This window comes from Emydura macquarii, unplaced genomic scaffold (assembly GCF_026122565.2).
Source record: "Emydura macquarii macquarii isolate MOO-44397 ecotype Brisbane River unplaced genomic scaffold, CSIRO-AGI_Emac_v2 contig_1152, whole genome shotgun sequence".
In the NCBI taxonomy this organism is placed as follows: domain Eukaryota; kingdom Metazoa; phylum Chordata; order Testudines; family Chelidae; genus Emydura; species Emydura macquarii.
The window spans coordinates 53375-175618 of NW_027131289.1; the positions used below are offsets into that span (position 1 = coordinate 53375).

Below are 122244 nucleotides of genomic sequence, written 5' to 3' on the forward strand. Positions count from 1 at the left end.
ACTGCAGTTCTCGTTTTTGTTGAGAGCGGAACTAATCTTGCTTCACGTTTTTGATTTTGGGGAAAAAATGCTCCATTTCAACAACACTTTTTTTTTTTTTACTAAAAATGTTGATGGAAATATTCTAGCTGCAATGAATCACTGTCTCTTCCTTTCAAATTGCAATTTTCATTTTGTTTCTGTTTTTAAAACTCCAAAGAACTTTGAATTTTGACTTTCAGGTTCGGGGTGTTTTGAGGCCACTAGAAAAGATGTAAAATAAAAAAAAGACAGTGGAGAACAAATCGTTTTGGTTCCCCCACCACTTTCTCTTGCTTTTCTACCAGCCTCAATTGCTTTCTTTTTCCTTCGGCACTACTAGAGCTGCCGTGCTTAGACCTCCTCTGACCTGTGGAGCATCTGTTAGTGACACAGCTTCACTGATGTCTTCATCCATCTTCATGATCCATTTCTGTCTAGTCTCTCTATTATTATGACTTCAAATTTGTTCCTTCTTTGTTTGATCAGTCCCAGAACTGCACAGCCTGCCTTCATCCCCAGGCGACGGCCAACAAAGAACCGCCTGTCTTCACGGTGTAGCACCTTTGGAGTTGATGCCGCTAGCTCTCATGGTGCTCTGCCCGCTGGGCTTCCTCTTCGGTGTGACAGGGAATTGATTGATCTTCTTCATCACCAGCTACTGGAAGAAGAAAACAGTCAAAGCCACGTGGCACATGAACATGGACACTGCTGGACTTCTCTTTGCCATCTTCCTACTCCTCCTGATGGCCCAGATGGCCATGGGCTTCCACTGGTATTTGAGAAGTGTCCTTTGCAAGATAATCAACATTGTAGCCTCCCTCAGCATCTTCTCCAGCAGCTTCCACCTCATGGCCATGAGCGCTGACAGCTACATCTCCACTGTTTCTCCCGCATGGGTCCAGATCCACTGCACCATCCCTCTGGCATCCCTGCTTACACTGGGCATCTGGATTCTGGCTGTCACGGGCTGGTATTCCTATGGACTCTGTTCAGACCAGAGTCTCTTGCTGAGAGAGAGTGGAGAAGCCATCAGCGTCACTACCCAATTCCTGTTTGGGTTTCTGGTCCCATTAGCCTAGATCAGAATCTGCTTGGTCACCCAGGCTGCCAAACTAGGTAGGAACCAGGAGGCTTGGTCCAAGAAGCCCCTCCGGACACTTGTCGTGTTGTGAATCATTTTCTTCTCCTCCTGATTAACGTATCATGTCATCACCTTCCTGCCGACCAACCCCAAATTCATGTCCAAAGACCACAAAGTTCTTAAATATCTTTGCTCATGACTTCCTCTGTTTCAACCGCTACTTCTATCCCTTGTTCTACCTTATCAAGCAACAGCATTTTGTCGGCTGCCAGAGACAGAGGCAGAACCGTCAAACCCCAGTCAATATGGGATCAGAGCTGGTTGAGTTGGGGGGAAATAGATAGGGGGCCATTTTCAGAGAGGTGAATGATTTCAAAAGAGAAAACGTTGATTTTGATTCCTTGGTATCACGTCATCGGTTACATGTGACAATTACTTCTGGTACAGGCCCCATTTTTTTCTGTCAAAACTCCCTATTTTCAGAAATTGATTTTTTGTGTGGAAATTAATTTGTTTGTTTTTGTAGCCTTTTTGGAAAATGTTCAAAGGATATTATTGCTAAAAATTGCATCTCTCGTGTCAGCATTTTCGGCATTTGTTCTTTCACAGTGGGTCTTCCTCTCCTTTCACTCATGGGCACCATTGTCATTTTCAGCCAGCGCTCAATTCTTCCCATCTTCTGTGTCATATTGAAATTGTGTGAAACTGACCAGCGTTCACTTGAAATCCTGAGGAGGTTCCTGGTTCTGTGAGTAAGCTCTGCAGGGAAGCATCCATGATCACAGTCAGTCTGCAGAAAGCCAGCCACGGTGGGGTGACTGGAGTCTCTCTGCCTATGGGAGCAGCCTGCTTCAGCTCTCTGTGTTTTGGCAGTCTTGGGTGCATTCTGGATTCTCAGAAATAAAGTCATGTGACATTGCAATCTTCCAGCAGCCGTCTTTGATATTTTTATCTAACATGTCTTCAATGCAACATTTACACATTGGTCAAAACCAGAAGGTAAAATCTAGCCCCATTGACGCCCACAGCAAAAGGCCCACTGATTTCAATGAGTCAGGATTTGCTCCCAAGATCTTTTTCATGTTCACATATTCGTAGCTTCTCGGTCTGGGAGAGGCTGTTGTGAACATGCACTCTGACCTCCTGTATCGCACAGGCCAGAGAACATTTCTGAATTAATTCCTCAGTGAACTACACAGATCTTTGAGGGGAAAGTATCCCATGTTAACCTAAAAACTGGCAATGATGGAAAATCTATCAAGATCCTTGGGAAGTTGTTCCAATGATCAATTCCCCAGACTGTTAATAATTTACGACTTATTCACAGAAGAGCCGTGAGTATGATTAAAGTACTAGAAATTATGCCTTATAGTGAGATGCAATCTATTTATTTTAACAAAGAGAACGAAGAGAAGTTTAAGGGGTGACTTATCAGAGTCAATAAGTATCTAAATGTGGAGCAAACGTTTAACAACGGTCTCTTCAATCTAGCAGAGGAAGGTCTAACACAATTCAATGGCTGGAAGTTAAAGCTAGACAAATTAAGACTAAAAAGAATGTATCCATTTTTAGCAGTGAGAGTAATTACCATCGGAACAATTTACTAACAGGCATGGTGGATTCTCCATCACTGGCTATTTTAAAGCAAACTTGGATGCCTTTCTAAAAGCTCTGCTCTAGGGATTCATTTAGGGAAACTCTAGTGACCATATTGTCAAGGAGGGCAGATGAGATGATCACAATGTCGCCTTCTGGCCTTGCAAGCTGTGAATCTGTGACTTTGTCTAGCTAGTGGACTTTGTTCCAGCCAGTGGATCTTGTTAGACCTTTCCCTTCAAGACCAAAGAGCCCAGTATCAAATATTTGTTCCCCCTGTAGGTATTTACAGATTGTCATCACCACACCCCTTCACCTTCTCTGTGATCAGCTGAACAGACTGAGCTCCTGGAGTCTCTCTGTCAAGCCTGGTGTCCAGTCTGTTAACCATTCCCGTGGCTCTTCTCTGAACCCTCTCCAACTCATCAACATCCTTCTGAAATGGCTGGCACCAGAGACTGACACAGGATCCCAGCAACGGTCGTGCCAGGGCCAAATCCAGAGGTAAAATCACCTCTCTGCTCCGACTGGAGATTCCCCTGCTGATGCATCCCAGGATGGCCTTGGGAGTCTCTGGTCTCTCTCCGCAACCAGGGGGGTGAAGTCCCAGCTGGCGTCTCTGCTCCTGGGACCTGCTTTTCGTAGCTTCCCGAACCGGAAGGGACCATTGTGATCATGCAGTCGGACTTTGTATATCACTCAGGCCAGAGAACTTTTCTCAATTATTTCCTCCTTGAACTACACAGATCTTTGAGAAAAAGAATCCCACCTTAATTTAAAAACTGGGAACTCATCAACTTCCTTGTTAAATGATAAGGCACCAGAGCTGGACACAGGATTCCAGCAGTGGTTGTGGCAGGACCAAATCCAGAGGGAAAATCATATCTCTGCTCCAACTGGACATTCCCCTGCTGATGCATCCCAGGATGGCCTTGGCCCTTTTGGTCCTGGGAACTCACGTTGAGCTGAAAAGTGCCTGAAGGCACTAACTTAAGGCCTCCAGGCAAATGATGAGTGGCAAAGGTAGGTAGAAGGTTGGGCTGTGGTTTCTGTGGTCTCTAGCGCAAAGCTAGCATTTCCTTAGCGTTGGCTGGCCTGTGACGTGGGTGGGTCCCCTGCTGCAAAGGCACGGCTGAGAATCTCATGTGTCCAACTCCTTGTGGACCTCTCCCCAAGCAGAGGGGTGAAGTCTCAGCTAGAGTCTCTGTTCCTGGGACTTCACCTGCTGGAGTTGTCTGGACGTGGTTGCGTCTCAGCTTCTCCTGTCTGCAAGGGGCTCCACTTGCCTGTCTGTCCTGGATTCAGGTGGCCGAATGCAGAGTCCTTGCTAGGGCCTACAAAGGGGGAGCTTGTGGTTCGCTTTGCAGACGTAATCGGACTCAACCCACATCCTGTGATCCTCCCCCTCCACTGTTTCTCACCCCTCCAGATCAACCCCCTTGAGAACAGCTTCCTGTTCCAGGCTGACCCAGTGTGGGCAAGCTGCAGGAGTCGTATCGGGGACCTGGGATGTTGCATCCCCCCAAGACATAGGTAAGGAAATGAGGCAAACTCTCCCGCTGCCCCATGGATCTCATTCCCCACCCCCCAATGTTTCCTGGATGTCCCCCATTTCTGCTGTCCCATTCATTCCCCATATCTGCTCTGGATAGAGCTGGTTGGAATTATTTCTATTCTTTTTCTCTTGTATTGTCAAACGTTTCTGTGTGTTTGCGTTAATTCAGTTATGGGTCACCATGCCTGTCTGCTTTTTATTATTACAACTAGACACCCCCCGACCAGGGTTAGGGTCTCTTTCACACCGGGGGATGCACAGACCTAAAGGGGCCCAGTCACAACAAACTCTAAACACATGAATGTTTGGAGGGGAAACAGAGGCCTGGGGAAGTTAAGTGACTTATCCAAGTTCCCCAGCAGTTCCTGGATAAAACCCAGGAGTCGTCATTCTCTGTCTAGCCACTAAAATTGACTCATGCAATGTCCTTCTTTAAAAAAACGTTTTCACTTGTTACTGTTCTCCTTGTCGTCTGGGGATTTGTTGGGTTGCTTTTTTGTTGTCGTCATTGTTCCAGTCTTACTGTTCTTCTCTTTGGGATCTGATCCCTGTCACTGGAGGTTTTATAGGGGGTGTTTTTGGTGGGGATTTTAACTAGTCCATTAACTCACCCCCTCAAATTGCCCAAAACGCACAAAAACTCCACTTCAAAATGAAAGGGCAGGAGAAAAAATCACTTAAAAAATGTCATTATTAAAACATAAGGGAGAAAAACCATCATTAATTAACTAACTTTTTTTTTAACATAGATGGGAGCAATCAGCTCCTATGGGAAGCTACCAGTAAGAAGATGATTTGGGAATTTTGATGAGGCTCTGGGGGTTTCTTTCATATTTCTGTCTCTGCATTTTAGACCCCCTCCAATGTCCACCTCCCCTTGTGTAGAAATAAAAAATTTCAGCAAGAAGAAAATCATTGGCTAAATGATCCTTCATGTCCCTTCTAACTCTGTGGTTCTGATTCGTTGACTCTAAGTTGTTCGAAACATCGGTGCCATTTGCCTACAGGAATCTGATCCTATCTGAGTTCAGCTCAGGATCTGGGGAGTTTATAAAGTGTGCAGACCCTGATTGCATCATCTCTCTCTCTCTCTCTGTGTCCTTGTCCTCTCCAGGAGATCTTTTCATCATTCTTCCTTCCTTTGCTCAGTACATCTGCGCTGCTGACACACAGATGGAGATCTGAGGAGCAGGACCTGCATCTCCTCCGAGAATGGTGTTCTCAATCCTTTTCCTGGTGCTATGTGCTTTGGCCTTCCTCACCGGGGTGTCATTGAACGGCTACGTGCTCTTCATCACCAGCTGCCGTGTGGAGAGGACAGTCAGTGCTGTGTGGTTTCTGAACCGGGCCATGTCCGATTTTATCTTCATCATCTTCCTGCCCTTCAGATTCACCGCGATCTCCCTCCTGGACTCAGAGTGGGCTGAGAGGCTGAGCAGCACCATCACCTCCCTCCACCTGTTCTCCAGCTCCTTCTTCCTCACGGCCCTCAGCGTCCATCGCTGCATCCTTGTGGCATGCCCCGTGTGGGCCCAAAACTACTGCACACCCCGCCTGGCTGTCTGGGTAGTTCAGGTCACGTGGACCCTGTCTCTTGGGTTCGGCTTACGGTACAGTGATCTGTGGCAATCCCTGCTGCTGCCTACCAGGATCAGGACTCATTTCCAGGTGGATGAAGAGAGGCTGAAGACTGCTGTTGTGATCCAGTTCCTGGTCGGGTTTCTGATCCCATTAGCCTTCATCTTGATCCCGACCTTCTATATCCTTCTAGCTGCCAAGTTGAGAAGGAACAGGCTGAGCCAGTCCAACCAGCCGCTCAAGATCCTCCTTGGCTTGGTCCTGAACTTTCTCATCTGCTGGTTACCGTATCACGTCTTCTGCTTCCTGCTGATCTCACCTACATACCCTCCTCCTCCTTGGATCATAGGAAGCGTTTTTGCTTCTGTCCTGACTTATTTCAACAGCTGCCTCAACCCCATCTTCTACTTCACCATGGAACATGAGTTTCTGAGGTACCGCCAACGTGCACGCAACCCCCAAACCACCGACAACTCAGGGCCAGAGCTGGCTGAGTAGGGAAGCGGATGGAATTGTCCATATTTGCATGGTGGAAGATGAAGAATTATGTTTGCTGGAATCTGTAGCTTCCTCTTGACCCCAAAATGGTCTTTCTGCATAAGTGAATTTTTTTGGTCTTATTCAGAGAAGCGCCACAAGAATGATGAAAGAATTAGAAATCCTGATTTAGAGTGATAGACACAAGGAGCTCAGTCTATTTAGCTTAACAAAGAGAGGGTTAAAGGGTGACTTGATCCTAGTCTATAACTAAGTACTTACATGGGGAACAAATGTTTCATAATGCGCTGTTCAGTCGAGCAGAGGAAGGTCTAAGGCAGCGATTCCCATCCTTTTTAACCAGCATCCCCCCGCCCCCTGCCACTGCAGCTAGAAGGAAGCAGTTCAGAGAGGAGGATGCTTCACCTGGGTTCCTAGGTTGTGGTTCCCTTTTGCACCCAGGGGGATGGGAGATCAGTGCTCCCCTCCCTCTGGCTCCAGCAGGGGCCCCAGTGCCCAGAGACCTATGTGGAGCAGTTTGAGGCGCTCCCTGCTACAGTCACAGGGAGAGGAGCGCTGATCTCCCTGCCCCTTTGCTGCAGCTAGGAGCCTGCACCAGCAATGCGATCTGCCTGGGTACTTACATAACAGCTCTCTTCTGCAGCCAATGGGAGGGGAGCCATGGACCACTCTGAATGACCCTGTGGGCCACCTTTGGCCCATGGGCCACAGGTTGGAAACCACTGGTCTAATATGATCCAGTGACTGTGTAGGGGTATATTTATAAAATCAAAAGAATTTATTAATTGTTCTTTAATGTATTTTTCCCCATTCGATTAATAACATACACTCGTGAATAAAACCGTGCTCATTCATGAAACCTCACCCATTGATAAAACCGCCGCCGGGTGCTCATGTGGAAAGCCGCTTGATAGAGCCACTCTCATTCACTCGTTAAGAAAGCCGCCCTTTGGAAAAAATATAGTTATCACTGGTAAAACTGTCTTTAAGACCCTTGTCTTTAAGGCATTTGCTGCTTGTGCTTTTGGTGTTGAAGTCACTGGTTCTCTTTCTGTCACTGATAGAAATACTTATAAAAATTGTCTTTATAGAAATTGTCTCTTAAGGAACTCATTTTCTCATTGTCACCAAAAGAAGTACTATTCCTTTAAAGTATCGTTTTTTAAAATTGTAACTAAAGTAACTCTTTTTCATTGATTGTTCTATAAAGTTGTAATCAAAGTCTGACATGACTCCATATTGTAACTGAAACTCCATTTTGAATATGTATACTCCATTTTGTATTAACTAGTCCAAGTCGTGCTGAAACTTCATTTAGGCGTGAATAGTTTCATTACACCTGATGATCGGGCGGAGTACAAAATGAGTACCATCTTGATGGCTGAAAAAAGCAGAGAACATCCTGAAACAGCAAGAAGAATCCACCCTAGAAAAGAAACAAAGAATCATTCCAAGATGAAAGTCACGTCTGTAATTGACTGGTGATCAATTGTCACACAGAACCCAGAGCCAGTGTGACACAGCAGGATCCATAGACTTACGTTAAAACTAAAACCTATAAAAAGATGGGTGAGAATGGAAAGCTTTGGGCAACCTTGTGCTTAGCAACATCAAAGAGCATCCGTGTGCACCCGACAGAGACCCTGTTCTTCCTCATTCCTGGCTTCCCTGGTCAGTTAGCCACCACGAGGTGCAAACACCAGCTACGAACTCAAGCTGCGATCACAAGCTGCAATGAGAAGCTACGATCAGGACTGGTAACTATACATGATCAGCTGCAGAACATTTGGGGTGTCTGTGTGTCTTAGGTGTCAGTTATTCGTTATTAATGCAATTGTGCTTTCTCATAACAAACATGGCATATTGCCTTGTCCCGTGAAAAAGATCCCATGTATTTCTGTCAGCATAACAGCCATGAGTTGAACCTAGACAAATTCAGACTGAACATGAGGTGTAAATTTTAAATGGCAAGAGAAATTGACCATTGGAATAATTTCCCAAGGTTTGTGGTGGATTCTCCATCACTGGCAATTTTCAAATCAAGCTTGGATATTTTTCTAAAAGCTCTGGTCTAGGGATTGTTTTGAGGCAGTTCTCTAGCCTGTTTAATGCAGGAGGTCAGACGAGATGTTCACTATGATCCCTTCCATATGTGGAATCTAGGAATCTAGCATGTTAAGGAAATAGATTAGATTCTTGCGTTTGTTCATTTTTAGATCATTTGGGGGCGTTTCCTTCTTTATGGTCTGTCCTTTTCTGCGTCTTTGTGTCATTATTCTTGTCATCCCACAATCTTCACGCACAGTGGAGCTCCAGCTATTCTTCTTTCCTGCGTTTCTTGAAGATCAACAGGTCTATGAAACAAAGGGTAGCATTTGCAAAAGGGTCCAAGTCCTATTTTTAAAAGTGTTTAGGCTTGTAGGAACCTCCCTGACAGTCAGTGAGACGTAGGCTTCTACGGGGGAGATTTGCAAAAGCACCTCTGTGAGTTAGATGCTTAATTCCCATTGAACTTCATGGGAATTTGGCACCTAACTCCCTTAGGCACTGTTAAAAATCTAGTCCTTTATCTTCATTGCGAAGTCCGAGCCTCCAAACCTCATGGGCCACCTCCCAAAACATCACAAGATTGGTTTGAAAAGAAAGACATTTGAGTTCTCCTTTTTTGCATTTTGAATTTTTTGAACCATTCTGAAACTTTTCTCTGCAACCACGAACACTAGAAATTTACCAAGAAAGAAAGAAAGAAATCTGAAATTCCCACCTAGGCATCTGATTCTAGGATCTGTAGATGGGAGGAATATTATAGGCATGGTGAAAGTGCAACCAAATTGTAAGTGTCGATGACAGTACAAAATGCAGCCAGAAATTTCGGAAACCAGAAATACCCAGATCTCTTTGAAAGCCAACGGAGTGAGGAGTAGTTTGAAATACTGGGGATTTTTAAAAAAATGTGGGTGGCTTTTTAAACCAACATCTTAATGAATCTTGATATTCCTGGGCAAAATTCACACAGCTTTCGCCCTTCCCTATGTTGCTGGTTGTTCTCCTGCATCCAAACAATCCAGCAGCCAGACATGGTGCAGACAGAAGATCGTGTGGCTCACATCCAATGAAGTGGGAGATTCACGATCCACCTGGGCAAGGTCTCTCCAGATGAGTGAGGGGAGAGCAGGGTCAAAGAGCAGTGGGACCCACCCACTAATCACTACCAAACCAGCGTCGCTCTAGGGACCCAAGTGGCTTCTGGCGCGTCTCCAGGTGTGAACACACTGAACTTTTGCAGTCATGCTGCTGCGGCTTAGCTCCTGCTCTTGACCTGTGGCTGCCCCGAATGTGGGCAACTGTCTCTGCAGATGGTGTCTCAGAGCCTTCATAACAAGATCATCCAGAACTGAGCCTTGCTGTTTGAGGCTTGCATGGAGCTGGCCACCTTGAAGGCTTTGCAGATTCAGCTTTGTCTGCATCTCCCACCCCGTTGAGCTGCCCTCCATGTCTCCCAGCTAGGACAGCTTCTGCCACCAGAAAGAGTCCATGGGGGGCTATTGGTGGCATGTGGTAGGGATCAATTCTGAGAGCAGAGCTGTCCTAGGGTAGGGTGAATAGGGGCGACTGCCCCAGCCCTGAGTTTTGGTGGACCACGTGCTGGTCCCCCGTTCCCACAAGCCCATGCATTTTGCGAGGCAGCTGTCCGTGTCCCACACGGTCCCTGCTCCCAGCTTGAAGTCAGGCAGCAGCTTCCTACCCCTGGGGTCCTAGCCCGGCAGCAGCCTCCTCTGCCCTGGGCTCCGCACCCTCCTAGGAACAGCCATGTCTGAGACGCTGTGTTCCCCTGGGACACGGGTCAGAAAGTGAGATTAAACCCTCCAGCTTCAATGCTAAGGTGAAACCCATAACAACCTCCCAAAATCTGTCTTTGCCCCCACCCCCTCTCCAAGATCCCTCCCTGCCCCCACTCTTCTCCCCACAGCAGCCAGCTCTGATCTCTCCCTGTTCCCCACAGCAGCACTCCTAGATTTTTCCATGCTCCACACACAACAGCCCCCCCACAAATTCCTTCCTGCCCCTGTATAAACAGCCCCCACACCCCACCCCAGTGGCCACCGCATCTCAGTGGGAAAAGCCCCTATAAACTGATATCCAAAGGCTCTGGGCTGACAATGGCAGTAAAACCATGTGGCCAGTAGATGGAAGCATAGCGCAATTCAGGTGCTTGACCTACAGGTGGTATCACAGCTGAGGGGGCGGGTTCCCAAGGGCAGGGCACAGTGACCCTGACATTCACAAAGGCCTATGCAGGCAGGGCTGGGCTAGCAGGGGGCAGCGGGCTGGGGGGATGGGAGGGGACTATTTTACTAGGGTTTTTACTAACTGTGTTTTGTGGCAGCTTTTGCAGCATTTTGGACTAATTTTTTTTATGATGTTTAATTATTAAGTAGACGGTGTTAAATTGTTTTGAATGTGTGTAGGCAGGGCTGTTATATAGGAGTGTCAGTAGACATAGTCAATTAGTGCTGAATGTTAATATTATGAGTTGTGTTTGTTATATAATATTAATATTAAAAATGGTGGCCAAATTGAGAGGAACCGGCCGGCCTTCTCCAGTAGACCCTCCAAGATTATGGTGGCCGTGGTGATGGCCTTCTTCCTCCGCTGGTTTCCTGCCACCTCGCCACCCTGCTAGCCATGGCGGCAAAGAGGGTGACTCCAGTGACACAGGCGCTCCATGACGTCAGGGTCTCCTTGGCCGACCTCAACCATTGCCTCAACCCCACCCGGCCGGCCTTCATGGGCTGGGCTGCAAGGACACGCTGAGGCTCTCCATGGTCTCAGCCTTCCAGAGGGCGTTCAGCGAGGACACGGCCCAGACCGCCCTCCCCAGCAAGAAGTAGGACAACATTGGATCGGAGGCAGAATTGCCCCCATTATGAGCAGGCTACTGCCACCTTTCCCTTCCCAGAGCTGGGGATAGAACCCAGCAATCCTGGCACCCAGCCCCACCCTCCCATCTCCACTTCCCTCCCAGAGTTACCACCTAGGTTGGATGGAATCCTGTGTGATGCTATAGTCTGTGGCTGGCAGGGGGCTGTGGGGAGGGGATTCTTAATGTCCAGGCCTCACCGGCAGGGGAAGCAGGAGGGAAGATATCCTCCCTTCTCCTGGTTGTCCTGGGGTTGGAGTCTCCCTTCCCCCAGGGAAGGCCCTTCTTGAGGGCGGTGGTGCTGAACTCGGCCTGTCTCCCTCTGCTGGAGCTGTGGGCTGCAGGCCAGTTTCCTTCCAGCTCTACTGCCAAAATGAGCCGGTTTTAAGTCCTCCACCAGATGGAGCATTTGCTGCAGGTGTGTTGGGGTCATGCTGGCTGGGCCCAGAGTGAGCCCTTACCCCCTGGTTTCTTCAAGGGGTGGGGGGTTTGTACACCCTGTCACAGATGCAAACAATAAAGGTCCCAGTTTTAAAGTTGATTCAGGCTCTGGATTTTCTAAAAGAGGAGCCAGCAAAGAAATAGAAGCAGAACCTGCTAACTTACGTTTGTTCCCACAATCGAGGAGACTCAGCCTGGTGGGGTCAGACGTTCAGGACTTCAGATTAGGAGCTTCGGATGCTTTAGAAAAATCCTGCGTTTGCCAGTTTCGATGGTAAAATCTTCAGGACTGACTCTCAGTGCTCTGCCTCTAACCCACTAACCCCCCTCCCTGCCAGATCCAGGAAAGAAGTCAGGAGTCCTGAGGCCCAGCCCCAACAATGTAACCCACTAGACTCCATTAAGGGTTTAGTGAATCAGGATTTCCTCCAAATATCTCTTTCATGGTAACTTATTCATAGCTTCCCGAACCAGAAGGGACCACCGTGATCATGCAGTCGGACTTTGTGTATCACACAGCCCAGAGAACTTTTCTCAATTATTTCCTCATTGAACTATACAGATCTTTGAGGAAAAGAATCCCACCTTAATTTAAAAACTGGGAACTCATCAACATCCTTCTTAAATGATGGGAAGCAGAGCTGGACACAGCTTTCCAGCAGTGGTTGTACAAGGGCCAAATCCAGAGGGAAAATCACCTCTCTGCTCCATCAGGACATTCCCCTGTTGATGCATCCCAGAATGGCCCTGGCCCTTTTGGCCCTGGGAACTCATGTTGAGGTGAGGAGTGTCTGAAGGCACTAACTTGAGGCCTCCAGGCAAATGATGAGTGGCAAAGGCAGGTAAGAGGCTGGGCTGTGGTTTCTGTGGTCTCTAGCGCAGAGCAAGGGTTTCCTTAGCGTTGGCTGGCCTGTGACATGGGCGGGTCCCCTGCTGCAAAGGCACTGCTGAGAATCTCATGTGTCCAACTCCTTGTGGACCTCTGGTTTCTCTCCCCAAGCAGAGGGGTGAAGTCTCAGCTGGAGTCTCTGTTCCTGGGACTTCACCTGATGGAGTTGGCTGGACGTGGTTACATGTCAGCTTCTCCCGTCTGCAAGGGGCTCCGCTTGCCTGTCTGTCCTAGATTCAGGCGGCCGAATGCATACACCTCGCTAGGGGCCACCAGGGGGGAGCTTGTGATTCACTTTGTAGAATTTGCTCACGTGATCACACTCAACCACGTCCTGTGATCCTCCCCCCCACTGTTCCTCAGCCTCCAGATACATCCCCAAGAGAACAGCATCCTGTTCCAGGCTGAGCCAGTGTGGGCAAGCTGGAGGCGTCGTGTCAGGGACCTGGGATGTTGCATCCCCCAAAGACATAGGTAAGGAAATGAGGCAAATACTCCAGCTGCCCCAAGGATCTCATTCTTTCCCCCCACCCAGTATTCTCTGGATGTCCCTCATTTCTGCTGCCCCATCCGTTCCCCTCATCTGCTCTGGATAGAGCTGGCTGAAATTATTTCTCTTCTTTTTGCATTGAATTGTCAAACTTAATTCAGTTATGGGTCACCATGCCTGTCTGCTTTTTATTATTACAAGTAGACACCCCTAACCAGGGTTAGGGTCTCTTTCACACCGGGGGATGCACAGACCTAAAGGGGGCCCAGCCACAACAAACTCTAAACACATGAATGTTTGGAGGGGAAACAGAGGCCTGGAGAAGTGAAGTCACTTGTCCAAGTTCCCCAGCACTTCAGTGGTAGAGTCTGGGATAAAACCCAGGAGTCGTCATTCTCTGTCTAGCCACTAAAATTGATTTGAGCAATGTCCTTCTTTAAAAAAATGTTTTTGCTTGTTACTGTTCTCCTCATCGTCTGGTGCTTTGTCGGGTTGCTTTTTTGTCGTTGTTGTTCCAGTCTTACTCTTTTTCTCCTTGGGAGCCGATCCCTGTCATTGGAGGTTTTATAGGGGGTGTTTTTGGTGGGGATTTTAACTAGTCCACTAACTCGCCCCTAAAATTGCCCAAAATGCACAAAAATTCCACTTCAAAATGAGGGGGAAGGAGAAAAATCATTTTAAAAAATTTCATTATTAAAACATACAGGAGGAAAACCATCATTAATTAACTAACTTTTTTTTAACAGACGGGAGCAATCAGCTCCTATGGGAAGCTACCAGTAAGAAGATTATTTGGGAATTTTGGTAAGGCTCTGGGGGTTTCTTTCGTATTTCTGTCTTTGCATTTTAGACCCCCTCCAATGTCCACCTCCCCTTGTGTAGAAATAAAAAATTTCAGCAAGAAGAAAATCATTGGCTAAATGATCCTTCATGTCCCTTCTAAAACTGCGGTTCTGATTCTTTGACTCTAAGGTGTTTGAATTATCGGTGCCATTCACCTACAGGAATCTGATCCTATCGGAGTTCACCTTAGGATCTGGGAAGTTTATAAACTGTGCAGATCCTGATTGCATCATCTCTCTCTCTCTGTGTAACTGCTTGTCCTCTTCAGGAGATCTTCTTTGCTTTGCTCAGTACGTCTGCGCTGCCGACAGACAGACAGAGACCTGAGGAGCAGGACGGACGCTGTAAACTGCCTCTCCTCTGAGAATGGTGTTTCCATTCCTTTTCCTGGTGCTGTGTGCCTTGGCCTTCGTCGCCGGGGTGTCAATGAATGGCTACATGCTCTTCATCACCAGCTGCCGTGTAGAGAGGACAATCAGTGCCGTTTGGTTCCAGAACTGGGCCGTGGCCGATTTTATCTTCATTGTGTTCCTGCCCCTCAGACTCACCTCCATCTTCCTTCTGGACTCAGAGTGGGCTGAGAGGCTGACAAGCACCATCATCTCCCTTCACCTGTTCTCCAGCACCTTCCTCCTTACGGCCCTCAGCGACCATCGCTACATCCTCGTGGCACACCCCGCATGAGCCCAGAACCACTGCACACTCCACCTGGCTGTCTGGGTGGTTCTGGGCATATGGGCCATGTCTCTCGGGTTCGACTTGCGGTACAGTGATCTCTGGGAATCCCTGCTCCTGTCTGACAGAATCAGGGATCATTTCCGGCTGGATGAAGAGAGGCTGAAGGCTGCTGTTGCAATGCAGTTCCTGGTCGGGTTTCTGATCCCATTAGCCTTCATCTTGATCCCAACCTTCTATATCCTTCTAGCTGCCAAGTTGAGAAGGAACAGGCTGAGCCAGTCCACCAAGCTGCTCAAGATCCTCCTTGGCTTGATCCCGACCTTTCTCATCTGCTGGTTACCGTATCACGTCTTCTGCTTCCTGCTGCTCTCACCTACATACTCTTCACCTCTATGGAACACAGAACACATTTTTATTTCTGTTCTGACATATTTCAACAGCTGCCTCAACCCTATCTTCTACCTCACCATGGAGGATGAGTTTCCAAAATACCGGCAACATGCACGCAAGCCCCAAACCGCCGACAACTCGGGGCCAGAGCCGGCTGAGTAGGGGAGTGGATGGAATTGTCCATATTTTCATGGTGGAAGATGAAGAATTCTGTTCCCTGGAACCTTTAGGTTCCTCTTGAACCCAAAATAGTCTTTTTGCGTAAGTGAATTTTTTTGGCCTTATTCAGAGAAGAGCCACAAGAATGATGAAAGACTTAGAAAACCTGCTTTATAGTGATAGACGCAAGGAGCTCAGTCTATGTAGCTTAACAAAGAGATGGTTAAAGGGTGACTGGATTCTACTGTATAACTAAGTACCTACATGGGGAATAATGTTTCATAAAGCACTGTTCAGTCGAGCAGAGGAAGGTCTAAGGCAGCAGTTCCCAACTGTTTTAGCCTGAGGGCCACAAATATAATTTTTGCAACCCTGAAGGGCCACCAGCCTCCGACAGCAACCCCCCAACCATCTCCCACTGCAGCCAGAGGGAAGCATTTCACCCAGGAGGATCTCTCATCTCCCTGGCTGCAGCAAGGAAACAGTGCCCTCCACCTGGGTCCTGAGGCAGTGACTCCTTTCCATAGCCAGGGGGATGGCAGATCATTGCTCCCCTCCCTCTGGCTCCAGCAGGGACCTCAGTCCCCAGGGATGGACACGTAGCACTTTGCTGTGCTCCCTGCTAAAGCCAGGGGAAAGGAGTGCTGATCTCCCATCCCCTTGCCTGCAGCAAGGAGCCTGCACCGGCAACGCGCTCCACCTGGGTACATAGGCACTGGATCCCTTCTGCAGCCAGTGGGAGAGAAGCTGGGGACCACAGGTTGTGAACCACTTACCTAACAAGATCCAGTGGCCATGTAGGGGGACATTTATAAAATCAAAATAATTTATGAATTGTTTTTAAAATGAATTTTTTAACTTAAATTAATGACATACACTCATGTGAATGAAGCCGAGCTCATTCAAACACCACCACAGGGTGCATGTTAAGAGAGCCGTTTGACAGAGTTGCTCTCGTTCACTCGCTAAGAAAGCCACCCTGCAGTATAAATACAATTATCACTGGTAAAACTGTCTTTACGCCACTTATTTCTTGTCCTTTTGTTGTTTAAATCACTCCTCCTCTTACTGTCACTGACAGAAATTGTTATAAAAATTGTCTTCATAGAAATCGTCCTTAAGTAACTCATTTTCTATTGCCACCAATAGAAGGACCATTTCTTTAAAGTATTCGTTCTTTAACATTGTAACTAAAGTAACTCTTTTAAATTGCTCAATATTGTAACTGAAACTCCATTTTGAATAAGTATACTCCATTTTGTATTAAATAGTCTAAGTCTTGCTGAGACTTCACTTAGGCACGTATAATTTAATTTGGGTGTGTGAATGAGGTATGAGTAATGGAATCAGTCTTCAGCGCCAGCCTGTCCTGACGATTGGGTGGAGTACAAACACCAGTACCACCTTGATGGCTGAATAAAGCAGAGAACACCCTGAAAAAGCAAGAAGAATCCACCCTAGAAAAGAAAAAAAACCTTTCCAAGATGAAAGTCACGTCTGTAATTGACTGGTGATCAATTGTCACACAGAAACCAGAGCCAGCGTGACACAGCAGGATCCATAGACTTACGTTAAAACTAAAACCTATAAAAAGATAGGTGAGAATTGAATGCTTTGGGTAACGTTGTGCTTAGCAACATCAAAGAGCATTGGTGCGCGCCTGACAGAGACCCTGCTCTTCCTCATGTCCAACTTCCCTGGCTTGTTAACCGTCATGAGCTGAGAATACCAGCTACAAACTCAAGCTGCGATGACAAGCTATAATCAGGACTGGTAAGTATACTTGACCAAAAACAACGAGAGATCTGTAGCACTTTAAAGACTAACAAATACTTGACCAGCTGCAGAACATTTGGTGTGTGTGCATGAGTGTGTTAGTATCAGTTTTTAGTTATTAATGAAATTGTCCTTTCTCATAATAAATGTGGCATATTACCTTGTCCCCTGAAAAAGATTCTGTGTGTTTCTGTCAGCATAACTGCGGAAACATGAACCTAGACAAATTCACACTGGAAAGGAGATGTAAATTTTAAACAGCAAGGGATCATTGGAACCATTTCCCAAGGTTTGTGGTGGGTTCTTTGTCACGGGAAATTTTTAAATGAAGCTTGGATGTTTTTATAAAAGCTCTGCTCTAGGGATTATTTTGGGGCCATTCTCTGGCCTGTGTGATGCAGGAGGTCAGACGAGATGATCACTATGGTCTCTTCCGGACGTGGAATCTAGGAATCCAACACTTTAAGGAAATACTTGAGATTCTTGTGTTTGTTCATGTTTAGATCATTGGGGGGCGTTTGGTTCTTTATGGTTTGTCTTTTTCTGCATCTTTGTGTCATTATTCTTGTTATTCCATCATCTTCGCTCATGGTGGAGCTCCAGCTCCTCTTCTTTCCGGCGTTTCTCAAAGATCAACAGGTCTATGAAACAAAGGGTAGCATTGGCAAAAGGTTCCAAGTCCTATTTTTAAAAGTGTTTAGGCAGGTAGGAACCTCCCTGACAGTCAATGAGACTTAGGCTTCTACGGGAGACATTTGCAAAACCACCTCTGTGAGTTAGGTGCTTAACTCCCATTGACCTTGAATGGGAATTTGGCAACTAACTCCCTTAGATGCTGTTAAAAATCTAGACCCTTATCTTCATTGTCAAGTCAACCAAACCTCATGAGCCACCTCCTAAAACATCACAAGATTGGTTTGAAAAGAAAGACATATGGGTTCTTTTTTTTTTGCCTTTTGAATTTTTTGGCCGTTGGGAATCACCTTTTCATGTTTTTCTCTGAAACCACAGAGGCTAGAAATTTACCAAGAAAGAAAGAACTGAAATTCCCAACTAAGCATCTGATTCTAGGATCTGGAGCTTTGAGGAAAATGATAGGTTTGGTGAGAGCACAACCAAAGTGTAAGAATCAGCGACAATACAAACACCACCGAAAATTTCAGAAAACCAGAAATACCCAGATCTGTTTAGAAGCCAATGGAGTGAGGAGATGTTTCAAATATTGAGGATGTTAAATAAAATGTGGGTGGCCCTTTAAATCAACATCTCTATGAATCTTGATATTCCCAGCCAAAATTCATGCAGCTTTCGCTCTTCCCTACGTTTCTGGTCGTTCTGCAGGGTCCAAACAATCCAACAGCCAGATATGGCACACACACAAGATCATGTGGCTCACATTCAATGAAGTGAGAGATTCACGATCCACCTGGGCAAGGTCTTTCTGGATGTCCAAGGAGCGAGCAGGGTCAAAGAGCAGCGGGACCCACCACGAATCACTTCCAAGGCAGTGTTGCTTCAGGGGCTCCGGCTAGTTCTGGCGCGTCTCCAGGTGTGAACGGACTGAATTTTTGCAATGATGCAGCCGTGGCTCAGCTCCTGCTTTTGACCTGTGGCTGACCTGGATGTGGGCGACCGTCTATGCAGATGGTGTCTCGAAGCCTTAGTCACGAGAGGCCCCAGAGCTGAGCTGAGTAGTTTGAGGCTTTCACAAAGTTGGCCACCTCAAAGGCTTTGCAGACCCAGCTTTGTCTGCATCTTCCATCCAGCTGTAACCCCCCCACACACCATTTCTCCCCCTTAATGCAGCTTCCTGCCAACAGACAGAGTCCCTGGGGGAGCTGCAGGTGGTATGGAGGGGGCCATCGCTTCTGAGACGCTGTTTTTCCCTGGGACACAGTTCAAAAAGTGAGAATAAAACTTCCAGCTTCAAAGCTAGGGTGAAATCCACAGCAGCACCCCTTACCCCCCCAGACATGTCTCTGCCCCCCACCCTTCTGCCCACAGCAGCCCCTCATATCCCTCCCTGCCCCTTACCCCAATGGTGGTCAAACTGATTAGGGACCGGCTGGCCTTCTCCAGCAGACCCTACAAGATCATGGTGGCCATCGTGATGGCCTTCTTCCTCTGCTGGTTCCCCTGCCACCGCGCCACCCTGCTAGCCATGGCGGCAAAGAGGGTGACTCCAGTGACACCCGATTCCTGGATGATCTGCCTTTGATCACTACCAGCTGGCCTCTTCTAGCCTTCCATCTAAGGCAGACCAGGCTTACCCACACCAGCAAACTTGTCAAGACCCTCTTTGTGAATTTTTCCTCTGCTGGTTTCCATAGTGCGTCATTTCATCCTTGCAGATCTTTGTCAAAGTCTCACCTGCAGAGATAAACATAGTTCTTAGGCATCAGGACACTTTTTTTTTTTGCTGATGGCTTGTTCTATTTGAAAAGCTGTCTCAATCCTTTCATTCTCCCTCTGTTTGGACCAAGAATTCAGAGTACAACAGAGACTCTGAAACCAAACAGCCATTGAAATGGAACTGGAGCTGGTCAAACAGGGGAGCTAATGGAGTCACTAGAAAAATGGATAATTTGACTCGTACACTAATACCTTTCAGGGGAAAAATCACATTTTTATTAAACTAATTATTCCCCCCATTTCCTATATGATCCATTTACAGTGTTGCTACTTGTCATACTTTTATTACAATACTCACCATATTTCATGTTTCACTTAAGCTCCAGCTGCTGGAGACCTGTGATTACAGGAGAATTGCAGCTTTCATTGAAAAAAAAAAGTCTCTAGCCATTGTGGATGCAGGGAAGAGAGTGGAGTGAGGTCTATCAGTGCAAGCTCTGACCATTTCCCTGCCTATGTTCTCACCTCCTCATGGAGGTAGGAACAGAACCCAGGAGTCCTTACTCCCAGCCTCCATGTTATAACCCACTGGACCCCACGTCCCTTCCAGAACCAAGTCTAGAACCCAGGAGTCCTGACTGGCAGCCCTGTCTCCTTCACAGTCTGCTCTCAACAACATTGAGACAGTTCATCAGCCTCAGTGGAGTTTGCCAAGGGGCCACAGCGTAAAACTTAATCAACACTATATCCATCCCTGCTTCCCCTGGTGCAAAGGGGCTGGGGCCATGCCGGGGTGTGTTCGTGTCCCAGCAGGCCCCTGCAGGCTTCCCCGGATGGCAGCTTCTGTCTCTTAGTACTGTGATGCTGATTCTACCCAGCGAGAAGCGCTCGGCATCCGGAGCTGAGCTTGGGGGGCGATCACGTGACAATCAGATCATAGCAGCAGGCCCCTGATGACTTTGAGGCTTTGTATAAGCTGCTGGACCAGCCCTCATCTGCACCTTCCTTTCCCCTCAACACCCCCACCCCCAGTCCAGCAAAACCCACATCAGAACAGCTTCCTCTGCCCAGACAGAGGCCATCTGTGTGAGCTTCAGTCACCAAATTGAGCACCCGGCACTGACTCTGCAATGCCGCGGCCGCCTGAGGCATGGGTGAGTAAATGATTCTTCTTGCTATCTCTGTCTCCTTCCCTGCGCATTTTGAAGCAGAACCCACCTTCCTCATAGTTTGAACCAGCTCCCCCACCCACTTGCCTCTCTGCCCCTCTTCAATCTTTGGCTGTCTTTGGGAACCTCTCAGCCCTTGCAAGAGAGGTTGATTAATTTCTTCCCCTCACTCCTGGCTTGGTCTTCCCCTCACTCCTGGCTTTGCATTTCCCCCTCTTTCTCTCTCACTCCCTGTCTCGGAGACTCTAATAACCATCCCCTGACTAAACCGACGCCAATTTTGACCTGTTAGGTTAGCTTAATTTCTTCACAGAGCATGCAGAGTTGGTGAGATCTGACAAGCCTTCCTATTCCACTGTCTTGCTGTCAAGATTATGGTATCTTCCTCTCTCGTCCCTTTCTTTTGATGTTTTGTCAATGACCCTTTGCTGACCAGGAGTTAATTTTGAGTCAAGACAGGTTAGCTGATTTCTTCCCAGGAGCAGGGAAGTTGTAAATGCTGCAGACGCTACCTGCTCCGTCTCCCTATGCATGCAGGAATGGGTTAGCAACTGATGGTGTGCAGTGGGATGGGTAGATAGAGACAGGTGTGTTCAACTTGGCACAGGAGACATTATCTATATCCCTTTGCTAACCAGGAGCAGATTTGGAGCTGAGCCAGGAAGGTTTCCTGTGAGGAGTCGGTACTGGCTACACAAAATTTGGGTCATTCCTTAGTGCCATTTGTTGACTTACAGAATGGACACATGTTTCTTGAATGCACAAACACAATGCTTTCCTGGAGAGGGATCAGCTAAAGTTATCACCTCCTCATACCCAAAGAGAAGTGCTGTCAGGTCTAGATATCTCTCTCCATCACTGATGAAATCTCACAGCTAAAAGACACTGTTCTTTGTTTCCAACTCATCACCCAGGCTCTTCATCTAGGAAAACCACCTTGCCCCAAATTCCTCTCTTAAGACCTGATGTGAAAAGGCAGCCGGGCTTTTCATTAATGGAGCTTATCAGGAAATGGGGATTTTCTCCAGGGAAAATTACAATTAAAAGGTAAAGGGGAGAATTGTTTTCATCAACCTTTTCTACAGAAAAAAAGATTGATTATAAAACTAAAAAGAGAGTGTGTGTATGGATAGCAACTGAAAGCTGCACTCTGTGTGTGTGTGTGTGTATGGGAATGGTGCAGGGTGGACAGGACGTTTCAGCAACTGAAAGCTGAACATTACTGGTCAAAATATTTAGGCCAAAAACTGCAGAAAACAGACTAAACAAAAAAGTTGAATGAAAACTGCAGAAAGCAAAAAAATTATTTATTTTTGGATGAAATTTGTTGATTTTCAATTTTCCCATTAAAAAAAAAAATCATTCTTTTTTCAAACTTTCTGACACTTCCCAGGAAAATTTTCCTTGTCCTTGAAATCCAGTTTCCCTCTGAAAAAGATATTGTGGCCAGCGCTAGTAATTACACCTCCTGTCCAGCAACTGCTCTACAGCAAGAAAGCAGCTTACAAAACTTGCCTGCCCACTGAGACAAAAGTGTCCTTCGACATTCAAAGTCTCATAATTGATTTATAGATTCTAGGCATGAAAGGAACCACTGAGATCAATAAGTCCAGTGGTTCTCAATCAGGGGTATGTATCCCTGGAGCTATGCCAAGATTTTCAAGGGGGTACATTAATTCATCTAAATATTTGCCTAGTTTTACAATAGGCTACACGAAAAACACTAGTGAAGTCAGTGCAAACTATAATTTCATGCAGACAAAGTAAGAAAGTCAGCCATTGTTCAGTAACGACGCACTGTTGCATCTTTGTATTTTTAGGTCCGATATTGTAAGCAAGTAATTTTTAAGTGAGGTGAAACTTGGGGTACGCAAGATAAATGAGACTCCTGAAAGGGGCACAGTCGTCTGGAAAGACTGGGAACCCCTGATCTAATCTGGTCTCGTGTTGATCACAGGTCAGAGAACTTCCCCCAAATAATTCCTGTTTGAATTAGAGGAGATCTTTTTAGAAAAATCATCCCACCCTGATTTAAAAATTGATGTAGAATCCGTCACAACCCTCGGTACATTGCCCCATTGGTTAATTCCGTTCACATTTTAAAAATTGCACCTTATTTCTAGTTTGAATTCCTTTAGCTTTCAATTTCCAGCCATTAGATCTTGTTTTTCTTGGGTAGGTAGTAATTTACAGATTGGAATAATCTCACCCTTTAACCATCTCTTTGAAAGTATAATGTTATCTTTTGCCATAACCTTGTATTTGAACTCTCTTTTCCTGAGTTTTTTTGTTTGTTTTTCGTTCAGTACAGAGTGGCCTTAGTTCAAGAACTGATCAACAGTTTTTGCCTGAAAATGTTTTCCACTGGAAAATACAATCTTGTCAAAGTGTTTCCCAAAAATCATTTATTCCAACAGCAATTTTCAAGGATGAAATTCGAAGGGAACCTAATGTTTTTCATTTGGTCTCAAACTGCAGTGTTCAGAACTAATCTTGCTTCCCAGTTTTGATTTTGGGGATTTCATAAAAAAAACTTTCTATTTCAACGTCATTTTTTGTTCTTTTACTAAAAATGTTGATATAAAAATTCTAGCTGATTTGAAACATTTTCTTTTATTTTCAAACTGCAATTTTAATTTTGTTTCTGTTCATAAAACACCAAAGAACTTTGGGGTTCGATTTTCAGCTTCAGGATTCTTTGTGGCCAAGAGAAAAGATGAAAAATAGGAAAAAGACAGTGGAAAACAAATTGTTTTCATCCTGCCACCACTTTCTCTTCCTTTTCTACCAGCCTCATTTGCTTTCTTTTTAACTTAGCAAAACCAGAGCTGCCGTGCTTAGATCTCCTCTGACCTGTGGAGCATCTATTAGTGCCATAGCTCCACTGATATCTGCATCCATCTTCATGTTCCACTTCTGTCCTGTCTCTCTCTCTGTTATTAAGAATTCACATTTGTTCCTTCTTTGTTTGGTCAGACTCAGAACTGCTCGACCTACACTTATCCCCAGGCAATGGCCTATGAAGAAGCTACCCGTCTTCACGACAAAGCATCTTTGGAGATGATGCCTCTAGCTCTCATGGTGCTCTGTGCCCTGGGCTTCCTCCTCGGTGTGACGGGGAATGGATTCATCATCTTAATCACTGGCTGCCGGAAGAAGACGACAGTCAACGCCACATGGCACCTGAACATGGCCATTGCTGGTTTTATCTTTGCCATCTTTCTGCCCTTCACGGTGGCCCAGCTTGTCATGGGCTTCCACTGGAATTTGAGAAGCATCCTGTGTAAGACAACCAACATTGTCACCTCCCTTAGCATGTTCTCCAGCAGCTTCCACCTCATGGCCATGAGCGCTGACCACTGCATGTCCACGGTTTTCCCCATGTGGGCCCAGAACTACCGCACAGTCCATCTGGCCTCCCTGGTCACACTGGGTATCTGGATTCTGGCTGTCATGGCCAGCTGGCGTTACCATGGCCTCTGCTCCGACCAGAGCCTCTTGTTGAGAGAGAGCGGAGAAGCCACCAATGTTGGTACCCGGTTCCTGGTTGGGTTTCTAGTTCCATTAGCCTTGATTAGCCTCTGCTTGGTCACTCTGGCTGCCAAACTGGGCCGGAACCGGGAAGCTTGGTCGAAGAGGCCCCGCCAGACCCTCCTTGTCTTGCACATCATTTTCTTCCTCTGCTGGTTCCCATATCACGTTGTCACCTTCTTGCAGACCTTACCCAAAGCATCATCTCCAGAGACCACAGAGTCCCTGGAGAGTGGGACCATCTTTGCTCATGCCCTGCTCTGTTTCAGCTGTTGCTTCTACCCCTTCTTCTACCTCATTAAGCAACAGCATTTTGTCGGCTGCCGGAGACAGAGGCAGAACTGTCAAACCCCAGTCAATGTGGGATCAGAGCTGATTGAGTTGGGGGAAAATAGATAGGGGGCCGTTTTTATGGAGGTGAATGATTTCAAAAGGGAGAAAGTTGATTTTGATTGCTTGGGGTCGTATCACCATTTACATGTGACAATCACTTCTGGTATAAATCAAATGCCCCATTTTCAGAAATTGATTTTTTGTGTGAAATTAATTTGTTTCTTTTGGTAGCCTTTTTTGAAAATGTTCAAATGAAATATTTGTTAAAAATTGTGTCTGTTGTGTCTGCATTTACAGCGTTTGTTCTTTCATGGTGGGTCTTCCTCCTCTTTCAGTCGCATCATCATTGTCATTTTCAGCCAGTGCTCAACTCTGCCCATCTTCTTTGTCGTACTGAAAACTGTGTCAAACTCACCAACGATCACATGAAATCATGAGGGGTTTTCTGGTTCTGGGAGGAAGCTCCGCAGGGAAGCATCCACGATCACAGTCAGTCTGCAGAAAGCCAACCACGGTGGGATGACTGGAGTCTCTCTGACAATGGGAGGAGCCCGCTTCGGCTCTCTGTGTTTTGGCAGTCTTGTGTGCGTTCTGGATTCTCAGAAATAAAGTCATGTGATATTGCAGCGTTACAGCAGCCATCTTTGATATTTTTATCTAACGTACCTTGAATATAACGTTTAGACATTGGTCCAAACCAGAAGGTGAAATCCAGCCCCATTGACGCCCATAGCAAAAGGCCCACTGTTTTTGTGAGTCAGGATTTCCTCCCAAGATCTTTTTCATGTTCACATATTCATAGCTTCTCGGTCTGGAAGGGGCTATTGTGATCATGCACTTTGACCTCCTGTATCACACAGGCCAGAGAACATTTCTGAATTAATTCCTCATTGAACTATTGCAGATCTTTGTATCCTTCTTTAACAAAAAAGATTTTGGCTTGTTACTGTTCTCTTTGTTGTCTGGTGTTTTGTCAGGTGACTTTTTTTTGTCATCGTTGTTTTGATCTTATTTTTTTTCGCCTTGGGAGCTGCTCTCTGTCACAGGAGGTTTTCATACGGGGTGTTTTCGGTGCAGATTTTGATTTATTCACTAACTCACCCCCCAAAATTGCCCAAACCACACAAAAGCTCCATTTCAAAATGATGGAGTGGAAGAAGAATCCCTTTGTATTGCTTTGTATTGTATGCAATGATCAGTGGGTCAGGGAAGTGCCCAGTGCAGAGTTAGTATCCCGGAGTGGGGACACCCTAGCCCCTGCCCTAAGGGACCACGGCAAGATTGGGGGTTGAGCCCCAGGAATCCTGGGTCCAGCCTTGTCGGGGTTACAGGCACCCCACCACACAGGAGAGTGGGAGGGGAGCCCTTGAGGTCAGGTGGGGCCTCTGGGTAAAGAGAGTGGGAGCAGGGACTCAGATCCTTTTGCTAGCCAACTCTACCTGGGTAGTATACAAGCAAGGAAAGTTCCCCACAATAGCGGGCCTATTCCCCGGCTTACATAATGTTGAATAAAGGGGGCAACTGAAGGTCATTCAGCGGCAAAGTGTCTAGGGCGGTTTCTGGTCATGTGGATTTGAAGCCAGCCGAGAGATGCTAAGCCAACGACATTTACCTGTTCGGAACCTGTAATCCAACACCTGCTCGCACAGCCAGAGCTGGCCCCTACAACTGCAAAAGGGTCTAAGTCCTATTTTTAAAAGTGTTTAGGCAGGTAGGAGCCTCCCTGACAGTCAATGAGACATAGGCTTCTACGGGGGAGATTTGCAAAAGCACCTCTGTGAGTTAGGTGCTTAACTCCTATTGACCTTCAATGGGAATTTGGCACCTAACTCCCTTAGACACTGTTAAAAATCTACTGCTTTATCTTCATTGACAAGCCCGAGCCTTCATATGTCATAGGCCACCTCCTAAAACATCACAAGATTAGTTTGAAAGAAAGACATATGGGTTCTTTATTACCTTTTGAATTTTTTGGACCATTGGGATTCAGCTTTTCAAGCTTTTCTCTGAAACCACAAAGGTTAGAAATTTACCAAGAAAGACAGAGCTGAAATTTCCACCTAAGCATCTGATTCTAGGATCGGGAGCTTGGAGGAAATGACAGGCATGGTGAGAATACAACCAAATTGTAAGTGTCGGCAACACTACAAATCACTGCCGAAAATTTAAGAAAACCAGAAATACCCAGATCTGTTTGGAAGCCAATGGAGTGAGGAGGTTTTTAAAATATCAAGGATTTTAAATAAAATGTGGGTGGCCTTTTAAACCAACATCTTAGTGAATCTTGATATTCCCGGACACAGTTCATGCATCTTTCGCCCTTTCCTACGTTGCTGATCGTTCTGCAGTGTCCAAACAATCCAGCAGCCAGACATGGCGCTCACACAAGATCGTGTTGCTCACATCCAACAAACTGAGAGATTCACGATCCACCTGGGCAAAGTCTCTCCGGATGTTCGAGGGGCAAGCAGGGTCAAAGAGTGGCGGGACCCACCCACGAATCACTCCCAAGGCAGCATCACTCCAGGGGTGCAAGTGGCTTCTGGCGGGTCTCCTGGCATGAACAGGCTGAATTTTTGTAATGATGCAGATGTGGCTCAGCTCCTGCTCTTGGCCTGTGGCTGCCCCGTATGTGGGTGACCATCTCTGCAGATGGTGTCTCAGAGCCTTTGTCACGAGAGGCCCCAGAGTTTGTGGCTTGCACGGAACTGGCTGCCTTGAAGGCTTTGCAGACCCAGCTTTGTCTGCAACTCCCACACATATCTGGGGGAGCTGCAGGTGGTGTGAGAGGGCTATTGCTTCTGAGACGTTGTTTTCCCCTAGTACACATGTCAAAAAGAGAGAATAAAACCTCCAGCTTCAATACTAGGGTGAAATCCACAATAGCCCCCCAAGACATGTCTCTGCCCCACAACCTTCTCCCCACAGCAGCCACCTCAGATCCCTCTCTCCTCCCCTCACACTTCTCCACACAGGACCCACCTCGGATTCCACTCTGCCCCAAACCATCTGCCCATAATAACCACCTGATCCCTCCCTGCCCCCACCGTTTTTCCTACAGCAGCCACTTCAGATCCTTCCCTGCCCCCCACTCCAATGGTGGCCAAAGTGACCAATAACTGGCTGGCCCAGACTGCCCTCCCCAGGAAGAAGCAGGACAGTATTGGATTGGAGGCAGAACTAACTCCATTATGAAGAGGTTACTGCCACCTCTCTCTTCCCAGAGCCAGGGACAGAACCCAGGAGTCCTGGCTTCCAGCTCTCCCCTTCTCTTACCACTAGACCCCACTTTCCTCCCAGAGTTATCACCTACGTTAGATGGAATCCTGTGTGATGCTGTAGTCTGTGGCCAACAGGGTGGCTGTGGGGAGTGGATTCTTAAGGTCCAGGAGTCACCAGCGGGGGAAGTGGGAGGGAAGATATCCCCCTTTTTCCTAGTTGTCCCAGAGTAGGAGCCTCCTTTCCATCAGGGAAGGCCCTTCTTGAGGGCAGTGGTGCCGGACTTAGGGCCTGCCTCAGCTCTGCTGGAGCTCTGGGCTGCAGATCAGTTTCCTTTCAGCTCTGCTACTGAAATGAGCTGCTTTTAAGTGCTCCATTGGATGGGGCATTTGCTGCAGGTGTGTCGGGGCTATGCTGGCTGGCTCAAGAATGAGCCCTTACCCCCTGGTTTCCCTGAGAGGGAGGGATTTGTACATCCTATCAGAGATGCAAACAAGAACGATCCCGGTTTTAAAGTTGATTCAGGCTCTGGTTTTTCTAAAAGAGGAGCCAGCAAGGAAATAGAAGCAGAACCTGCTAATTTACATTTGTTCCCACGATTGAGGAGACTCAGCCCGGTGGGCTCAGTTCAGGACTTCAGACCAAGAGCTTCCAATGCCGTTCAAAAAATCCTGTATTTGCCTGTTTCATTGCTAAAATCTTCAGGACTGACTCCCAGTGCCCTGGCTCTAACCCACTAGCCCCCATCCCTGCCAGATCTGAGATAGAACCCAGGAATTCTGGGTCCCAGCCCCCATAATCTAACCCACTGGATCCTTCCCCGCTCCAAAAGCTGGGGCTAGAACCCAGGAGCCCTGAGGCCCAGCCTCCCTGATCTAACACAGTAGACTCCTTTAGGGGTCCCTGATGTGGCATCTGCTGCTCACACAGACCAGGGCTGCTTGGCAGGATGCTGGTGTAGTGTGGTTTCCTCTGACGGGAGTTGGGGGGGCTCTGACGAACGGAAGGCAGAGCTGTGGCTGGACATGACAGCATCTACAGAGCCTCTGAAATTTTCTGTGCTGTGCAGACTCCAATTGGGGAACAGCTAATCTGGGCAGGAGGCAGATCTTCCTCGGTGGCTGAGACTGTGGAACTCCCTGCCACAGGAACTAAGGAGCCTCCCCACCTCCTTCCCCAAAGGTCATGTTCACTGCTCCCACCTGCCATATCACATATAAAAACAGAGCAGCAGGGACATTTAAACTAGGGATGTCAAAATTAGTTTAATTAAAAATCTGTTTAAATGTTCTAAATATAAAATGTTTAAACAGTTAAACACTTGGGGGGGAAGCCTCCTACCCCCCGCTTCCCCCACGCTGGGTTCCACGCTTCCCCGCCAGCAAGAGCTGCCCAGCTGCCCCCCAAAACCCCGCCACCATCCGCCACTGAGCTAAGAACTCCTCCTGCCACTTGAACAAGTAAAAAAAAACTAGGAGGGAATCATTCCCTGCCCCCAGGTGCCCAAAATTGCCTGCAGCCTCCTGCTTACCTCGTGGGAACGCTGCGACTGGCTCTGGGCCAGGTGGAGGGGGATTCATTCCTCCTGGCCATTTATTGCTCAGCTTCCCCACCCTGCACAGCTGGTCCTGGCCCTGAGGACTGAGTGATCCCATTCCAGGCCAGCCCTGCAGTGGCGTGGAAGGGAGGGAAGGGAATGGCCCAACCTCTGCACAGAGAAGGCTGGCCTGGTGGTATCTTGTCTTGTCTAGCTCGCCCGCCTCCACTTTGAAAAGTGATGATGGGAGCGGGCCCTGCTGGCCCCCCCTTCCTTTACCCCCCTCCTGTTCTGGCAGTTGGCTCCAGTATCAGCGGGAGGAGGAGTCCCATAAAATCCCAGTCTCCTGTGATCCAGGAGCAGTGCATGTGAATGAAAGGTTAATTGTAAAAACACTTCGCACTTCTAAAGCACTTTCCATCTGATGACCTCAAAGCACCTAACCAAAAACAATGAATTAAGCTACACAATGCTCCTGTGAGGCAGGCAAGTCATATCCCTGTTTTTTTGGATGGAGAAACTGAGGCACAGGCCTGATTAAGTCTCCTATATCCATTGCCCTTTTAAATCAATGAAAAGACTCCCCTGAGACCACACCTTAAATGACTAGTGGCCCAATGTCCCAATGTCACACGGCATGTCTGTGATGGGGGGGGGCATTATAAAACCCCAGATCTTCACATTCCTAGCTCTGCTTTCAACACCAAGCCATGCTGCTTCTTCCTTTAAATTTTACTTTCCATATCCATCAACTCATCCAGATATTTGCCTAATTTTACACAGGCTGCACAAAAAGCACTAGCGCAGTCAGTACAAACTACAATTTTATACAGACAAAATGAGAAAGTCAGCAATTGTTCAGTAACAGCGCACTGTGACACTTTTGTATTTATAGATCTGATTTTGTAAGCAAGTAGTTTTTAACTGAGGTGAAACATGGGGTACTCAAAACAAATCAGATTCCAGAAAGGGGCACAGTCTGGAAGAACCGAGAAACACTTATCTAGTCTGACCTCCTGTTTAACAAAGGCCAGAAATCTTCCCCCAAATAATTCCTGTTTGAACTAGAACATATCTTTTAGAAAAAACATCCCACCTTGATTTACGAATCGCCATTGATGTAGACTCCATCACGACCTCTGTACGCTGCCCAATATCTAATTCCCTTCGCTATTAAACAATTGCACCTTATTTCTACTTTGAATTTGTCTAGCTTTAAACTTCCAGCCATTATAATTTGTTTAGATATTTTTTAGGTAGGTAGGTATTTACAGACTAGAATAAACTCACTCCTTCACCATCTTTTTGAAAGTATAACATTATCTTTTGCCATAATGTTGTATTTGCATTCTCTTCTGTCCCATTGCTGTTGTTATTCAGTACAGAGTGACCTTAGCTCAAGAACAGATCAACAGTTTTTGACTGAAAATGTTTTCCATTGGAAAATACAATCTTGTCGAAGTCAAAGTGTTTCCCAAAACCATTACATTCTGATGGCATTTTTCAAGCACAGAATTCAAAGGGAAATGATTTTTTTCATTTGCTTTCAAACTGCAGTGTTCATTTTTCTTGAAAGCAGAACTAATCATATTTCCTGGTTTGGATTTTGGGGATTTCACAAAAGAAATGTTAACACTTTTTTTTTGGTTTTTTACTAAAAATGTTGATGGAAATAGTCTAGTTGCAAAGAAACATTTTCTCTTCCTTTCAAACTGCAGTTTTCATTTTATTTCTGTTTCTAAAATGCCAAAGAACTTTCAGTTTCAACTTTGAGCTTCAGGATTCTTTGTGGCCCCTAGAAAAGATGAAAAATAGAAAAAAGACAGTGGAGAACAAATCATTTTGGTTCTCCCGCCACTTTCTTTTGCTTTTATACCAGTCTCAATTGAAAGCAATGCTTTCTTTTTTCTTTGGCATTACCAGAGCTGCTGTTCTCAGACCTCCTCTGACCTGTGGAGCGTCTATTAGTGCCACAGCTCCACTGATGTCTGCATCTATCTTCATGATTAACTTCTGTCCTGTCTCTTTTTCTGTTATTAAGACTTCACATTTGTTCCTTTTTGTTTGTTCAGTCCTGAAACTGCACGGCCCACACTTATCCCCAAGTGATGGCCTACGAAGAAGCTGACTATCTTCCCAGCGTGGCAACTTTGGAGACGATGTACCTACTTCTCAGGGTGCTCTGCACCCTGGGCCTCCTCCCCAGTGTAACAGGGAACGGATTCAACATCTTCATCACCCGCTGCTGGAAGAACAAGACAGTCCAGGCCACGTGGCACCTGAACATGGCCACTGCTGGATTTATCTTCACCCCCATCCTGCCCCTCACAGCGGCCCAGCTGGCCATGGACTTCCACTGGTAGTTGAGAAACGTCCTATGGAAGATAACGAATTGTGTTACCTCCCTTAGTATGTTCTCCAGCAGCTTCCACCTCACAACCATCAGTGCTGATGGCTGTATCTCCATGGTTTGCCCAGCATGGGCACAGAACCAACGCACAGTCCATCTGGCCACCCTGGTCGCACTGGGTATCTAGATTCTGGCTGTCATGGCCAGCTGGTGCGACCATGGCTTCTGCTCTGACCAGAGCCTCTTCCTGAGAGAGAGCGGAGAAGCCGCCAATGTTGCTACCCCAGTTCCTGGGTTTCTGGACCCATTAGCCTTGATCAGCATCTGCTTGGTCACCCTGGCTGTCAAACTGGGCAGGAACCAGGAGGCTTGGTCCAAGAAGACCCTCCAGATCCTCCTCATGTTGCACATCATTTTCTTCCTCTGCTGGCTCCTGTATCACTTTGTCACCTTCCTGCAGACTTCACCCAAAGCATCATCTCCATAGAGTCCCTGGAGACAGGGGCCGTGTTTGTTCACACCCTCCCCTGTTTCAACAGGTGCTTCTACCCCTTGTTCTACCTCATCAAACGACAGCATTTTGCTGGCTGCCGGAGCCAGAGGCAGAACTGTCAAACCCCAGTCAATATGGGATCAGACCGGGTTGAGTTGGGGGGAAGTAGATGAGGGCCATTTTCATAGAGGAGAATGATTTCAAAAGGGAGAATGGTGATTTTGATTTTCATCTGCTGCATGTGACAATCACTTCTGGTACAGGCCAATTTTTTTCCATTAAAATACCCCATTTTCAGGAATTAATTTTTTGTGTGAAATCAGTTAGTTTGTTTTGGTATCCTTTTTTGAAAATCTTCAAAGGAAGTTATTGTTAAAAAATTGCATCTCTTGTATCTGTGTTTTCAGTGTTTGTTCTTGCACAGTGGGTCTTCCTCTTCTTTCAGTCATGTCATCGTTGTCATTTTCAGCCAGCATTCAACTCTGCCCATCTTCTGTGTCATAGTGACAGCTGCGTCAAACTGACCAGTGATTACTTTAAATCCTGAGCCGTTTCCTGGTTCTGTGGGAAACTCTGCAGGGAAACTATGCATAATCAAAGTCAGTCTTAGAAAGCCAGCTATGGTGGGGTGACTGGTGTCTCTCTGCCAATGGGAGCAGCCTGCTTCAGCTCTCTGTGTTCTGGCAGTCTTGTGTGCGTTCTGCATTCTCAGAAATAAAGTCATGTGATATTGCAGCCTTCCAGCAACAGTCTTTGATATTTGTATATAAGGTACCTTGAATGCTACATTTAGACATCGGTCATTACCAAAAGGTGAAATTCAGACCCATTGACACACATACGAAAACACCCACTGACTTTAGTGAGTCAGGATTTCCTCCCAAGATCTTTTTTATGTTCATATATTCATAGCTTCCCAGGCCAGAAGGGACCAATGTGATCATGTACTCTGACCTCGTGTATCACACAGGCCAGACAATATTTCTGAATTAATTCCTCATTGAACTACAACAGATCTTTGAGGGGAAAAGTCCCACCTTAGTTTAAAAGCTGGCAATGAAGGACAATCTACCATAAGCCTTTGGAAGTTGTTCCAATATTTAGTTCCCCAGATGGTTAAAAATGTACAACTTATTCACAGAAGAGCCTTGAGCATGATTAAAGGAGTAGAAAGGACTAGTAACTCTGCCTAGTTTGGGGAAGCTCTGTGGACCATGTTGTGGAGGTCAGGTGAGATGATGACAATGGCACCTTCTGGCCTTGCAAGCTGTGAATCAGTGACTTTGACTAGCCAGTGGACTGTGTTCCAGACAGCGGATAATGTTAGACCTCTGTCTGCTAGATCAAAGTGCCCAGAATCAAATATTTGTTCCCCTGTAGGTATTTACAGATTGGCATCAAGTCACTCCTTCCCCTTTTCTTTGATCAACAGAACAGACTGAGCTCATGAAGTCTCTCTCTCAAGCCTGGTTTCCAATCCATTTTCATCTCCATGGCTCTTCTTTAAACCCTTTCCAACTCATCAACATCTTTCTTAAATGGCTGGCACCTGAGCCGGACACAGGATTCCAGTAATCGTTGCACCAGGGTCAAATCCAGAGGGAAAATAACCTCTCTGCTCCGACTGGACATTCCCCTGCTGATGGCATCCCAGAATGGCCTTGTCCCTTTTGGCCCTGGGAACTCACGTTGAGCTGAAAAGTGCACGCAGGTGCGGCCTGGTCTGAGGTCTCCAGGCAAATGATGAGAGGCAAAGACCGGTAAGAGAGCGGGCTGTGGTTTGCGTGGTCCCTAGCATAGAGCGCAAGTTTGCTTACTGTTGGCTCGCCTGCGACATTGCTGGGGCCCCTGCAGCAAAGGCAGGGCAGAGAATCATAGATGATTATCTTTGGAAGGGAGCTGAGGAGGTCAAACATCCCAGCCAGGGCTTTGTCAAGCTGGGCCTTAAACCTCTTATGTCTGACTCCCAGCAGGGCTCTGGTCTCTCCCCCCAACCAGGGGTGCGAAGTCCCAGCTGGCGTCTCTGCTCGCAGGACCTCGCCCGGTGGACATGGTTGCATCTGAGCTCCTGCTGTCCGCAGGGGGCCCCACCTGCCTGTCCCGGATGCGGACAGCCGAATGCAGACACTTAACTAGGGCCCAATGGGGGGAGCTTGTGGTTCGCATGACATCTGTTTGCAGCAGTGTGTGCTGGAGGCCTTCCAGGCTTTGTAGACATCATTGGACCCAGCTACGTCCTTTGATCCCCCCCTCACCCCGCTGTTCCCCACCCCTCCAGATACACCCCCAGAAGAACGGCTTCTTGCTTTGGGCTGAGCAGCACTGGGCGAACTGCTGGTCTCGTGTCGGAGACCTGGGATGCTGCATCCCTCCAAGATACTGGTAAGGAAATGAGGCAAACCCTCAGCTGCCCCCCCAGATCTTTTTCTCCACTCCCCTCCACTGTAACCTGAATCTTTCCTCTTTCTACTGCCCCATTCCCTCCCCTCATCCACTCTGGATAGAGCCAGCTGAAATTATTTATGGGTCTCGTTGTCAGATCTCTCTCCACTTTTTGTGTTCAGTTGTCAAATATTTGTGTGTGTTTGCGTTAATTCAATCATCAGTCACTGTGCCTGTGTGTTTTTATTAGGTATATCATGGTCACAGCTAGTGACGCCCCAATCTCCCGTCACGCTGGGGGCTGCACAGACTCAAAAGGAGAAACAGGCACAGCCACAACAAGCACTAAACAGACAAATGTTTGGAGGGGAAACTGAGGCATGAACAAATGACTTGACTTGTCCAAGTTCTCCAGCAGTTCAGTGGTAGAGTCTGGGATGAGGGGGGATTTGATAGCAGCCTTTAACTACCTGAAATGGGGTTCCAGGGAGGATGGAGCTAAGCTGTTCTCAATGGTAGTAGATGACAGAACAAGGAGAAGTGGTCTCAAGTTGCAGTGGAGGAGGTCTAGGCTGGATATTAGGAAAAAGTTTTTCTCTAGGAGAGTGCTGAAACACTGGAATGGGTTACATAGGGAGGTGGTGGAATCTCCATCCTTAGAGGTTTTTAAACTGCAGCTTGACGAAGCCCTGGCTGGGATGATTTAGCAGAGGCTTTAAGCAGGAGGTTGGAGTAGATGACCTCCTGAGGTCCCTTCCAACTCTAATATTCTATGATAAAAGCCAGGAGTCCTAACTCCTCATCTAGCCACTAACATTGACTCGTGCAATGTCCTTCTTGAAAAAAAATCTTTTGGCTTGTTACTGTTCTCTTCATCTGGTGTTTTGTCGGGTGGCTTTTTCATCATCATCGTTTCAATCTTACTTTTCTTCTCCTTTGGAGCCGCTCACCTTCACTGGAGATTTTCAGAAGGGGCGTTTTCAGTGGGGATTTCAACTGGTCCACTAACTCAGCCCCCAAAATTGCCCAAACCACACAAAACCTCCACTTCAAAATGAGGGAGTGGGAGAAGAAGCACTTTAAAAAATTTCATTATTAAAAAAAAAAAAAGGGTGGAGAAATCATCATTAATTAATTAACTTTTTTTTTTTAAACATAGGAACAATCAGCTCTTTTGCGAAGCTAACAGTAAGAAGATTATTTGGAAATTTTGTAATGATCCAGATGTTTCTTTCATATTTCTGTCTCTGAATTTTGGACGCCCTCCAATGTCCACCTCCCTTGTCTAGAAATCAAAAATTTCAGCAAGAAGCAAATGTTTTTTGTTTTGTTTTTTTAAATATTTAGTGTAGTCAAACAAAATGATATCATGTAAAAAGAAAAAACTTTGAGACAGAGTTAAGATATAACAAATCCGGCTCGACTAGATGATCCTTCCTGTCCCTTCTAGCCCTTGGTTCTGTGATTCCTTGATTCTAAGGTCTTCAGATCATCGATGCCATTTGCCTACAACACTCTGATCCTATCTGAGTCCATCTCAGGATCTGGGGAGTTTATAAACTCTGCAGACCCTCATTGCAACATCTCGCTCACTCTCTGTGTGTCCTTGTCTTCTCCTGGAGACCTTTTCATCACGCTTCCTTCCTTTCTTCAGTACAACGTCTGCACTCCCGACACCCAGACTGAGACCTGAGAAGCAGGATGGACGTTGTGACTGCATCTCATCTGAGAATGGAATTCTTAATCCTCTTCCTGGTGCTGTGTGCCTTGGCCTTCCTCACCGGGGTACTGTTGAACGGCTACGTCCTCTTCATCACCGGCTGCCGTGTGGAGAGGACGGTCAGCGCCATGTTGTTCCTGAACCAGGCAATGGCTGATTTCTTTTTCATCATCTTCCTGCCCCTCAGATTCACCCCCATCTTCATCCAGGACTCAGAGTGGGCTCAGAGTCTAAGCAGCACCATCACCTCCCTCCACCTGTTTTCCAGCGCCTTCCTCCTCACGGTACTCAGTGTCCATCACTGCATCCTCCTGGCATGCCCCACATGGGCCCAGAACCACTGCACACCCCAGCTGGCTTTCTGGGTGGTTCTGGGCATGTGGGCCCTGTCTCTTGGGTTTGGCTTGCGGTACTGTGATCTCTGGGAATCCATGCTCTCACATGCCAACATCAGGGTCCATTTCCGTCTGGATGAAGAGAGGCTGAAGGCCGCTGTTGCAATCCAGTTTCTGGTTGGGTTTCTGATCCCATTAGCCTTCATCTTGATCCCAACCTTCTATATCCTTCTAGCTGCCAAGCTGAGAAGGAACAGGCTGAGCCAGTCCACCAAGCCGCTCAAGATCCTCCTTGGCTTGACCCCGACCTTTTTCATCTGCTGGTTACCATATCATGTCTACTGCTTCCTACTGATCTCAGCTACATACCCTCCGCCTCTCTGGATCATAGGAAGCACTTTTGTTTCTGTCCTGACATATTTCAACAGCTGCCTTAACCCCATCTTCTACCTCACCATGGAGGACGAGTTTCTGAGGTACCGCCAACATGCACGCAACCCTCAGACCCCCAACATCTCAGGGCCAGAGCCAGCTGAGTAGGGGAAGGGATGGAATTGTCCATATTTGCACGGAGGAAGATGAAGAATTCCGTTCCCTGGAATCCTTAGGTTCCTCTTGAACCCAAAATAGTCTTTTTGCGTAAGTGAATTTTTTTGGCCTTATTCAGAGAAGAGCCACAAGAATGATGAAAGAATTAGAAAACCTGCTTTATAGTGATAGGCGCAAGGAGCTCAGTCTATTTAGCTTAAGAAAGAGACGGTTAAAGGGTGACTTGATCCTAGTCTATAACTAAGTACCTACATGGGGAACTAATGTTTCATAAGGAGCTCTTCAGTCAAGCAGAGGAAGGTCTAACACAGTGATTCCCAACCTTTTTAGCCAGCATTCCCCCGCCCCCTCCCACTGCAGCCAGAGGGAAGGAGTTCAGAGCCACTGGCTGCAGAAAGAAAACTGTGCGCTCCACCTGGGTCCCTAGGCAGTGGCTCCCTTCCAGTGCTCCCTCCCTCTGGCTCCAGCAGGGACCCCAGTGCCCAGGGACCCAAGTAGAGCATTTTGCCGTGCTCCCTGCTACAGCCAGCGGGCAGGAAGCACTGATCTCCCTTCCCCTTAGCTGCAGCAAGGATCCTGCACCAGCAACACACTCCGCCTGGGTACTTAGATAGCAACTCCCTTGTGCAGCCACTTTGAAAGACCCTGTGGGCCGCTTATGGCTCATGGGCCACGGGTTGGGAACCACTGGTCTAACATGATCCATATGATCATGTAGGGGTACATTTATCAGATCAAAAGAATGTATGAATTGTTATTAAAATGAATTGTTAAATTAAAACAGCAACATACCCTCATGTGAATAATACGACTCATTCTTAAAACCGCTCATGTAGAAAGCTGCTTGATACAGCCGCTCTTGTTCACTCGCTAAGAAAGCCGCCCTTCGGTATAAATATTGCAATCACTGTCTTTAAGCCACTTGTCTAAGTCATTTGCTGCTTGTCCTTTTGTGATTTAAGTCACTTGACCTCTTACTGTCACTGTTAGAAATTCTTATAAAAATTGTCTTCATCAAAATTGTCTTTTAAGTAACTCATTTCCTTATTGTCACCAACAGAAGGACCTTTCCTTTAAAGTATTCACTCTTTAAGATTGTAACTAAAGTAATTCTTTTTTATTGCTTGTTCTATAAGATTCTAACAAAAGTCTTACGTGACGCCATAGTGTAACTGAAACGCCATTATGAATAAGTATACTCCATTTTGGTATTAACTTGTCTAAGTCTTCCTGAGACTTTGTTTAGGTGTGTATAATTTCATTTAGATGTAAGAATGAGGTCTGAGTGATGGAATCAGTCTCCAGCGCCAGCCTGTCCTAACAATCAGGTGGAGTACAAACGCCATTACCACCTCGATGGCTGAATAAAGCAGACAGCACCCTGAAAATAGAAGAAGAATCCATCCTATAAAAGAAACAAAGAACAATTACAGGATGAAAGTCACACCTGTAACTGACTGATGATAAATGGTCACACCGAACCCTGAGGCAGAGTGAGCAAGGATCCATAGACTCATGTTAAAACTAAAACCTGTAAAAATATGGGTGATAAGTGAATGCTTTGGGTAACATTGTGCTTAACATCAAAGAGCACTGATGCACACCCAACAGAGACCCTGCTCATCCTCGTGTGCTGCTTTCCTGGCCACTTAGCCGCCATGAGCTGCGAACACCAACTACAAACTCAAGCTGCGATCAGAAGCTATGATCAGGACTGGTAACTATACATGATCCATTGCAGAACATTTGGGGTATGTGTGTGTGTTAGTATCAGTTATTAGTTATTAATGCAATTGTGTCTTTTCATAATAAACATGACATATTGCCTTGTCTCTTGAAAAAGATCCTGTGTGTTTCTGTCAGCATAACAGCTGGAAGATGAACCTAGATAAATTCAGACTAGACATGAGGTGAACATTTTTAACACCAAGAGAAATTGACCATTGGAACTATTTCCCAGGGTTCGTGGTGGATTCTCCATCACTAGCCATTTTTAAATCAAGCTTCGATGTTTTTTTAAAAGCTCTGCTCTAGGGATTATTTGGAGGCAGTTCCCTGGTCTGTGTTATGCAGAAGGTCAGATGAGATGATCAATGTGGTCCCTTAGGGACTTGGAATCTATTAATATAGCATATTAAGGAAATAAATTAGATTCTTGGGTTTGTTCATGTTTAGATCATTTGGGGGCATTTGGTTCTTTATGGTCTGTCCTTTTCTGCATCTTTGTGTCATTATTCTTGTCATCCCACCATCTTCGCTCACGGCAGAGCTCCAGCTCTTTTTCTTTCCTGAGTTTCTTGAAAACCAACAGGTCTATGAAATAAGGGTAGCATTTTCAAAAGGGTCTAAGTCCTATTTTTAAAAGTGTTTAGGCTGGTAGGGCAGTCAGTGAGACATAGGCTTCTACGGGGGAGATTTGCAAAACCACCTCTGTGAGTTAGGTGCTAAATTCCTATTAACCTTCAATGGGAATTTAGCATCTAACTCCCAAACACACTGTTAAAAATCTAGTTCTTTACCTTCATTTCCAAGCCCGAGCCTTCAAACCTCATGGGCCACCTCCTAAAACATCACAATATTGGTTTGAAAAGAAAGAATTTGGGTTCTTCTTTTTTGCCTTTTGAATTTTTTTGACCATTGGGATTCACTTTTTCAAGCTTTCCTCTGCAACCACGAAGGCTAGAAATTTACCAAGAAAGAAAGAAAGAAAGAGCTGTAATTCCCACCTAATCATCTGATTCCAGGATGTGGAAGTTGGGGGAATATGACAGACATGGTGAGAGTGCAACCAAATTGTAAGAGTCAGCCACAGTACAAAATGCTTCCGAAAGCTTCAGAAAAGCAGAAATACCGAGATCTGTTTGGAAGCCAATGGAGTGAGGAAGTGTTTCAAATATTTCGGATTTTAAATTAAAAAAATTATTTTAAAGTTTTATTGAAAATGTATTTATTCTATTTTAAAAATGTATTTAAAATTTTTAAATAAAACTTGGGTTCGTTCTCTAGGATCCAAACAATCCAGCAGCCAGAACTGGCGCAGACACAAGATCGTGTGGCTCACGTCCAGCAAAGTGAAAGATTCATGATCCACCTGGGCAAGGTCTCTCTGATTATTCGAGGGGAGAGCAGGGTCAAAGGGTGGCAGGACCCACCCATGAATCACTCCCAACCCAGTTTTGTTTCAGGGGCCCAAGTGGGTTCTGGCACATCTCCAGGTGTGAGCGGGCTTAATTTTTGCAACAACGTGGCCATGGCTCAGCTCCTGCTCTTGGCCTGTGGTTGTCCCGGATGTGAGATACCATCTCTGCAGATGGTGTTTCAGAGCGTTCATCACAAGAGGCCCCAGAGCTGAGCTGTGCTGTTTGAGGCTTGCACAGAGCTGGCCGCCTTGAAGGCTTTGCAGAGCCAGGTTTATCTGCAACTCCCACCTCGCTGAGCCCCCCATGCCTCCTCCCCAGGACAGCTTCCTGCTGCCAGACAGAGTCCGTGGGGGGAGCTGTAGGCGGCCTGGGGGGTAGACCTTGGGACATGTGGGGACATTTGTCCCCTTGGGACATGGGTCAGAAAGTGAGATTAAACCATCCAGCTTCAATGCTAGGGTGAAATTTACAACAGCCCCCCCAGATCTGTCTCTTCCTCCCACCCCCTCCCAGATCTCTCCCTGCCTACCCCCCCTGCTCCCCACAGCAGCCCCCCCAGATCCCTCCCTGCTCCCCGACCCTGCTCTCCACAGCAGCCCCCCCCCCAGATTCTTACCTGCCCCCCACTCATAGGTGCTGGACCTAGGGATGCTTCCGCACCCCTCCTCCCCCGGCTGGAAGTGGTTTCCATCACACACAGGGGTTTACAGTTTATTTCAATGGCTCTCAGCATCCCCATTATACAAATTGCTCCAGCGCCCCTGGCCCCACTGTAGTCCTCAGAGCAGCCCCCCTCTGAATTCCTTCCTACCCTGCTATGAACAGCCCTCGCGCCCCACCCCAGAGGCAGGGGCATCTCAGCGGGAAAAGCCCCCATAAACTGATATCCAAAGGCTCGGGGCTGACGATGGCCGTAACATCATGTGACCAGTAGATGGCAGCATAGCGCAAGTCTTGACCTACAGGTTGCATCACAGCTGAGCGGGCCATCCCCCAGGGCAGAGCGCGGTTACCCTGACAGTCACAAAGGGGCCTATGGATGCGGGTTGGGAGTGAGGGGCACTGGTAGAACTGCGGGTGGGGGAGCCCAGGACTGGGCTAGCAGGGGGCTATAGGTCGGAAGTGAGGGGCACCAGCAGAGCTAGGGGTGAAGGGGCTCAAGGGGTTTAGCACCTACAGAAGGTGGAAATGAGGTTGAACGAAGGGGGCAGCTGAAGGTCATTCAGAGGCAAAGCGTCTAGGGCGGTTTCTGGTTGTGTGGATTTCACACCAGCCGAGAGATGCTAAGCCAACGACCTTTACCTGTTCGGCGCCTGTAACCCAACACCTGCTCACACAGCCAAAGCTGGCCCCTACCACTGCAGATAGCAGCAACCTGCTAATTTCTCACAGCCTGTCCTCAGCGCCCCTGGCTGGCTCATGGGGCCGTGAATGGAGCACAGAGACCTTTCCCCTCTATGGGTCGCCAGCTCCCCTCAGGTCCGTGGGGGTGGGGGGAAACTGGCTGATACAAATCAATGAAGCTCTATTACAGTCAATGGGGCCAGACCCCCAGTTGAGGCCAATCAGCCATAACTCTGCTGGAGTCAATGGGCCAGCTTCAAGTCACTGGTAATGCAGCTTTACATGCCCGGTGCCAGCAGACGTAACCCCCTCAGAAGTTTACAAGGTGCCCCTTAGCCCAACAAAACACTGACAAAAAGCTGAGTCTGAGATTTCACTTCCAGACAAAACCAAGTCTGTGCAAGCATCTGCTTATAATTCTCTACCTGAGAGACAATCTAACTCAGTGAGAGTTAGCTCTTCACAAGATCCAGCTTCATTAACTCACCAGATCTCTTATTTCATCTTAAATCCCCACCTACTGGAGTCATGTGATGGGGGAAATCTCAGCCCTCTCTACCACAATCAATTTCTAGCCCTCATGTTTTGAGATAAGGAGCTGGAAAACGTGAATCCTAAAGAACCAGAAATCAAATAAGACAACTGCAAATTGATTTTTTTTTCAGGCGGCAGAGCTCATGATTTTTCATCCTTTTGAGTTGGCGATTGGAGACAATTGGAATTTGCATCCCACAGGAAATTCTGATAGTTCCAAATTTTTTTTCATCCAAAACTGAAATTTCAAAAATTGTCCCAAATTTCCCAACATTCTATTTCAGAAATAGCAAAATGGCCTTTACAAAACATTTTGCTTTGCTCAAATTGAAGCACTTCATTTCAGCATTATCATTTTTAATATATCATCATATATATGTGAATCATAGACATGTCAGGGTGGAAGAGACCTCCAGAGGTCATCCTGGACATTCCCAGCACTGAGACAGGACCAAATAAACCTAGACCAGCCCTGACAGGGGTTTGTCCAACCTGTTCTTAAAAACCTCCCGTGATGGGGATCCCACGACCTCCCTTAGAAGCAGATTCCAGAGCTTCACTCCCCTGAGAGTTTTTCCTACTGTCTAACCTCAATTTCCCTTGCTGCAGATTAAACCAATTACTTCTTTTCCTATCTTCAGTGGACATGGAGAACAATTGATCCCTGTCCTCTTTACAACAGCCCTTCCCATATTTGAGGACTGTTATCAGGTGCCCCTTCTGTCTTCTTCTCTCAAGACTAAACATGCCCCGTTTTTTAAACCTTTCCTCATATGTCAGGTTTCCTAAACCATCACTGGTTTTTCTTGCTTATGTAAGCGAGGCAATGGGCCCGCTATTGTGGGGAACATTCCTGGCTCACACCCTGCCCCGGTGGAATTGGTGTGTGGCGGGGTCCCCGTAACCCTGACAAGGCTGGGCCCAGGATCCCTGAGGGCTCGATCCCCAACCTTGTCGTGATCACTAAGGGCAGGGGCTGGGGTGTCCCCACCCCGGGGTGCTAACTCTGCGCTGGGTGCCTCGCTGACCACTGCAGACAGTGCAAAGCAAATACCATTTATTAAACAGCCATCAAATAAGAAAAATAAAGAAAAGAGGAGGAAGGCGCAAGGCAAACACCCAACGCCGCCCCTGGCCCCAAACCCAGCGTCTGCGGGTGTGAGGGACAGTCACACGCTGTGTCCCACACAGCCCAGGCCCGGCTGTGCTGCAGGGAGGCCGGGGGTCAGACACTGGCTCTGGCGGTGCCCACATGCCCCAGGCGCTAGGGGGCATGGCCCTTCTCCCCAGCGTGGACCCCGTCGGGCTCACGACACCCCCAAGTCCGGCCTGCGCGGCCTCTGGGCTGGGGGCGTCTCCCTGCGCCGGGCCCTGCCCAGGTCCCCTCGCTCTGCCCAGACGCTCACTCACCACACCCGGCTCCGGCCCAGGCCCCACTCAGTTCAGCTCGGCTCGGTTCTCTGGGACGCTCCTCGGGCCCCTCTGCTTCTGCTGGTGTGGTGTGGTGTGGTGTGGCCTGGCCTGGCCTGGCCCGGCCCGGCCCGGCCCGGCTCGGCTCAGCTCAGCTCCCTGGCCTGGCTCCTCTGGCCCCCCAGCCGCCGGCTGCTCTGTCCTTAGCTCAGCCCCACTCTGCCCAGGCACAGGCAGCTCCAGCTCACACGGAGGACGGGACTCCCCCCACACTCCTGACTCCCTCATTGGACAGCCCGCTCTGTCAATCAGGCTGACTAGGGGCGCCATTTCAGATGGGGTAGGAGGAGGCCTACTTAGGCAAATGAAAACTCTAGGTTTTTTTGCAAGTAATAAGATAGAAGTGTAGCTGACAGGAGCACTGGACCTAATTCCTATATAAAGAAAAAACAAACACCAATTAAAGCCATATTTTAAGTTTATTTGTAAATTCAGAACAATCAGGAGATAATACAGCAAAATATTCCCAATCCCAAATCTGACTAGGCAGATAATAATAATGACAACACTGATTTAGGCCACTGCAAATGAAAGAATTTTAAAATTTAATGTATTTGGTAACTACTTATGTGCTTCACTTTCTGCATTTCTCTAAGTGTAGACAAGGGGGGTGGGGGAATCAGTTCTATGACTTTTAATTCATTTCACTTTCAGTGTCCTAGTAAGTGCTCCAATGTTCGGATTGCAAACACTGTTCAGGAATCTTGGTCTGAGAACTATTTTCAGTCCATGTCTAGCCTTTTTTAAAAAAATGGAATTTTTTTTGTAGTCTATGGTTTTATAACTTTGGTTTTTTTAAAAAAAATAAACCATAGATTCTGGAACTAAGGGTGCTGGGGGTGCAGCACCCCTGGCTTGAAGTGGTTTCCATTATATACAAGACCAGCACAGTAGCTGCATGATCTCTAGATTATTTTTGGGCTTGATATTTCTGGAGAGTTTTCTAATCCATCATGACATGAATGTCAGATTATGTGTAGTAACTTGATCTTTGACCACTAACATAAATGAGCTGATGCTAAACTACAGGGTTAAGATGAATATTTAAAAGTTTGTCAAGGGGGAAAGTAGTGTTAAAGAGAAAGTATGTGCATCAATTAACAAATAAAGGAGGGGAATAAATTAATGATGGCTCAAAAGTAGGTGAGATACCAAATCTTAAAAAAAACTCTTAAAAAATCACTATCTAGTGTGTAATTAAATGATGGATGTTAGCAGCATTGATCTAGAATGAACACGTTTTGGCAGCCAGATCTCACAAACTGCTCAGCCTGGCTCCAGTTTATGGGCACTGAAGGTTTTATGTAAATAATTATGACAAATAAAAAGGATTAAGTTGGAAGTAGGTTTCTAGTGTGTAGCTGTAAGGATTTGAGAGAGTAAACATCAAACTGCAGTGACATTCACAGAGGTGCTCAGGTTTATGAGACTCTGGCCCCCTCAGAAGTGTTAAAGAGTGAGCACAAGAGGAGCTGAGGTTACTTACCAGTTGGAAGAGAAGGACAGACAGCACAGCAGACTCACAGCTACAGAACAGCTGCCTGAGGGCAGCAGTAGCTTGTATCTGCCCAGACAAAGGACCAGCAGCTCCTCAGAGGCATTCTGGGAAAAAAGTCCTAGAAAAGTGCCCGGCTGGGGAGATGTGGTGAGATCCAGGCATTCACAGCACGTGTGTGTAGCAGCCTCTGTGCACCTACCTGGTAACTGACCCAACCAAAGCCCACTGCAGGCAAAGGGACGTGGGATTAAATGGCAGAATAAATGACCACACGGGGGTGCTGCCATTCAGTGCAACATTAGAGTGTTGGTAAAAATGGGGCAGTTTGAAGTGCAATGTAAAGAAGATCTGTGGGGTGACAGCATTGACTTATTTCCTCACTGCCGGGAACGATTCCAGGGGATCACTCTTCAGTGCTGCTCTTGCAGCCTGAAACCTCCAGAGCTGGGCTGTCTGTGAGGAGAATTATCCCTGAATGTGCCTGGGGCAGCAGCCCCCTCCCCCCGAGCAGCCCTGTGTGTATTGGGGTCACAAGCAGCTTGCTGTGTAACATGTCAGTGTGAGGGTGAGGGGCAGAGCCTGGTGAAATCTGCAGCAGCCCCAGACCAAGCCCAGCCTGTGCAGAGCTGGCCTGGCTTCCACCGGCTGAGCCGGTTTGTTTCCAGATTGAAAAGTGCTGCAGAGGCTCCCAGCCCCGCTATTGGCTCTGCCACCCGCTGCTTTCTGATTGGCTGAGCAAAGACTAGGCCAGTGAGGGGAGGGGGGAAGAGGAGCCAAACTACATCACTGCCAGCTGTTAGGAAAATCAGAATAGGCAAACACCCTACCCTGCCCTACCTAAATGGTGCCCCAGAGGCTGACCTGGAGCATTGGCCTCTCCCCGCTGGCCCTGGGCGCTGTCCATCTCAGGGTCCTGATTCCTCATCAACCCTTCTGCTGTCCTTTGGTGCTGAGAGATGGCCAACCAAAAAGCCCCACTCCATGTCAGTCAGGGGTGAATTGTTCCCTTACACTTATATTATATTAATTATAATTGTATAGCATAGTATAATCCCTAGGTCTTCTACAGTACATTCCATCAATACATCTCAAAGTCCTTAACAAAGGAAGCTGTCATCATTATCCCTATTTTATAGATGGGGAAACTGAGGCACAAACCATTGACTTCGCTTTCCCAAGGTTACCCAGCAGGCCAGTGGCAGAGGTGGAAATAGAACCCAGGTATTCTGAGTCCTAGTCCAATATATAATGGTGTATATTCTTAATAGTGAGGGCAATTAACCACTGGAACAGTCATGGTGGATTTTCCATTCCTGGTCATTTTTAAAACTAGATGGAATTTTTTTTTCCTAAAAAAGCTGTTCTAGTTCAACCATGAATCAATTCAGGATGGTTCTCTGGCCTATGGTACAAAGGAAGTGTGCCTAGATGCTCACACCGGTCCCTTCAGGCCGTGAAATCTATGACTCTATGAAGATATATTGTATTTAAGCTGGATAGGATTAGATTTTTATCGGCAATTGTTGGTAAACATGAATTTCACTGTGCACATGGGCCAAAAATATTTTCATTGATAATCACTGGAATTTACAGATGGACAAAGTAAGAAAAACACTGCTTGAGACCTTATTAGAGTTTGATTGAAGGCTATTTAATTTGTATCTTCTGACATGCAATGTTGACGATTCGCATATGAACAGTTATGAAGCTGTAACTTTGTGAATCTCCTTGTCTACCCTTATTAAATAGTTATTGTCTCACCTTTCTACTCATAAATCCCCATGACTGTGAAATTTTAAGTCAAAGTCTAAAATAAGTGCTTAAAAACAAACATCAAATGTTATCAAACCATACAGATTGAATTCTGCCCTCCCCCTTTTATATTCATTCAATTATATAAAAACCAACACAATAAAGGCAAAATGAAACACTTTGACTTTAACATTTCACTAATTTTGCCTTGAAAATTCTGACAAAAATTGATTTCCCCCCCTGAAACGTCTCCATTTTTGTCAAATCAGCATTTTCTGCCGGAAAAAAACAGTTCCATTGGAAAATTATCAGCCATCTCTTTTGGCAATGCTTCAGCCATCACCTGCCTTCTACCAGTCGAGGTAAGTCTACAGTATGGCTGGAGATGAGATTCTCAGCTCAGGGAGATGCTCCAACACTAGTTATGTAGTCATGGCAGCAAAATCCTGTTCAAGACACTTGATACATCCTCAGGCAGCCATTTCCTCCAGCCATGGCTAATTTTCTTGTTCAAGCATGCTACCTCGATCAAAGCTAGCTCGGGTACCTTTACCCATGCTGGGAATTACACAGAGAGGGACAACGCAGCCTGCATCTTGTCCTTTTCTGGGAACTTTTTCTCCTTTTGACCCAAGTGGTTTACTAATATTCTGGGCCTGGTGGATTTGCAAGTTCTATCAGGAGGAGAAATTGATGTTCCAAGTCAGGTCCATTCTTTAGTACAATCTTATTCGTTTACCAAGAACATGCACATGCCGTCCTGATTCCCTGAATGCTGTAGGAACAAACGGCAGCAGACAGCTCTCTTGCGCCACAATCCGCACGCCTGCCTCTGCAACGGGCTCTGTGCCCAAGAAGTTGTGTCTCTCTGCTTCCTCTCTGAGTCACACTCAGCTCTCCTGCTTTGGATTTCCTGCCTCTTAAACACATGGGCTGAAGCCGTTCTCTTCACCCTGTATTCGCAACCCTGGAATAACCCACATGGCTCAGCTCTGACCAGTCACGGGCCTTGGGCAGTAAGCTTCAATTGTCCGCAGCTCTCTCTACTCCATAAAGCAGCTTCATTGCTCCTTGCATTGAGCCTGAAGCAGGGTGCTTAGGACAACCATTGGCTTTAATGAAGCATGTGGCTGTCTTTGGATCCAAGATCACTCTGATTGTCCCTTTCAGGGGAATGATCAATTTTAGACCTTTTTAGTCCAGTTCTAGGTTAACACACAGTCCCAGCTTGCTTTGGAGGAAGATGGAAGAACTCTGCAGTAGGCTGTTCAGAAATAAACTGTAGATCTGAGCAGGTATTTCCTGTCCCGCAAAAAACTTTTTAGATTTTGAAAAAAAATTTCCCATCCCAAATGGGGAGGAAAAGTTGAAATCTCTAAAATTTTCACAAACCTGAAAATCTGGGGAGAAATTTCAGTTTTGCTCAATCAGAATATTTTGGTTTGATCATTTCAACATGTTTCATTTTGATTTTGAATACTTAAAACATTTTTTAACCAAAATTAGCATAAATTTTAAAAAGAAAAGAAAAACATTTGGGCCGAGAAAGGCGGAATTTTAACTTTGGATGTTTCAGAATGAGAGTTGGCGACAACTTTGAAAGTTTCCTCCCAAAACTTTTATGAGGCAAGAAATTCCTCAAAACAAGGCCATTCTCACAAAGACTTATGGTTTTGGTGAATCTGTCTCCTGATCCCTGACACAGACAGACCCCCACGGAGATCACAGTCCCCATTTGTGCCATGCGCTGCACAGATCCCGACCAAGATCAAGGCCCCCATTGTGCCAGGCACTGCACACCACAGTAAGTGACTGTCCATGGCCCATACTGCGTACAGTCTAAATAGACAAAGGAAGTATTTCTACCCCTATTTTGTACTGAAGAAATTGAAGGAGAAGGAGAGAGACAGATTCAGAGACTGGCCTGAGCTCACACACACACAATGAAATAATAGGACACCCAGAAAATAGAACCCAGGAGTCCTGACTTCTAGCCCCCACACTCTGGCCACCTGCCCCATTCCCCTCCCAAATCTGGGGAGGGAATCCAGGAGTCCTGGCTGCCAGCCCACCCTGCTCTGACCCACTACACCCCACTTCCCTCCCAGAGCCAGGGATAGAACCCAGGAGTCCTGATTCTTCTGCTCTCTCAGCTATTCTGGCTGATGCTATGCGATGCCTTCATCCCATCCGTTCCCTCCTCTTCCTCGGCCAGGGCTCTGCGGAAGATGCCCAGGAAGGACCCCCTTCGGCGTCCCCTGCCCCGGGCGTACCCCACCAGCCCATACAGCACGGGGTTGATGCAGCTGTGGAGGTAGGCCAAGGCGTTGGCCAGCTTGAGTGGCACCCCCCATTTTTCCTTGTTATCCCAGAACGTGCTGAGCAGCACCAGGATGTGGTGGGGCAACCAGCAAATGAAGAAGAGCAGCACCACGGCCAGCACCAAGGCGAAGGTCCGGCGGGAGCCCTCCCAGAATCTTCTCCCCAGCTTCCAGGCTAAGACCACGTAGGACGTGGCGATGATGGCGAAAGGGCCCAGAAATCCCGCAAAGAAGCGGCTCAGCCTCAGGGGCATCTCGGCGAAAGGCCGCAGGTCTCGCTGGTAGACGCAGAAGGACTCGCCGCGTCGGGTCTCCACGTCCCTGACCACCAGATAGGGGATGCTGAAGCAGATGGCCAGGAACCAGGCCCCGGCGATCAGCCAAGACCCAAGCCGCGGCCTGCAGTGGTTCCGAACCCAGACGGGCCGAGCCACCAGCAGGCAGCGGTGGAGGCTGATGAGGGTGAGAACGAAGACGCCGGCGAAGACGACCAAGTAGCGAGCGAAGGAGTGGAGCTTGCAGAGGGCGCGGCCGAAGGGCCAGCGGGACCTCAAGGCCTCCTGGACGATGGCGGGGACGCGCCCAGCGGAGAAGAGCAGGTCGGCCACGGCCAGGTGGAGGTAGCAGGCTGAGGGGAAGGTGGGCGGCGTGATGCGGCCAGCCGTCATGATCCAGATCACCAGGCCGTTGCCGACCAGGCCCAGCCCCAAAACCAAGGCGTTGGTGGCAATGGCGATGTACCGCATGGCATCCTCCACGGGCCCCATGGCGTTGGGGGGCGGGGTGACGGAGCTGTTCATGGCGGACCGGGGCGGCTGCTGGGGGGGGAGAGGCCCAGTGAAATGCCAGCCATGTGCCCTCCATGTCCCCCTCATTCCCGCCAACACCCGCTCCCCCCTAAGCACCCCAAAATCCCCACCATCCCCTGCCTCACAAGCCTCCCACTTCCTCTGGACTCCCAGTCCCTCCTCCTAACCTCCAACCCCCCCACTGCTCCCCTCCCCCTGCCCCCAATCCCTCCTCCCCCAGCCCTCCAACCCCCCACTGCTCCCCACTCCCTGCCCCCAATCCCTCCTCACACAGCCCCGCAACCCCCTGACCTCCTCCTTCCTCCAACATGCTGCTTCTGCTGCAACTCACCCCCCCCCCCCATCCTCCTCCCCCACCCACACCCTCCCCATCCCGGAAGAGGTGTTGGGAAACCACACGGCTCTGCGGTCTCACAAGTCACCACCACAACTTCCCCCCTCTTGACTGAGGTTACCAGATCCCGACCCCAAGAGCAATGAAACTGCCTCCCCTCACCCGGGAGGAAAAACCTGAAAAGTGCACCGGCGCTCGTACGAAACCCCCTCACCACCACGCGACGCTGCAAGGAGGCGAACCCCGAGACCCCACTCCACTCCCAGAGCCAAAACCCAGGAGTCCTGGCTCCCAGGCCCTCCGCTTTAACCACTAGACCCCATGCCCCTCCCAGAGCTGAGGCTAGAACCCAGGAGTCCTGGCTCCCAGCCCTGCTCCCCTCCCCCCACTCTAACCACTAGACTCCACTCCCCTCCCAGAACTAGGGAGAGAGCCCAAGAGTCCTGGCTCCCAGCCCCCCACTGCTTCACCCACTAGACGTGCCCCCAAGCCACAGTTAGAACCCAGGAGTCCTGGCTCCCAGCCCTCTTTGCTCAAGGGGAATCCAAGCATACCTGGTTATGTAGGAGTGGGTGCCAGGTAAGCGGAGCAACCTCTTCCACCACCACTGCCGGAGCCTTCGATGGTCTGGGGCAGTTTAGCTCCCTCGCCAGGTCGGGTCCCACGTCTGAGCTTCCTTTCTGACTGACGGGCAGTTCCTCTCCCCAGAGCTCGGCGGAAGGATGCAGGGCACATCTCAGTTCCCATCGCAGCAGTTTCCCAGCCTGCGCTGCGCAGGGCAGATGGCCTTTCCCTGACCCGGCCTTGCCCTGCCCAGATCCTAGCTCCCCCTCTGCAGGTCCCTGACCTAGTTTCACCCATTGCAGATCCCAGCTTGTCCCCCATTTAGATTCCTGCTCCACTTCCCCCAGCTCTATGCCCTGCACAGATCCCAGCTCCCCCGCCGCCACTTCAGCAGATCCCGCTGGCCAATCAAAGACCAGCCCATTTCTGGATCTCCAGCGAGCAAGTGGCCAGTGGCTCCCCTTGCACACGGCTCTGCCAGCCTGCAGCAGGAGGGGGGAAGTGTTTTGACACCTGCTTGCAAAAGAGACTTCCGTGCTCATCTCCCCCCTGCAGGGTGTTGCACAACGCCCGTGTTACAGCAAAGGGGAGGGGGAAGATGAGAGCCAAAGATAGAACCCAGGAGTCCTGGCTCCCAGCCTCCCTTGCTCTAACCATTAGACACCACTGTCCTCGCATAGCTGGGACTAGAATCCATAGAAACCGAAGGAAAGTGAGCTATACTGATTTACAGCAACACAAGATCTGGCTTGTTCACTCCTTGCCCTACTAGATTGAGGGATTAATTTCCCAGACTAGTGATTTGCAGTGTTTCCATGGTTGGGTGCGGGTGCCCGTCTTGACACTGCGTATAGGGGCCAGTTTTTGAGAGAGCAATGGCCCAGCGCTTTCTGAAAAGCAGGGTTCTTTGAAGGAGTCTCATGTCAGGAAACTCCAAAATTACAGGGAACCAAAACTTTGGAAAGCAGAGTTCTCCAGCCCTTGGTGTTTCTACAAGAATCTCCTGCCATGAATCCACAGAATTTGGACATCGGAAAACACATCTTCTGCCCACGCGCTTCAGCAACAGACTGGAGATACTTCTCAGTTTGAGATGCAGCAACAGGAGGGGGTTTCTTCTAATAAGCTCGCCGTTCTGCACATTTAAAACCACTAACGGATGCTAGCTCATAGGGCTAACTTGCCCTTATTATATTCACTACTTTGCATTGTATTCAGCAGTCACACAAGGAACCTGCAGGGCCCGTGTCCTGTAAGACATTCGCTTCAGTAAGTTAGCATGAGGCTTGAGGCCTATGAACTTTGAACAGATAAATGGCCCAACGGAAAACCCCACATACTGGGGAACTGAAAATAAAGTGTTTAGGGGAATTTCTGACCACAGGAATAACCAAGAGTCCAGCCATAAAAGTGTCATGGCAATGGATTGACATACATAACAGGTACATGAGCTCCAACCTCAGTTACCTAATCACATGGGAACAAACTGACATATACGATAATAAGTTAAAATAATTGATATACTAAGCTATAGGAGAAGAACACTCCAACATTAGTAAGATGAGGAAATACAAATAAGGAAAAATCCCCTACTGATCATGCATCAAACATACTGGCATCAACATATCATATTATAAAAGTTACATCCCAGCCTGGAGGCACTAGGAGAAAGAGATGTAGTCCTTGGAAGGTGCCAGAATGATGGCCATTGGTGAAGGGAAGGTGATGATGTCGGTGAAGAAGATGTTGACAAACATTTCAGGTTGTTCTACAAGGGATGGGTGAGTATCTGGATGTTCTGATGGACATTCTATAGTATCTCTATCTCTCTTGCTGAGTTGGAGCATTTGTGAGTGTGCTAAATGTATTAATAAACTATTTGTAAATATAGAGAAGCTCCAGTAGTGTGAGGGTTGCAGCTGTGCACATCAGGGTTCCCAACTCTATAATCATTGAATAATACTGGTCCTGACCTTGGGACAAGAACCTTTCAACCCTCAAAGTGATAACTGGAAATTCTTAGGTAATATATAAATTAATATATAATCTATAGCTCAGGTTACAAGACCTAGAACTATAAGGTTATATAACCAGACAGGAACCTAGAACCTCACCATTAAATCAGTTTTACTACATTGAAGGGCTTTAGAACAAAAGACATTCTAGAACAAATGACATCTGAACAGGCTTTAATATTTAAAGAGCTAGAACACGGGGCTTTCTAAAAACAACCACAATTCTGGAACCCACGAGACACCACAGAGTTTTAAACCATTCAGCGATCATGATTCTACAACTAGCCAGAAACCTGGAGCCCACAGGACCCGACCCAATTTTGGCACAGTGAGAGATCTGGAACCCATGATAGTTTATGAACAACCATGGATTGAGAACCCAGTGGATTTTATGCTGTGCTCAAAACTATTTTGACATCTAAAACTACACAAAGTTGTAGAGCTTGCCTGGAATCTAGAACCCATGGGATCCTATCAAGTTTGAAATTTGTAGACATGACACCTCCTGGGTTCTAAAACTAGACAGGAATCTAGAAGCTTCCAGAAGCTACTGGGTTTTTAACACATCCAGAGACATATAACACACAAGATAATGGGGCCAGCTATGAATCTAGAGCCCAAGGGACTCTATTCAGTTTTAAAACATTGAGACACCTGGAACCCATCATTTTCAGAACATCCATGTTCTAGAATCTACACGATTTCTAGTTTTTCTCCATTTCCATGTTGCCTGTTTCTGGCCCGTGTCTCCCAGTAGATTCGGATCCAGACCCATTGGTATTGAGATCCTCATCAAAAGCTCTTTTGACCAGAGCAAACAGGGACGTCTTTATCACCTGCTGGAACGTCTCCCCTATGAAAAGGTAGATGACTGGAGTGAAACAGACGTTGAAGCAGAACATGATGACGAAAATTACCAGGAATGCGTCTGTCACTGATGGTGGCATGTTTCTGGCAAGCTTCAAGCCGTAGTAGATGTGGTAGGGCAGCCAGCAGAGGAAGAAGGACACCACGCTAGCTACCATGACTTTGAAGGGTTTTCCACTCTGTGCCAACCCCTTCACCTTCATCTCCAGCCCCATCCAGACATAGCATCCTGCGATGATGCAAAAGGGCAGCAGGAAGCTCAGTAAGAACTGGACAATGAAGACGGCCAAGTGCACGTTGGCTCCATTCCAGTCTCCAGAAAGGGTGTAATTATTGTCGCAGAGAGTCCTATCCCTATCCACATGGGTCTTCCGGAAAGCCAGGTAGGGAGCGCTGAGGGTGAAGGAAACTAGCCACACGCCTATGACCAGCTTCTCAGACCGGGGCAGAGTGCGGTGACGCCGGGACCAGACAGGGTGGCAGGTGAGGATGTAGCGGTCCAGGCTGATGAAGGCAAGGAGGAAGACGGAAGAGAACATGCCCAGGTGGGTGCAGGTGTTCACAAATTTGCACATGGCCGTGCCAAAGACCCAGTGGAAACCCAGAAGGACATACACAGCCAGAAAGGGGACCAACAGGATGATAAGGAGGTAACCGGAGACCAAGTGGAGGAACCAGAGGGTGGTCACCGTCCTTCTCATCTTCAGCCCCAGCACCCACAGGCACAGCCCGTTCCCCACCACACCCACCAGGAAGGTGGCGAAGAGCAATACGGCACAGGCCAGGTGATGGGTCTTCACGGCTGATGGGGTCTGGCTGGAATTTGCCTCCATCCTTCGTAGAAAGGGTGTGTTGCCTGGGTCCAAGGTGCCCTGGGGAGAGACGGAAGAGAGGTTGGAAGGAACGACAGAGGATGGGAAAAAGGGTGAATGGAAGAGGACAAAGGGAGAAATAATAGAGGGGGTTAGGAAGGCACCATCAGAGAGGATCTCTCTGGGCACCCTCTGGTCATCCAGAATATCCAGGCGGGTGTTCTCAGCAACTGGGCCATGGCTGGTGAACTCATGGCTACAAGCTAAAGCACTGGGCAGTGGGGAAGGGCAAGTGGGATAATAAACATGGGAGGAGTGGGGAAGGGGACAGTCTAGTAGATCAAATGCACAGCTACGCCAAGAGTAGCACATGGCTGTGATGTGGAGGGCTGGTTGTCTGAGCGGGGCAGGAAATGGGACAAGGGGCCTTTCCCTGCTAGGAGTTGTTACCTGTCAGCTCTGTGTTCTTGGGGAACTAGGGTGCAGTACCCAGCCTGCCTGACTCATGAAGGACTCTCCCCTGCTCCAAATCCAGCCTCCGCTTGAACCAGAAGTGATCAGAAGAAAGACTTACACAAAGCAATGAAAAGGCAGTGGACAAAGGTGACAGGATTAAGGCAACTCCCCTAGCCTCATTTGCATCGAAGATGGGACACGGAGGCATCTCCATTAGCATACAGAATGGAGAACAGAGATTCCAAGGGAAGGACAGCACTGAACTCTGGGACCAGAGAAGCAGGGAAGCACGGCATGATGGGGGATCTCTGCTCCCAAAGTTAATGAACGCATGCCTGGACACCCCCAGCTCAGCAGTTATCAGACCAATTCTACTAATGAACCCTCTGTTGGCATCCAAATACTGAATCTGCCTAATTGTATTGTGATCTCCCTCGAAGGAACACCACCCATAGCCAGGAATGATCAGTTCCTATTGTCCAGCCTAAACAAAACAACTCTTTTATGCCCCCTTGAGTCATCGCTACCCATAAGCAAATCCAGTGTTCTCCCATGAACCATTGTTTCTTCCCTACACAAACCCCTACCCAAGTTCAAAACTCTGTTCTGATGCCTGGATCCAAAAGCTGCGTCAGTTCCACTGGGATTTCACCCTTTCCTGACTGATCATGACAGGGCCTCTGCAAGTCTCCAGCACTCCGGATCCTCAGGTACAACAATTACCTCGGAACCTCGACCAGTTCAAGCTTCACCGAGTGGTGAGACCCCAACTCTCTCTCTTTCTTTTTTTTTTTTTGACTGCAGGTATAGCTTTCTAAACCTGACTTCTGTAATCAAATTCAAGCTACATTTCCCCAATGCCCCAATTGAAATGGTGTAATATTGTAACTGTTTGGTTTATTGGTCTCTCCTTGTATGGCTATTACTATTAGTGTCATAAATGTTGTATACCTGGCAATAGAATAACTTCTATAATCAAGCTGGTTTCCAGATTCTCTCCAAACTTCCTTTCTCCTTCATGTTCTCGGCTTCCCTACTTTACTCTGCAGCAACACTCCTCTTACCTAAGCCAAAGATCCCTGTAACGCCCAAAAATCTGTTAATCTGTGTGTCTGTGTTCATCTGATTCTGGGGCTGGGGGAACCCAGCCCTGAGAAAACTAGGTCCTGCAGGGTAGCTCCATAGGGAGAAGACTTGCAGAAGGGAGAAGCTGCATGGACACAAGTGACACAAGCAATACAGTGATAGAATTACATAATCCCACCCCCGTCAGGAATGTCACCCTTATAAATGAGCACACCCCAAGGTGATGGGCAAATCTGGTAACAGAGGCGCTGGCTCCGGTCTGGCTTCAGGACCTGGGATTGGCTGGGGATCAGTACTCTTGATTCCTAGCTGGCAGGAGCTGGTACCGGTGGAACTCACTGCAGCAAGGTGGAAAAAGCCATCCCTCTCCCACCCCATCTCTTCTGTTCATCTGCCGTCACAGGAATTCCTGCCACACCCTGACTTGTGAGACCGTGCAGGGACTTTTTCATCATAACACAGGAGGTCTCAATCCACCGAGCTGCTTCTCTGCCCCACAGCCATGCTGCCAGCCCTGCAACAGGGACCTCCAGGCTATTGCCTCTGCCTGGGACTGTGCCCCCCACGGCCTCGTTAGCATGGAGAACTCTGTGTGCTGCAGAATGGCCTAGTGGTTAGAGACGGGTGGATGGCAGCCAGGACACCTGGGTTCCAACCCTGGCTCTTAGAGTGGGGTATAGCTGGGCACAGTGGGAATCTATGGGTCAGAACTCCAGGGCTGTGGGAGGGGAGTGGGGTCTTGCAGCTTAGAGCTCTGTAAATGGGGAACACCTCATCTGAGTAATGGGAAACAAAGAAGAAAAATTCACATACCCTAGACCTCAACTGCTACCTCTGTCTATGAGTGCCCCATGTTAACCCCACTGATACCCAGGGGCAGGGAGTCCCACAGGTTAACCCCACTAATACCCAGGGGCAGCGAGTCCCACTGCTTTGCCTTGACAATAGCAAATTTCTGTGGCTTCTAGGTGGGCTTAGGAAGGAAATTCCCCTTCAGACCCAACGCCTGGGCTTCTGCCCATTGTCTCGACTCACCTGGGCAGCAGCTGGTGTAAACTCAGGCCCAGCGCAGAGAGAGAGGTGGATGGTGTGTGTTTGCCCAGCAAAGCATCCGTTTGTCTGTCCCTCCACACACCCATGCCCTGCCCTGTGTGTTTAGTTCACTCCCCTTAACTCTGGGTTTTCTACACGCCCCACCCCACCCCACCCTGCTCTTTCAGATCGAGAAGCCTCAAACCATAAATGGAGATTATCATTCAGACACTGTCTTAGGGGAGAACCAAGCTAAGGAGCAGCCATGGCTTTAAAACTAGCCCCCACTCTCCTCCCAGAGATGGGGCTAGAGCCCAGGAGTCCTGGCTCCCAGTCCCCCTGCTCTACTACACTGGATGTTTGGCCAGGATCTCATCTATTGGGACGTGCCCCCATGACGAGGAGGGGCTGTATTTTGCACACGTCCTTTTGTGAAGGAGGCTGTACCATGACCTGGAGATAACCTCGGCCCCATTAGCTAACAACAAAAGCTGTGTCACAAATGATGCAACGCCTAGCCAAGGAGTGGGTTCTCTAGTGGTTAGAGCAGGAGGGGCGAGGAGCCAGGACTCCTAGGTTCTATCCCGGCCCTGGGAGATAAGTGAGTTTGAGCATGATAAATAGGGAATGTTTCATATCATTGACTTGAAACAAGGTGAAGAAATTCAGCCTCTGTCATAGACCCCACATAATTACATCCCTCTGCATCGAGTCCCACAGGTTAACCCCACTCATATACCATGTCAGGCTGCCCCATGGTTAACCTTACTATTCCCCCACAGCAGGGAGTCTTACCAGTTAACTCAACAAATACCAGAGGCAGGGAGTCCCACTGGTTAATACTGTCACTACCAAATTTCAGCATCCTCCAGCGGGGCTTAGAATGGAAATTGCCCTTCAGACACCGCGGGGACCTCGGCCCATCATCTCGACTCCGCTGCGTAGCGGGGCTGATGGAAACGTGGAGCCAACATGGAGAGAGTCTCAGCCAGGGAAAAAAGCGAATGTTTGCCCAGCAAAGCGTCCATGTGTCCGCCCCCCAGGCTGTGTGTTCACTTCAAACCCCGTATCTCTGACTCTTCTTCACATCCTGCCCCCAGGCTGCTCTGTTGGCCCCGGACAATGGAAACCACAAATGGAAACAACAAGTCGCCGTCTGCCTGAGCAGAATGAAACCTCACAGCCTGACTGGGTGTAAACTAGCCTGAGGCCACAGCACGATCCAGCCGGGGTCCAGTACGACTTACAGCCACCGTGAGATGCGGACACGACAACTGGCACGTGTGTGGCCAGGTTCATGCCCTGGGCTTGCACGTGAGTGTGCAGAGAGCAAAGGGCTGGCAGATTCAGGGGATGGCTCGCAACCAGGTGCTGCAGACGTGGAACTGAGAACTGCCCCAGACCTGGGAGCCTGAGTCCTGCCCGTAGCGGATTTGCTAAGTGCCCTCCTGCAGCCAGGCCTGCAGACAATCCTTTTCCTTTCTGGACCAGCGCTTCAAAATGCTCAGAAATCCAGGAGGACGCTCGGCTTGGCTAGAAATTGGCCATGTCTCAGAAAGGCCAGGGACGGAGTGAGTGGGGCATGTTCAGGGGCTTGTGATCCCGGGGGACTGCACTTAAACCTGCAAGAAAAGGAGCCGCACTTAGCTTTTTCAAACTGGTCTGAGAACCGGAAGCGAGACTCGGCTTGGAAAGTGTCACGCTGCCCCACAGCCTCTGCTGGAGAAATGGGGAGTTCATGAGATGCTGCCCCCTGAATATGAGCAGCTGTTAATATTCACAAATTGCACTGACACCCCCACCTCACCCCCGTGCATAGGGCACCTCCCTTGAAACTCGGCACTCTGCAACGGAGGCTGTGGTGGGGTTTGTGATGCAAATTAGGGGTCACTTTGACAAGGGGTTCCAGTGATACATCCTCCCACCCCTGCAGGAGCCGATTGAACATTTTTTGAGGGCTATAACGTTCATGGTCCATAGCGAGGGGAAAAAGCAGAGTTCAAACTTCAGGAAACATCGAGCATGGATGCCTGGACCCGGGAGGTGTGGCCTCCCTCAGAGATTGACACCGAGGGAGAGCCAAGGAACCCAGGAAGGCAACAGATGTCTGGAAGCAGGTGGGCGGGGCTAGGCCAATAAAACCCAGGCCTGCCTGCTCAGAGTGCAGTGGCCGGGGGAGAAGGACGCCTCTCCCTTGGTGCTCGAGCATAGGGCTGCACCTGACCGCTTCGACCCAGAGGAGACACTGCCGGGTCTACCCATAGCGTGGGACTGTGAGGACATAGAGGAGCTGCCTGAGCCGGGTGAGCTGCAGGAGACCCCTGGATCCTACGACCCAGAGGAGGAGCTGCCAGCGCTGCCTAATGTTAACTCACTGAATGGGATCTGCTCTCAGTGTGCTCAGGAATTGACACGACTCTCGTTCGATAATGCCAGAAAGGCGTTAATTACTGTACTTATAAACATATAAAATGAGCCCCCAAACCAAAAGTCCAGTATATTTTAGCTGCAAAAGCAATTATCCTCACCAATACAGACAAGAGGTGGCGATGGTTTCTTAGCAGCTTCCCCCGAGAGCCTGGATCCCTGGTCCCAGAAGACAGCTGGGCAAGATGGCAGGTCTTGTCAGTTTCTTGTCCAGAGTGATTCTTCTTCTCTTGAAGCTCGCCTGCTTTGCTTATTTCCATTGCTTCTCTTTTATATTCTTAAATCCAATGTTTTTCAAAGCATTCTGGTTATTTACATGAGTAAACACAGGAATTTCAGAGAACAATTCAAGAGGGAGAGACCCGTGTGCTTTACTCAGTGAAAAGGCGCTAGCCACCTAGTTGTGTTGTGTAGTTTCAGTGTTCCACCCTTCACACAAAGGGGTATTGGGGTTGTTGTGATTAAATTGAGCAATACCTGGGGTGGCATCCAGCCATGGGCTTTGATCATAAGGTGTTTTGAGAGGTCTGGAGCCATGGAGGTCTAGCACGCCCTGCATTTAACACATTTCTGTTTACTGCACAGATGAGTTACTCCCAGAGGATAAGTTCATTAGGGAAGATGGTCCAGACAAGAGAGGCAATTAATCAACAGTTATCTTAATGAAATACCAGACATACTTTGAGAATGGAAAGACAGCATGGGTGTGTTGCAATGAGAAACAATCACCCCTTTTCAAAAGGGACTCCAGCCACCGTTTCACATACTCTGCAATATGCAACTTATTAATTGGGTAGCTTAATTTTATAAGTAGGCCCAGCCTAGCTGAAATGTCATGGCCTGCAGCACTGCCTGGGGCCCTGCGGAGCTGCTCTAGCTAGGAATCCCTGGTGAGCCAGAAGGGACCCATGGACCCTGGGACCTAGAGGAACTGCCCTCCGCAGAGGACCCCAAACAGTCCCTGGACTTGCTGTCAAGCGACGAGGAACCGGGGTACGGCAGAGGAGAGCAGGTACTGTATTGAGAGAGTGGGAGGAAGGAGCCCAGGGACGCCGACTACAGTCCGGCTGAGCTTACACTCGCTGTGAGTCAGTGTGTTTTGGCCGGAGCCCCGCTGACGCAGTGATGGGACACCCCGTCACTGACAGGGCCCTGGGCTGGGACACAATGGAGATGGGTGGGCCTGAGTCCCCCTCCCCCATTTCTAACCCGACCTGGGGTGAACACCCGTTGAGGGCCAGAGCTCGTCCCTTGCCGCCCAGAGACTGCTGCCCTTCCGCCCGGCCCTGCCCCAGGGCCAGGGCCTGGGACCATTTCCTCGCCCTCTCAGGCGATACACTGTGTACTGGCCCTGCCAAGGGCTCGAGACTGTGTTTGCCTGCCTGCGCTGTAGCAGAACTAGGTGTAGACTGTTTCCCGCCCTCTGGGGCTAGAGGCTGTTATTCCTGCTGCCGGCCCCTCCCTGGCTGAGGGCCGGGCTCTAAGCCGTTTGCCCGCCAATGAGGGCAAGAAACTATTCCCCTGTAGGAGCGGCCTGAACCGAAAGGCTCGCCCTACTAAGGCCCCTTTACCCTGGACTTCCGAAGGACGTAGGTGCCGGGAGGTGAGGCCTCCCTCAGAGATTGACACCAAGGGAGAGTCTCCGGCACCGCCGCTCCCTACCAGGGGATCTTCTCCAGCGCCGCATTGCAAAAGTGACTCTGCCACGCAAGCTGTTCGCACCTGTGCTCAGTAGCAGTTCACACCTCTGCGAAGTGAGACCTCCACCGGAAATGGAGGGTGAGTAACACGCATGCTGAGCTGAGCTGACACTTGCAGGCTTAGAGACACAGCCTCTGTCATTTTGATCTAAACATGGAGATGTTTGTGTTTTCGTCCCTGTTATCACAGCATCTTGCTTCTAAATCTAGACCACATCAGGTCACATTCAAAACACTGACAGACCAGGGTCCCAAGGGGTTACGAACCAGCCAGGAAGCCTAGAATCCATGAGATATGTCTGAACTTTGAATTAGTGAGAGGTAGCATCTGTCACGAATGCTGGTTTTGTTACGTCTGATCAGTAGGAGTGGAAGAAGATTTTTAAAACAGAGGGGCTACGTCTAACTTACCTGTCATCCTCCACCTTGGGCTGGTGGCCTAACCCAGCCTGGCTTCCTCAGACCCCCCAGTGGGTCTAGGTGACAACTGGTACAGACCCCAGCAATACCTGCCTGACCTCTGGACAGATTCCGACATTCCAAGGCCAGAAGCATGGTGGTCTCCTAAGCTTACCTCTTGCCGAACGTCCCTGAATTAGTCGCTGGTCGAACTAGAGCAGTCGGATCTCTTAGAAACCATGCAGTCTTGCTCTAAAAATTGCCAGTGATGGAGAATCCACCGGGAAGGATTTTTAAAGTCTTTATCGTCCTTTTGATCTCCTGGGCCCCAGCCTTAGCCAAAGTTTTGTACCTTGGTTGGAGCTGGCAGGCAGGATCTTCATAGTCACCAGCTCGGACGTTACCCCTTCACCACCCTAATGTGTTTCCCGACAGGTAGCTTCTCTGGCACCACTCTTCATTCTGCTTCTTTTCCTTACCGGCTGCTCTGAAACTAAGCCAGAGCATCCTCACAGTAAATATCCCAGCGATTGGGTCACTTTGTGTTTGTGAATTATGTCAGAGCAGCCACACAAACCTCTGGAATCCAGGGAGTTCAAAGAACGCCCGGGAATGATTATTACTTATTATTTTTTATTTCAGTAGCGCTGGGAGACCCAGTCCTTGCCCAGGACCCCACTGTGCTAGGCACTGTACAAACACAGAGCAAAAAGACAGTTCCCGTCCCAGAGAGTTCACAGTCTAAGGAGATGCAATGGATAGAGACCTGGGCTGCAATGCAGGAGATCTGGGTATGTTCCCAAGGCAGGTCTGCCACTAGCTTGCTGGGTGACCTTGGCCAAGACAAGTGACAAGTCAAATCCCCCACTCTGTGCCTCAGTTTCCCCACTTGTAAAAATCAGAAGACTGTTACTGACCTCTTAGCTCAAGTTGTTTCAGATCTACTTATGAAAAGCTAGATATTGCTATTTTAATACAGATTCTTCTATAAAACTGTAGCAAGGCGCTATCGCCTTCCTCGGAGCCTGGGCCCAAGGAAGGGTTGCGATGCACCTGCTAGGCAGATCTGGGCCCTGCAGGCCAAACACCCCGGGAGCAGAGGGGCGGGGTCACGACAGGAAGGGGAAGTACAAAAGGCCGGCCTAGCAGCTCAGTCAGGGGGAAGCTGCTGCCGGAGAAGGACGTGCCTTCCCTGAGGCTGCAGTCTGGGCCTGACCCAGGCCCCGTGGCTGTGCAGAGCAAACACCGCACAACCCGGAGCCTCCAAGGCCTGCCCAGGCTGCCAGGCCCTTGCAACTGGATAGGGCCACCGGTCCCAGTAGCTGGGAAGAGCTACCAGAGACTTCTGACTGGGAGAAATCCCCGAGGCTGGCCCTGACCTAGAGGGACTGCCTGTCGCTGGGGACCCACTGGAACTGCCTGAGCCCCATGTGCCGGAGGACCCACCAGGACCCTGTGACCTAATGGTATTTAACCATTTGGAAATCTAGAACCCCCATGAGACTTGCAGCGAAGAATCTGAAACCTGCTGGATCCTAAGTGGTTTGAAAACACTCTAGAATCCAGTGATATCCTAGCACCCAGGAAGCTAGAACCCTTGGTTGCTGAATTGGAACGCACTGAGAGGCTTAGAATAAATGAAATTCTAGAGCCAGCTATTGATACACAATCCAAGAGAATCAATTAGGTTGAACACAGTGAGGGAACTAAAACAAACAGGTTTCTGGAGCTGGCTACCAATCTGGTGCCATTAAGACCCCTTGAGTTTGAAAACATTGAGAAATTTAGAACAAATCAGACTCCGGAGACAGCAGGGAATCTAGAATCCTGGGACTCCGCTGGGTGTATAAACATTTGAGATACCTGGAACCCTTTACGTTTTAGAAGCATCAGGGATCGAAGAACAAATGGGATGCCAAATTTTCTTCTCCTCCTATGTCTGGGCACCTTCAGGTCATCTCCACTTTTGTATTCTCAACTTCCGATCCGTGTCACCCACTAGACCCGGGGGCACTGCCGCTGAGATCGTCAACAAAAGCCGCCTTGACCAGAGTGAGAAGAGACATCCTGAAGACCTGCCAGAACTTCTCCCCCACGAAGATGTAGAGTATGGGGGTGAAGCAGGCATTGAAGCAGGACGTGAAGGTGTAAATGATCAAGAGGGCCGCCGACACTGACTCTGGCACCTCTTTCCTGTAGAGCTTCATGCCATGGTAAAGGTGGTAGGGCAGCCAGCTGAGGAAGAAGGAAACCACCATGGCCAGCATGACTTTGAAGGGCTTCCCAGTCCATGCCAGCTTCTTCTCTTTCATCTTCAGTCCCACCCGGCTGTAGCATGCCACGATGGTGCAGAAGGGCAGCAGGAAGCCCAGTAGGAACCGAACCATGAAGATGGCCAGGTGGACACGTCTCTCCAGGCCCTGCGTCTCAGCCATAGTCCAGTCACTGAAGACATCATAATTGTTGATGCAGACGATTCTGCCCCCATCCACCACGCGGGTCTCCCGGAAAGCCAGGTAGGGAGCACTGAGGGCGAAGGAGACCAGCCACACGCCCACAACCAGCTTCCTGGCCCAGGGTATGGTGCGGTGACGCCGGAACCAGACAGGATGGTGAGTGAGGATGTAGCGGTCTAGGCTGATGAGGGTGAGAAGGAAGACGGAGGAGAACATGCCCATGGAGATGCAGGTGTTCAGGAGTTTGCACATGGCTGTGCCAAAGGCCCAGTGGAAACCCAGGAGGACGTACACAGCGAAGAAGGGGATCATCAGGGTGAAGAAGAAGTAGCAGGAGACCACATGGAGGAACCAGAGGGTGGTCACCGTCCTTCTCATCTTCAGCCCCAGCACCCACAGGTACAGCCCGTTCCCCAGCAGACCCACCAGGAAGGTGGCAAAAAGCAAAATAGCAGAGGCCAGGTGAGTGGCCTTAACAGCTGTTGGGGTGTAGCTGGAATTCACCTCCGGGGTTGGTGGGAAGGTCGTGATGTCTTGGTCCATGGTGCCCTGGGGATAGGAGGAAGAGGGATTGGAAGGAAAAACAGAGAAAGGGAAGATGGAGAGTGGAAGAGGAGAATATGAGAAATAATGGGGGGTTAGGAAGGCACCATCGGAGAGGACCTCTCTGGGCACCCCCTGGTCCTCCAGAATATCCAGACTGGGTGCTCTCAGCAACTGGGTCATAGCCGGTGGAACTCAGGCTGCTCAGAGTGGTAGAGAATGGGACTCAGCATCATTCCCCACTAGGAGGTGCCAGCTCTGATCTGTCTCCAGGGCAGGGACTGGCTGGCTCAGAGAGCTGGGGATTGGTGCTGTTGATTCCTACTATGGAGGAGCTGGTGCCAGTGGAACTCACTGATACAAGATGTAAAAAGCCATCCCTCCCCCACCCCATCGATTGAGCTCATCTGCCTGTCACAGGAATTGCTGCCGTAACCTGACTTGTGAGACAGTGCAGGGTTCTTCTAATTATAACACAGGAAGCCTCAATTCACCGAGCCGCTTCTCTGCATCACAGCCATGCTGCAAGCTCTGCACCAGGGACCTCCAGGCCATTGCCTCTGCCTGGAACTGCGACCCCCACGGTCTTGTTAGCATGGAGCCCTCTGTGTGCTGCAGAATGGCCTAATGGTTAGAGACGGACAGGCTGCAAACCAGGAATCCTGGGTTCCAGCCCTGGCTCTGGGAGTGGGCGGGGTGGGGAGCTGGGGTCAGAACTCCAGGGCTGTGCGAGGGAAGTGGGACCCTGCAGCTTAGAGCTTCGTAAATGCGGGACACCTCATCTGAGCAACGGGAAACAAGGGAGAAAAAGTCACACGTCCCAGACCTCACCCACTACCTCTGTCTATTGAGTGCCCCAAGGTACCCCCAGGGGCAGAGTGTCCCAATGATCTGCCCTGACAATAGCACATTTCTGCACCTTCTAGGTGGGCTTAGCAAATAAATTCCCCTTCAGGCCCAAGGAGGGGGCTTCTGCTCATTGTCTCGACTCACCTGGGCAAGGGGTGGTGGAAACGTGGACTCAGCACAGAGAGAGACTCGGATGGTGTGTGTTTGCCCTGCAATCCTCCGTGTGTCTGTCCATCCCCCCCGAGCCCTGCACTGTTTAGTTCACTCCCCTTTACCTTGCGTCTTCTACATGCTCCACCCCATCCTGCTCTATAAGATCGAGAAGGTGCAAACCATAAAACGGAAATTGTTTCTCTCCTAAGACAGTGTCCGAATGATCATCTAAGAAACAGCCATTGATTTAAAACTCCTCTGCCAAGGCTGGGCTACAACCCAGGTGTCCTGGCCACCAACCCCCCACTCTAACCCATTGGATCCTTGGCCAGGAGCTCACTTATTGAGATCTGCCGCTGGGAAGAGGAAAGGCCTGTATTTTGCACAAGTCTGTTTGTGAAGGGGGCTCTGCCACAACCCAGATATAATCACTGCCCCCTTAGCTCACAGCAAAGGCTGAGTCAGCACTCCTGGGTTCTAACCCCATCTCTGGGCGTGGAGTGAGTTTGAGCATGATAAACAGGGAACATCTCATTTCACTGAATGAACACTTGGTGAAGAAACTGACCCTCTGTCATAGACCTCACAAAGCTACATCCCTCTGGATGGAGTCCCACAGGCTAACCCCACTGATCCCCTGTGTTGGGCTGCCCTGTGGGTTAACCTCACCCTTGCCCTGTAGCAGGGAGTCCTCCAAGTTAACTCCACAAATGCCAGAGGATGGAGTCCCATGGCTTAACCCTGATACTCTCATGTGTCTGCAGCTTCCAGCAGGGCCCTTCAGACCCACTGGTGGGGCCTCTGCCCATTATCTCATCTCCCCTGCATAGCGGGGCTGATGGAGACACGGAGCCAGCCTGGAGAGACACTCGGCCAGGGAGAAAAGTGAGTATTTGCCCAGGAAAGGGTCCGTGCATCTGACCACCCTCCACCCAACCCCCTGTCTGCTTGTTCACTCCCTTTATCTCGGAGTCTTCTTCACACCCTGACCCACAGGCTGCTCTGTTGGCCCCAGACAATGCAAACCAAAGGGAAACAATAACTCACCGTCTGCCTTAGCAGAATAAAACCTCGGAGCCTGGCCAGGCAATAAACTAACCTGCCAAAAGTCCCTGAGTTGCCAGTGAGAGAGAATCCACCAGGGAGGATCTTTTTAAGTTTTTATTGTAACTTGGACAATGCTACTTCACCACCCAGAAGTGTTCCCCGGCAGGTAGTTTCTCTGGCTCTGCTCTTCATTCTACCAACTTGTTTTCCTTACCGGCTGCTCTTAAACAAAGCCAGGGCATCCACACAGTAAATATCCCAGCCATTGGGTTACACTGTGTTTGTAAATTACGTCAGAGCAGCCACACAAATCTATGGAATCCATGTGTTCATTCTGGACACTTTGTGATCCGTGTGGATACCAGTGAGACATGGTATGCCCGATTTGCAGATCAATAAGGTTTAATGTGCAAGGTTTTCTATAAGTACCCAAGTTAGATACAAAGCCTAAAATTAACTACAACATATCATACTCACTAAGCCTGGAGAGCTAAGCAGTTACTCAGAAGGCTGTATACAGGAACGGCTTTCTTCAGGGGCCCCCTCAGGGAGTCAGTGGATCCTCTGGTCCAACCGGCAGCACCTCCCACGGAGTCAGGTGTTGATGGAGCGCCCCCCTTTGTCTAAGTGGTCACTTCTTATACTCTTCCATAAAGAGCCCTCACCTAATAATCTTTCTTATTATCATATATGCTAATTACCTACATTGGGTTTCCATCCTTAACTACATTCTATTCTCACCATAAAAATTGGGGTCGTCAAAACAACATCTGGTGATAGGAGGGGAGGAGTAAAAATATGCCCCTTGGCAATAAAACAGTGTACCTCAGACGTTCACAGATAACTTGTTGTTCCCATCACCGTTATCTATGTGTAGCTGCAAGCAATACAGTGTCTGTATTTTGTCTTGTTATGTGCCATGCTGTGCAGAAACTGAGACATCTAGAAGGTTATTCACTCTCTGCCAACTGGACGATGTCATGCTACCGGAGTCAGGATAGCCAAGCAAGCAACTGAAGCTATGCTAGGCCTGTAGGACAGTGGTCAAGCAACTCCAATTGTACTGGGCCTCCAACACATGGAGTTCAAAGAATGCCTAGGAATGATTATTACTGATTATTTTTTATTTCGGTAGCGCTGGGAGCCTCAGTCCTTGCCCAGGACCCCGCTGTGCTTGGCACTGTACAAACACAGAACAAAAGGACAGATCCCATCCCAGAGAGCTCACAGTCTAAGGAGATGCAATGGATAGAGACCTGGGCTGGAATGCAGGACACCTGGGTTTGTTCCCAGTTCTGCTACTGGCTTGCTGGGTGACCTTGGCCAAGACAAGTGACAAGGCAAGTCCCCCACTCTATGCCTCAGTTTTCCCATTTCTAATAATCAGGAGACTGCTACTCACCTCCCAGGTCAAGTTCTTTCAGATCTACTGATAAGAAGCATTAGGGAAGAGCTAGATATTACTATTATAATACAATTTCTTCTATAATACAATACACCTAATGGATTTTAAACCATCTGGAAATCTAGAACCCTTATGAGACTTTTTAGAAAAGAATCTGAAACCTGCAGGACCCTATGTGGTTTGAAAATGCTCTAGAACCAAGTGAGGTCCTAGAACCAGTCAGATATCTAGAACCTGTTATCGCTGAGTTTGACCGCACTGAGAGGTCTAGAATAAATGAGATTCCACAGCCAGCTAGAGATACACAATCCAAAAGACTCAATTAGGTTAGAACACAGTGAGGGATCTTAAAAAAGCAGTTTTTGGAGCTCGCTAGCTATCTGATGACATTAATGACTCCCTGAGCTTGAAAAAAATGGAGAGACCTAGAACACATGGGATACTGGAGACAGCAGGGAATCTAGAAGCCAGGTAAACCGTATGGTCTATAAACATTGAGATACCTGGAACCCATTAGGTTTTAGAACCATTGGGAATCTAAAAACAAACAGGAGGCCAAGATTTCAACTCCCCCTATGTCTGGACACCTTCAGGTCCTCTCCTGTTTTCTGCTCTCAACTTCCGATCCGTATCATGCACAAGACCAAGATCATCAACAAAAGCCGCCTTGACCAGAGTGAGAAGAGACATCCTGAAGACATGCCAGAACTTCTCCCCCAAGAAGAGGTAGAGTATGGGGATGAAACAGGCATTGAATCAGGACGTGAAGGTGTAAATGACCAAGAGGGCACTTGACACTGACTCTGGCACCGCCTTCTCGTAGAGCTTCATGCCATGGTAAAGGTGGTAGGGCAGCAAACTGAGAAATAAGGACACCACCGTGGCCAGCATGACTTTGAAGGATTTTCCAGCCCATGCCAGCTTCTTCTCCTTCATCTTCAGCCCCACCCGGCTGTAGCGTCCCGCAATGCTGCAGAAGGGCAGCAGGAAGCCCATCAGGAACTGAACCACGAAGACGATTCTGCCTCTGTGCACCACGCAGGTCTCCCAGAAAGCCAGGTAGAGAGAGCTGAGCATGAAGCAGACCAGCCACATGCCCATGACCAGCTTCCCAGCTTAGGGCATGTTGCTGTGATGCTGGCATCAAATGGGATGGTGAGTTAGGATGTAGCCGTCTAGGCTGATGAGGGTGAGAAGGAAGACGGAATAGAACATGCCCACGGCAATGCAGGCATTCAGGAGTTTGCACATGGCCATGCCAAAGACCCAGTGGAAACCCAGGAGGACGTATATGGCAAAGAAAGGGATCAGCAGAGTGAGGAGAAGAGACAAGGAGACCAGGTGGGAAGTTGCTGGTGGGAAGGACAGCTAATGAAAATGGGATGAGAGGAAGCAACAGAGGAGAGGAAAATAGTCTACAGGAGCAAATCTACAGGTATGCAGAGAAATGCTTCGTGTTTTTGACCTGGGGGACTGGCTGGCTCAGGGGGACAGGGCATGTGTTATCACTTACCATGCACTGGGAGGGGCTGCTTTCCCCAGAGAGTTGGGTCCCAGGTCTGAGGCCGAGGGCCTCGGAGGAGGAAGCATTTCACCTAGGGACACACCCACAACATGTAGATAACATAGGAGCCCTCGCTTCTCTTTTCCTGACTTCCAGCCCCCACTGCTCCAACTCATTAGACCCCACTCACTTCCCAAAACCAGGGATAGAACCCAGGAGTCCTGGCTCCTACACCCCACTTCCCTCCCAGAGCTGGAGATATAACCTTACAATGGGTCATACTGAAAGGTGAACTGTCAGGCTGGAGGGAGGTTACTAGTGGACTTCGTCAGGGATCGGTCTTGGGACCAATCTTATTTAACCTTTCTATCACTGACCTTGGCACAAAAAGTGGGAGTTTGCTTATAAAATTTGTGGATGACACAAAGTTGGGCAGTATTGCTAAGACAGAGAAAGACTGGGATATCATACAAGATCTGGATGACCTTGTAAACTGGAGTAATAGAAATAGGATGAAATTTAATAGTGGTAAGTGCAAGGTCATGCATTTAGGGACTAATAACAAGAACTCTTGCTATAACCTGGGGACGCATCAGTTGGAAGTGACAGAGGAGGAGAAGGACTTGGGTGTATTGGTTGATCACAGGATGACGATGAGCCTCCAATGTGAAGTGGCCGTGAAAAAAGCTAATATGGCCCTAGGATGCATCAGGCGAGGTATTTCCAGTAGAGATAGGGAGGTGTTAGTGCCGTTCTACAAGGTGCAGGTGAGATCTCATCTGGAATACTGTGTGCAGTTCTGGTCTCCCATGTTTAAGAAAAGATTAATTCAAACTGGAACAGGTGCAGAGAAGGGCTACTAGGATGATCAGAGGAACGGAAAACCTGCTTTATGAGAGGAGACTCAAAGATCTTGGCTTGTTTAGCCTAACCAAAAGAAGGCTGAGGGGAGATATGATTGCTCTCTATAAATACATCAGAGGGATAAATATCAGGGAGGGAGAAGAATTATGTAAGTTCAGCGCCAATGTGGACACGAGAACTAATGGATATACACTGGCCATCAGGAAGTTTAGATTTGAAATTAGATGGATTTTAACCATCAGGGGAGTGAGGTTCTGGAACAGCCTTCCAAGGGGAGCAGTGGGGGCAAAAAACCTAGCTGGATTCAAGACTGAGCTTGATAAGTTGATGGAGGGGATGGTCTGATGGGACAGGCTAATTTGGCAATTGACTGATCTTTGACTACTAGCGGTAAATATGCCCAATGGCCTGTGACGGGATGTTAGATGTGGTGGATTCTGAGTTATTACAGAGAATTCTTCCTGGGTGTCTGGCTGGTGAGTCCTGCCCACATATTCAGGGTTTAGCTGATGGCCATATTTGGAGTCCTCAAGGAATTTTCCACCAGGGCAGATTGGCAGAGGCCCTGCGGGGTTTTCACCTTCCTCTGCAGCATGGGGCACGGCTCATTTGCTCGTGGATTCTCTGTACCTTGAAGTCTTTAAATCATTATTTGAGGACTTCAATAACTCAGTCATAGGTTAGAGGTTTCTTAGCGGAGTGGGTGGGTGAGGTTCTGTGGCCTGCGTTGTGCAGATGGTCAGACTAGATCAGGGGTTCTCAAAGTGGGATTGTGACCCCTCAGGGGGTCATGAGGTTATTATGGAGCTCAGTCCCTGAACGCTCTGTCCCTGCACATGCCAGTAAGAGTGGCATGGAACGCGGGAGTGGTCATCACTTTTTTAGGGGATCATTACAGCCTAAAATATTTTAAAGGGGGCCCTGGCAAAAAATGTTTGAGAACCCCTGGACTAGATGATCCTAATGGTCCCTTCTGACCTTATAGTCTATGAAAACCCAAGATTCCCTTCCAGACTAGTTCTTAAAGAGTTAAACTTTCTGCCGTGGCCTTTTCTCCTAAGACAGAGTCTGAGCCCTGGCTTCCATTTGTGGCTGGCTTCGTCTAAATCCAATATAGAAACGGAGTGTGAATAAAACACAGTGATAACAAAGTGTGGCCTGGCCACACAGACACAGGCTGGAGGGGACGGTGGGTTTTCTTATAATAGCTATTAGACAACAGTTATTGTCACGGCGTCAGAACAAAACTAAAAGTAAGAAAAGAGGAGAACAAACAAGCCTGAGCCAACTAAAGCATCCAGCAACATTAGCGTTCGAAGAGAACACAGCAGAGAACAGTGCTGCCGACTCACATGATTTTTTCATGAGTCTCGTGATAAGTGTTGTTTTCCTTAAAGCCCCAGATCCTGCAGTCAAGTGGATCTGGGGTGACTTCAGCCTTAAAGGGAAAGTCAGTTTCTAGACCTCGTGGCTATGAAGAAAGCTTCAGGATGTGACGCCAGCGCACCATAGGTGCTCAAAAAGCAGAAGGCAAATAACAAGAACCTCAGAGCTAGTATTTTTACATAATCTCCTGATTTTAAAGCCGATCTCCTGATTTTTGGTGAGCTGGACTTGTGGTTTTTGAACATTTGTGGTTGGCCAGATGGAGAGAACTGGAGAAAGTGGAAGGCACGGTTTCAGCTGGACAGGATGCAGACAGAGATGATCGGCTGCAAACCGCTTGGTGTCCCCAGGTCTCAGGCAAAGCGGCAGGAGAGGAAATTGAACAGGTTGCAATTTGATAACGTGGCAGATAAACAAATACAAGTGTTAAGGAATAAGTGGGACATCCGCTGTGCACCGTGGAGAAGAATTCATGGACAAGAGGCAGGAATTCTGCGCTGGAAGTCAGACAGACGGGGAAAGTATAGACCGAAGTGCGGCTGATTTAAAACTGGCAGCGCGATCTCCTGAATTTGGAGAAGCACGGGATTCCCACGTGAAGGACTGTGCATGGCATGGTGCCAGACATGGCACGAGCTAGGGCAGTAAAGGAGACGAATTAAACCCCTTGAATGTGCTGGGGCTGTGTGGTGGGCGGAGGAAAAGACAGCAAACCAATTGAAAGGGCCATGTGAAGAGGAAAACCACTGCAGTGTAAATCTGCCTTTCACGAGCGCCCGGATATGCGGTCACGGGCTGGAGGGCGTCCTGCTGCTACTAAAAGCCTGTGATCAAGAGAGAAACCAGACGCAACGATGGGTTTTTATAAACGCAGTCGTAGCCACGCCACAAGGCACTGTCCTGGGTGTGGCACCGCTGTCCGAGATGAGGCAAATGCAAACATTTCTCCAAAATGTGCAGCTCCGGAATGAAAACGTCCCAGGGTACGTCCTCGGTGAAGCATATGAGCAAGGGAAAGATCTGTTCTTCCCTGTGGTTAACCAACAGGACTCCCTGCCCCTGGGCATGAGCGGGGTTAACTGGTGACTCTCCAATGCAGGGATCCTGCTGCCCAAGTGCCCCCTCATAGCCACAGGTTGCTCTGCGGCACCCTGCCTCAGTTTCCCTTCTTGGACTCCTCAAGAACACCACATCTAAGTCCAAAGGTTATTAAAAACCTCCCCTGCTGGGCTCCAAGTTATTTCAGCCTGACACAAATTGGCCCTATAATCCCTCAACTCCACAGTTCAGTGTTTCTCTCTCCGTAGGTACAGAGTCCCCAGCTTTCCCTCCTGGAGCTGGGTCACAGGTCAAGGTCTCTCCCTGTGCCCGTGAACTAAAACCCATCTCCTTACAGGTCAGACACCCTGGAATAGACTCCGAGCTCCTTGGTAGGAGTGGAGTTAACCCACGGGGCTCCCTGACGCTGGATATCAGTGGTGTTAATCCAAACGACTCAGTGCAGGGTGATTTTATGTGAGTCTTGAAGTCCATGCTCTGCTCTATCCACTAGACCACGCTCCCCTTGCAGAGCTGGGAATAGAAGCCACGCGTTCTGAACCAAGGACAAGTGAGCTGCACTGCTTTACAACAGCACAAGGTCTGGCTTGTTCGTTCTGTGCCCTATGGGACTGCGGGCTCAATTTCCCAAATTAGTGATTTTCAGTGTCTCCATGGTTGTGGGAGGGGTGCCCACCTTGACACTCTTTACAGGGGCCAGGTTTTCCCAGAGCAACGCTTTCTGAAAAGCAGGCTGCTTCGAAGGAGTCTCAAGTCAGGAACCTCCAAAATCGGAGGCATCCAAAATGCTGGGCTGCTTGGGAAAGCAGCGGTCTCCCAGCCTGTGGTGTTTCCGCAACCGACTCCTGGCGTGGATCCGCGGAAAGCTGGACTTTGGAAAACACACAGCTCTGGAAGGAGAGCTCTTCTGCCCATGAACTTCAGCAGCAGGCTGGAAAACCTTCTCAGTGTGAGATGCAGCAACAGGAGGGGTTTTATACCACTGACAGACCTAGCACCCACAGGTCCGGCACATTTCCAGCCTTCCAAGACGGGATGTGACACAGAAGAAAACTCGCAACTGTGAATTAACGTCCCCTCCCCCCTACTGGGAGCGGCCAGAGCTGGCTCCAGTGGTGCCGGGGGGGGTCGATAGTGTTTGTCAGGATCAGTGAGATCCTTGGCGTAGGAGGGAAGGCCCAAACGAGAGGCTGGAGTGAGGGGGGCAGGCAGAGATATGTGGACCCTCACGCCTCAGTAGTGAAAAAACATTTCTTCTTGGTCACCCAGCCAGACAATCCACCTTATAAATAGAATAGGACCCAGGAGTCCTGGCTCCCAGCCTCCTGATGCCCTAAGCTATTAGACCCTACTCCCCACCCAGAGTGAAGTACAGAACGCAGGAGTCCTGACGTCCTGAGTCCTGGCACCCAGTTCCCATGGCTCTAACCACTAGACCCCACTGCCCTCCCCAAGCAGAAGATAGAACCCAGGAGTCCTAACTCTCAGCCCTTCTATTCTTACTAGGCCCCACCCCCTCACAATTCACTCTTGCTGTAGCTTACCATGCGCTCGGGAATCTGTTTTCCCAGGAGTGTTCGGTTCCCCTCACGGATCTCAGGATCCCAGTTCTGCAGATGGGGTCTTTGCAACACACACGCTGGGGAGCGCTCGGTGTGACTGAGAGATTTCAGCTAGATAAGGAAGTGGCAGCATTTTCATGAATTCTTTCACCAAAAGACTTATCGAGAACATAAAGGTGAAACAGGAAACCCCACTTCTCTTGTCTTGACTCCCAGCCCCTCCTCTCTAACCTGCAAGACCCCACTTCCCCACCCAGAGCTGGGGAGAGACTCCAGGAGTCCTGAACCCCCAAGGCTCCCCTGCTCTAACCACTAGACCCTGTGACACCCTCTACCCCTTGCACCCTGGTTTACAAGACTACGATCAATTTTGTACAAAGTGCACACTCCGAGGTATCATTCTAAAAGTCATTATCTGCTGAACATCGTTGTCCAGCTGAAATATGTGTAGCAACTTCACATGTCAAGTCATAAAACTCTACTGTATGGTTCTCAGGGAAATACATTGTGCTTCTGGGCAACACCCACAAACCAGACAAAGACACACTGGCCCCGGCCAGGTGTTAAAGTGCCATTCCCGCTTCCACACTCATTCTCCAGCAGGGGAAAAGATGTAAACAAGAACTTTACTTTCATCTCAGGGATGGTTCAAATCCCACGTCTGCAAGAGACTGCTTGTCACCTGACCCTAGCTGAGGGTAATCCGGGAAGAGGGTATCAGAATGAGAGACAGCGACCTTCAACTCACCTCTCTCACCTCCAGTCGCTATTCACAGAACCTGCAATGCTTGACCCCACTCTCCGCCAGGGCAAAGGAGACATCACTGAACTGGGCGAGGAGGGGTCCTTGCTAGCAGACTTTCCAGCCAGTGCAGACTGCTGCCGGCTTTCGGTGAGGAAAAACCTTTTTCATTTTTAAGTTCCCGTAGCTTGTTAAGTTCGGGTTTCGTTTGTGTATTATCTCTTGTTTTCTTTTATAACCACCCCTGACTTTTATGCCTCAGCACGTGTAGCCGCTTACAAGCGACCTTTGTGGAGAATCAACTTCTCTGATCATTTGATCTGAACCCACTGTCCGCGCTGGTTAGACTGGGGGGGGGGGGAGGGCATTTAACGTCAATCTGTCAAAATCATACTAATTCATGTGAGAGATGCCATGTCAGGTACTGTTAGAACGGTTGTAATATGATAAAATGATATACTTTTGTTCATGTGTGATGTGTGAAATGGAAGTTATGGATATATTTGTATATCTATATTTCAAATGGGGCTGTCTGGGTAACGACTCCGACAGGATGGATGCAGAACAATAGCCTGCCTGATGGCCCATTAGGATATCCCCAGGTGCAAGGGGCCCAAGGGAAGAAGCCGGAGATATGCCTGATGAGGCACCAGGCCTGGCCCATGTGGCTCTGGATCCATTTTAGTTCCTGTAAAACTCTACAAACCGCATGGCCAGGGCCAGAGGGTATATAAGGCAGAGGCCTGGGGAATCCATTTTGTCTTCAGTCACCAGTTTTCAGCCAAGATTCAGCTTCAGGTACCAACTTATCTCTGGATCAGCTCACCAGTCTTTCAGTCAGGACTCAGCTTCAGACACCTGTCTACCTCTGAATCAACTCATCTGCAGATGAAGCTGTGAACAAAGGCCTGAGGCCCATCCAGTTACTGGATGTATATCAGAGGAACTGTACAAACCTGCAACTCCACAATCCTTCTAGAAACCTGATGTGTATGGACTTTTAATCATTTGTATGTATCTGGTTGCCCTAACCCTTTCACATTTCTCTTATGGTTTCTTTCTTTCTTTTTGCAATACACCTTTAGTTTTAGTTTCTAAAGGATCGGCTGGCAGCGTGGTATTAAAGGTAAGATCCAAACTTGTACTGATCTGGTGCTGTGGCTGACCCTTTGGGGTCAGAGGGAACCTTTTTAGTAAAGAGCAGAGAGTTAAATAACTGGTCTCTTTACTGGACCTGGTGCTGATTTGGGAGCCTGGAGCTGCAATGCAGTAAAGGGACTGTGTGTATTTGTGTACTGCCCTCTGTGGGGATTCAGAAGTGCAGTTTGTGACTGGTTGGGAAGTCTGACTTCAGTGTCACCCACTAGTGCTGGGAGAATCTACTCTCCGTTTGCAACCTGCCCTGACCTTGGCGTTACCAGTTGGCTACCCTGAACACGGGACGGGTCACACCTGCGTGTTTGGACTGAAGTGGGAGGCAAGCTCCTTTCGGGATAGCGAGGCGAGTGACTTATCATTTTCCGTTGATGAACTGATGGATTTTCTATGAGCTTGTGCTGTGCAGGACGGCACCGAGCAGGACAAGACACACATTCCTGCAGAACAAGTCTGGGACTAATAATTTGCTGGGGTTGCCCTGTGTGTAATTCAGGAGTGGCTGGCCAGAGCATTCGTGTATTCAGCTGGGAACAATGTCACATGCCGGGGCCTGGGTAAGAACTGGCCAGAAGTGGCTGTTTACACAGCAAAGCAGTATAAAAGGCACCGCAGGCTAGAGAAGTGAGGAGATGCAGCTGTTCAACAGTCCAGATTGTACCATACCAGTACCTCCACGTTGGAGGAAATATTTGATCGTGAGCTTGTCAGTGTTGCAGGGAAAGGTCTAACATAACCCACCAGCTGGAGGTGGAAGTTAGACAAATTCTGGCTGGAATAAGGTGCCCGTCCTCTATAGCGAGGGGAATTAACCACTAAAATGACTGACTGAGGTTGAAAGATCTGCTCTAAAAATTAGTTTGGGGAAATCCTCTGGCCTGCGCTCTACAAGAAGTCAGACTAGGTGACCACAGTGGTTCCTTCTGAACTTAGGATACAGGAATCTAAAAAGCCACAGAAATTTGACACAGTTGAGGTTAACGTATAGGACTCCCTGCGACTGGAGACGCAAGATGTTAACACACAGCACTCGCTAACAGTGTGCCTGCCTCCTGAGTGTCACCTTGTGGTCAGAGGTTGCACTGCAGCACCCTGTCTCAGTTTCCCTTCTTGGACTCATCAAGCACTCCACATTTAAGTCCGAAGGTAAATAAAACACTCACCTTCTCGGGTCCTGTTCATTTCGTCCTGACACACAACGGCCTTCAAGGACCCTTGCCCAGTTCAGCTTTTCTGTCTCCATAGCTAGAGTCCTCAGCCTTCCCTCCCTCCCAGAACTGTGTCACAGTTCAAGATCCGCCCAGGTGGATTAAAGCTCATCTCCCCGATAAGGCCCAGCCACCCTTTGGCAGACTTCCCTGGGGATTAGTGGGTTTAACCTTTTGCATATTATGCTAGGCCTGTAGAACAGCGGTCAAGCAACTCAAATTGTACTGGGCCTCCAACATAACCCGTGGGACTCCCTGCCACTGGGAATAGGTGGGTTTAACCCGTGGGACTCCCTGCCACTGGGAATTAGTGGGTTTAACCCCAGTGTGACAGTTCTCAGAGTACCCATGACTGTGAGTCTCCCACAAGCATTGGTCACAGCATTTCGACCAACTCTGGTGGAGATCCTGTTGTAAACGTGCTGCCAGTTGACATCCTAGCTACTAGCCCACTCCACAGTCTAACCACTAACCCCCACTGCCCTCCCAGGGCCAGGGATAGAACCCAGAATTCCTGGTTCCCAGCATCTCCCACTCTAAGCACTAGCCCCTATTTCTCTCACACAGCTGGGGATAGAACCCAGGAGTCCAGAAATAAGGTCAACTGAGCTACACTGCTTGACATCCGCTCACAAACTGGCCCATTTGCTCCATGCCCCACAGTAACTAGTATGTGGGGCCTGCCCGTCATGTCGTCGCTTAGAGCAGCCAGGTTTTTGGTGCGCAACGGTTCAGCATTTCTGAAAGCCGAGGCTCCTCGAAGGAGTCTCAAGCCAGGAGGTCCCAGGATATAGGTACAGAAAATGATGCACCACTTTGGAAAGCACAGGCCTCCGGCCGTTGGTGTTTCAACAACAGTTGCCTGCTAGGAATCCCAGAAGCTCGGACTTCTAAAAACACACAATGCTAGAAGGAGACATCTTCTGGCCACACACTTCATCAGCATAATGAAGTTATGCTTAGTTTTAGGTGCAGTAATAGAGAGTGTTTCTTTTCAGAAGCTCCCGGTTCTGGATATTTAAAACCATTGGTAAACCTAGAACCCAAGAGGTCATATAGCCTGATGGGAATCTAGAACCCCAACTTGATATTAGTTTTAACACCACCAAGTGGTTGGAATGAACAAGGTTCTAGAAAATAGAGCGTCTTTAAATTTTGAGAGCAGTTGAACCCCTGAGGTTCTAGAGATTGCGGATTCTGGAACCTGTGAAATACCATGGGGTTTAAAGCCATACAGAGAGTGCAGGGCTCTAGAACTATCCAGGAGTCTACTAGGCTTTGACACGGTAAGAAAGTTGGAATCCATGAAGATGTACAAACAGCGATAGATGTAGAACGCATGGAATTTCTTGTCTTTCAGAAGAGTTCTGACATCTAAAACTACATGCAGTTCTAGAGTCATTTAATATAGAAATCATGGGATCACCTAGCATTTAAAACCATTTACACTCCTGGCAGCTATTGCATTCTAGAACCAAAGAGGAATCTAGAATCCTCTGGATCCTAGGGGGATTTTAGCATGCCAAGAGACATAGGAAATATTGAGATACCTAGAACCCAGCCAGTATAAAATAACCAGGTCTCTAGAACCCATAAGACTCCAAGTTTTTCTCTACTTCTATGCTGTCTGCTTCTTACCTGTTTCTCCCACTAGACTCAGGTCCAGGTCCTTCACTATCGGGATCCTCAGAAAAAGCTGCTTTGACCAGAGCAAACAGGGATGTCCTGAGCACCTGATGGAACATCTCCTTCACAAATGGGTAGAGACCTGGATTGAAGCAGATGCTGAAGCATAACATGATGCTGCAAATGACTGGAAGACACCTGTCAATGACTTGGGCTTGTCTTTAAAGAGCATCAGGTCGTAGTAGAGGTGGTAGGGCAGCCTACCTAGGAATAATGACAGCATCACAGCCACCATGACTTTGAAGGGCTTCTTCCTCTGGGCCAGGTGTGTGTGTTTCCTTCAGGCCTGAGTTTCACCTCCATCATGGTCACTAGAGTGGAAATAATAATAGGTGCAAATGACCCTGCCCTCCTCTGCCTCCCAGGTCTCCTGGAAAGCCAGGTAGGAAGCACTGAGGATAAAGTAAGCCCGCCACACACCCACAACCAGCTTCTTGACCCAGGACATGGTGCAGTGAGGCTGGGACCAGAAGGGGTGACAGGTGAGGATGTAGCGGTCCAGGCTGATGAGGGAGAGGAGGAAGACAGAGGAGAACATGCCCAGGTGGGTGCAGGCACAAAGAAGATTACATGTGGCCATGCTGAAGACCCATTGGAAATCCCAGAAGGTGTAGACAGTGAAGAAGGGGATCAGCAGGGTGAAGAGGAGTGAACAGGAGACCAGGTGGAGGAACCGTCCTTCTCATCTTCAGCTCCAGCACCCACAGGTACAGTCCGTTCCCCACCACACCCACCAGGATGGTTGCGAAGAGCAACACGGCCACGGCCAGGTGTGGGGTCTTCCTGGATGCTGGGGGCTGGCTGGAGTTTGTCCAACTTATGGGTGGAAGGTTCGTGTTGCCTGGGTCTATGGTGCCATGAGAAGAGCATGGAAGAGAGGTTGACAGGAAAGACAGAGGACGGGGAAAAAAGGAGTGTGGAAGAGGATGAAGGGAGAAATAACAGAGGGGGTTAGGAGAGCATCGTCAGAGAGAACCTCTCTGGGCACCCTCTGGTCCTCCAGAATATCCAGGCGGGGTGTTCTCAGCAACTGGGCCATGGCTGGTGAACTCATGGCTACAAGCTAGAGCGCTGGGCAGTGGGGGAGGGCAAGTGGGATAATAAACATGGGAGGAGTGGGGAAGGGGACAGTCTAGTAGATCAAATGCACAGCTACGCCGAGAGTACCACGTGGGTGTGATGTGGAGGGCTGGTTGTCTCAGGGGGGGCAGGAAATGGGACAAGGGGCCTTTTCCTACTAGGAGTTGTTACCTGTCAGCTCTGTGTTCTTGGGGAACTAGGGTGCAGTACCCAGCCTGTCTGACTCATGAAGGACTCCCTCCAGCCCCACCTAGCCTCTGCTTGAACCAGAAGTGGTCTATAATCAAGCTGTTTACCAGACTCTCTCTCAACTTCCTTTATTCTTGCATGTTCTCAGCTTCCCTATTTTACTCTGCAGCAACACCCCTCTTACTGAAGCCAAAGATCCCTGTAACTCCGAAAAATCCAAAATCCAAAAATCAAGGGGGTTACTACCAGAAGAATTGCAGTGTGAACATGGGGATCTGTTAATCTGTGTGTGTGTATTTGTGTGTTCATCTCATTCTGGGGCTGGGGGAACCCAGCCCTGGGAAATCTAGGTCCTTCAGGGTAGCTCCATAGGGAGGAGATTTGCAGAAGTGAGAAGCTGCATGGACACAAGTGACAGAAGCAATACATTGATAGAATTACATAATCCCACCCCCGCCAGGAATGTCACCCTTATAAATGAGCACACCCAAAGGTGATGGGATAATCTGGTAACAGAGGCACCAGCTCCGGTCTGGTTTCAGGACCTGGGATTGGCTGGGGATCGGTGCTCTTGATTCCTAGCTGGCAGAAGCTGGTGCAGGTGGAACGCACTGCTACAGGGTGGAAAAAGCCATCCCTCCCAAACCCCATCTCTTCTGTTCATCCGCCTGTCACAGACAGGAATTGCTGCCACACCCTGACTTGTGAGACTGTGCAGGGACTTTCTCATCGTAACACAGGAGGTCTCAATCCACCGAGCTGCTTCTCTGCCCCACAGTCATCCTGCCAACCCTGCAAGAGGGACCTCCAGACTATTGCCTCTGCCTGGAACTGTTCCCCCCATGGCCTTGTTAGCATGGAGAACTCTGTGTGCTGCAGAATGGCTTAATGGTTAGAGATGGGTGGATGGCAGCCAGGACACCTGGGTTCCATCCCTGGCTCTGGGAGTGGGGTGGGTGTAGTTGGGCATGGTGGGGATCTGGGGGTCAGAACTCCAGGGCTGTGGGAGGGGAGTGGGGTCCTGCAGCTTAGAGCTCTGTAAATGGGGAACACCTCATCTGAGTAATGGGAAACAAAGAAGAAAAAATCATATGTCCTAGACCTCACATACTACCTCTGTCTATGAGTGCCCCCTATGATTCCTCCACTGATACGAGGGGCAGGGAGTCTTACAGGTTAACCCCACTAATACCCAGGGGCAGCGAGTCCCACTGCTTTGCTTTGAAAATAGCAAATCTCTGTGGCTTCTAGGTGGGGTTAGCAAGAAAATTCCCCTTCAGACCCAACGCCTGGGCTTCTGCCCATCGTCTCGACTCACCTGGGCAGCAGGTGGTGGAAACTCAGGCCCAGCGCAGAGAGAAAGATGGATGGTGTGTGTTTCCCCAGCAAAACATCCATGTGTCTGTCCCTCCACGCACCCAAGCCCTGCCCTGTGTGTTTAGTTCACGCCCCTCGTTAGGGCGCACAAGACTTTGTAACACAAAATCAGCTTCGCTTGACAGAGCAAGGCCCTGAAGGCAATTCTAAGCTTTGATAGCAAGGATAGCAAGAGTTTAGGTCTCTCAGGAGCCAGGCCCAGAAGCTGCCCTCTGAAAGGCCCTGGCTCGAAAGAGAAACAGCCATAAGCCCTGGAAAGTCCCCGAGATGAAAATATAAATCTGCTGATGCTCGGTTAGCAGAATAATCAATGGTTTAGCAATAAAGTTCAGCAGTATCAGCATTAAGATTAACCTTTTTGAAGTAAACAACTAACATCACCTTATTCCAAGAAGTCCCTCATTAACCACCAGTAGACTAATGGAACATAAGATAAGGCCCAGTCCCTGTAGGGATCGAGGTCTACGTCACCTACCCCAGTGATAGCAAAAGGGTATAAGAAGGCCTGGTAGCCCCCTCCTCCCGAGAGACTCTCCATGGATCTGTGGAAGCGCTAGTGGATCCCTCGGGCAGGACGGTTCCCTGGTTGCCACTCGCTTATCAGAACAAAACATGGGTCTCCTCATTCTTGCATTGGTAAGCGCCTTCCTTCCCGCTTAGGTAGGACTAGACGTGCTTGTAAGCCCTCTTGGCCCACCTCTCCTAGATTGATGGGCCCCCAGGAGCATATCGCGGTGGGCGTCCTCTTGGTGGGCTTCTTCCTTGCTCTGTGGTTTGCTAAGTGGTGCTGCTGTTCAGTCAAGAACAATAACAATTGCGGGCATTTTCCCCTGGTGTAAAATGCATATATCTACCTGCCGAACGTTACTGTATACCTTTTATGTGGATTGTAACCTCCTCGTGCTCTTTTGGTTATGGGCAGTAGTGCTAGAAATTCTGTGGCCCAGGGGTAAAATGCCCACTTCTATGTGTCATAAATTACTCTTTGCTCCTGTGATTGATTGTGCCTGTATCTTCCTCCTTGGGCTGGAACTTCTGTTGTACTATTGCAGAAGGCTACCAGTGACCTCTCTCTTTTACTACCTCGTTTAATAAATAAGCTAATTTTGAATCATTTGGTCCCTTTGCTCCATCCCACCACCGAGATATAATATGAACACTACACCCCTTAACTCTGGGGTTTTGACAGGCTCCACCCCATCCTGCACTTTCAGATTGAGAAGCCTCAAACCATAAATGGAGATGATCATTCAGACACTGTCTTAGGGGAGAACCAAGCTAAGGAGCAGCCATGGCTTTAAAATTAGCCCCCACTCCCCTCCCAGAGGTGGGGCTAGAGCCCAGGAGTCGTGTCTCCCAGTCTGCCCCTGTTCTAAACACCAGCTCCCCCATCCCTCCCAGAGCCGGGGTAGGACCCAGGAGTCCTGGCTCCCAGTCCCCCTGCTCTACTACACTGGATGCTTGGCCAGGAGCTCATCTATTGCGACGTGCCCCCGTGACGAGGGGGGGCTGTATTTTGCACACGTCCTTTTGTGAAGGAGGCTGTACCATGACCTGGAGATAACTTCGGCTCCGGTAACTCACAACAAAGGCTGTGTCAAAAATGATGCAACTCCTAGCCAAGGAGTGGGTTCTCTAGTGGTTAGAGCAGGAGAGGCGGGGAGCCAGGACTCCTGGGTTCTATCCCGGCTCTGGGAGAGGAGTGAGTTTGAGCATGATAAATAGGGAACGTTTCATCTCATTGACTTGAAACAAGGTGAAGAAATTCAGCCTCTGTCATAGACCCCACATAATTACATCCCTCTGCATTGAGTCCCACAGGTTAACCCCACTCATACACTGCATCAGGCTGCTCCATGGGTTAACCTTACTATTCCCCCATGGCAGAGACCTACCAGTTAACTCAACAAATACCAGAGGCAGGGAGTCCCACTGGTTAATACTGTCACTAGCAAATTTATGCATCTTCCAGTGGGACTTAGAATGGAAATTGCCATTCAGACACTGCGGGGACCTCTGCCGGTCATCTCGACTCCCCTGCGTAGCGGGGTTGATGGAAACGTGGAGCCAACGTGGAGAGAGACTGGGCCAGGGAGAAAAGCGAGTATTTGCCAGCAAAGGGTCCCTGTGTCTGCCCCCCAGGCTGTGTGTTCACTTCAAACCCTTTATCTCTGAATCTTCTTCACATCCTGCCCCCAGGCTGCTCTGTTGGCCCCGGATAACGGAAACCACAAATGGAAACAACAAGTCGCCGTCTGCCTGAGCAGAATGAAACCTCACAGCCTGGCCGGGCGTAAACTAGCCTGAGGCTGCAGCACGACCCAGCCAGGGTCCAGTTCAACTTACAGCCAGCGCAGTAATTACTGTGCCTGGGCTCTCAGCGCTGCCTTCCCCGTCAGGGGCCCGGGTGCTGCCCTAAGGTTCTAGGCTTCCCACTCCCTGCTGGGAGCCAGGCTGCCTCCTAGGCTCTCAGTTCCCCACTCCCAGCCTGCCAGGAGCATGACGGCCACACCCAGCGGGGAGCTGAGAGTGCCGGGCGGGGGTGGGGCAGCCATGCTCCCGTCGGGGAACAGGGAGCTGAGAGTCCAGGGTCAGCCCAGCTCTGGATGGGAAGCCAGCAGCCCAGGGCAAGAGGGCAACCCAGGAGCAGCTGGGCCCTAGCTGGATCCCCCCCACTCACCCAGCTTCACAGCTATAGCATGGAGGCATGAAATTGACAAGAATGAGACACAAAAGCCGACCTGAGTAACCCACCTTGTCTACACAGGCGCTGCGTCCCCGAACTGCACCGGCATAAGCCCCGACCAGGCCTTAGACACGGAAAGCCCAGGATACAGAGAAATGTGGAGTCCATCTGCACCCCCTGGGTACATATCAGCGTCACTCACTGACCCTTGATAAGAGCCACGTTTCCAAAGGTACCAGAACTCCAACATGGCTCTCCAAAGAGGCCCGCGCCCCCGAGACACGGACACAACGGCTGGCACATGAGTGTCCGGGCTGATGCCCTGGGGTTGGACGTGAGCGTGCAGAGAGCAAAGGGCTGGCGGATTCAGGGGACGGCTCACAACCAGGTGCTGCAGACGTGGAGCTGAGAACTGCCCCCGGCCTGGGAGCCTGAGTCCTGCCCGTAGCGGATTTGATAAGTGCCCTCCTGCAGCCAGGCCTGCAGACAATCCTTTTCCTTTCCGGACCTATGCTTCAAAATGCTCAGAAATCCACACCAACACCTGGCTTGGCTAGAAATTGGTCGTGTCTCAGCAAAGGCAGGGACAGAGGAAGTGGGGATTGTTCGGAGGTTTGTGATCCCGGAGACTCGCAGTTAATTCTGCACGAAAAGGAGCTGAGCTAATTTTTTTCATACTGGTCTGAGAACCGGACGCGAGACTCAGATTGGCTTGGAAAGCGTCACACTGCCGGAGAGCTTCTGCTGGAGAAATGGGTGATCGTTTGATTGCGGAGTTCATGGGATGCTGCCCTCTGAATATGAGCAGCTGTTAGTATTCACAAATCGCACTGATACCCTCACCTCACCCCCGTGCATAGGGCATCTCCCTTGAAAACCAGCACTTTGCAATGGAAGCTGGGGTGGGATTGTGATGCAAATGTGGGGTCACTTTGACCAGGGGTTCCAGTGATACAGCCCCCCACCTCTGCAGGAACCGATTGAACATTTTCAGAGGGCTGTAACATTCATGGTGCATAGCGAGGGGAAAGAGCAGACTCCAAACTTCAGGAAACATTGAGCACGGAGGCCGCATTGTGAATGTGATTCTGCTACGCGAGCTGTTCACACTTGTGCTTAGTAGCAGTTCACACCTCTACGAAGTGAGGCCACCAGCGGAAATGCAGGGTGAGTAACACGCACACTGAGCTGAGCTGACACTTGCAGGCTTAGAGACACAGGCCCTGTTCTTTTGATCTAAAACTGGAGATGTTTGTGTTTTCGTCCCTGTTATCACAGCATCTTGCTTCTAAATCTAGACCACATCAGGTCACATTCAAAACACTGACAGACCAGGGACCCAAGGGGTTACAAACCAGCCAGGAAGCCTAGAATCCATGAGATATGTCTGAACTTTGAATTAGTGAGAGGTAGCATCTGTCACGAATGCTGGTCTTGTTACATCTGATCAATAGGAGTGGAAGAAGATTTTTAAAACAGAGGGGCTACGTCTAACTTACCTCTCATCCTCCACCTTGGGCTGGTGGCTTAACCCAGCCTGGCTTCGTCAGACCCCCCAGTGGGTCTAGGTGACAACTGGTACAGCCCCCCAGCAATACCTGCCTGACCTCTGGACAGATTCCGACATTCCAAGGCCAGAAGCATGGTGGTCTCCTAAGCTTATCTCTTGCCGAACGTCCTTGAATTAGTCGCTGGTTGAACTAGAGCAGTCAGATCTCTTAGAAACCATGCAGTCTTGCTCGAAAAATTGCCAGTGATGGAGAATCCACCGGGAAGGATTTTTAAAGTCTTTATCGTCCTTTTGATGTCCTGACTGCCAGCCTTGGCCAAAGTTTTGTACCTTGGCTGGAGCTGGCAGGCAGGATCTTCATTGTCACTAGCTTGGACATTACCCCTTCACCACCCTAATGTGTTTCCCAGCAGGCCGTTTCTCTGGCACTGCTCTTCACTCCGCTGGCTTGTTTTCCTTACCTGCCACTCTGAAACTAAGCCAGAGCATCCGCACACTAAATATCCCAGCGATCGGGTCACTCTGTGTTTGTAAATTATATCAGAGCAGCCACACAAACCTCTGGAATCCAGGGAGTTTAAAGAACACCTGGGAATGATTATTACTTATTTTTTATTTCGGTAGCACTGGCAGCCCCAGTCCTTGCCCAGGACCCACTGTGCTAGGCGCTGTACAAACACAGAATGAAAAGACAGTTCCCATCCCAGAGAGCGCACAGTCTAAGGAGATGCAATGGATAGAGACCTGGGCTGCAATGCAGGAGATCTAGGTTTGTTCCCAAAGCAGGTCTGCCACTGGCTTGCTGGGTGACCTTGGCCAAGACAAGTGACAAGGCAAGTCCCCCTCTTTGTGCCTCTGTTTCCCCATTTGTAAAGATCAGGAGACTGCTACTGACCTCCTAGGTAAAGTTCTTTCAGATCTACCGATGAAAAGCGCTAGAAAAGAGCCAGATATTGCTATTATAATACAGATTCTTCTATGATACACTACAACTAATGGATTTTAATCCATTTGGAAATCTATGACCCCAAAAGACTTCTTAGCAAAGTCCTGCCCTATCGAATCTGGTTTGAAAATGCTCTAGAATCCAGTGATGTTCTAGAGCCACTTGAGAATCTAGAACTCGTGGTTGCTGAGTTGGAAAGCACTGAGAGGTTTAGAATAAATGAGATTCCAAATCTAACTAGTGGTACACAACCCAAGAGACTCAATAGTTTAGAACACAGTGAGGGGCCTAAAACAAACAGGATTCCAGAGCTGGCTAGCTATCTAGTGCCATTAAAGACCCTTTGTGTTTGAAAAAATGGGAGAGACCTAGAACACATGGGATACTGGAGAGAGTAGAAAATCTAGAATCCAGGGACTCTGGTGGGTTTATAAACATTGAGATACCTATAACACTTTAGGCTTTAGATCCATTAGGGATCTAGGAACAAATGGGATGCCAAGTTTTCAACTCCCCCTATGTCTGGACATCTTCAGGTCATCTCCTGTTTTCTGTTCTCAACTTCCGATCCGTGTTACACACTAGACTCAGGGGCACTGCCTTCAAGATCATCAACAAAAGCCGCCTTGACCAGAGTGAGAAGAGACATCTTGAAGACCTGCCAGAACTTCTCCCCCACAAAGAGGTAGAGTATGGGGGTGAAGCAGGCATTGAAGCAGGACGTGAAGGTGTAAATGATCAAGAGGGCCTCCGACACCGACTCTGGCACCTCCTTCCTGTAGAGCTTCACACCCTGGTAAAGGTGGTAGGGCAGCCAGCTGAGGAAGAAGGAAACCACAGTGGCCAGCATGACTTTGAAGGGTTTCCCAGTCCATGCCAGCTTCTTCTCTTTCATCTTCAGTCCCACCCGGCTGTAGCATGCCACGATGGTGCAGAAGGGCATCAGGAAGCCCAGTAGGAACCGAACCACGAAGATGGCCAGGTGGACACGTCTTCCCAGGCCCTGCGTCTCGGTTCCTTTCCCATCACTGGAGACATCATAATTGTTGATACAGACAATTCTACCCCCATCCACCACGCGGGTCTCCCGGAAAGCCAGGTAGGGAGCGCTGAGGGCGAAGGAGACCAGCCACACGCCCACAACCAGCTTCCTGGCCCGTGGCAAGGTGCGGTGACACCGGGACCAAATGGGATGGTGAATGAGGATGTAGCGATCTAGGCTGATGAGGGTGAGAAGGAAGACGGAGGAGAACATGCCCACAGAGAAGAAGGTGTTCAGGAGTTTGCACATGGCAGTGCCAAACTCCCAGTGGAAACCCAGGAGGACGTAAACAGCGAAGAAGGTGATCATCAGGGTGAAGAGGAAGTAGCAGGAGACCAGGTGGAGGAACCAAAGGGTGGTCACCGTCCTTCTCATCTTCAGCCCCAACACCCACAGGTACAGCCCGTTCCCCACCAAACCTACCAGGAAGGTGGCGAAGAGCAACACAGCAGAGGCCAGGTCAGTGGCCTTAACAGTTGCTGGGATCTGGCTGAAATTCACCTCCATGGTTCGTGGGAAGGTCGTGATGTCTTGGTCCATGGTGCCCTGGGGAGAGAAGAAAGAGGGATTGGAAGGAAAAACAAAGAAAGGGAAGATGGAGAGTGGAAGAGGAGAAAGGGAGAAATAACAGGGGGGTTAGGAAGGCACCATCGGAGAGGACCTCTCTGTGCACACTCTGGTCCTCCAGAATATCCAGACTGGGTGCTCTCAGCAACTGGGTCACAGCTGGTGGAACTCAGGCTGGCTCAGAGTGGTAGAGAATGGGACTCAGCATCTTTCCCCACTAGGAGGTGCCAGCTCTGATCTGTCTCCAGGGCAGGGACTGGCTGGCTCAGAGAGCTGGGGATTGGTGCTGTTGATTCCTACTATGGAGGAGCTGGTGCCAGTGGAACTCACTGATACAAGATGGAAAAAGCCGTCTCTCCCCCACCCCATCGATTGAGCTCATCTGCCTGTTACAGGAATTGCTGCCATACCCTGACTTGTGAGACAGTGCAGGGTTCTTCTCATTATAACACAGGAAGCCTCAATTCACTGAGCCGCTTCTCTGCATCACAGCCATGCTGCCAGTCCTGCACCAAGGACCTCCAGGCTATTGCCTCTGCCTGGAACTGCGACTCCCACGGCCTTGTTAGCGTGGAGTCCTCTGTGCGCTGCAGTATGGCCTAATGGTTAGAGACAGGCAGGCTGCAAACCAGGAATCCTGTGTCCCAGCCCTGGCTCTGGGAGTGGGCGGGGTGGGGAGCTGGGGTCAGAACTCCAGGGCTGTGCGAGGGAAGTGGGACCCTGCAGCTTAGAGCTTCGTAAATGCGGGACACCTCATCTGAGCAACGGGAAACAAGGGAGAAAAAGTCACACGTCCCAGACCTCACCCACTACCTCTGTCTATTGAGTGCCCCAAGGTACCCCCAGGGGCAGAGTATCCCAATGATCTGCCCTGACAATAGCACATTTCTGCACCTTCTAGGTGGGCTTAGCAAATAAATTCCCCTTTGGGCCCAAAGATGGGGCTTCTGCTCATTGTCTCGACTCACCTGGGCAGGGGGTGGTGGAAACGTGGACTCAGCACAGAGAGAGACTCGGATGGTGTGTGTTTACCCTGCAATCCTCCGTGTGTCTGTCCACCCCCCCCCCCCGAGCCCTGCACTGTTTAGTTCACTCCCCTTAGCCTTGTGTCTTCTACGTGCCCCACCCCATCCTGCAGGTGCAAAGAAGGGCTACTAGGGTGATCAGAGAAACGGAAAACCTGCTTTATGAGAGGAGACTCAAAGAGCTTGGCTTGTTTAGCCTAACCAAAAGAAGGCTGAGGGCAGATATGATTGCTCTCTATAAATACATCAGAGGGATAAATACCAGGGAGGGAGAAGAATTATGTAAGTTCAGCGCCAATGTGGACACGAGAACTAATGGATATAAACTGGCCATCAGGAAGTTTAGATTTGAAATTAGATGGATTTTAACCATCAGGGGAGTGAATTTCTGGAACAGCTTTCCAAGAAGAGCAATGGGGGCAAAAATCCTAGCTGGTTTCAAGACTGAGCTTGATAAGTTTATGAAGGGGATGGTCTGATGGGACAGGCTACTTTGGCAATTGACTGATCTTTGACTACTAGCGGTAAATATGCCCAATGGCCTGTGACGGGATGTTAGCTGTGGGGATTCTGAGTTATTACAGAGAATTCTTCCTGGGTGTCTGGCTGCTGAGTCCTGCCCACATGCTCAGGGTTTAGCTGATGGCCATATCTGGAGTCCAGAAGGCATTTTCCCCCAGGGCAGATTGTCAGAGTCCCTGGGGGGTTTTCACCTTCCTCTGCAGCATGGGGCACAGCTCACTTGCTGGTGGATTCTCTGTACCTTGAAGTTTTTAAATCATTATTTGAGGACTTCAGTAACTCAGTCATAGGTTAGAGGTTTCTTAGAGGAGTGGGTGGGTGAGGTTCTGTGGTCTGCATTGTGCAGATGGTCAGACTAGATCAGGGGTTCTCAAAGTGGGGTTGTGACTCCTCAGAGGGTCACAAGGTTATTATGGAGGGGTCACGAACTGTCAGTCCCTGCACATGCCAGTGAGAGTGGCATGGCGTGGGGGGTGGTCATCACTTTTTGGGGGGTCATTACAGCCTAAAATATTTTAAAGGGGGTCCCAGCAAAAAATGTTTGAGAACCCCTGGACTACATGATACTAATGGTCCCTTCTGACCTTATAGTCTATGAAAACTCAGGAGTTCTGTCGTCCAGTCCCCTGCTGGGTGGCATCTTCCAGCCTGGTTCTTAAGCAGTTAAACTTTCTGCCGTGGCCTTCACTCCTAAGATCGTCTGAGCCGTAGCTTCCATTTGTGGCTGACTGTCTAAATCCCATATAGAAATGGAGTGTGAATAAAACACAGTGATAACGAAGTGTGGCCTGGCCACACAGACACAGGCTGGAGGGGACGGTGGGTTTTCTTATAATAGCTATTAGACAACAGTTATTGTCACGGCGTCAGAACAAAACTAAAAGTAAGAAAAGAGGAGAACAAACAAAACTGGGCCAACTAAAGCCTCCAGCAACATTAGCGTTCAAAGAGAACGCAGCAGAGAACAGTGCCGCTGACTCACATCAGTTTCTCATGAGTCTCGTGATAAGTGTTGTTTTCCTTAAAGCCCCAGATCCTGCAGTCAAGTGGATCTGGGGTGACTTCAGCCTTCAGCCTTAAAGGGAAGTCAGTTTCTAGCTCTCATGGCTGTGAAGAAAGGTTCAGGATGTGACGCCAGCGCACCATAGGGGCTCAAAAAGCAGAAGGCAAATAAGAACCTCAGAGCTAGTATTTTTACATAATCTCCTGATTTTAAAGCCGATCTCCTGATTTTTGGTGAGCTGGACTTGTGGTTTTTGAACATTTGTGGTTGGCCAGATGGAGAGAACTGGAGAAAGTGGAAGGCACGCTTTCAGCTGGACAGGATGCAGACAGAGATGATCGGCTGCAAACCGCTTGGTGTCCCCAGCTGGCAGGCAAAGCGGTAGGAGAGGAAATTGAACAGGTTGCAATTTGATAATGTGGCAGATAAACAAATACAAGCGTTAAGGAATAAGTGGGAGGCCCGCTGTGCATCGTGGAGAAGAATTCATGAACAAGAGGCAGGAATTCTGTGCTGGAAGTCAGAGAGACGGGGAAAGTATAGACCGAAGTGCGGCTGATTTAAAACTGGCAGAGCGATTTCCTGAATTTGGAGAAGCACGGGACTCCCGCGTGAAGGACTGTGCGTGGCATGGTGCCAGACATGACACAAGCTAGGGCAGTAAAGGAGACGAATTAAACCCCTTGAATGTGCTGGGGGCTTTGCGGTGGGCGGAGGAAAGGACAGCAAACCAATTGAAATGGCCATGTGAGCAGGAAAACCACATTCCACATAGAAGATGAGGGATGGAAGGGACCTCATGAGGTATCTAGTCCAACCCCCTGCTTAAAGCAGGACTAACCTCAGCTAAATCATCCCAGCCAGGGCTTTGTCAAACCGCAACTCAAAAAACTCTAAGGATGGAGATTCCACCACCTCCCTAGGTAACCCATTCCAGTGCTTCACCACCCGCCTAGTGAAAAACTTTTCCCTATGTCCAACCTAGACCTCTCCCCCTGCAACTTGAGACCATTGCTCCTTGTTCTGTTGTCATCTACTACTATTGAGAACAACCTAGCTCCATCGTCCTGGAACCCCCTTTCAGGTACTTAAAGGCCGCTATCAAATCCCCCCTCATTCTTCTCTTTTGCAGATTAAACAAGCCTAGTTCCCTCAGCTTCTCCTTATAAGTCCTGTGCTCCAGCCCCCTCATCATTTTTGCTGTCCTCCGCTGGACTCTCTCCAACTTGTCCACATCCTTTTTGTAGCAGGGAGGCCCAAAACTGGGCACAATACTCCAAATGCGACCTCACCAGTGCCGAATAGAGGGGAACAATCACTTCCCTCCATCTGCTGGCAATGCTCCTGCTAATGCAGCCCAATATGCTACTAGTCTTCTTGGCAACCAGGGCACACTGCTGACTCATATCCAACTTTTTATCCACTGTAACTCCCAGATCCTTTTCTGCTGCCTAGCCCGTCGGTCCCCAGTCTGTAGCTGTGCATGGGATTTTTCCATCCTAAGAGCAGGACTCTGCACTTGTCCTTTTTGAACCTCATCAGATTTCTTTTGGCCCAATCTTCCAATTTGTCTAGGTCACTCTGTATCCTATTTCTACCTTCCAGGGTATCTACCACTCCCTCTAGCTTAGTGTCATCTGCAAACTTGCTGAGGGTGCATCCACACCATCCTCCAGATCATTGATGAAAATATTGAACAAAACCGGCCCCAGGACCGACCCCTGGGGCACTCCGCTTGTGACCGGTTGCCAGCTAGACATGGAGCCATTGATCACTACTCGTTGAGCCCGATGCTCTAGCCAGTTCTCTATCCATTTTATAGTCCATTCATCCAACCCATAGTTCTGTAACTAGCTGATAAGAATACTGTGAGAGACAGTATCAAAAGCTTTGCTAAAGTCAAGGTATATCACATCCACCGCCTTCCCTACATCCACAGAGCCAGTCATCTCTTCAGAGAAAGCAATCAGGTTGGTCAGTGTAAGCTGGTGGCATGGTCCGGCCAGGGGATCATGACCGTTCCTCAGGCCCAGGCTCCAAGGAAGGCCACAGTGCCTTGGTGTAGGGGAATAAGCGGTGCCAGGTACAAGTCTTTAGCCCCAGCCCCCAGTGGAGCGGGCTTCCTTTCCAGGCTGTAGCCCTGATAAGGGGTCTGTAGCCCCAGCCTTCCAACAGGCAGGGCAGTCAAGCAGTGTGGTGCCCCCAGCCCTCAGGCAGGGTGGGGCAAGCAAGCAGTCTACAGCCCCCAGCCTTCCCACAGACGGGGCTAGCAAACAGTCTGGTGCCCCTGGTCCTCAGGCAGGCAAAATAGTCTGGAGCACCTGGCCTTGCAGGCAGGCAGAGGTAGTAGAGCTCGATATCCTCTGCAAGGCAAGCTCAGAGGATGTCAGGCACTGCCGGGGTGGTTAGGAAAGGGGGCCGCAGGCCCACCCGACTCCACTGTGTCCCAGCCCAGAGCCCTATCAGTGGCAAAGCAGTTTAGCCCCTGACTCAGCCACTCTCGAGTTGGCTGTCCCTGGGCTACTTCCTCCCACTCAATCCCCAGGTACCTGCAGCCACTCGTCTCCCTCTGGGTCGCTGGGGCAGTCGGTGAGCGGGCATCCTGCAAGTCCCTCACCGTCGACCAGTGGCAGGTCCGGAAACTCCCCAGAGTCATCAGTGGAAGGCAACTCCTCCAGGTCCCAGGGTTCCTCCGGACCATCAGGTTCAGTCAGTTCCAGGGGGTCCCCGACATCAGGCAGCTCCTACAGCTCAGAGCCGGCCTCAGGGGGGTTTTCCCACCCCATAGTCTCAGGTGGCTCCCAGCTACTAGGGTTCAGTGTTCCTCTCCAGTCACTCAGGCCCGGCAATCCAGGCAGGCTTTGGAGGTTCTGGTCAGTGGGGCGGTTGCTCCAAACAGCCACAGGGTTTGGGTCAGGCCTAGGCCGCAGCCTCTGGGAAACACATCTGCCTCCAGCAGCAGCAGTTTCCCCCTCCCTGAGCTGCTAGGCCTGCCTTTTATAGTTCCCTTTCCTGCCCTGGCTCCGCCCCTCTCTTTCCGGGTAGTTTGGCCTGTAGGGCCTTGTTCTGTCCAGCAGGGGCGTTGCGACCCTTCCTCGGGCCCAGGCTCTGAGTAAGGTCACAGCATCTTCCTACAGTCAGGCATGACTTGCCCTTGGTGAATCTGTGTTGACTATTCCTGATCACCTTCCTCTCTTCCAAGTGCCTTAAAATGGATTCCTTGAGGACCTGCTTCATGATTTTTCCAGGGATTGAGGTGAGGCTGACCGGTCTGTAGTGCCCTGGATCCTCTTTCTTCCCTTTCTTGAAGATGGGCACTAGATTTGCCTTTTTCCAGTCATCAGGGACCTCCCCCAATTGCTACGAGCTTTCAAAGATAATGGCCAATGGCTCTGAAATCACATCAGCCAACTCCCTCAGCACCCTCGGGTGCATTGCATCCGGCCCCATGGACTTGTGTATGTCCAATCTTTCTAAATAGCCTTGGACCTGTTCCTTCAGCACTGCGGGATGTTCACCTCCTTCCCATTCTGTGCTGCCCAGTACAGCAGTCTGGGAGCTGACCTTGTCTGTGAAGACAGAGGCAAAAAGGCATTGAGTACCTCAGCTTTCTCCACATCATCCGTCACTAGGTTGCCTCCCTCATTCTCTAAGGGGCCTACACTTTCCCGAATCTTCCTCTTGTTGGCAACATGCCTGTAGAAACCCTTCTTGTTCCCCTTCACGTCCCTTGCTAGCTGCAACTCCAATTGTGCTTTGGCCTTCCTGATTTCATTCCTGCACGTTCGAGCAGTGTTTATATAATCCTTCCTAGTCATCTGACCAAGCTTCCACTTCTTGTAAGCTTCTTTTTTGCGTTTAAGTTCACCAAGGACATCTTTGTTAAGCCAAGCTGGACACCTACCATATTTGCTGTTCTTTCTGCACATCGGGATGGTTTGCTCTTGTGCCCTCAATAGGGTCTCTTTAAAATACAACCAACTCTCTTGGGTTCCTTTCCCCCTCATATTAGCCTCCCAGGGAATCCTGCCCATCAGTTCCCTGAGGGAGTCAAAGTCCGCTTTTCTGAAGTCCATGGTCCGTATCCTGCTGTTCTCCTTTCTTCCTTTTCTCAGGATCCTGAACTTGACCATCTCATGGTCACTGCTGCCTAGGTTGCCACCCACTTCTAATTCCCCTACCAAATCTTCTCTGTTTGTGAGCAGCAGATCAAGAGAAGCACGGCCCCTAGTTGGTTGCTCCAGCACTTGCACCAGGAAATTGTCAGTGACACTCTCCAAAAACTTCCTGGATTGTTTGTGCTCTGCTGTATTGCTGTATTGCTCTTCCAGCCTACCATATTTGCTATTCTTTCTGCACATCGGGATGGTTTGCTCTTGTGCCCTCAATAAGGTCTCTTTAAAATACAGCCAGCTCTCTTGGGTTCCTTTCCCCCTCATATTAGCCTCCCAGGGGATCCTGCCCAACAGCTCCCTGAGGGTGTCAAAGTCCGCTTTTCTGAAGTCCATGGTCCGTATCCTGCTGTTCTCCTTTCTTCCTTTTGTCAGGATCCTGAACTTGACCATCTCATGGTCACTGCTGCCCAGGTTATCACCCACTTCTACTCCCCCTACCAAATCTTCCCTGTTTGTGAGCAGCAGGTCAAGAGGAGCACGGCCCCTAGTTGGTTGCTCCAGCACTTGCACCAGGACGTTGTCTGCAACACTCTTCAAAAACTTCCTGGATTGTCTGTGCTCTGCTGTGTATGTTCATAGGCTGCAGTGTAAATCTGCCTTTCATGAGCACCCAGGTGTGCGGTCACGGGCTGGAGGGCGTCCTGCTACTACAAAAAGCCTGCGATCAAGAGAGAAACCAGACGCAACGAAGGGTTTTTATAAACGCAGTCGTTGTCACGCCACACGGCACTGTCCTGGGTGTGGCAATGCTCTCCGAGATGAGGCAAATGCAAACATTTCACCAAAATGTGCAGCTCTGGAAAGGAAATGTCCCAGGGTATGTCCTCGGTGAAGCAGATAAGCAAGCAAAAGAACTGTTCCTCCTTGTGCTTAACCAATGGGACTCACTGCCGCCGGGCATGGGCGGGGTTAACTGCTGGTTCTCTGAACCGGGGATCCTGCTGCCTAAGTGCCCCCGCATAGCACAGGTTGCTCTGCAGCACCCTGCCTGTTTCCCTTCTTGGACTCCCCAAAAATACCACATCTAAGTCCAAAGGTTATTAAAACCCTCCCCTGCTGGGCTCCAAGTTATTTCAGCCTGACACAAATTGGCCCTCTAGGCCCCTAACTCCCCAGTTCAGTGTTTCTCTCTCTGTAGGTATGGAGTCCCCAGCTTTCCCTTCTGGAACTGGGTCACAGGTCAAGGATTCTCCCTCCCTCTGTGAACTAAAGACCATCTCCTTACAGGTCAGCCATCCTGGAATAGACTTCCAGCCACTTGGTAGGGGTAGAGTTAACCCATGGGACTCCTTGCCACTGGATATTAGTGGGGTTAACCCAAAGGACTCAAGGCAGCGTGATATTATGTGAAGCCTGAGAGACGATGAATTTTTCTATCTTGTCTGAAGTCAATCAGACAGGGCATTCCCAATTTATGATGCTTTAACCCCCTCAAATCCACTCACAGTGCTCGGGATAGAGTCCTGAAGTCCATGCTCTGCTCTACCCACTAGACCACGCTCCCCTCACAGAGATGGGAATAGAAGCCACGCGTTCTGAACCAAGGACAAGTGAGCTCCACTGCTTTACAACAGCACAAGGTCTGGCTTGTTCGCTCCATGCCCCATCTGACTGCGAGCTCAATTTCCCAAATTAGTGATTTTCAGTGTCTCCATGGTTGGGGGAGGGGTGCCCACTTTGACACCCTTTATAGGGGCCAGGTTTTCCCAGAGCGACAGCCCAGCACTTTCTTAAAGCAGGCTGCTTCGAAGGAGTCTCAAGTCAGGAACCTCCAAAATCGGAGGCATCCAAAATGCTGGGCTGCTTGGGAAAGCAGCGGTCTCCAGCCCATGGTGTTTCCGCAACCGACTCCTGGCATGGATCCGCGGAAAGCTGGACTTTGGAAAACACACAGCTCTGGAAGGAGAGCTCTTCTGGCCATGAACTTCAGCAGCAGGCTGGAAAACCTTCTCAGCGTGAGATGCAGCAACAGGAGGGGTTTTAGACCCCTGACAGACCTAGAACCCACAGGTCCGAGCTGTTCCCAGCCTCCCAAGACAGGATGTGACAAAGAAGAAAACTCACAATTGTGAATTGACATCCCCTCCCACCCACCGGGAGTGGCCAAAGCTGGCTCCAGTGCTGGCGGGGGGGTTGATAGCGCTTGTCAGGGCAGGTGAGATGGTTGGCATAGGAGGGAAGGTCTGAACGAGAGGCTGGAGTGAGGGGGGCAGGCAGAGATACGTGGACCCTCATGACTCAGTAGTGAAAAAACATTTCTCCTTGGTCACCCAGCCAAAGACAATCCACCTTATAAATAGAATAGGACCCAGGAGTCCTGGCTCCCAGCCCCGCCAGCTCTAATCACTAGACACCACCCAGAGCTGGGGACAGAACCAGGGAGTACTGGCTCCCAGCCCCCCACTCTAAACCATTAAGACCCCACTGCCCTCCCCAAGTAGTGGATAAAACCCAGGAGTCCTGATTCCCAGCCCCTCTACTCTTACTAGGCCCCACCCCCCTCACAATTCACTCTTGCTGTAGCTTACCATGTGCTCGGGAATCTGTTTTCCCAGGAGTGTTCGGTTCCCCTCAGGGATCTCAGGGTCCTAGTTCTGCAGACAGGGTCCCTGCGACACACACGCTGGGGAGCGCTCGGTGTGACTGAAGGATTTCAGCTAGAAAAGGAAGTGGCAGCGTTTCCATGAATTCTTTCACCAAGAGACTTACCGAGAACATAAAGGTGAAACAGGAAACCTCACTTCTCTCTTTTTGACTCCCAGCCCCCCTTCTCTAACCTGCAAGACCCCACTTCCCCACTCAGAGCTGAGAAGAGACTCCAGGAGTCCTGACCCTCCCCCCAGGGCTCCCCTGCTCTAACCACTAGACCCTGTGACACCCTGTACCCCGTGTTCCCCAGTTTACAAGACTACAATCAATTTTGTACAAAGTGCGCACTTCGGGGTATCATTCCAAAAGTCGTTATCTGCTGAACATCGTCGTCCAGCTGAAATATGTGTAGGAACATCACATGTCAAGTCATAAGACTGTACTGTATGGTTCTCAGGGAAATACATTGTACTTCTGGGCAACACCCACAAACCAGAGACAAAGATACACTGGCCCCAGCCAGGTGTTAAACGGCCATTCCCCGCTTTCGCTGCCATTCTCCAGCAGGGGGAAAGGTGTAGACAAGAACTTTACCTTTCATCTCAGGGATGGTTCAAATCTCACGTCCGCAAAAGATCAAAATGAGAGACAGCGACCTTCAACTCACCTCCAGTCGCTACTCACAGCACCTGCAATGCTTGACCCCACTCTCCGCCAGGGCAAAGGAGACATCACTGAACTGGGCGAGGAGGGGTCCTTGCTAGGAGACTTTCCAGCCAGTGCAGACTGCTGCCGGTTTTCGGTGAGAAATTTTTTTTCGCTTTTAAGTTCCCGTAGCTTGTTAAGTTCGGGCTTCGTTTGTGTATTATCTCTTGTTTTCTTTTATAACTACCCCTGACTTTTATGCCTCAGCACGTGTAGCCACTTACAATCGACCTTTCTGGAGAATCAACTTCTCTGATCATTTGATCTGAACCCGCGTGTTTGGACTGAAGTGGGAGGCAAGCTCCTTTCGGGATAGCGAGGCGAGTGACTTATCATTTTCCGTTGATGAACTGATGGATTTTCGATGAGCTTGTGCTGTGCAGGACGGCACCGAGCAGGACAAGACACACATTCCTGCAGAACAAGACTGGGACTAATAAGGTGCTGGTGTTGCCCTGTATGTAATTCAGGAGTGGCTGGCCAGAGCATTCATGTATTCAGCTGGGAACAATGTCACATGCCGGGGCCTGGGTAGGAACTGGCCAGAAGTGGCTGTTTACACAGCAAAGCAGTATTAAAAGCACCGCAGGCTAGAGAAGTGAGGAGATGCAGCTGTTCAACAGTCCAGATTGTACCATACCAGTACCTCCACGCTGGAGGAAATATTTGATAGTGAGCTTGTCAGTGTTGCAGGGAAAGGTCTAACATAACCCACCAGCTGGAGGTGGAAGTTAGACAAATTCTGGCTGGAAATAAGGTGTCCGTCCTCAACAGCGAGGAGAATTAACCACTGAAATGAGTGAAATGAGGGGGATTAGCCATCACCGGCTATTTTTAAATCAAAGTTGAGTGTTTTTTCCAAAAGATCTGCTCTAGAAATTAATTTGGAGAAATCCTCTGGCCTGCGCTCTACAAGAAGTCAGACTAGGTGACCACAGTGGTGCCTTCTGACCGTAGAATACAGGAAAATAAAAAGTCACAGAAATTTGATATAGTTAAGTTTAACCTGTGGGACTCCCTGAGACTGGAGACGCATGACGTTAACACACCTCACTCTGTAACAGTGTGCCTGCCCCCTGAGCACTGCTGTGTGGTCAGAGGTCACCCTGCAGCACCCTGCCTCAGTTTCCCTTCTTGGACTCATCAAGCACTCCACATTTCAGTCCAAAGGTAAATAAAACACTCACCTTCTCGGGTCCTGTTCATTTCGTCCTGACACACAACAGCCCTCGAAGACCCTCCCCCAGTTCAGCTTTTCTGTCTCGTAGCTAGAGTCCCCAGCCCTCCCTTCCAGAACTGTGTGACAGTTCAAGATCCCCCCAGGTGGATTAAAGCCCATCTCCCCGATAAGGGCCAGCCACCCTTTGGCAGACTTCACTGGGGATTAGTGGGTTTAACCTTTTGTATATTACGCTAGGCCTGTAGGACAGTGGTCAAGCAACTCAAATTCTACTGGGCCTCCAACATAACCCGTGGGACTCCCTGCTACTGGGGATTAGTGGGTTTAACCCTTGGGACTCCCTGCCACTGGGGATTAGTGGGTTTAACCCGTGGGACTCCCTGCCACTGGGGATTAGTGGGTTTAACCCCAGTGTGACAGTTCTCAGGGTACCCATGACTGTGAGTCTCCCCCAAGCATTGTTCACAGCATTACGACCAACTCTGGTGGAGATCCTGTTGTAAACATGCTGCCTGTTGACCTCCTAGCTTCTAGCCCACCCCACTCTAACCACTAACCCCCGCTCCCCTCCCAAAGCCAGGGATAGAACACAGAAGTCCTGGTTTCCAGCACCTCCCACTCTAACAACTAGCCCCTCTTCCTCTCACACAGCTGGGGATAGAACCCAGGAGTCCAGAAATAAGGTCAACCGAGCTACGCTGATTGATATCTGCTCACAGTCTGGCCCATTTGCTCCATGCCCCACAGTAACTAGTGATTTTCAGTTGTTCCATATGTAGGGCCTGCCAGTCTTGTCATCGCTTACAGAAGCCAGGTTTTCAGAAAGATCAGCACTTTCTGAAAGCCAAGACTCTTCGAAGGAGTCTCAAGCCAGGAAGTCCCAAAGCTTGAGGTACACAAAATGATGGGCTGCTCTGGAAAGCAGAGGCCTCCAGCCCTTGTTGTTTCAACAAGTCTCCTGCTAGGAATCCCAGGAGCTCGGACTTCTAAAAACACACAGTGCTAGAAGGAGACATCTTCTGGCCACACACTTCATCAGCACAATGAAGAATCTGCTTAGTTTTAGGTGCAGTAAAGAGGGTTTCTTTTCAGAAGCTCCTGGTTCTGGATATTTAAAACCATTGCTAGACCTAGAACCCATGAGGTTATAAATCCTGGTGGGAATCTAGAACCCTATCGTGAAATCAGTTTTAAGACCACCAAGTGGTTGGAATGAACAAGATTCTAGAAAATAGAACTTTTTAAAATTTTGAGAGCAGTTGAAGCCATGAGGTTCTAGAGAGCCAGGATTCTGGAACCTGTGAAATACCATGGGGTTTAAAGCCATACAGAAAGTGCAGGGCTCTAGAACTCTCCAGGAGTCTAGCTCCCAAGGGACCCTACTAGGCATAGACACGGTAAGAAAGTTGGAATCCATGAAGATGTACAAACAGCGAATGATGTAGAACGCATGGAATTTTGTGCTTTCAGAAGAGTTCTGACATTTAAAAATGTAGTTCTAGAGTCACCTAATATAGAATTCATGGGATCACGTAGCATTTAAAACCATTTACACTCCTGGCAGCTGTTTCATTCTAGAACCAAACAGGAATCTAGAATCCTCTGGACCCTAGGGGGATTTTATCACACCAAGAGACATAGAAAATATTGAGATACCTAGAACCCAGCCACTGTAAAATAGCCAGGTCTCTAGAACCCACAGGACTCCAAGATTTTCTTTACTTCTATATGGTCTGCTTCTCACCTGTTTCTCCCACTAGACTCAGGTCCAGGCCCTTCACTATTGGGATCCTCCTAAAAAGCCGCTTTGACCAGAGCAAACAGGGATGTCCTAAGCACCTGATGTAATGTCTCCTCCACAAACGGGTAGAGAACTGGAGTGAAGCAGACGTTGAAGCAGAACTTGATGCTGCAAATGACTGGAAGACACCTGTCAATGACTTGGGCTCTTCTTTAAAGAGCATCAGGTCGTAGTAGAGGTGGTAGGGCAGCCAGCCTGGGAAGGATGACACCACCGCAGGCACCATGACTTTGAAGGGCTTCTTCCTCCAGGCCAGCCCTCTCTCCTTCATCTCCAGCCCCATACGGCTGTAGCTTCCTTCAGTGATGCAGAAGGGCAGCAGAAAGCCCAAGAACAGCACAAGGTGTGTGTGTTTCCCTCAGGCCTTCGTCTCAGCTCTATCCTGGTCACTAGAATGGAAATAATAATAGGTGCAAATGACCCTGCCATCCTCTGCCTCCCAGGTCTCCTGGAAAACCAGGTAGGGAGTGCTGAGGATAAAGCAAGTCAGCCATTCACCCACAATCAGCTTCCTGGCCCAGGACATGGTGCGGTGAGGCTGGGACCAGATGGGGTGGCAGGTGAGGATGTAGTGGTCCAGGCTGATGAGGGAGAGGAGGAAGGCAGAGGAGAACATGCCCAGGATGATGCAAGTGCAAAGAAGCTTACATGAGCCATGCCGAAGACCCACTGGAAACCCAGGAGGACGTAGACGGCATAGAAGGGGATCAGCAGGGTGAAGAAGAGTGAACAGGAGACCAGATGGAGGAACCAGAGGGTGGTCATCGTCCTTCTCATCTTCAGCCCCAGCACCCACAGATACAGCCCGTTCCCCACCACACCCAATAGGAAGGTGGAGAAAAGCAGCAGGGCCACGGCCAGGTGTGAGGTCTTCATGGATGTTGGGGCCTGGCTGGAGTTTGTCCAAGTTACAGTGGAAGGGTAGTGTTGCCTGGGTGCATGGTGCCCTGAGGAGAAAATGGAAGAGAGGTTGGAAGGGATGACAAAGGAGGGAAAAAAGGAGAGTAGATGAGGACAAAGGGAGAAATAACAGAGGAGGTTAGGAATGCACCGTCAGAGAGGACCTCTCTGGGCACCCTCTAGTTCTCCAGAATATCCAGGTGGGGTGTTCTCAGCAACTGGGCCATGGCTGGTGAACTCATGGCTACAAGTAAGAGCACTGGGCAGTGGGGGAGGGCAAGTGGGATAATAAACATGGGAGGAGTGGGGAAGCGGACAGTCTAGTAGATCAAATGCACAGCTATGCTGAGAGTACCACGTGGCTGTGATGTGGAGGGCTGGTTGTCTTGGGGGGGCGGGGGAAGGAAATGGGACAAGGGGCCTTTCCCTGCTAGGAGTTGTTACCTGTCAGCTCTGTGTTCTTGGGGAACTAGAGTGCAGTACCCAGCCTGCCTGACTCATGAAGGACTCCCTCCACCCCCACCTAGCCTCTGCTTGAACCAGAAGTGGTCTATAATCAAGCTGGTTACCAGACTCTCTCCGATCTTCCTTTCCTCTTCATTTTCTCAGCTTCCCTATTTTACTCTGCAGCAACGCCCCTCTTACCGAAGCCAAAGATCCTTGTAACTCCAAAAAATCCAAAATCCAAAAATCAAGGGGGTTACTACCAGAAGAATTGCAGTGTGAACATGGGGATCTGTTAATCTGTGTGTGTGTGTGTGTGTGTGTGTATTTGTGTGTTCAACTCATTCTGGGGCTAGAGGAACCCAGCCCTGGGAAATCTAGGTCCTCCAAAGGGAGGAGACTTGCAGAAGGGAGAAGCTGCATGGACACAAGTGACACAAGCAATACAGTGATAGAATTGCAGAATCCCACCCCCGCCAGGAATGTCACCCTTATAAATGAGCGCACCCCAAGGTGATGGGCAAATCTGGTAACAGAGGCGCCGGCTCCGGTCTGGTTTCAGGACCTGGGATTGGCTGGGGAATGGTGCTCTTGATTCCTAGCTGGCAGAAGCTGGTGCCGGTGGAACTCACTGCTACAAGGTGGAAAAAGCCATCCCTCCCCAACCCCATCTCTTCTGTTCATCTGCCGTCACAGGAATTCCTGCCACACCCTGACTTGAGAGACCATGCAGGGACTTTTTCATCATAACACAGGAAGTCTCAATCCACCGAGCTGCTTCTCTGCCCAACAGCCGTGCTGCCAGCCCTGCAAGGGGGACCTTCAGGCTATTGCCTGTGCCTGGGACTGTGCCCCCCACGGCCTTGTTAGCATGGAGAACTCTGTGTGCTGCAGAATGGCCTAATGGTTAGAGACAGGTGAATGGCAGCCAGGATACCTGGGTTCCATCCCTGGCTCTTAGAGTGGGGTGTGGTTGGGCACGGTGAGGATCTGGGGGTCATAACTCCAGAGGTGTGGGAGGGGAGTGGGGTCCTGCAGCTTAGAGCTCTGTAAATGGGGAACACCTCATCTGAGTAATGGGAAACAAAGAAGAAAAATTCACATGTCCCAGACCTCACCCACTACCTCTGTCTATGAGTGCCCCATGTTAACCCCACTGATACCCAGGGGCAGGGAGTCTCACAGGTTAACCCCACTAATACCCAGGGGCAGGGACTCCCACTGCTTTGCCTTGACAATAGCAAATTTCTGTGGATTCTAGGTGGGCTTAGGAAGGAAATTCCCCTTCAGACCCAACGCCTGGGCTTCTGCCCATCGTCTCGACTCACCTGGGCAGCAGCTGGTGTAAACACAGGCCCAGTGCAGAGAGAGGTGGATGGTGTGTGTTTGCCCAGCAAAGCATCCGTTTGTCTGTCCCTCCACACACCCATGCCCTGCCCTGTGTGTTTAGTTCACTCCCCTTAACTCTGGGTTTTCTACACGCTCCACCCCACCCCGTCCTGCTCTTTCAGATCGAGAAGCCTCAAACCATAAATGGAGATTATCATTTGGACACTGTCTTAGGGGAGAACCAAGCTAAGGAGCAGCCATGGCTTTAAAACTAGCCCCCACTCCCCTCCCAGAGATGGGGCTAGAGCCCAGGAGTCCTGGCTCCCAGCCTGCTCCTGTTCTAAACACCAGCTCCCCCGTCCCTCCCAGAGCCGGGTTAGGACCCAGGAGTCCTGGCTCCTAGTCCCCCTGCTCTACTACACTGGATGCTTGGCCAGGAGCTCATCTATTGCGACGTGCCCCCGTGACGAGGAGGGGCTGTAATTTGCACACGTCCTTTTGTGAAGGAGGCTGTACCATGACCTGGAGATAACCTCGGCCCCATTAACTCACAATAAAGGCTGTGTCACAAATGATGCAACTCCTAGCCCAGGAGTGGGTTCTCTAGTGGTTAGAGCAGGAGGGGAGGGGAGCCAGGACTCCTGGGTTCTATTCCAGCTCTGGGAGAGGAGTGAGTTTGAGCATGATAAATAGGAAACGTCTTATCTCATTGACTTGAAACAAGGTGAAGAAATTCAGCCTCTGTCATAGACCCCACATAATTACATCCCTCTGCATTGAGTCCCACAGGTTAACCCCACTCATACACTGCGTCAGGCTGCTCCATGGGTTAACCTTACTATTCCCCCATGGCAGAGTCATACCAGTTAACTCAACAAATACCAGAGGCAGGGAGTCCCACTGGTTAATACTGTCACTAGCAAATTTCTGCATCCTCCAGCGGGGCTTAGAATGGAAATTGCCCTTCAGACACCGCGGGGACCTCTGTCCATCATCTCGACTCCCCTGCATAGCGGGGCTGATGGAAACGTGGAGCCAACGTGGAGAGAGACTCGGCCAGGGAGAAAAGCGAATGTTTGCCCAGCAAAGTGTCCGTGTATCCACCCCCCAGGCTGTGTGTTCACTTCAAACCATTTATTTCTGAATCTTCTTCACACACTGCCCCCAGGCTGCTCTGTTGGCCCCGGACAACAGAAACCACAAATGGAAACAACAACTCGCCGTCTGCCTGAGCAGAATGAAACCTCACAGCCTGGCCAGGCGTAAACTAGCCTGAGGCTGCAGCACGACCCAGCCAGGGTCCAGTACGACTTACAGCCAGCGCAGTAATTACTGTGCCTGGGCTCTCAGCGCCGCCTTCCTCATCAGGGGCCCGGGCGCTGCCCTGGGGCTCCAGGCTTTCCACTCCCTGCTGGGAGCCAGGCTGCCTCCTGGGCTCTCAGTTCCCCACTCCCAGCCTGCAAGGAGCATGACGGCTGCCCAGTGGGGAGCTGAGAGTGCCGGGCAGGGGTGGGACAGCCATGCTCCCATCGGGGAACAGGGAGCTGAGAGTCCAGGGTCAGCCCAGCTCTGGATGGGAAGCCAGCAGCCAGGGGCGAGAGGGCAACCCAGGAGCAGTTGGGCCCTAGCTGGATCCCCCCCACTCACCCAGCTTCACAGCTATAGCATGGAGGCATGAAATTGACAAGAATGAGAGACAAAAGCCGACCTGAGTAACCCACCTTGTCTACACAGGCGCTGCGTCCCCGAACTGCACCGGCATAAGCCCTATGCCCCCCGTGGAGGTGGAGAGACGATGTCCTGTAGTAGGGCACTTACATGGGCGGGAGCACGGCTGTCATGGCAACACTGAAGTCATTAGGTCAACGGAAGCTGCCCTACGTGGACCTAGTGTTGTAGCATAGACCAGGCCTTAGACCCGGAGAGCCCGGGATACACAGAAATGTGGGGTCCATCTGCACCCCCTGGGTAAATATCAGCGTCACTCACTGACCCTCGATAGGAGCCACGTTTCCAAAGGTACCAGAGCTCCAACATGGCTCTCCAAAGAGGTCCACGCCCCCGAGACACAGACACGTGAGCGTCCGGGCTGATACCCTGGGATGGACATGAGCATGCAGAAAGCAAAGGCGGATTCAGGGGATGGCTCACAACCAGGTGCTGCAGACGTGGAGCTGAGAACTGCACCAGGCCTGGGAGCCTGAGTCCTGCCCGTAGCGGATTTGCTAAGTGCCCTCCTGCAGCCAGGCCTGCAGACAATCCTTTTCCTTTCCGGACCAACGCTTCAAAATGCTCGGAAATCCACACCGACACCCGGCTGGGCTAGAAATTGGCCGAGTCTCAGCAAAGCCAGGGACAGAGTGAGTGGGGCATGTTCGGGGGCTTGTGATCCTGGGGACCTGCAGTTAAAGCTGCACAAAAAGGAGCCGTGCTTAGTTTTTTCATACTGGTCTGAGAACCGGACGCGAGACTCAGATTGGCTTGGAAAGTGTCACACTGCCGGAGAGCTTCTGCTGGAGAAATGGGTGATCGTTTGATTGCGGAGTTCATGAGATGCTGCCCTCTGAATATGAGAGGCTGTTAATATTCACAAATTGCACTGACAGCCCCACTTCACCCCCATGACTAGGGCACCTCCCTTGAAAACCAGCAATCTGCAACGGAGGCTGGAGTGGGATTGTGATGCAAATGTGGGGTCACTTTGACCAGGGGTTCCACTGATACAGCCCCCCACCCCTGCAGGAACCGATTGAACATTTTCTGAGGGTTGTATCATTCATGGTGCACAGCGAGGGGAAAAAGCAGACTTCAAACTTCGGGAAATATTGATCACGGAGGCCGCATTGTGAATCTGATTCTGCTACGCAAGCTGTTCGCACCTGTGCTTAGTAGCAGTTCACACCTCTAGGAAGTGAAGCCTCCACCGGAAATGGAGGGTGAGTAACACGCACGCTGAGCTGAGCTGACACTTGCAGGCTTAGAGACACAGCCCCTGTTGTTTTGATCTAAACATGGAGATGTTTGTGTTTTCGTCCCTGTTATCACAGCATCTTGCTTCTAAATCTAGACCACATCAGATCAGGTCACATTTAAAACACTCACAAACTAGGGACCCAAGAGGTTATGAACCAGCCAGGAAGCCTAGAATCCATGAGATCTGACTGAATTTTGAATTAGTGAGAGGTAGCATCTGTCACGAATGCTGGTTTTGTTACGTCTGATCAGTAGGAGTGGAAGAAGATTTTTAAAACAGAGGGGCTACGTCTAACTTACCTCTCATCCTCCACCTTGGGCTGGTGGCCTAACCCAGCCTGGCTTCCTCAGACCCCCCAGTGGGTCCTAGGTGACAACTGATACAGCCCCCCACCAATACCTGCCTGACCTCTGGACAGATTCTGACATTCCAAGGCCAGAAGCATGGTGGTCCCCTAAGCTTACCTCTTGCCGAACATCCCTGAATTAGTTGCTGGTTGAACTAGAGCAGTCAGATCTCTTAGAAACCATGCAGTCTTGCTCTAAAAATTGCCAGTGATGGAGAATCCACCGGGAAGGATTTTTAAAGTCTTTATCGTCCTTTTGATCTGCTGGCTCCTAGCCTTAGCCAAAGTTTTGTACCTTGGCTGGAGCTGGCAGGCAGGATCTTCATAGTCACTAGCTCGGACATTACCTCTTCACCACCCTAACGTGTTTCCCAGCAGGCCGTTTCTCTGGCACCGCTCTTCACTCCGCTGGCTTCTTTTCCTTACCGGCCACTATTAAACTAAGCCAGAGCATCCACACAGTAAATATCCCAGCGATCGGGTCACTCTGTGTTTGTAAATTATGTCAGAGCAGCCACACAAACCTCGGGAATCCAGGGAGTTCAAAGAACGCCCGGGAATGATTATTTTTTATTTCAGTAGCGCTGGAAGCCCCAGTCCTTGCCAAGGACCCCACTGTGCTAGGCACTGTACAAACACAGAATGAAAAGACGGTTCCCATCCCAGAGAGCTCACAGTCTAAGGAGATGCAATGGATAGAGACCTGGGCTGTAATGCAGACGATCTGGGTTTGTTCCCAAGGCAGGTCTGCCAATGGCTTGCTGGGTGACCTTGGCCAAGACAAGTGACAAGTCAAGTCCCCCACTCTGTGCCTCAGTTTCCCCATTTGTAAATATCAGGAGACTGCTACTGATCTCCTAGGTACATTTTTCTCTGATCTACTGATGAAAAGCACTAGAGAAGAGCTAGATATTGCTATTTTAATACAGATTCTTCTATAATACACTACAACTAATGGATTTTAAACCATTTGGATATCTATGACTCCAAAAGACTTCTTAGCAAAGAATCTGGAACCTGCCCTATCATATCTGGTTTGAAAACATTCTAGAATCCAGTGATGTTTTAGAACCAGTTTGGAATCTAGATCTCGTGGTCGCTGAATTGGAAAGCACTGAGAGGCTTAGAATAAATGAGATTCCAGAGCTAGCTAGTGTTACACAATAAAAGAGACTCAATAGTTTAGAACACAGTGAGGGGCCTAAAACAAACAGGATTCCAGAGCTGGCTAGCAATCTAGTGCCATAAAAGACCCCTTGTGTTTGAAAAAATGGAGAGACCTAGAACACGTGGGATTCTGGAGAGAGCAGGAAATCTAGAATCCAGGGACTCTGGTGGATTTATAAACATTGAGATACTTATAACACTTTAGGCTTCAGATCCATCAGGGCTCTAGGAACAAATGGGATGCCATGTTCTCAACTCCCCGTATGTCTGGACATCTTCAGGTCATCTCCTGTTTTCTGTTCTCAACTTCCAATCCGTGTCACTCACTAGACCCGGGGGCACTGCTTCCAAGATCGTCAACAAAAGCTGCCTTGACCAGAGTGAGAAGAGACATCCTGAAGACCTGCCAGAACTTCTCCCCCACGAAGAGGTAGAGTATGGGGGTGAAGCAGGCATTGAAGCAGGACATGAAGGTATAAATGATCAAGAGGGTCCCCGACACCGACTCTGGCATCTCCTTCCCGTAGAGCTTCACACCCTGGTAAAGGTGGTAGGGCAGCCAGCTGAGGAAGAAGGAAACCACGGTGGCCAGCATGACTTTGAAGGGCTTCCTAGCCCATGCCAGCTTCTTCTCTTTCATCTTCAGTCCCACCCGACTGTAGCATCCCACGATGGTGCAGAAAGGCAGCAGGAAGCCCAGCAGGAACCGAACCACGAAGATGGCCAGGTGGACACGTCTTCCCAGGGCCTGCCTCTCAGCCACAGTCCAGTCACTGGAGACATCATAATTGTTGATGCAGACGATTCTGCCCCCATCCACCACGCGGGTCTCCCGGAAAGCCAGGTAGGGAGCGCTGAGAGCAAAGGAGACCAGCCACACACCCACAACCAGCTTCCTGACCCTTGGCAAGGTGCGGTGACACCGGGACCAGATGGGATGGTGAATGAGGATGTAGCGGTCTAGGCTGATGAGGGTGAGAAGGAAGACAGAGGAGAACATGCCCATGGAGATGCAGGTGTTCAGGAGTTTGCACATGGCTGTGCCAAAGGCCCAGTGGAAACCCAGGAGGACGTACACAGCAAAGAAGGGGATCATCAGGGTGAAGAGGAAGTAGCAGGAGACCAGGTGGAGGAACCAGAGGGTGGTCACCGTCCTTCTCATCTTCAGCCCCAGCACCCACAGGTACAGCCCGTTCCCCACCACACCCACCAGGAAGGTGGCGAAGAGCAACACGGCAGAGGCCAGGTGAGTGGCCTTAACAGCTGCTCGTATCTGGCTGGAATTCACGTCCGTGGTTCGTGGGAAGGTCGTGATGTCTTGGTCCATGGTGCCCTGGGGAGAGAAGGAAGAGGGATTAGAAGGAAAAGCAGAGAAGAGGAAGATGGAGAGTGGAAGAGGAGAAAGGGAGAAATAACAGGGGGGTTAGGAAGGCACCGTCGGAGAGGACCTCTCTGGGCACACTCTGGTCCTCCAGAATATCCAGACTGAGTGCTCTCAGCAACTGGGTCAAGGCCGGTGGAACTCAAAGTGGTAGAGAATAGGACACAGCGTCTTTCCCCACTAGGAGGCGCCGGCTCTGATCTATCTCCAGGGCAGGGACTGGCTGGCTCGGGGAGCTCGGGATTGGTGCTGTTGATTCCTACCACGGAGGAGCTGGTGCTGGTGGAACTCACTGCTACAAGGTGGAAAAAGCCGTCCTTCCCCCACCCCATCAATTGAGTTCATCTGCCTCTCACAGGAACTGCTGCCGCACCCTGACTTGTGAGATAATGAGAAGAACCCTGCACTATAACACAGGAAGCCTCAATTCACCGAGCCGCTTCTCTGCCCCACAGCCGTGCTGCCAGCTCTGCACCAGGGACCTCCAGGTTATTACCTCTGCCTGGAACTGCGCCCCCCATAGCCTTGTTAGCATGGAGCCCTCTGTGTGCTGCAGAATGGCCTCATGATTAGAGACAGGCAGGCTGCGAACCAGGAATCCTGGGTTCCAGCCTTGGCTCTGGCAGTGGGGTGGGGTGGGGAGCTGGGGATTAGAACTCCAGGGCTGTGTGAGGGAAGTGGAGCCCTGCAGTTTAGAGCTTCGTAAATGCGGGACACCTCATCTGAAGCAAGGGAGAAAAAGTCACACGTCCCAGACCTCACCCACTACCTCTGTCTATGGAGTGCCCAAGGTACCCCCAGGGGCAGAGTGTCCCAATGATCTGCTCTGACAATAGCACATTTCTGCACCTTCTCAGTGGGATTAGCAAGGAAATTCCTCTTTGCGCCCAAGGATGGGGCTTCTGCTCGTTGTCTCAACTCACCTGGGCAGGGGGTGGTGGAAACGTGGACTCAGCACAGAGAGAGACTCGGATGGTGTGTGTTTGCCCTGCAATCCTCCGTGTGTCTGTCCATCCCCCCCGAGCCCTGCACTGTTTAGTTCACTCCCCTTAGCCTTGCGTCTTCTACGTGCTCCACCCCATCCTGATCGAGAAGGTGCAAACCATAAAACGGAAATGGTTTCTCTCCTAAGACAGTGTCCGAATGATCATCTAAGAAACAGCCATTGATTTAAAACTCCTCTGCCAAGGCTGGGCTACAACCCAGGTGTCCTGGCCACCAGACCCCCACTCTAACCCATTGGATCCTTGGCCAGGAGCTCACTTATTGAGATCTGCCGCTGGGAAGAGGAAAGGCCTGTATTTTGCACAAGTCTGTTTGTGAAGGGGGCTCTGCCACAACCCGGATATAATCACTGCCCCCTTAGCTCACAGCAAAGGCTGAGTCAGCACTCCTGGGTTCTAACCCCATCTCTGGCATGGAGGGCGTTTGAGGATGATAAACAGGGAACATCTCATTTCACTGAATAAAAACATGGTGAAGAAACTGACCCTCTGTCATAGACCTCACAAAGCTACATCCCACTGGATGGAGTCCCACAGGCTAACCCCACTGATCCCCTGTGTCGGGCTGCCCTGTGGGTTAACCTCACCCTTGCCCTGTAGCAGGGAGTCCTCCAAGTTAACTCCACAAATGCCAGAGGATGGAGTCCCATGGCTTAACCCTGATACTCGCACGTTTCTGCAGCTTCCAGCAGGGCCCTTCAGACCCACCAGCGGGGCCTCTGCCCATTGTCTCGACTCCCCTGCATAATGGGGCTGATGGAGACACGGAGCCAGCCTGGAGAGACACTCGGCCAGGGAGAAAAGTGAGTATTTGCCCAGGAAAGGGTCCGCGTGTCTGACTGCCCTCCACCCAACCCTTTGTCTGCTCATTCACTCCCTTTATCTCTGAGTCTTCTTCACACCCTGCGCCCCAGGCTGCTCTGTTAGCCCCAGACAATGCAAACCAGAAAGGGAAACAATAACTCACTGGCTGCCTTAGCAGAATAAAACCTCAGATCCTGGCCAGGAATAAACTAACCCGCCAAATGTCCCTGAGTTGCCAGTGAGAGAGAATCCGCCAGGGAGAATCTTTTAAAGTTTTTATTGTAACTTGGACAATGCCACTTCACCACCCTGAAGTGTTCCCTGGCAGGTGGTTTCTCTGGCTCTGCTCCTCATTTCTACCAGCTTGTTTTCCTTACCGGCCGCTCTTAAACAAAGCCAGGGCATCCACACAGTAAATATCCCAGCGATCGGGTCATACTGTGTTTGTAAATTACATCAGAGCAGCCACACAAATCTATGGAATCCATGTGTTCATTCTGGACACTTGGTGATCCGTGTGGGTACCGGTGAGACACGGTAGGCCCGATTTGCAGATCAATAAGGTTTAATGCGCAGGGTTTTCTATAAATAAACTAGTTAGATACAAAGCCTAAAATTAACTACAGTATATCATACTCACTAAGCCTGGAGATCTAGGCAGTCACTCAGAAGGCTGTATACAGGAACGGCTTTCTTCAGGGGCCCCCTCAGGGAGTCAGTGGATCTTCTGGTCCAACCGGCAGCACCTCCAGCAGAGTCAGGTGTTGATGGAGCGCCCCCCCCCCCCCTCTAAGTGGTCACTTCTTATACCCTTCCATAAACAACCTTCACCTAATTATCTCTCTCATTATCATATATGCTAATTACCTACATTGGGTTTCCACCCTTAACGACATTCCATTCTCACCATAATAATTGGGGTCGTCAAAACAACATCTGGTGATAGGAGGGGCGGTGTAAAAGTATGCCCCTTGGCAATAAAACAGTGTAACCCAGACGTTCAAGGATAACTAGTTGTTCCCATCACAGTTATCGATGTGCAGCTGCAAGCAATACAGTGTCTGTATTTTGTCTTGTTATGTGCCGTGCTGTGCAGAAACTGAGACTTCTAGGAGGTTATTCAGTCTCTGCCAACTGGACGATGTCATGCTACGGGGGTCAGGATAGCCAAGCAAGCAACTGAAGCTATGCTAGGCTTGTAAGACAGTGGTTTTAAAATGCTCTAGAACCAAGTGATGTCCTAGAACCAGTCAGATATCTAGAACCCGTTATCGCTGAGTTTGACCGCACTGAGAAGTCTAGAATAAATGAGATTCCAGAGACAGCTAGTGATACACAATCCAAGAGACTCAATTATGCTAGAACACAGTGAGGGACGTTAAAAAAGCAGATTCTGGAGCTCGCTAGCAATCTGGTGACATTAATGACTCTCTGAGCTTGAAAAGAATGGAGAGATGTAGAACACATGGGGTACTGGAGACAGCAGGGAATCTAGAATCCAGGGACACGGTATGGTTTATAAACATTGAGATACCTGGAACCCATTAGGTTTAAGAACCATTGGGAATCTAGAAACAAACAGGAGGCCAAGATTTCAACTCCCCCTATGTCTGGACACCTTCAGGTCCCCTCCTGTTTTCTGTTCTCAACTTCCGATCCGTGTCATGTACTAGACCAAGATGGTCAACAAAAGTCGCCTTGACCAGAGTGAGAAGAGACATCCTGAAGACCTGCCAGAACTTCTCCCCCACGAAGAAGTAGAGTATGGGGGTGAAGCAGGCATTGAATCAGGACGTGAAGGTGTAAATGACCAAGAGGGCCCCCGACACTGACTGGTAAAGCTGGTAGGGCAGCCAACCAAGGAAGAAGGACACCACCATGGCCAGCATGACTTTGAAGGATTTCTCAGCCCATGCCAGCTTCTTCTCCTTCCTTCCTTCTCCTTCCTCCCCCTTCTCCCGGCTGTAGCGTCCCGCAATGCTGCAGAAGGGCAGCAGGAAGCCCAGCAGGAACCGAACCACGAAGACGATTCTGCCTCTGTGCACCATGCAGGTCTCCCAGAAAGCCAGGTAGAGAGAGCTGAGCATGAAGCAGACCAGCCACAGGCCCATGACCAGCTTCCCAGCTTAGGGCATGATACTGTGATGCTGGGATCAAATGGGATGGTGAGTTAGGATGTAGCAGTTTAGGCTGATGAGGGTGACAAGGAAGACTGAGGAGAACATGCCCACGGCGATGCAGGCATTCAGGAGTCTGCACATGGCTGTGCCAAAGACCCAGTGGAAACCCAGGAGGACGTATATGGCAAAGAAAGGGATCAGCAGAGTGAGGAGAAGAGACAAGGAGACCAGGTGGGAAGTTGCTGGTGGGAAGGACAGCTAATGAAAATGGGATGAGAGAAAGCAACAGAGGAGAGGAAAATAGTCTACAGGAGAAAATCCACAGGTATGCAGAGAATGCTTCGTGTCTTTGACCTGGGGGACCGGCTGGCTCAGGGGGACAGGGCATGTGTTCTCACTTACCATGCACTGGGGGGGGCTGTTTTCCCCAGAGAGTTGGGTTCCAGGTCTGAGGCTGAGGACTGTGTAACGAACCTCGGGGGAGGAAACGTTTCACCTTGGGACACACCCACAACATGTAGATAACATAGGAGCCCTCACTTCTCTTTTCCTGACTTCCAGCCCCCACTGCTCCAACTCATTAGACCCCACTCACTTCCCAGAACCAGGGATAGAACCCAGGTGTCCTGGTTCCTAGACACCACTCCTCTCTCAGAGCTGGGGATAAAACCCAATGATGGGTCATACTGAAAGGTGAACTGTCAGGCTGGTGGGAGGTTACTAGTGGAGTTCCTGAGGGATCGGTCTTGGGACCAATCTTATTTAACCTTTCTATCACTAACCTTGGCACAAAAAGTGGGAGTTTGCTAATAAAATTTGTGGATGACACAAAATTGGGAGGTATTGCTAAGAGAGAAAGACTGGGATATCATACAAGATCTGGATGACCTTGTAAACTGGAGTAATAGAAATAGGATGAAATTTAATAGGGGTAAGTGCAAGGTCATGCATTTAGGGACTAATAACAAGAACTCTTGCTATAACCTGGGGACGCATCAGTTGGAAGTGACAGAGGAGGAGAAGGACTTGGGCATATTGATTGATCACAGGATGACGATGAGCCACCAATGTGATGTGGCCGTGAAAAAAGCTAATATGGCCCTAGGATGCATCAGGCGAGGTATTTCCAGTAGAGATAGGGAGGTGTTAGTGCCGTTCTACAAGGTGCAGGTGAGATCTCATCTGGAATACTGTGTGCAGTTCTGGTACCCCATGTTTAAGAAAAGATTCATTCAAACTGGAATAGGTGCAGAGAAGGCCTACTAGGATGATCAGAAGAATGGAAAACCTGCTTTATGAGAGGAGACTCAAAGATCTTGGCTTGTTTAGCCTAACCAAAAGAAGGCTGAGGGCAGATATGATTGCTCTCTATAAATACATCAGAGGGATAAATATCAGGGAGGGAGAAGAATCATTTAAGTTCAGCGCCAATGTGGACACAAGAACTAATGGATATAAACTGGTCATCAGGGAGTTTAAACGTGAAATTAGATGGTTTTTAACCATCAGTATAGTGAAGTTCTGGAACAGCCTTCCAAGGAGAGCAGTGGGGTCAAAAAACCTAGCTGGTTTCAAGACTGAGCTTGATACGTTTATGGAGGGGATGGTCTGATGGGACAGGCTACTTTGGCAATTGACTGATCTTTGACTACTAGCGGTAAATATGCCCAATGGCCTGTGATGGGATGCTAGATGGGGGGATTCTGAGTTATTACAGAGAATTCTTTCTGGGTGTCTGGCTGGTGAGTCCTGCCCACATGCTCAGGGTTTAGCTGATGGCCATATCTGGAGTCCAGAAGGAACTTTCCCCCAGCGCAGATTGGCAGAGGCCCTGGGGGGTTTTCACCTTCCTCTGCAGCATGGGGCACGGCTCACTTGCTCGTGGATTCTCTGTACCTTGAAGTCTTTAAATCATTATTTGAGGACTTCAATAACGCAGTCATAGGTTAGAGGTTTCTTACAGGAGTGGGTGGGTGAGGTTCTGTGGCCTGCGTTGTGCAGATGGTCAGACTAGATCAGGGGTTCTCAAAGTGGGGTTGTGACCCCTCAGGGGGTCATGAGGTTATTATGGAGGGGTCACAAAGTGTCAGTCCCTGCACATGCCAGTGAGTGGCATGGCGTGGGAGGATGGTCATCACTCTTTTGGAGGGGTCATTACAGCCTAAAATATTTTAAAGGGGGTCCCAGCAAAAAAAGTTTGAGAATCCCTGGACTAGATGATCCTAATGGTCCCTTCTGAACTTATAGTCTAAGAAAACCCAAGAGTCCCTTCCAGCCTAGTTCTTAAAGAGTTAAACTTTCTGCTGTGGCCTTTTCTCCTAAGACAGAGTCTGAGCCATAGCTTCCATTTGTGGCTGGCTTCGTCTAAATCCAATATAGAAACGTAGTGTGAATAAAACACAGTGATAACGAAGTGTGGCCTGGCCACACAGACGCAGGCTGGAGGGGACGGTGGGTGTCAGAACAAAACTAAAAGTAAGAAAAGAGGAGAACAAACAAGCCTGAGCCAACTAAATCCTCCGGCAACATTAGCGTTCGAAGAGAACACAGCAGAGAACAGTGCCGCTGACTCACATCAGTTTCTCATAAGTCTCATGATAAGTGTTGTTTTCCTTAAAGCCCCAGATCCTGGAGTCAAGTGGATCTGGGGTGACTTCAGCCTTAAAAGAAAAGTCAGTTTCTAGCCCTCATGGCTGTGAAGAAAGCTTCAGGATGTGATGTCAGCGCACCATAGGGGCTCAAAAAGCAGAAGGCAAATAACAAGAACCCGAGAGCTAGTATTTTTACATAATCTCCTGATTTTAAAGCCGATCTCGTGATTTTTGGTGAGCTGGACTTGTGTTTTTTGAACATTTGTGGTTGGCCAGATGGAGAGAACCATGGAGAAGAATTCATGAACAATAGGCAGGAATTCTTCGCTGGAAGTCAGATAGATGGGGAAAGTATAGACCGAAGTGCGGCCGATTTAAAACTGGCAGCGCGATCTCGTGAATTTGGAGAAGCACAGGACTCTCGCGTGAAGGACTGTGCGTGGCATGGTACCAGACATGGCACAAGCTAGGACAGTGAAGGAGACTAATTAAACCCTGAATGTGCTGGGGCAGTGCGGTGGGCAGAGGAAAGGACAGCAAACCAATCGAAAGGGCCGTGTGAGCAGGAAAACCACATTCATAGAATCATAGCGTCATAGAAGATGAGGGATGGAAGGGACCTCAGGAGTTAACTAGTCCAACCCCCTGCTTAAAGCAGGACTAACCGCAGCAAAATCATCCCAGCCAGGGCTTTGTCAAACCGCAACTTAAACATCTCTAAGGATGGAGATTCCACCACCTCCCTAGGTAACCCATTCCAGTGCTTCACCACCCTCCTAGTGAAAAACATTTCCCTAATATCCAACCTAGACCTTCCCCACTGCAACTTAAGACCTTGTTCTGTCGTCATCTACTACCATTGAGAAGAAGCTTAGCTCCATCCTCCCTGGAACCCCCTTTTCAGGTAGTTAAAGGCCGCTATCAAATCCCCCCTCACTCTTCTCTTTTGCAGACTAAACAAGCCTAGTTCCCTCAGCCTCTCCTCATACGTCTTGTGCTCCAGCCCCCTCATCATTTTTGTTGTCCTCCGCTGGACTCTCTCCAACTTGTCCACATCCTTTTTGTAGTGGGGGGCCCAAAACTGGACACAATACTCCAAATGTGGCCTCACCAATGCTGAATAGAGGGGAATAATCACTCCCCTCAATCTGCTGGCAATGCTCCTCCTAATGCAGCCCAATATGCTACTAGTCTTCTTGGCAACCAGGGCACACTGCTGACTCACATCCAACGTTTTAGCCACTGTAACTCCCAGACCTTTTCTGCTGCTAGCCCGTCAGTCGCCAGTCTGTAGCTGTGCATGAGATTTTTCCATCCTAAGAGCAGGACTCTGCACTTGTCCTTGTTGAACCTCATCAGATTTCTTTTGGCCCAATCTTCCAATTTGTCCAGATCACGCTGTATCCTATCCCTACCTTCCAGGGTATCTACCACTCCCCCCAGCTTAGTGTCATCCACAAACTTGCTGAGGGTGCATCACCCCATCCTCCAGATCATCAATGAAGATGTTGAACAAAACTGGCCCCAGGACCGACCCCTGGGGACTCCGCTTGTGACCGGCTGCCAGCTAGACATGGAGCCATTGGTCACTACCCATTGAGCCCTATGATCTAGCCAGCTCTCTATCCATTTATAATCCATTCATCCAACCCATACTTCTGTAACTGGCTGTTAAGAATACTGTGGGAGACTGTATCAAAAGCTTTGCTAAAGTCAAGGTATATCACGTCCACCACTTTCCCCACATCCACAAAGCCAGTCACCTCTTCATAGAAGGCAATCAGGTTGGTCAGTGTAAGCTGGTAGCATGGTCTGGCCGGGGCATCACGACCCTTCTCCAGGCCCAGGCTCCAAGGAAGGCCACAGCACCTTGGTCTAGGGGAATAAGCGGTGCCAGGTACAAGTCTTTAGCCCCAGACCCCAGCGGAGCAGGTTTCCTTTCCAGTCCGTAGCCCTTTGGCCCTCCCGTAGGGTAGGGCTGATAAGGGGTCCGTAGCCCTGGCCTTCCCACAGGCGGGGTGGTCAAGCAGTCTGGTGCCCCTGGTCCTCAGGCAGGGCAGGGCAGACAAAATGGTCTGGAACACCTGGCCTTGCAGGCAGGCAGGGGTAGCAGAGCTCGATATCCTCTGCGAGGCAAACTCAGAGGATGTCAGGCACTGCCGGGGTGCTTAGGGAAGGGGGGAGGGGGCCACAGGCCCACCCGACTCCACTGTGTCCCAGCCCATAGCCCTATCGATGGCAAAGCAGTCTGCCACTGGGTCAGTGGGGATCTAGCCACGACACACTGACGGGTTTAGCCCCTGACTCAGCCACTCTCGAGTTGGCTGCCCTGGGCTACTTCCTCCCACTCAATCCCCGGGTACCTGCAGCCGCTCGTCTCCCTCTGGGTCGCTGGGACAGTCGGTGAGTGGGCATCCTGCGAGTCCCTCACCGTCGACCAGTGGCAGGTCTGGAAACTCCCCGGGTTCATCAGCGGAGGGCAACTCCTTCAGATCCCAGGGTCCCCGGGGTTCCTCCAGACCACCAGGTTCAGTCAGTTCCAGGGGGTCCCCGACATCAGGCAGCTCTTCCAGGTCAGAGCCGGCCTCAGGGGTTTTTTCCCACCCCGTAGTCTCAGGTGGCTCCTCCCAGCTACTAGGGTTCAGTGTTCCTCTCCAGTCACTCAGGCCCGGCATCCAGGCAGGCTTTGGAGGTTCCGGTCAGTGGGGCGGTTGCTTCAAACAGCCGCTGGGTTTGGGTCAGGCCTAGCCCACAGCCTCTGGGAAACACATCTGCCTCCTCCAGCAGCAGCTTCCCCCTCCCTGAGCTGCTAGGCCTGCCGTTTATAGTTCCCTTTCCTGCCCTGACTCCGCCGCTCTCTTTCCGGGAAGTTTGGCCTGTAGGGCCTTGTTCTGCCCAGCAGGGGCGTTGCGACCCTTCCTCGGGCCCAGGCTCTGAGGAAGGTCACAGCATCTTCCTACAGTCAGGCATGACTTGCCCTTGGTGAATCCATGTTGACTATTCCTGATCACCTTCCTCTCTTCCAAGTGCCTTAAAATGGATTCCTTGAGGACCTGCTCCATGATTTTTCCAGGGATTGAGGTGAGGCTGACCGGTCTGTAGTTCCCTGGATCCTCTTTCTTCCCTTTCTTGAAGATGGGCACTAGATTTGCCCTTTTCCAATCATCAGGGACCTCCCCCAATTGACAGGAGCTTTCAAAGATAATAGCCAATGGCTCTGTAACCACCTCAGCCAACTCCCTCAGCACCCTCGGGTGCATTGCATCCGGCCCCATGGACTTGTGTATGTCCAATCTTTCTAAATAGTCTTAGACCTCTTCCTTCAGCACTGTGGGATGTTCACCTCCTTCCCATTCTGTGCTGCCCAGTACAGTAGTCTGGGAGCTGATCTTGTCTGTGAAGACAGAGCCAAAAAAGGCATTGAGTACCTCAGCTTTCTCCACATCCTCTGTCACTAGGTTGCCTCCCCCATTCTCTAAGGGGCACACACTTTCCCTGACCTTCCTCTTGTTCGTAACATACCTGTAGAAACCCTTCTTGTTCCCCTTCACATCCCTTGCTAGCTGCAACTCGAATTGTGCTTTGACCTTCCTGATTTCATTCCTACACGTTCAAGCAGTATTTTTATAATCCTCCCTAGTCATCTGACCAAGCTTCCACTTCTTGTAAACTTCTTTATTGTGTTTAAGCTCACCAAAAACTTCTTTGTTAAGCCAAGCTGGGCGCCTACCATATTTGCTATTCTTTCTGCACATCGGGATGGTTTGTTCTTGCGCCCTCAATAAGGTTTCTTTAAAATACAGCCAGCTCTCTTGGGTTCCTTTCCCCCTCATATTAGCCTCCCAGGGGATCCTGCCCATCAGCTCCCTGAGGGAGTCAAAGTCCGCTTTTCTGAAGTCCATGGTGCGTATCCTGCTGTTCTCCTTTCTTCCTTTTGTCAGGATCCTGAACTCGACCATCTCATGGTCACTGCTGCCTAGGTTGCCACCCACTTCTACTTCCCCTACCAAATCTTCCCTGTTTGTGAGCAGCAGGTCAAGAGGAGCACGGCCCCTAGTTGGTTGCTCCAGCACTTGCACCAGGAAGTTGTCTGCAACACTCTCCAAAAACTTCCTGGATTGTCTGTGCTCTGCTGTGTATGTTCATACGCTGCAGTGTAAATCTGCCTTTCATGAGCACCCAGGTGTGCGGTCACGGGCTGGAGGGCGTCCTGCTGCTACTAAAAGCCTGTGATCAAGAGAGAAACCAGATGCAATGAAGGGTTTTTATAAACACAGTCGTAGTCACGCCGCAAGGCACTGTTCTGTGTGTGGCAATGCTCTCCGAGATGAGGCAAATGCAAACATTTCACCAAAATGTGCCGCTCTGGAAAGGAAACGTCCCAGGGTACGTCCTCGGTGAAGCAGATAAGCAAGCAAAAGAACTGTTCCTCCCTGTGGTTAACCAACGGGACTCACTGCCGCCGGGCATGGGCGGGGTTAACTGCTGGTTCTCTGAACCAGGGATCCTGCTGCCCAAGTGCTCTCTCATAGCACAGGTTGCTCTGCAGCACCCTGCCTGTTTCCCTTCTTGGACTCCTCAAAAATACCACATCTAAGTCCAAAGGTTATAAAACCCCTCCCCTGCTGGGCTCCAAGTTATTTCAGCCTGACACAAATCGGTCCTCTAGGCCCCTAACTCCCCAGTTCAGTGTTTCTCTCTCTGTAGGTATGGAGTCCCCAGCTTTCCCTTCTGGAACTGGGTCACAGGTCAAAGATTCTCCCTCCCTCTGTGAACTAAAGCCCATCTCCTTACAGGTCAGCCACCCTGGAATAGACTCCCAGCCACTTGGTAGGAGTAGAGTTAACCCATGGGACTCCTTGCCACTGGATATTAGTGGGGTTAACCCAAAGGACTCAAGGCAGCGTGATATTATATGAAGCCTGACAGAGGATGAATTTTTCTATCTTGTCTGAAGTCAATCAGACAGGGCATTCCCAATTTATGATGCTTTAACCCCCTCAAATCCACTCACAATGCTCGGGATAGAGTCCTGAAGTCCATGTTCTGCTCTACCCACTAAACGACGCTCCCCTCACAGAGCTGGGAATAGAAGCCACGCGTTCTGAACCAAGGACAAGTGAGCTCCACTGCTTTACAACAGCACAAGGTCTGGCTTGTTCGCTCCGTGCCCCATGGGACTGTGGGCTCAATTTCCCAAATTAGTGATTTTTCAGTGTCTCCATGATTGGGGGAGGGGTGCCCGCTTTGACACCCTTTATAGGGACCAGGTTTTCCCAGAGCAACAGCCCATCACTTTCTGAAAAGCAGGCTACTTCGAAGGAGTCTCAAGTCAGGAACCTCCAAAATCGGAGGCATCCAAAATGCTGGGCTGCTTGGGAAAGCAGCGGTCTCCAGCCCGTGGTGTTTCCGCAACCGACTCCTGGCGTGGATCCGCGGAAAGCTGGACTTTGGAAAGCACACAGCTCTGGAAGGAGAGCTCTTCTGGCCATGCACTTCAGCAGCGGGCTGGAAAACCTTCTCAGCGTGAGATGCAGCAACAGGAGGGGTTTTATACCACTGACAGACCTAGAACCCACAGGTCCGAGCTGTTCCCAGCCTCCCAAGACGGGATGTGACAAAGAAGAAAACTCACAATTGTGAATTGACATCCCCTCCCACCCACCGGGAACGGCCAAAGCTGGCTCCAGTGCTGGCGGGGGGGTTGATAGCGCTTGTCAGG

At 49.6% G+C, this 122244-nt stretch overlaps 7 protein-coding genes and 8 pseudogenes across 7 annotated transcripts; 6 read left to right on the plus strand and 9 right to left on the minus strand.

Moving 5' to 3' along the window:
• LOC137152283 (chemerin-like receptor 1) overlaps positions 1-1446 on the plus strand; it is a 4490-nt pseudogene extending 3044 nt beyond the window's left edge.
• Positions 1447-5465: 4019 nt separating this feature from the next.
• Positions 5466-6329, plus strand: LOC137152276 (chemerin-like receptor 1). The gene has a single exon (XM_067546816.1). It carries the CDS (start codon positions 5466-5468, stop codon positions 6327-6329), a length of 864 nt encoding a protein of 287 aa, XP_067402917.1.
• A 7866-nt stretch (positions 6330-14195) lies between these two features.
• Positions 14196-15143, plus strand: LOC137152272 (chemerin-like receptor 2; annotated as a pseudogene).
• An 8306-nt stretch (positions 15144-23449) lies between these two features.
• On the plus strand, positions 23450-24367 carry LOC137152273 (chemerin-like receptor 1). The gene has a single exon (XM_067546813.1). It carries the CDS (start codon positions 23450-23452, stop codon positions 24365-24367), a length of 918 nt encoding a protein of 305 aa, XP_067402914.1.
• A 6798-nt stretch (positions 24368-31165) lies between these two features.
• On the plus strand, positions 31166-32073 carry LOC137152274 (chemerin-like receptor 1; annotated as a pseudogene).
• A 3940-nt stretch (positions 32074-36013) lies between these two features.
• On the plus strand, positions 36014-36877 carry LOC137152275 (chemerin-like receptor 1). The gene has a single exon (XM_067546815.1). It carries the CDS (start codon positions 36014-36016, stop codon positions 36875-36877), a length of 864 nt encoding a protein of 287 aa, XP_067402916.1.
• Positions 36878-48773: 11896 nt separating this feature from the next.
• Positions 48774-49745, minus strand: LOC137152284 (N-formyl peptide receptor 2-like). Its single transcript, XM_067546823.1, has one exon. It carries the CDS (start codon positions 49743-49745, stop codon positions 48774-48776), a length of 972 nt encoding a protein of 323 aa, XP_067402924.1.
• Positions 49746-53371: 3626 nt separating this feature from the next.
• Positions 53372-56999, minus strand: LOC137152285 (probable G-protein coupled receptor 33; annotated as a pseudogene).
• A 6438-nt stretch (positions 57000-63437) lies between these two features.
• LOC137152277 (probable G-protein coupled receptor 33) lies at positions 63438-64445 on the minus strand. The gene has a single exon (XM_067546817.1). It carries the CDS (start codon positions 64443-64445, stop codon positions 63438-63440), a length of 1008 nt encoding a protein of 335 aa, XP_067402918.1.
• A 4027-nt stretch (positions 64446-68472) lies between these two features.
• LOC137152286 (probable G-protein coupled receptor 33) lies at positions 68473-77353 on the minus strand (annotated as a pseudogene).
• A 1660-nt stretch (positions 77354-79013) lies between these two features.
• On the minus strand, positions 79014-79925 carry LOC137152287 (probable G-protein coupled receptor 33; annotated as a pseudogene).
• A 7246-nt stretch (positions 79926-87171) lies between these two features.
• On the minus strand, positions 87172-88435 carry LOC137152278 (probable G-protein coupled receptor 33). The gene has a single exon (XM_067546818.1). It carries the CDS (start codon positions 88433-88435, stop codon positions 87428-87430), a length of 1008 nt encoding a protein of 335 aa, XP_067402919.1. The 3' UTR covers positions 87172-87427.
• A 13020-nt stretch (positions 88436-101455) lies between these two features.
• On the minus strand, positions 101456-104208 carry LOC137152288 (probable G-protein coupled receptor 33; annotated as a pseudogene).
• Positions 104209-108216: 4008 nt separating this feature from the next.
• Positions 108217-109949, minus strand: LOC137152279 (probable G-protein coupled receptor 33). The gene has a single exon (XM_067546819.1). The coding sequence runs from the start codon at positions 109947-109949 to the stop codon at positions 108942-108944; it is 1008 nt and encodes a 335-aa protein (XP_067402920.1). The 3' UTR covers positions 108217-108941.
• Positions 109950-113431: 3482 nt separating this feature from the next.
• Positions 113432-119197, minus strand: LOC137152289 (probable G-protein coupled receptor 33; annotated as a pseudogene).
• Between the last annotated feature and the right edge of the window lie 3047 nt (positions 119198-122244).

Excerpts from the sequence above, each read along its gene's own strand:
- LOC137152278 (XM_067546818.1), bottom strand. The coding sequence starts at position 88,435 with ATGGACCAAGACATCACGACCTTCCCACGAACCATGGAGGTGAATTTC.
- LOC137152284 (XM_067546823.1), bottom strand. The coding sequence starts at position 49,745 with ATGAACAGCTCCGTCACCCCGCCCCCCAACGCCATGGGGCCCGTGGAG.
- LOC137152273 (XM_067546813.1), top strand. The coding sequence starts at position 23,450 with ATGGCCTATGAAGAAGCTACCCGTCTTCACGACAAAGCATCTTTGGAG.
- LOC137152275 (XM_067546815.1), top strand. The coding sequence starts at position 36,014 with ATGGAATTCTTAATCCTCTTCCTGGTGCTGTGTGCCTTGGCCTTCCTC.
- LOC137152276 (XM_067546816.1), top strand. The coding sequence starts at position 5,466 with ATGGTGTTCTCAATCCTTTTCCTGGTGCTATGTGCTTTGGCCTTCCTC.
- LOC137152277 (XM_067546817.1), bottom strand. The coding sequence starts at position 64,445 with ATGGACCAAGACATCACGACCTTCCCACCAACCCCGGAGGTGAATTCC.
- LOC137152279 (XM_067546819.1), bottom strand. The coding sequence starts at position 109,949 with ATGGACCAAGACATCACGACCTTCCCACGAACCACGGACGTGAATTCC.